Here is a 144,179-nt window from a genome sequence, read left to right on the forward strand (position 1 = left end):
CCTCATTGTGTTCTGAGGATTTTGCGTGTCCTTATTTCTTTTTGGCAAGCTGCACATCCGATGACTCGAAGGGAAGTGCTGATGGCTTGGATCTTTTGGATCCCACTGAGCTTGCTCACTCAGGACCTGCCTCACGCTCTGCAAACTGTAGCTCCATGCTGCCTCCTCGTGGATCCCATTTGCCTGTGGGCTACCGAGGTACTTGTAACTGCCCTGTATGTGTGCTATCCTGCCATCTGGTAATACACTCCTTCAGTCCTCACCACCAGTCCTCCTCTTTTTGACAACATTCGACCCCATTTGTCCAGCACAAATGACATCCCGATACCGTCGCTCACTGTAGATCCTGGTGAGGTGGTGTAGCTCTCACACCTGGCAAACAGGTTGATGCCATCCATGGACAGGAGATGGCTGATGGAAACTCCACTTCTGAACTTGTAATCCATATCTATGATGGTCTGACTGAGGAAGTTCAGGACTTGGCACAACCGCAGCAGCTACCTTTGTGTATGCCACATGCCAACAAAGACCAACTAAAATTCAATGTATGTATGCAAGTCAAGTGTTTTAGTAAATTGTGAACAAATACAAATAGTGCAAAGTAATGCATATTAAATAGAATGGATATTATCAGCATTATAGAGATTAATGACAGGAAAACATGTTTTTTCTTTTCTAAACAGGACTCAGCTATAAGAGGCAAACACTCCAGTAGGTGGTACAGTAAGTATAATAAAGTTCAATATAATATCATATCATATCATAGTTGACTTAATGAACTTAATTCATTTTCTGCCACATGTCAAAGGTCATAATGGTATCAGTTCTCTACACAGTGTGTTACTTAATGGTGAGATAGCAGAGAGTAACAAAAAAAAAGTCACAGTTGTCTAATCACACGTTATCACGCTGTAAAACACTGTCACTAGGGCAGAACAACCGCGATAAGGCTTTGACTCACGGATAGACTCTATTTCCCATAATCCACCCTGTTCCCGTGCGTACGCAGAGCACGCCCTCCCACGTCACGGAAAGGGGAGCCAATAGGAGGCGCTTGAACTTGGAGTAACACGTCATTCTAGTAAAGTGCAGAAGCCGGCTGAAAGGGAGTGATCCCCTCACCGTCGTCTCTCTGTCCGGTACACCCGTCCGTTTGTATCTCCAAATGGTATAATTCGCTCTGAACACAATCGACTCTTTAGCTCTTGTGTTGACCCGAGGACGACCCGATAAATAAAGGTAAGCAGCAGTCGGCTTCATTTTGCTCGAATGTAGGCCGCCCTACAGACTTCCATTCATTTTGGGACAGGAAGTGGGTTAATGCTAGCGTTCCGTTAGCTAACCCAACATGCTATCCGACGTAGCGTTAGCTTGTTGAGTGACAGAGGAGCACAGAGACATTTGGAAGCGATGTTGAACACGACACCGTCCGCTGCTGAATTCTTTAGGTTCTTCGTTGTTGCTTTCCCGGGTTTTGTGTTCCTCATAGCGGTGGTAGAAGCCTCGAAAACCACCGTGTTTTAATAATTTCTGAGTAGAAACGTTCACAGATAACCTTCACTGCTGGGTTTATCAGTAATGATACGTGGCCTGTAGCTTTTGGTATGTACTCAGAGATAGTCGGTGTTTAGCTAAATCCCTCATATAGCGATTAATCTATGTGTGTAATCGAAGAGTTAAGGTTTCCCCGTGCTTCCCCACAAAAAGCGAAAGGGAAGAAACTGTTTCTAACACCAGAAATCCCCAACATCACCCCCACATCCCCCTGAACAGACGTGGCCGGGCAACGGTCACATTCCTCAAGATGAACATTGGGGAAACTAACAAATCTCAAAGTGATGTCTTCAGTTGAGTTCTGTTGTCCGGCTAGCAGCCCAAAATTATTCAATCCACAGTGACAGAAGACAGAGGAGAGCAGCAAAACCCTCACATTTGAGACAAAGTTTGGCATTTTGTTGTTTGTTGGACTGAGATGAATGGTGGTGTCAGTGATTTTGGGGATTTCTGGTGTTAGAGACAGTCAGTGAATTATGTCAGTTATGAAAATGCAGTGTTGGATACAACCAAAGTTACAGTGTGGAGGATTGTTTTTTGCAGAGGTGTTTTAGCTACAGAGAAATTAATAGCTTCTTATCTTATATCGGGAGAAAAAAAAGGCCATTAAAAGTTATATAAGAGTTAAATGTAGGCTGGATTTTCCTCAAACATCTCTGTCGTTTGGAACATTCTGGTGTATTGTTAACACTTCAAGAACTGATTTTGGGATGGAACTTCATCAGTCAGATTTCAAGCTATTTTGATAATAAACTGATTATTTAAGTCATTTATCAGCCTAAAATTAGGCTTTCAAATTTCGCTTTGTCTTTTGTGATACAAAAATTAGGCATTTTGGTCAGTTTGATCAGTCAGACTAAACAGGCAATTTGAATATGTCACGTTGGGCCCTGGGAAGTTGTTATGGATACTTTATTGACCAAACAGTTGTTTTGACAGGAAATCAGAAAAACACTTTGCACATTTGCACATCTGTTTTATGAGGAGGCAGGTACACATAGAAGGACGACTAGATCAGAAGTTGCAGACTTAGTGGCGTACGCTGTCAAACTTGCAAAATAACATGTATTTGTGATGTTGCAGTTCTAAACCTTGAAGATCTATCACTGAAACACCACAAACAAATTTAATTTACACAGTGTGCAGGAGATTAAAAGCTGCCTAGCGCCCAATTGTCTGGCGTATAGATCTCATTGTACACTGATATCTTATGCCTAGTTGACAACAAAAGATTGGAACTTGTTCCTATCATCTTTTTAAATGCACCGTGTCACCCTGCTGAAATTCCATTGTATTGCTCAGGGAATATAAAGTTCCTCTGATAGCAGCGCGAAATAGGCAGTTTACTGTTGTTACAATAGATTCCTTAGTAATGCTTTACTAAAGGCGTCATTGATGTTTCCCTTACATGCTGACAAAGGTGGAGCCTTAAAATACCTCTGGGATACCTCTGCGTACTCGTTCTCATCTAAACAAGTTGGTCAGGTTTCTTAATGACACATTTGTGCGTCATGCTGTCGAATATCTGTGTCTTATTATAGCACAGGAAAGAAAGGAGCACCTGTAAAAAGAGCAGCCCAGTGAAGCTAGTGAAGATTAGTAGCAAGTTGAGAGTGCCAGTGTCACATCATCCAGGTCTTCTATTAGAGCAACTCAACCTCACTGTGGTCTATTGGGCTTTTTCCCTGCTGCAGCTCTGTGATGGCGACCTACCAGGAGTTTATCCAACAGAATGAGGACAGGGACGGGGTGAGATTCAGCTGGAACCTCTGGCCGTCCAGCAGGCTGGAAGCCACCAGGCTAGTGGTCCCAGTGTCCTGCCTCTTCACACCGCTCAAGGAGAGGCCTGACCTGCCACCGGTCCAGTACGAGCCAGTCCTATGCAGCCGGGCCAACTGCAAAGCAGTGCTCAACCCACTATGGTGAGTAACACAAAAAAACGGATGTTTTAAAACAGATGTTTCCGTTTTTGTTTGCTGCAAAGCATCAGAAAAAAATATTTTATTACAGCAAGTATTCAGCTTGAATGTAGTCTTTTGGAAAAACTAAACCGTTTGTTTTTTTTAATGTTGTGTTTAACCATTTGGCAGCCAGTTATTTTTATGACGTTTACTTGTTGCAGTGTTTCTTAAGTCAAAGATAATGGGGATGAAAGAGGGGGTGGAAGGGATTAGAATTTGATGCTGTGTGTGAATATGTTTGGACACCTCAGCACTTGGAAACGCTGAGGTGTCATAAGCGTAAGCACAAGGTGTGGTGCATAAGAAAAGTAAATACATCATGTGTAGCCTTCTATCAGCCAAAGTGACACTCCTGCCAATTGGATGCAAACCCTAAATTGTTTTGATCCCTCTTTTACAGTCAAGTTGACTTCAGGGCAAAGATATGGGCGTGCAACTTCTGCTTCCAGAGAAACCCAGTAAGTACTGACCTCCGCCTGCATGATTTAGTTTGACATAAATAATTGTATAATTAGTAATAGTCTGCATAACTTCATGTGGACTAGCTACATTCCTTTATTAGGCTGGTTAAACTTGATCTCTCTTTGTGTCTTTGTGTCTCTGCAGTTCCCTCCCTCTTATGCAGGCATATCAGAAGTGAACCAGCCAGCTGAACTCATGCCACAGTTTTCTACCATCGAGTACATAGTACAGGTAAATACTACATACATGTCTGCACTTTGAACATAGCCCCATGCAACAAGATTAAATGTACCAAAGATGTTCTGTGCAAAGGTGAATATTAATAGTATCCAATATTGCCTCCAGGGGAGACTTTTTCAGTTCTGGGTCAAATCGATGTGTTTAGTGTAATAAGGCAACCCTGACACTTCTGAACAATGTAGCACTCTTTGTTATGGATCATTTCACATGATCCAAAGCTCAGGTTTATGAAAAAGATTCTACACTTCGCTATTGCATCCTCGTCTTTGCAACCAACCAATGAGTGCCGGACTATTACAGTGGCTTACAAATGTAGCTTCATAAATAATGCACAAAAGCAATATGAGCTGCTGATGTCTCTGCAAGTGCAAGTTTACCAACACATAAACAACAAACTAAGCATTAAACATTAATTCAGCCACTTTTCGGTTTCTTTGCGGCAAAACATTTTTTATTTTGCAGACAAGAAAATGAACAGTGATGATTTGAAGAGTGTAACAAGTCTATTTCACATCTTTGCAGCGCGGACCCCCGACTCCTCTCATCTTCCTGTACGTGGTGGACACATGTTTAGAAGAAGAGGACCTCCAGGCCCTCAAGGAGTCGCTGCAGATGTCCCTCAGCCTACTGCCGCCCAACGCCCTCGTGGGCCTCATCACGTTCGGACGTATGGTTCAGGTGCACGAGCTCAGCTGCGAGGGGATCGCCAAGAGCTATGTGTTCAGGGGCACCAAGGACCTCTCCTCCAAACAGATCCAGGTGGGTGGAGGCATGTGTAAACATAGGAAAAGCAGTCATAAAACCTTTAAAAGTAAGGCATTTGCAAATATCTTCAAGGGATTTTCTCCATTTACAAAGTAAATATTTTGTTCCAAGCCAAGATAAATAGTGACGGACAAAGTATCAGATGTTAAAACTCAATGTTCTGTGCGTTTCAGGAGATGCTGGGTTTAGCAAAGCCAGCAGCAGCAGCAGCACAACAACAAGGCCGCCCACCGGCACCTCAGGAAGCTGCAGCCACTTGCAGGTAAGGAGGAGCTAAACCTCCTGCCGCCAGATTGTTTGTTACACAGTAAGATCTGTGAAGGCGAGCTAGAAACTTTCTGTCAAAGGGCAGACACTTCCAAAAAATACTTGACAGGTGATTGGACAAACCATCTGTAGAACTCTACCACCAGTGGAGCCTGTTGATAAATCCAACTCTTTTCCACCAAGAAAAGCCGTCAGTGTTTTTATTAACTTGGGTTTGCTGAAAGAAGAGCTAACTTCTCTTGCTGGTTGTCACACCTAAAACATGCCAGTAGCCACACATACAACGCTGATTGGTTTAATGCTTTTGTGTTAGACCATAAGCAGATAGCTTGAAGCATGATTTCTGAAGTAGCATAACACATTCAATAGATGGAAAAAAATAAATAAACTCTGTGATCCTGCAGCTGTTTGCTTTTCTCATCTAAGGTGTGTTTGTTCCTGTTCAGGTTCCTTCAGCCCGTGCACAGAGTCGACATGAATCTGACTGACTTGCTCGGCGAGCTCCAAAGAGACCCGTGGCCTGTCCCTCAAGGCAAACGCCCCCTCCGCTCCACTGGCGTTGCACTGTCTGTTGCCGTCGGTCTGCTTGAGGTACAACACAAACACATGCAGAAACACGTATAACATGCCAAACTGTACTGTACCTGGGTACAACATATTATTGTCAAACACACACTCGCACTTCACAAAAGCTGAACTTTAGCCTTTTGGAGACAGTCGTGCCACATGTTCAGCCACAACCATTCAGAGATACAAACCGCCTGATAACTATCTTCTGCAGGAACAGTACATGTGCTTTGTCAGTCCAAAGGCTGGTTCCATGTTTGCGTTCTGTCTTTACTCCCCACTATCATTATCCTCTCCTCTCCTACTGCTAATCTGTGTGGTTATATAACTGATCATTCCCCTGCTTTGCTCCCCTTCAGCAGACAGGAGATGAGGCCCGATGATTAGAATAAATTTGACTCTTTCAGTGACTCCAAGTCACTGATTTGTCAAGAGGCATTTGACTTGATGAACTGGTCTTGTACAGATAAAGTGCAGAAAGTGGTTAGCATCCACTATTAGCAGGCTTATCTGTTTACGTGTGCCTGTTTAAATGAGTACACTTTTTCCTGTTTAAATGAATCACCGTTTACGTAGAGGCCGTTATCAAATAGCCACGTTGTATTTAAAGTTCTCTCCAGTGGCTTTGTTACTGTGTGGCCTGCTTCCAAGTGTCTCAGAGTCTTGGGCTTTCCCAGGCTCCTGGACTATGGACTTTGTTGTAAGTGTTGGCGTTGACGTTTGCTGACACTGAATCACTTAAAGCTCTCATTCAGTCTTGTTACACTCTTTAAACATACATTCAGTTGAGCTGGATTTCTGGATTCTTTTGTCATATTATGGAAAAAGAAAAAAAAAAAAGCAGCCAAAATAACTGACAACATAAGCAGAAAATGCATTTTTGTATTTTAATATCTTATTTGCTGTTCTGATGCCTACCTACCCATATTGATTTTTTTCAAATCACATTTTTATCTGTGATTGAATACCTTTGCTGTAAGCAGTCTTAACTCAAATTACACTATTTCCATGATTGATCGTTTAGTCTATAAAATGTCAAGAAAACATGAAAAAAGCTTATAACAGTTCCCAGAGCCCAACTTTTGTCCAACTTTTTAGCTTGAAAATTTTAGCTTGAAATGATTAATTAATTATCAAAATAGTTTGTGATAAATTATCTTTTGACTTATTAGTAACCCCTTTTTCAAATGACAAATTTGAGAACTAGGCACTCTCAACAACTCTCAACAAGAGAAAAAAAGAAAAATTGGCAGATTTGAAATCCAAAATTCACTATAGAATGAGTTATTGCATACTATGTATTTATATGTATGATAACTACATGATATAGTCAAATAAGAAGCATGTGACCTGAGCAGAGGATATACAAAGATACCTAACTGAAGCCAATTTCCTCCTCTCTTTCTCCTCAGGGTACATTCCCCAACACAGGGGCCCGCGTGATGCTGTTCATCGGAGGGCCGCCCACCCAGGGCCCGGGCATGGTGGTGGGAGACGAGCTGAAAACCCCCATCCGCTCCTGGCACGACATCCAGAAGGACAACGCTCGCCATTTGAAGAAAGCCACCAAGGTGAGCCGATGCATGAACCCTAACGCAGGGTCTCGCCATTTGCAACAGTGATTGTGTTCATCATCCACAGCGTGCTCAAATGAAATGGCTGTACATCTTTTTGTTTCACAGTATTATGAAGCCATGGCTAACCGCTCGGCAGTAAACGGCCACAGCATCGATATCTACGCCTGTGCTCTAGACCAGACCGGATTGCTGGAGATGAAGTGTTTGTCTAATCTCACCGGGTACGTCAGCACTCACCGTTTAATTCATCATGGTTGCGTGATTGCATTAGTCTAACCAAAGGGTAGGATGTTTTCGAAATTATTTGGATTGTAAATGACTGTAGAGGATTTGTTGTGTTGTATTAACAGGGGTCACATTGTGATGGGAGACTCCTTCAACACCTCCCTGTTCAAGCAGACCTTCCAGAGAGTCTTTAGCAAAGACTACAACGGCGACTTCCGCATGGCCTTCGGAGGCGTCATGGAAGTCAAGGTAAAGAGTCAAAAGTGTCGACAGATTTAAACTTGCTACATCAAACGTTAGCTATGGTGCAAGTTAAATTTACGTTGTGAATTTGTGTGTGTGTGTAGACATCAAGGGAACTGAAGGTTTGCGGCGCCATCGGGCCTTGTGTTTCACTCAACTCCAAGGGCTCCTGTGTTTCAGAGAATGTGAGTCCCCGCCTGCAGATTCCGATTCCTCCCTTCTCCTTCTCACAGTTGTATTTTGAATCTGAGAGCCGCCATTCATCACAATGTGTTCTCTGTTGTCGTGTAGGAGATGGGTGTTGGTGGCACGAGCCAGTGGAAAGTGTGCAGTCTCAACCCCTCCACCACTTTGGGAATGTATTTTGAGGTGGTGAATCAGGTAAAAAAAAAAAAAAACAGTTACTTTCACCTTTAGCTTGTGAGCTGTGATGGGATTACTGTAGGCTGATGAAAGCACAGTCACTAATCACATCAAACAAGAGGATAACTGTGATGAAGGCTCTGTTTAGTAGAACTGTCCAAACAATGGCTTTTTGTGCTTGTAGCAGAAGGCCATTTGTTCAGCTCATGAAAAAGGATAGTGATCAACGATTGTAGTTACTTACTGTCTTGTGTGTTTGTGTGTGTAGCACAATGCACCAGTCCCCCAGGGTGGCCGAGGGGTGGTCCAGTTTGTAACCCAGTACCAGCACTCCAGCGCACAGAGGAGGATACGGGTCACCACCATCGCCAGGAAGTAAGACTCTGGATTTCTTGTTGGTGTGGACAGTACCGTACATAAAACTGTAGTTATCCCAGGTCAACTTGGGATATCATTGTTAAGAAGTGAGGTTATTTTGCCTGGAAGTGAGTAAATATTTACCATTAACATTTTTATGATGAGTGTTATGTAAAGATAATAATGAGCCTGGCTTAGTGTCAAGAAAGTCTCAGCCCTGCCTGAAAGGATGTTTACATTCCTGCAATTTGTGACAAAGCCTTCAGGGACCTGTGTGCGTCATTCACACCACACCCACGCTCACCTGCACCTCTCCCGCTTTCTGTCCTCTCCCTTTCTCTCCCTCTCTATCCCTACCAAAGCTGGGCAGATGCACAGTCCCAAATTCAGCACATCGAGTCGTCGTTCGACCAGGAAGCGGCCGCCGTGCTCATGGCCCGTCTGGGGGTCTTCAGAGCCGAATCAGAGGAGGGACCAGATGTGCTGCGCTGGCTCGACAGGCAGCTCATCCGCCTGGTGAGGGACACACCTGCTAGTCTTTTTGTGACAAGAGGAACAATGCATAGTTGGCATTGTTAGGATTATATATATGAAAGCAGTAGAACATCATTCAATATACAATCTCTGATTGTTGTCAGCTGTGTGACGTGACAGGTTATAAGGGTTGTTCCATGACACAATATGTTCAGTGTTGAAACAATGTTTTGTTCCTCTGGTTTCAGTGTCAGAAGTTCGGCCAGTTCAACAAAGATGATCCGACATCCTTCAGACTGTCAGAGTCTCTGTCTCTCTACCCACAGGTACACCTGCCTCCTAGTGCAAATACATGTCAGTGAATCTACAAGGAAATTGCAGAGCAGGCGTTTACTGCTAACATAGCCAGTGCTGTGGACGCTTAAGTTGATTCAAACACTGTTCAGTTTGCTGTTGTTAAGCAAACTGAACAGTGTTAACTTTAGACTCAACAGGGCTACCTGAAATATTCTCCATCTGCTCCACACTTCTCGTCCCAGATCAGAAATACTTTATAGATCCTTATTGGGGAAATTGAGTACATTAAAGCTGCTCCTTGTAGAACAGGAAACATCGTACAGTATTTATAAACAAGATGGAAATGAAGGAAGAAGAACAACCCCTCACAATAATAAAGAAAGAGAGGAAAATGTCCTGGATACGTCCCATTTTAATTGGATCTGCACTAAAAGTTAATGGTGTCTATTCTGGGCAGAGACCCATCCTCCATCGAAGTTTAGTTAAAAATCTGTTCAGTAGTGTTTGTGTAATACTGCCGACAAACCAACCAACCGACACAGGCAATAACATAATCTGCTTGTCGGAGGTCATTATAACACTGTTCCCTATTTTAACGTCTTTGTATTGGGACTGTGTGCTTTGTCTTTGCCTACATGAGGTGAAAACTCATCTTAAAAGCTCATTTTCATCCTCTCGTCTCCACCTGCAGTTCATGTTCCACCTGCGGCGGTCGCCCTTCCTGCAGGTGTTCAACAACAGCCCAGATGAGTCGTCCTACTACAGGCACCACTTCGTCAGGCAGGACCTGACCCAGTCTCTGATCATGGTCCAGCCCATCCTTTATTCATACTCCTTCCACGGACCACCAGAGGTCAGCCTCACACCCTCCACATCATTATCATCTATGTTGGAGGCAGATGTGGCCTTTTTCCAGAAGCTTCAGAGTGTTTGCTGTTTGACAGTGCAGATGTTTTTGGTGCCTGATCTATCTCGTGTATGTTTGTGTTGTTCACAGCCTGTTCTCCTGGACAGCAGCAGCATCCTGCCAGATCGAATCCTGCTGATGGACACCTTCTTCCAGTTGGTTATCTTCCATGGAGAGGTGAGAGAGATCACATAGTAATGACAGCACTCCATTAACCCCCAGTAGTAATCCAAAATCTCTCAAGAGATAATGAAAAAACATGTTCGATGATGCATACATACATTTCTAAATGCAGTTGTTTACCTGTTTATTCCCAGACCATTGCCCAGTGGCGAAAGGCTGGCTACCAGGAAATGGCTGAATATGAGAACTTCAAACAGCTGCTGCAGGCTCCACTCGATGATGCCCAGGAGATCCTTCAGACACGCTTCCCCATGCCGCGCTACATCGACACAGAGCACGGAGGCTCACAGGCTCGCTTCCTGCTCTCCAAGGTCAACCCATCACAGACCCACAACAACCTCTACGCCTGGGGACAGGTACAGTGTTATAAACTACTATGTTTAAAGACCTGAAAATATTCAGAGAGGTCAAATTCTTCATCCAAAGCAGAAACGGGCTGCTTTCTAGATTTTCAGCACAGTTTTAAGCAAGCTGAGGATGACCATGATATCAATCATATTTTTTGATGCCATTATCTCAAGATCAAGATCAAATGTATAATTTTGATATATTGAGAAAACAAGTTTTTTATCTTGACATAAGGAGATAATCACACATTATCATGAGAAAACAAAGGATTGTTTCGCTCCAATAGTAATGCAACCAGCAAAGATTGATTTGCCAGAGTTAAATGGGGTAGCAGCCATGTCGAAAGAGGAGGCTACTGCAAGTAGGAGTAGGTTTATGTTGACTACTATCCTATCCTTTCTGATAATAAGCTGTCAACTACCTTCATATGAAATCACTTGGGAAACCATTATTAAAACTTGTCAAAAGTTCCTATGTTTGGCTCTGTAATGCCCAAACCCACCTCACAGAGGTGTGTGTGTACATCATGGTCCTCTCTTATGAATCATGAATTTTCAACTTTTTGAAAAATGAAGTAATTTGATCTCCATAACAGCATTAAAAAAACAATAGCGAGCACGGCTTTCCTCAGCTTCTGTACTGTCAAAAGTAAGGTTTAATATTTTGAGCAGACCATCCATCACTAAATTGCTCATCATATAAAACAATAAATGAAATTCGAAAAATGTTTAATTTCCTTTATACGTCCAAACCCAGACTTTAAAACCCCAGACTTGTCTCTATACTGGGTGAAAAATCAATTTATGATGATGACTCAGAGGGTTTAAAGTCAGACTGTCAGCAACCACAGGCCTTGGATTAGCTAACCTCTGATCTAAGTGAGGGAGATTGAAAGATGAAAAATGGCTTTAATCCTTTATTTCCCAAGTCAAGGAGGAGCCGTAACGTGCAGTATATAAACACTGTGAATACACATATGACAGTCTGAAAATGTGATTATTGAGAGATCAAGGTCTTGCATAAGCTAATCTTAGCGGTAAACGTGTTTGCTTCAAGTTATGCCGTGTAAAGATCTGCCCATGTAAATCACTCACCCACTGTTTTTGTCTCGCCTTTCCTCTGGTGCACCTGCAGGAGACGGGAGCCCCGATCCTCACCGACGACGTCAGCCTGCAGGTCTTCATGGACCACTTGAAGAAACTGGCCGTTTCCAGCTCGGCATAAAACATCCACAACAAAGAGAAAGGAGGAGTGATCCGACATTCCCACTCTCATTTAGGGATCCATTAACATTTCCACTGTTTCTGTAAAGGAGCCAAACCCAGAGAGTCTCTACTGCGTGTGTGTGTGTGCGCGCTTGATTTTACTGTGCCCTTAATGGAGTTGCATGTGACATTTCCATGCTGAAAAGGAACAGAAACAAGGGGGTTGACAGCACATTCCTAATAAGAAAAACAAGTGATATTTGTACTCATGTTCATTAACTTGTTATTTATGAGAAACGGCTCCGGTACTTCACAACCAGACTGTCCTTAAGCAATATCAAATTGTCTATCTCTCTTTTATATTTTGATATTACCTCTGACACACAGAATGATCAGACTAATAATTTAATTGTTTTTGTTTGTCCTAAAATGTGTATGTACTGCATCACACTTGGTTGAAGGTGCTGTTAGAACGCTTCTACATGTTTGCTTTGTCTATAGCTGAAGAAAGAAAGAAAGAAAGAATTGCCTGGAATTTTCTCATGAATAAATTATAATAAGAGATGTTCACGGGGCTGAAAGGTCTCGACACTGATGGCTTGTTAATCATGTAAAGAAAAAAATTAAAAATGAAATCCTACGTGGATTATAACGTTAGTGTTTTCCAAGAAAATTCCCGCTGACAAATGAGGCTTAATGTTCTGAGGAATGGAAGTCACATCGCATCAAATCAACGGAGACTGACTCCGTTTTCAATGACGAACATTTCTTTTTAACTTTCGCTCCGTATTGATCAGTCCTCTTCATCCCGTCTGGTATTTTGCACCTGATGACTGCCCGAGTGTCTTTGTAATCAAACTTTAAAATACTGTAAGACTGTATGAAAGGGACGGTTGTTTGATTTAGTTCCTGTCTGTCCATATAAAAGCTTGTTGGCAGGAAACCGGCTCTTTCTTGTGTCTTCTGTCCTCGCACCGGCACCTAGGCCACAAAGCCGTTTTAAAGACGTACTGCTCTGGATTTTCACATGAAAGTCGCTGAGGTTACCAGGGATGCTCAATTCATACACCAGGCATCTGTTTGCGACAGAAGGAAAGGCCTTTACAGTCTAGCATCGCCGAGATGAGTGATTGCGTGCCAGTCCGCGTGAGATGGCAGGAGACAGCATGTCGCTACAATACTAGTTGACATATCCTCCGTGCAGATTAGAAGCGACACTCTCCCTAAACAATTGTCTTTTTCTCATCCGGTGCTGCTGTACATAAAGCCCGCACAGCATGCAATCCCAATCATGAAACCACTCACACACCATCTACTGTCTGTACTACTGTAAGCTGATTTCAGAGCACCCAGACAGTATGATTTCGAGGATCAGTGAATGGCAGATTATGAAGACTAATCCTAAAGGGCTATCTGTTTAGGGGAAAATTCTACTCTTAGCAGCTTTAAGTGGAAGTTGCTGCTGAAACACAAATGAAGTCTGTGTCCATCGAGGGCTTAGGGGCCTCACAACGTTGCACTCCAGAGCCACATATGCTCCAAAGGTATTCAATGCCAAAAAGTAGATGCAGTGAAACGGCGCTTAATCTCCTCTGATATGGATACTCATGCACAATACAATACCAAAGGCTGCTGCATTTTATCAGTTAAGAGAGTTGGAGCTGCGTGCGATCTGATGCCATACTGTACACGGAGATGATGTGATCCCATAAAGGGACAATAATCGTGTCTTCACTTTAATCTGTGCGTGTATATGCTTCTTACAGCATGCTACGGCTGCAGCTGTGCATGCACAGTGTTCGTCGGAGGACAAAAGAACATTAAAATTTCTCTCGCCGCACTATTTCTTTCTGTTTTTTTTTTTTTTCTTCGTCTTCACTGATCATTCATGCTGCTCATGTCCATGTGATTCCCGGGCTTAGGCAAAGCTGTGAGGAAATGTGTCGTCTTATTATCTCCTATCAAATCCTAACGGATCAGTTCAGCCAGAGAAATCCATTCTGGCCTCTGTCCTAGATAACTTATGTAAGATTTTCATATAGAATATTTCCCAGAATGTTTATATAACTACAACTGACACAATACTGGAGTCAGATGATGCACACCAAGTGGAGAATAGTTCTGTACCCCTCGACGATTTAGATTAGAGGAGCTCAAACTAAAGTATGGATGTATATTAAATGTGTGTGTGCGCGCGCGTGTGTGTGTGTCTGCATGTATAATATTTTAATCCCAAGAGAGCTGTTGGCCACAAAAGCATTTTTTTAAATGTTCACCTCTATAAGGAATTAAACGCCAAACGTCCATCCTCTTTCATTTTGATAACAATAATCTTTAAAAAGCAGATTTCATAGAATTGATTTCAGGAAAAACCCAAAAGGAAAGAAAAGAAAAGGAACATTGAGCAAAATCTCGAGAACAGAAGAGAAAACCTTTCAGAGAGTTACTGTTGGCGAGGCGAAGCAATCCCTTGAATCGATTGTAAACAGCAGGTCACCTGAATGATAACAAGATGATGACTTTAGTTTAATAGCTGTCCACACTGAGCATACTAAATGCAGTGGCGCCCCCAGAAAATGTTCATAGGGGGGGCCAGATGGAGCCAGTGAAAATCTTAGGGTGGCACACCAAAATGGTCCTTCTTGTGGCAACTCAGATTAGGCTAGGTCTGTGGCTGTGTATTGAATTCCCCTTGACTCTTTTTCATTAAAAAGACAATATGCATCCAACACATTTACCTCAAGTTTGAGAAACACACAAACATTTCAGAAAAACACAAATATGTTGTTGTATCTTCTTCTGCTTCTTGCGCTGACTTCCCGTCAGACTACATACCTTTCAGCACATTAGCACCCCCATAGGTGGATATTTAAATTACAGTTCCCTATTGAGCCAGCACCTTAGTCAGTCAGGGAAATTGGTGGGAGCACTGGGGGGGCCAGTGGAGTGGCGCCACTGACTAAATGGCTAAGATGTAATGTGAAACGTAATTTAGCATGGTCTTTTTGTATTTTATCAATTAAAGACTACTTTAAAAATCATTTTAATATAAGGCTTCAATCTAATAACAGTATTTTGTATTTCATTTTGATAAATTTGATAGGCACGTATTTGTAATTGTGGCAGGATACTTTTTTCATGTGTTTGTGCCCACCTGATTGCCGGTTCATACATTGCACAATCGGGGAAACCGTGATGTATCTATTAATGATTCATCATCAATCATGGTTGAGTCAGAAAACATGACGACCTCAAATCATTGACGAAAACTGCATGTTTTCGTCATTGTGCATGTCACGACCTGGAGGGAGCGATCCCGAACTGTCCTCAATATTATAATCAGTAACAAGCAGTCTGTGAGTTGCGGGTGGATGACATACCCCTTGTTCACAAAATGTCCAACCTGTATCCCTGTCTCCAACCTGCCACCCGCCCTCTCCATCCCCTGAGAAGACGGAGGGACAGACGGGTTGTTTAGTTGATTATGTTGTATGTGCAAGTTAGACTGTATGGCCCTGACTCTGGCTCTGATATATATCAGTCACATGAGTATCTAACAGTGCTGTGTATTAATAAATCCATAGTGCTGTCCATGGTGCTGATGTGGCAGACATGTCCACTTCAGGCTCACATAGAATATGTATTTATAACTTTAGTTTTCGAAGTTATAAGACGGAGTCCTCTTTGTTTCCAGGCTTTACTGTAAGTGTGTGAATAAACAGTATTTTTTTGTTTTGTTTTTTTGCTTAAAATCCAGTCATACACCATCTGTTAGAATCCAACAGGAGATTATTGTGAGGTAAAGTAATGATCTGAGGCAGCGTGTTGTGTTGGAGGCGAGGCTCTGCTCCAGAGCATCACACCTGCAGGGTCTCCAGACAGGCGGTCTTTCTGGCCCTTTGGACAACTTCTTCTTTGTCTTTCAGATCCTCCTGGAGCTGACTCACTTTCACCAGGCTGTTTCTCAGCTGGCCAATCTGAGTTTTCAAAGATGTATTTTCATCTTTGAGGGACTTAATCTCAGAGATGGCGGTGAGCAGGGCGTCTCTGAGTCCCTGCACGACTGAGCGATGGAACTGCTCAGAGTTGTGCTGTGCAGTGTTTGAGCCGTGAAAGGCAGCATCGAACTGCAACGGCTGAAAGACAGAAACATACATGTCAGTCCTACATTCTGATGTTGACATTGATTACACGGAGTAACACAACCTGTGTCATGATTCACACAATAAAGTCTACTGCAGTCTAAGGACAGCAGTTCACACAGAGGGCAACATGTTGGCTCTGCAAACATGTTCAATGAAAACCAAACTTTTTCTAGTTTAAAACTAGTATATTACCTGACTACCAAAGATGTACCACAGAGCTGCAGCAACATCTGTTTTCGGTTTATTTGTTTTTCTCTGGGTTTAAGTTTTGATCATATCATTTTGTTGGAACTTAGAAGGTTTTGGTCATAACATTAAATCACATTTGTTTGGGTTTTCTTTCTCTTTTTATACTGATGATTAGCACCAGTGACAGCAGAATTAATCTGTTTGGCATGCAGAGAGAAGAAAGGTGGCAGATATTGTTGGTGTTTTTATCAAAAGATGTATTTCCAAATGTGGCTTATACAAGAAATGATTGATGCAATAAATTAATCCTGTTTGAATTTGAATCTGCTTTCTGATGATTTAGTATGTTTTTTTTTTTCAAGCTTTGACAAAATATGAAGAAATAACAGCATATATAAGACTTGACTAGAGAGGCACAGAGCTGAAGTCTGTTCAGGGCAAATAAGAAACTCTTACCATGTTTCCTTCAATGGATCTTTGTTGAACATTTGTTGAAATTGTGGAAAAAAAAGACACAACTATGAGATTAAAAGCCGAAATTATGAGGAAAAACAATCATAATTATATAAGAAAAAGTAATAATTAAGGGGAAAAGGTCAAGATTGTGAGAAAAAGTGATAATTCTACATGTTTATGACTGTATCTCAGATTGATTGACTTTATATACAGCAAATTGTATAACTTTATCTTAATTATTATGATTTACCACAGGAAACTTAGTTTTCATCTTATTTTTGGCAGAGATGGGCTTCCATAGCTCACACACTTAAACTCTCCTGATTCTCACAAATACTCTTGTTTCATTAAATCTCTCCTTGCTTGGCGTGTGCTGTGCACATAGCAGAAGCGCCTCTTCTCAAATTTGGTGGTTAACTTTCCTGCTATAGTCTTTGAAGTGATTTGTGGACATTCATTTCCTCGCAACGCAGCGGAGGACTTATGGTGTGTTAACTTGAGAGCAGGGATTAACTTCTTGTTATTGCCACCAACTCAGGAGACAGTCTATCGCTATCCCCACGGACGTCATAAGCGGTATTTACCAGACTGTGGCCGCGTATTCTCACTTCCAATATGCAGCTGATATTCAATAAGACTCTTGTCAGCTGTTGTCATGAACCGCTGGGTGATTTAAGGACACAGAGAACTTTCCGAAGCTTTGAGATGTATGGAGGGGTTTGCTCGCACATGTTTCAAAGCAGTTTGTCATATTCCTTTTGTGATTTTTGTGCCTGTAAGCCTGTATGATAAAGAGCGGAGGGGTATTTGAAGTGGAATATTTAATCCTGTGTAATTACAACCACAAATGTACCCTTCACCCCTTGATAACCTTTACGTACAAGTGGTAATTACCTCCAGTATCACCAGCAGCTTGTTCAACAGTATTTTGGGCTCTTTGGCGCCGAGCCTCGGCCTGATTTGTCAGTTTTCAGAGTCGTGTTGAAGTGCGGCTTAGCCCCGTGGGGCTGAGCATGAAGGCATGCTGCTGAGGTAACAGAGATGTCAGGCCTATCTGGCCTTGTTAACTCCAGGGTTGTAAACAGTGTTTGCACGAAGGCTCGAACTGTTTGTATTTTTAGCTCACCCTCACACGGGAGAATGACAGCGCTCAGGGGAAACGTCTGTGAAATGCCAACTTTCGTGTTGCCTCGGTGCTCCGGCACAGTTCAGATGAGAAGACGTTCACTGCAGACTCTCGGGCTTGTGGAGTCATCTGTTCTACTCGCTATGCAGAGCTCAACAGACCAACGACAGTCTGGTCAACAACAACAACAGCAGCAGCAGCAGCAGCAGCAGCTGATCATCATCCTCTCTGTGACCTCCCTTTGATGATAAAGCACAGATCAGCTTCTCTGAAAACAGAAATAACTCTCTGAAGTGAAGGCAAAGACTAATGGAAACATTTAATTGCTGTGTGGAATTTACGAATAACAGTGTTGCAGTTTGATCGATTACATTTCATGTGTTTTATCGACTGACAGATGTGGCTTGTGTAGCGCACATTTTTGGACATTTTACGGCTTTAACTCACTCCACCTGACTGATACTTACTTTGTCGACCTGTGCATCCCCGGCAGTCTCAGCTCAGAGACTACAGATGGAGCTTTTAGGTACAGCTGGTGCAATAAATCAAATGTGCATTGTCGCCGTTGAATAAACAATAAAAACAATAGTAGAACATATTGCAGGAACAAACAAATCCCACACTCTGAGTCAGTCGAGCAGTTTATGATGCATTTAGACTGGGCCTCTTGTTCCAACATTTGGGTTATTTATTTACATTTTCTTCCAATGGCAATTTGAGGGATGGCATTCCTCTTGTTCATCTCCCCCCCCCCAACTCCAGCCCCTCGCAGAAAGAGTGCAGAGTCAGAGGGGTTCTTCAGTTGAATATGTTTACCTGTCTCACTGATCCTTTATCTGACTGAAGTTAGAATCTATCGCTTCGACATGGCTCTGATATATGAAAAGCTTAACCGTGCTGTGTATTGATTAATCCACGGCAATGTCCACAGTGCTGACGAAAAAGTCTACCGTGTAATTGTGCCTTATTCTCTCAGGTTTTTCCCTGCTCTTCTGTAAATTATGTTTTTGATTCAATATTCTCCTGAATGTATACAATAGATTGAATCTGGCACTATTTGTCTTTTTCCCTGAGAGGGCCCAAACTGACACTGAGCTGTATAATTGGGTACTAGGGATAGTACGTATTTAAAGGACATTTTTATCTCACAAAAAAATTAAAAAGTGATTTTTTTTTTTTTCCACTATAAACACCTGGTGAGGCAAGTCAAACCTAACAAGGGGCCGACTTTGGCCTATGGGCCCCACTTTGGGCAGCCCTTCAATTAATACTTGATTCTATTCTGCATTGAAGCATGTAGTGTCACCTTCACGATCAAACTGTTTATAGCAACACGTAGTCACGGAGGAGTTATAGGATCATAGAGACAGACTGTGCGTTTGTAGTGTTTCCCTGTAATATTCCTATGATCATTCAGTGAGTTCACTCTCTTCACTCTCAATCTCACTCTCATTACCCACAATGCAACATCATCACTGACAGTTCTCTCAGACATTAGCGTGCGCTGTGCTAGTAGCGGCATATGTTGACTTCTAGCCGCTAGCCTCGATCAGGGGATAAGGGACAGCTCACCCCAACATCAATAACACATATTTTTCCTCTGGCCTTGAATTTGAACATATTTGCCTGAAAATAATGGAACAGTCCGGCAACACTTGAAAAACTCAACAGCAGGCTCGCTTTCTAGAAATCATGACCCGGTTATTCAAGATAATCCACAGACATTGTTGTGAGCTCTACTCAGCACTACTCAGATGTACGATGTCTTCAGTGGCTTCAGAAGTAAAAACATTTATATTTAACCCTAGTGATGTGATCGGGGTACGATGGATTTGGCTTCAGACTCGAGTTGTAGAAGAGGAGGTGCGTTCGGTTGTTTAAACTGGTTTGAAAGATGTGTGCCTGCAGGAGGCAGGGAGGGATGTAGAGTTAAAGTCATTATTGTGTTGCGTTATGGGAAATGTAGGATCTAGCGAGGGCTTATTTGTGCATTTGTGTGTTAGGGTCATCCTCACTAAAAGGATGGGATATTCAAGGTTCTGCCATTTCCTGTCTTTAATGAGGTCTATTCTTGTGAGTCTTGTGAACTTTAATGCTGGAGGCCCTTTAATTAATTATCATCTTCATCATCATCATCATCATCACTGAGAAATTGGCTTAAATTCAGTCATTCTTAAGTGAAATCTGAATGAAGTTGCTGTCTATTGTTGCTGTCTAATGTTTTGGATCGGAATGGGAACTTTGGCCCCACATATGTCTGATATTCGCCCTGCGGTTGATGAATGGTTATAGGGAAATGGAGGTAGGAGGAGAGACAGGGGGAGACAGATATAAGAGAGGGGGAGACTGAGAGGAGGAGACAGGGAGGAGGGAGTTAGACATCCACACTGGATGCGAGCGAGCATCAAATCCTCTGACAACGTGACGTCCACGAGACTGGAAAGAGGGAAAACGAGTGGAATGACGGGAAATGTGACAGTGTGGCTCCCAGCTGAGCTCGGTGTGGGGCTGCTGTGTGTGACCTGCGCCTCAGTGGAGATGAGTGGTATCAGCGGAGTGGCTGATGGGAGCTCTACCTGACCAGGTGTGTTTGGAAGCTAGCTTGCGCAGCCACCCACCCCTCCTCCACCTCGCACCCATGAACTTTTCGGTCGTCCGCGCGCCCCTGCACCCCTCTCACGGACAATGACGACGTCTCGCAGGTGCAGGACCCTGCTGTCGGTGAGCTTGAACTTCCTCGCCCTGTTTTTCTCCATTACCGCCTTCATAACGACGTACTGGTGCGTGGGGACCCAGAGGGTGCCCAAGCCGAAGTGCAGCAAGCTGCGGACACACCAGTGTATCGACTACGGAGTGAACGAGACGGACCCGAACAAGGTGGTGTACAGCTGGGAGACCGGGGACGACCGGTTCCTGTTCAGACAGTTCCACACAGGCATCTGGTTCTCCTGCGAGGAGAACATCAACGATGAAAGTAAGACGAGAAGGTGTGTGTGTTTGTGTGTGTTGACGTGGTGGAATGTAACAAAGTACACTAACTCAATTAGTAGGCTGAATATTTGAGGTGCTTGTACTTTAATTATTTTATAGCCTACAACTGTACTGTGTCACTACAGAGACTGTAAATTGCTTTGTACCCCTACTTCCTGTCCAGTAAGAACCACCTATCTATAATGAATTGCAACTGGATATAAATGTAACCTAAAAGATGAAGTGTTGAGAGAGTGGTGCTATTTGAAACCCTCTCGAATGAGCTGGAAAGTGCATTGTGAAGCTGAAAACGGGCAGCACAGCACAGCGACACAGCAAACACAATGACTATAGATGTGATGCCTTACTACAAGGGTATACTACTCAACGACATTTAAAGTTGTTAAAATCAGCTCAACATTAAACATCGACAGCATTGAAGATGCATCATACAGTGTACATTAAAGGGGTTTTATGGGAAGGCATGTAAATCAAAGAGAAAGATCTTCATTGACTGATTTCTTAATGCCTGGACAAACTAAATAAACAGTTACATACTGATTAATTGTGTTTATATGTGGCGGACCCTGCCACCTTCCTAGCCTCAAATCAGTTGTTCTGGGACCTTAATTTCCTCTGAGAACAGCTTGTTTATTCAAGTATGGGAAAAAAATAAATATTTCAGAGTTTTTATTATTACCTCATTAATACTGTAAATATTAAAATTCTGAATTACAACATAGCGCCCCTTTAATACAGGAGTATTAATCAAAATAACACAATATACTGTAGTAAAAAAAAGACCATTCATACTTATACATAAGGATGGTGTTGATTGCAGTACTTTTACTTGTAATGGAGTTTTTCCACAGTGGTATTGATGTTTTTTTTTTTTTTTTTTTTACTGCAGTATAGTATCTGAATACTTGTTCCATCAGTGGTGTGTTGTGTGTGGCTGCTGGGCTTGCTTAACTTTACACATAACTGTAATAACTGTGTCAAATGGTTATTTCATTTGCTTATATTCATGTGGGAAGTGCAGTGATTTGTTGCGCCGAGCTGTTTAATGTTAAATGACTGGCATTTGTTTTTTTGGCACATGAAATAATGTGGACAAAGATACTTGGAGTTATCTGTAGTTTTAAAGTTTCCATGAAAGTTGATTTGAGGGATCATTTGCGAAAGTGTGCGTGTATGTAAATATTCTGTGTATGTAAGAATCATATAAGAACGTGTATCAGCCGATATATGTATATCAGAATTTTCTTACTCCCTATAATTGCTCTCTGCATCGGCACCAAAAAAGAACCAGTATTGGTCAGCCTTTAGTATTTAGAGGACACAGTGAAATTGTTTTGGCAAGGTCAATCATGAGAAAAAGAACAAAGCCTTAATGCAGAAAAACTATAAATTCTTGGTTTTGATATCTTTTTCTAGTGATCATTTCTTTTCCTGTTTTTCAATGATCCTTACTTGCATTTATTCCTTCATATTGTGCAGCTTCCATTTCACTCTTTTGTCTTGATTGTTACAGAATAGACCATCGTTGTGATCATCATCATCATCACAGTTAAACAGACTCCAGCCATTCACAATTCAAAACACAATACGTAACAAACAGGCTCTCATCTCTGAAATCTATCATTATAGCTCTCTCATCTGCCACAATGGCACGCTCAGTTCAAATGGAGATTACTCGCTCTTTTTCTTTTATTCCATTTCAGGATAATCACTCTCCATTAATATCAGTGTACTTATCATATTGCTGGTGCAATTGCTTTGTCGGTTTTTTTCTGGCATTAAACACAGAACCAGCAGCAGCACATGGGAGCTGCGGAGTGAAGGGTAAAAAAAAGAGAGAAGGGGGGACAATCACACTCCAGATGCAGTGCTGTGCTCTGTTCAGGGTTTTAAGTGGATGGTTGTAGCACTTGATAGGAGCAGAATGTGATTGCTTCACAGCTTAAGCCAAAGGGAAGCAAAAACAGCGAATGGAATTCGAGCAGATTGGAGTCTACTCATTTAACAACAAGGTTTAAGGGTGACGAGGAGTTTGTAGCATCAGAAGTCATGGGAAGTTCAGGTCAGGTCCAAGGTGTGATCAGGCCTGGATTAGTTCACTGCATCTTTATCAAGAGCTGTTCCATCGTCCACCTCAAACTCGATAAAACACCGCTCTGACATTAGCCTGTATGTCTTCTAACGGTGCGAATAATATATATTTTTACGATGTTGAAGACTAAGAATGAACCACACGCTGAGATTACTTAAGCAGGAATTGCGCTAGCACATGTCTATCTCATCAAGTGGCTATACGATGGAGGGGGGCCGAGGCAGCTTGAGTTAATAAGGATTATGTAACAGGGGCCTTGATGAGTTTTTCCTCAAAACAGCTGTTGCCACCCTCCTTCTACCTGATTAAAGCGTTCCACTTCCAACAAATCCAGCGACACTCTCTGCTCGACAGATGACAGAGGGGAAGTGTCACATCTGCAGGAATGTGCTGTGTCAAGGGTCTTATTTGATATCCTGTTTGTTAGAGTGACGCAGGCGCTCCTTATGTCTCACAGTGTGTTTAAAGTTTGGCTGGCATGAGCGTTACTACAGTACAGAATGATATTTCTGTTCTATTGTATCATTGTTATTCTATGCAAAGTGCCTGTGATTTAGTAGGACAAGAAGCAGATGTTGAGCGAGCTCTGCCAGCACACCAGCTGGTGACACTGAGGCTCAAAAGCTGTATTTCTGACACACACCTGCCTTTTATTTAACATTCTGTCTATTTATTTCTGAACTTACGAACTCTGAATTTGGTGTTGCTGCGTGGCCGTGGGGCAGGAGGTCATGCTCTTGTCCGAGCCAATCCAGTAAAAACCACCTGGATAGAAATTCGGAATTAAACACAGATTAGGAACTGGACTGAGGTCTGTATCACAGATTTGTATTCAGTTTGTTAATCCTCAACTGGTCTCCTCTGACATTGCCTCTTCTTTACGCTTCCACAATCATATTACTTCATATTACTCAATCAAGAACTTGCCTTGCCTTACTCACATAAGTATTGGCTAAAGATATGTCTGCTGCCTCGCTGGGCGAAATCATGATAACATGTTTTTGTTCTGCAGGTGAGATGTGCCGAAGCTTCATCGACTTGGCCCCTGCATCAGAAAAAGGTGAGTGTCCACTGGTCCTCATCATCAAGAGGTCCCACCAGGATCAAAAGTTCCACAGCAATCCCACTGAGGACACCCAGGAGTTAGCTTCCATCTGTTTAGTAGAGTGTAAATTTTACACGTCGAAGTTTCTGATTGAAAGAGGTTAGAATTAAGACTTTTTCCTGCGATTGAAATAAAACTATTTGTATTGGGGCAGGGAAGAATTTATTTGGGGCAATTAAATGTCTTTTCCCAGTTACCTGAAAAGGTAAGTGAAAAAACGTCAATGTTGAACCCTGCAATAAGGAAATCTATTGTTCAGTTTTCCCAGGAAATTTAAAATGATTCATCCACTAAATGTGATGTATATCTGAAGCCTGGTTTAGAAATGAGTAACAGAAGAGACTGGGGTACTTCCAGTATCCAGTTTATTGTGTCATCAAGACATCCTTATAATGTCTAAAAGAAACACATCTCCCCAAATAAAGTCATCATCTTTGGGAAAGCCCTTTCAAAGTCTTGAAGACGATTATTTAGACGACAGTAAAGAACAGTCTCTAAAATGAGAATGAGAATTTGAGAGCTATAAATATACATTTTCTGAATTTGACTATTGAGTAATTGTTAAAGAAAAAAAGGCAAAATTGTCTGTTAAATTTGAACATTCTCTGGTTTTATTTACTCCTCTGTGACAGTAGACTAAACATCTTTAGGTGGTGAACACACAAGGTATTGTAGGATATCATCCAGAACGGGTCTTTGGGAAGCTCTTATTGACATTTTTCACCATATTCTGACAATTTGTAGACCAAAAAACATAACAATATTAGCCATTAACAATAATTAATTTTGACCTATGAGGGACGTTTGTTTCCCTGTACTGATAATACTTTGTGTTTGGTTTACAGCACATAGCCGTCATTGTAGGCACTGCCTTTTTAATATGAAACCATGGGAACACAGATGCTGCCACACACATTTGTTTTTTTACCTTAAGGATTTTCAGCTGTGCGGACACTGTCATTTGAGAAATGCTGTCTTCCTGTCTCTCTCTCTCTGAAGACTGAATAGCAAAAAAGACTGCAGTAAAGACCAGTTACACTTGGCTCTATTCACTTATCAGTGTCTGTTTTAAGACTGATATTAAAAGAATGATTCACAGTTCAGTGTAATTACTGCCCCCATTCAACATTTAACATACGTCATTAAATAGGTCAAATAAACTGCAGCACGATGGAACAGATGAAGTTATTGTCATATATTTTTAGTTATGTCAGTCTATAATTGAAAATGTTGATATATGATTTGATTTCATGTGCATCATGTGCTTACTCTGCAGGGATGCTGTGGCTGTCGCTGGTGTCTGAGATGTTGTACATAGTTCTGCTGGTGGTGGGCTTCAGCCTCATGTGTTTAGAGCTGTTCAACTCCAACAACGTCATCGATGGACTCAAGCTCAATGCCTTCGCTGCCGTCTTCACTGTGCTCTCAGGTATTTTTTTGTTGTTATGAGCTGAAAGGCCGCTAGGGTTTGTTTTTATTGCCCATGATGCCCTTAAGTCAAATGTTTGTGATCCCAGCTTCCACAACTTAATCAAAGACTCCCATCTTGTGGCGAGCAGGGCAAGATAACAAAGCAAAGGTCCTCTGCTTTTTAAAATGGATGTAGAAGAGACAGTCAAGAAAAATGGCATTCTTTTCCTTTGTCCTTGTTAATTACCAGGAGTGAATACAGAATAGATTCAAAATGTGTGTACAAAGCAGCGCAGTTCATAACAGAATGAGTCATTTTGACAAGTCGTAAAGTGAAGACGTGTTTATCAGTGTCTGAGAAGATGAAAAGCTCTGACAGGATTAAAGCGGATATTCATTTTGCACAATAAACTTTATTTCAGAGAGAACCAGAGTGCTCTGTTAGGATGGGGACTGGCATCACATTATTTCAGAGTGTGAGTGCATATCCGTGTGTACATGAAAAGGCTTCCTCACCCTTTTTCTGAGGAATTCTTTGTGCTTTTTCTGTTTGTTATGCAGCCAGCTGACTAACCACTTATGTTATTTCAGGGCTTCTTGGCATGGTGGCTCATGTGATGTACACGCAGGTCTTCCAAACCACTGTCAGCCACGGCCCTGCTGATTGGAGGCCCTACAACTGGGACTACGGCTGGTCCTTCTGGTATGACTCCACACATCATACAGCAAAACTCAAACATTGTACCGTTTACTGTTCAAGGGTGGATGATCTAAAGAAAATATCTATTTAACCCTCAGAGACCTAGACAGCTGCCAGCGGCTAAAAATAGCTTTTGTTCTAAAATGTTTAATAACTTTTGAACCGCTAATCCTATCCATAGGCTTTAAAACCTTGTGTAATGCGTTTCTCAGCTTTTCAGAGTTATCACAAGTCTTGTTTGAGCTTCAGGGGCTCATTGGTGAACATGATTAAGCCATCACGTTCTGCAGCATTAATCATAAAGGAAACCCATGTGGAGTCTTCACAGGGCCAACAGGCCTTGGTTGTAGCCAGGCTACTTGTTGTTCATGTTCAATGGATCATGTATTTCTCTGAAAAAACTATTTTTTGGAAATCATGTGTTATGATTAAAAAACCTTTCCATTGACTGATCATTTTTGGACACATGTTGGATGGATTTCACCTGTTTTTCACTGAAAAGTACCTTGGATCATATTATAATAAATGGCTGTAACTTGCTTAGGAAAGGTCGCATGTGGAAAAAAAAATCAGTCTTAAAAGTCTAAATTTTTTCTTTTTCATCAAAAAACTAAACTTCCTGAAGTTCTGTCTGAAGTCCACAATAAAAAAGATTGACTGGCCTTTTTTTTTTTCATTTGTTCTGGTGAATTCATCCATTTTCAGACAAAGCAAATGTAAAATTGGGTCTGACTGAAACTCCCCCTTCCATTGTATTCACGTCACAGCACTGATGTTGTTTGAGTCATCTGCTGCCTGAACAGGCTGCCAGTTTGATGCACTAGCTAATGAAGATAATGCCATCACATGTTAACGTTCTTAACACTAGCTAGCTAATGTTAGAGCAGTACAGTATGTTGGGTGCATACTGTAGAAAGAATCCACAAACTGGCAACTACTGACAAAACACAATTACCACGTTATGCTCAGGTCGTTATACTATTGGCCGACCACAATAATCATTTTGGGCCTGATTGAATTATTAATTCACAATTACAATAATGTTTTAAGGAAAAATACACTTTTATAGTCTACATCTCTGCAAGCTTTGTAGATGTGTTACTCTTTTTAAATGTGTTTTCTCCATAAATTCTTTTTTTATCAGTTTGACCTTTTAAGGTTTTCCTGAATCAGATGATGTATGGCACTTGATGCTGACTGCTAGAATAGGCTAGGAACCAATATATACAGGAGTAAGGCGCCCCAAAAAATGTTCACGGTCTTTAAAGGTTAATTGAAATCACAATCTAAGATTTCAACTCTAATCTTATTCTCATTTTTACATGGCCTTTGGATTTTTGCAAGAGTCCAAATAAATCTAATGAATTTCTCCATTAAAAACACAATATTGCATTAAATATCCTTATCTGCCATGCCGCTGGCTATAACTCTTGATATATTATTTACAGTATGTCACCCAACGAAGAGTTGTGTGAGGTTATTAATCCAAGACATCTAGTTGGCTACATCACTCTATTGGCTTATTCAAGTGGCGCTGCTGGTCAGTAACAGAAGTGATAGCGCTTTAAATACCACAATCTCTACAACTTGCCTGAGGAGGATAATGAGGAAGCCTCCAAGATCAGTCACAATCTAAAACCGTCCAAGCTGCCAATCCTGCTTGTTTTGTTTTTGTTCAGCAACAGCATATGATGTACAAACAGTCAGCCTCCCTGCTCTCACCTCTCCCCAGCATCACTGTCTCTAATGAAAAAAGCCCAAAGCTCTCATGTTACGGCAGGATTAGGCTTTGGTGTCCAAAGCCCCAATACAGGCGTGATTGGAATTGCATAAGGGGATAATATTTCACTCTTTTACAATACGCACAGTATGCTGAAAATTCCTTTTCAGAGGCTAAACAATTCTTGACCTCTTGTACGCATTAACCAACCTGCATGAATAGTACATAAGACGTTGATTGGAATGTCTCATCTCACATGTGGCCTGGCATGTTTGCAGGGAGCAGAAGGACTTAAAGCGATTGACACTAATCTCTGCAAACAAAAATATTGAGGGAAAACTGTCAAAATGCTATTTGGATTGTGTCCCTACACGTCAGCTCGTGCTGTCGCACCGTGTGCTGAATTAAGTGACTTTTTCTTCTTTTCTTTTTTTTTTCCTCCTTTCAATCAGCATGGCGTGGGCATCCTTCACCTTCTGCATGGGCGCGTCAGTCACCACCTTCAACTCCTACACGAAGACCGTCATCGAGTTCAGGCACAAACGCAAGACCTTCGAGCAAAGCATACGCGAGGAGAGCGCACGGGAGGCCTTCGGATATTTCCGGGAACGCTCTGTGCACTCCATCTCCAAATCGGTGGAGGTTTATTCCAGCCAGACTCCGAAAAGCGGCAGGAAAACCCCCATTCCTGCTGACTCTCTGGACCTGACGGACATTGCAGCATCTTTGGGGGAAGAACAGTGCTGAACGAGACAGGACAGCAGGCAGTGGGATTATTCTTGATGTGGGCGGAAACAGGATGAAAACCTCACAGGATCTTAGACTACATCATTAGCTCCATCTTTTTTACCACTGCCTTAATCGTGGGTGTGTCGTTGGCTTCAGAAGTCACACTGGCGCTTCAAACTACTAATAACTGGGGAAAAATGAATGATCTCATGGATGAAGGTGTTTTTTTCCACAGTGTTGACTGTAGAAGTATACCCACAGAAGTAGAGCGAGGGTCTCAAAAAGCCTTATTAAATCAGTCAATAAATCAATGCAAGGACAGGGTGAAGGTATATCTGGTTTTCATTAATGATGAAATAAAGCCACAGATTCTTTTCTGCAAATGACGTGCCTACATTTATAAATTGTAAATAAGTTGTGGAATGTAAGTGTGGAGTATGTTTGTACATAGAACGGTTGTGTAAAATTGTGTCTCATTTTTCAACCATTTAAACAACAGTTACTTTCATCGTCTCACAGGACGCAACGAGCAATTTCAAAACACACCTGTGTTAATGACGTCAGGAAAAACTGATGGAGATACACGTCAGGAACAATCAACCGACAGTATAGCATCAGACATTGGCAGTTCAGTTTGTAATTTTCATTTGATGTCTTTGCTTTGATTGGAGCAAAATGAATAATGCTGTGAAAAATGTCTCTTTTCAGAGTGTTTCGGGAGAATATACTGGATATTAAAGTCCTCCTCCACTCAAAATGTGTTTTCTGTTAGTCCTGACAGCGATCTTCTCAGAGATTGTCTTCACCCTGTGTTTGCCTCTCGGGCTGCAAAGAGCCGACTGCCCTATGCTCTGATTGGTGGAAGGTTTTCCCTTTAGCCCTAATTGAAAGAGTGCAGACAAGACTCGATTGAAACAAAAAATCCCCAAACTATATATTATCTGAAAAGATTCTAGAATCTAAGAAAGATACGGCAACTGTTGTTATAATCTTTGACACACTCATGGTTAATTCACCTGTTTCTCTTCCTTTGGGTGTGCAGTTTGACACCAGTCTGCTGAAGGTAAAATTCCTCTACAATTCTGATTTTAAAATGTGCATGTATCTGCAGTATTTTGTGACAAGACAATGTTTAAAGCCAATAAAGGTACGATATGCAACTCACACAATTATAATGTGAACACATACACTGACAATGGCCTTCTCAATGAAGTAGTAGACATCTTGTGTCCACTTAAGAGAACAAAAATATCTGCATAGATTTTAGGATTTTTCAATCGTGGGGAAAAGGAGTAGATATTATTTAAGTAATTAAGTCAATTCTATTTTTTCAGACACAACTTATTTTTGTGTCTCAAAACATCTCCTGGGGGATCTTCAATGACTGATGGTCATGTTTGACTGTCATTGTGTGTTGAAACTCTGTCTAATCTTTGGTGTTGTGTTCATAATGCCTATAGATGGCAGTGTTGTCTCAACGGAGCATGTGTGCAAAATTACATTCAACTCATTTAATGATGGTGACTGTATTTACTTGGTTTGGTAGTTTACTTATGTAATGCACTTTTGTCATTTATTTGCTTCCTTTAATCTAAATTTCTTGTTTTATCTACATTTCACAGAGAATATATACAGCATGTTATGTTTATGGTACACAAAATACATTATAAATGGCACAAGATCAGGCCTGGTGTATATAATAGGGTTGAGCAAGTCTGTGAGTGTGAGTGTCCACATCTGTACTCTTAATGAGCTTAAATCCTCACCCGGCGGCTGACTAAAGATTATTTATTCAAGTAAGAAAAGTAAGTAGTCTATCTAATAAATAATAAATATAAGAACTTTCGATCAACCCTTATTAATTTCAGGCTTAAATTAACGGCTTCTTGTTTAAACCCATTTTGAGTACAGATACAGAAGTAATTAAGTAGTTTGAACAGATACAGATAATGGTGTGCTCGCTCATCCTGTGCTCCAGTGCGTATTAACCCTACAAGGCTCATATACTGTCAATAGAAACATACTATTAAGATATGTTTGTTAAAAAGGTGCATAAAGAGGTGGACCGGCCCTCTCTCCTGGTCCTGCTACAGCAGCTGTTTTAGTTCTTTGTTCTCCTGCAGAACATCAGGACTAAATGTATTGCAATTAAAAAAACGAATCACCCAATTTCTGAACTTGGAACTGATTCTGATAAATATAATTGTTGTTTCAGTCAACTTAAAGAAGTCTGTAATGTTCTTTTCAGTTCTGTTCCTCTGCCCACGCTAAGATAGAGTTCAGTAACCATCATCGTACTCGTTCTGGGCCTGCTGCCGGGCCAACATGGCCTGTATGAGGGCGCTGGAGCCTGCGGGAGCAGGGTTCTGTGGAGCCTCCTCTGCCCTCTGCCGGGCCTGCATCACTTGCATCATAACACTCGACACAGGGGATGGCAGGCCATCTGCGTCTCCGTACTCGTCTGCTCTTTGTCTGGCTTGCATGGCCTGTGCGAGGGCACTGGGTGTGCCGTCGGACAAACCTCCTGTGCTGAAGTACTCATCTCTTTCTTGAATCTGGGACATCTGCCTGGCTTGCATTGCCTGTGCGAGGGCGCTGGAGGACGATGAGTGTGTATCGTGCATCCGGTGCAAATCTTCGTCCTGGTCTTGAGCTCTCTGACGGGCCAACATGGCCTGAAGCAGAGCGCTGGAGGTGGAGGTGTCTGAGGGTACGGGAACTCCATCGCCGCTGTGTCTCTCCTCTTCCTCCTCCACCTCTTCAAGCCTCTGGCGAGCGAGTAAAGCTTGAACCATGGCGTTTGAGTTGGACTGACCGCCTGAGGGGTGGTCATCTGAACTCCAGCTGTTCTGCTGAAGAGCCAGAGGACATTTACAGTGAGGTTGATGACAGCTCTCAGGGTAAAAATTTATATTGAGTTGAGTTAGCATTAAATATTTCCAACAACAAACCTTTTTCTGATTCTTCTGTTTGGGTTTTTTTGGATTGGATTTCTGGAGGTTCTGGAGTTTTTCTAACAAGAAGGACTTGTCTTTCCCCTCCTGGTGACAGGAAGAGAGAAAACAGAATAATAGTGATAACTGAAATTGAGAATGAAATACGGAATTTCAAATTAGGAATGAAGGCACACCACATAGGTATAAGACAAAGGTGCAAATAGACGCATTTTTAGGGATAACACTCACGTTAACAATCTGTTGTCTCAGTTGGCCAATAAGCTGCTTGCGGCCTTGCGTGACTTGCCAGAAGATGTATATAATGACCCTGAGGAGGCAAACGTGATCACGCACGTGACATTATGAGACCATACTGACACAAAGTACATGAATACAGACACAACCAAGCTGCATGAACACATTGTCCTAGTCTGCAGCCGACAACATTTAAAAGTCAACTAAATGTCAGTAATTGTACTTCAACAGTGGGATTGTTTTTATGCCGCTAAACTGAGCAACATGGTAACGCTGCGTGGCCTATCATCTGATGTGCTTAATGTCCCAACAAAACTTAAAATCAATGATCTGAAAGGGGACTGCGCTGGATGTGACAATATCATATACTCAACACACCTAATTTTCCATTAAGTCTACATTATCGCCTCAGTTAATTAGTTTCTTTCCATGATTTCTTCGATATGCAATAAATAAATAACAATAATTTACTTCTCTTTCCAATCAACACCAAACATTTGCATGTTTTTTATAAGGTAAATAAAATATGCCTACGTTTAAAATCATTACAGCCTTTACATAATACAGAAACAAAATATGACTGTTGATCAACCACTTTGGTCCAGATTGAAATGTCCATCTATCGACATTCAGTTCTGTATAGATAATCATGGTCCCCAGAGGTTAAATCTTTGCTGTTCCAAGGTCTTCTCCTCTCCTGCCACCATTAGCCTATGTTAGCATGCTAACAACTTAAGATGGGATAACTGCTAAATGTCTAATGTGTTACCGTGCTAACATTAGCATTCAGCGCATAGCACACCTTAGCCTGGGTAGGGTCTCATAGAGCTGCAAGCATGGCTAACGATTGAGACACTAAGTTTAAGTTCTGTAATGTGTAACAAACTTAAGTGTTCTGCTGGTGAAGATCGTGATATGATCAAAAACTACAGCACAACTTCTACGTAAATCTTGAGGTAAGATTTTTTAGGTCAGTTTTTTTTTTTGTAGGTCCAGAATGAGTTAAAAAATTTGTATGAACTGACTCACAACTGGATTCTATCTGCTTCAACACAACGCATACAGCACACACACACACACACACACACACAACATAACACCTGCATTATGTACTTACAAGATGATGAGTGTGATAAAAAAGTAGAAGATTTCACTTCTGATAACATTTTGGTAGATCCAGACGACCCAGTTAGAACTCTCCTCCAGCTCATCTATCCACAGACCAACCACACTGAAGGTATTGTTGAGTCTCCGGAAAGGCCCACACTCCTCTGAGGGAGTCAGGCTGCAGAGCAGGAGAGACAGACGGATAAAATGAGACTGATGATTGCAGTTTGTGTCGAAAACTGGCAATGTTTTTTGCATTTAATTGTGCGTTAATGTAATGTACGGTCGAAATAGGTCACATCTTCGTACCTCCAGGCAGTGTATGCAACCATGGACAGGGCTCCCACAAAGAAAGGGAAGAAGAGGAGGGCGATGAAGATGGTCTGCATCTGAGCTGCTCGGCCTGACCGCCGCGGAGGCTGGCAGTTCTGGGTCAGACTGACCTGAGGAAATGGTAAACAGAAACTGACTCATTATTTTTTAACTTAGTACACATCGCATTTATTTATTCCATAATAAAACATGAAGAACTCAGCGGAGCTTTGATGAGCTTCTGCTTCAAAGGTCATTCAGCGTGTTCATGAAACATTCAACAACACCAGCTCCAGCCAAGCTCGAATTACCAATTGTCTTCAACTCATTTACTCTTCTGCGATTAATTGGCTTTTCTTTGTGAGCAAAAGGTTTGCACCATAAATCCAAAGCCCTGCCTGTCTTTTCCATAACACAAAATAAAGCATGCGCTCAATGTGATGAAAGGATTTCGATGAATTATTGAAGCAGGTGCTCAAATAGAGTAACGTGAGCCAAAAACACTATGTAGAGTGGCTCAGGCAGCGTGGGCATTGTATCTGCCTAAGGCAATGTGTCATCTTGGCAGTTCAGTTTACAGTCACCAAAGCCTCTAAACATGAAGGGCTTACCTTCTTTAAGTAAAACAAGATGAAAAATTTGAGAATCTGGATGGCAGGCAGCAGAGGAGAGAAGTAGATTCCGATCCTGTGGATAGAATAATAAGGTTAAAATAATGTTTTATTGGTAAATTAGCGGAGACCATGAAAAAAAAAGCACAAATCATGATTTTAATTGTTCTCACCAGGCCAGAGTCTGTGCATAGATGAGTTCAAGAACATTTCTGGCTACGTCAAACTCTGGAACCCCCAGACGTGGTAATAATCTTGTCCCAACAACACTGTTATAGAGAGAGAATGAGAAAAGTTAAATCTGAAGTTGACTTTTTTCCATTTCTATGATTGTGAAGAATACAAACAAACTCTCAATGCGTAGCTCACTTGCTTAAAAACTCTCCAAAGAAGGATCCCAACATCAGAAAGAGGAAATCAAAAATGACCAGACGGTACAGAGCCTGTCCCACCATGGACTCCCAACACTGTAGGGAACACATTGAGTTAATGACGACTGATTAAACTAATATTATTGTTTTCAAAGATTGAAATTAAATGTTCATCCCCGTCAAACGTACCGAAAACTTCTCAGCCACCACGTTCATCCAGTAATAGCACAAGACAGCCAGGATGGACATCTTGAGAAACACATTTCTGCAAGTGTGTAAAGAGGAAAAAGATTTCAAGCATTAAAGCTTAAAGAGATAGTTTGACATTTTGGGAAAGCTTTGATTTCCATTCTTGCTGAGAGGAGGATCAGAAGACTGAACCACTCTCACGTTTATTTGCTAAATATGAAGCAGATAATTAGCCTTGCCTAGCGTAATAGACTGTCAGAAGGTAAGAAACTTTACCTATTGTACCAGCGCCTCTTAGTCTTATTTATCAACACATTATATCAATTTAAATTAATCTGAAAATTAATCATGTTGTATCGTGTCGTATCGTATCATATCATATCGTGACGTATCATATCGTGACGTATCATATCGTGACGTATCATATCGTGACGTATCATATCGTGACATATCATATCGTGATGTATCATATCGTATCGCATCATTGTATCGTATCGTATCATTGTATCGTATCGTATCGTATCGTACGGAATCATAGTGTCATATAATATCATATTAACTTATAGTCAAATATCATCATATCGTACCATCCTATTGTATCATTGTATCTTATTCTATGATATCATACTGAATGAGTAGGTTTGATTGAGTTGATTAAAGGGAGTAGGATATAATGGGGGATGAGGGATCTTTTGATGTGCTTATTGTAGTTTTTGCTTTAGTCAGAGCCAAACTAGCTATAACCCAATAATTCAACTCTTTATGTTAATAGATAAGGTATTAAGGTAACTCTAGCAAGAAAGCAAAAAAGGTGCATTTCCCAAAATGTCAAAGCTGCTTCATTGTTCTCGTGTCTTTAATCCATGTAGCTTCCCAAATGCTCTCCCAATCACAGTAACTAGAGTTCCTGCTTTCTAACCTGACAACCAGAGTGTAGATCTGCCTCCGCTGGCTGGAGTATATCTCAAACTTGTTGAAGAGGGAGTAGAAGAGAGGGACAACTAGGTTGATCAGAGACACCACAAAGGGGACCAGGAGAGTCTTTGCCTCCTGGAGCAGAGACCAGTTGGCTTCATCTTCTGTGTGCTATAAAGATAACACATGGAGGTCAGATCAAGATAGTGTTAGACGACGAATGCTGTGTGCAATGAAATGAATCAAACCCTGCGCTGCCGGTAAATGACATTCGACGCGTCACACGTCAGCAAGTTGTAGGTTTATGACGCACTCTGTTAAAGAGCAAATAAGTTACGATGCCATAAAGTCTGAAGTTGCTCTATACATGAAGACAAAGGGAACTGTCTGTTATTATCGACTCTGATGGAACAACAAGAGTGACCTCTCCAAACAGAGAGGAAACTGTTTCTTCTGTTCTCTTTAGTCTATATCCAACAAAAACAATTAACCCAATTTTAACAAAAAAAAGACTGATTATCCAGTCTTCACTTGTGTACCTGCTGTTCATATTGGCAGAGATAATAGATGCTAGCTCCACAGCCAATAGCCAGGCCGGTGGAGAGGAGCCAGAAACCAAAATGAATCCCGAAGTGCTTCAGCTTCTCAGAGAGGGTGAGCAGCTCCCCCTGGGCCTTCTCTGACAGAGACTCCTGAAGGGATGGCAAGAGGACAAACACAGCAATTAAAATTAATGAGACGCGTGTCGTGCCTTTAAACAGGAATTAACCTCTGAAAGCTAATTGTCTGACATATTGTTAAAATATCATTTGCAGCCAGGGCCTACTACAGAAATGGAGCTCAAAGCTGAGAGAAGCATGTCAAAAAGTATGAATAAGTTGATATTTACTGTACACTGTATGTAAAACCTGTCATTCAGAGTCGCCCTCTTAAGACATATTTCACGACGTGTAGACGAAATCCAATGCACCTCTCTCTGTCCCGACACAAATCAGTCTGTGGCACATTAACAATCACCTTTAGTTGGACGCGCAGGTTGTTCTTGCGCTGTCTCACCGCTCTCTCATTGGTTATGCTGAAATCCCAGCTGCACAGGAGCTGCCACGCACTGCTGGAGGCTGGGTCTGCTAGTACATAGTTTTTCTTGAACGAGCTTGCCATGCTGCATGAGGAGAGACACAGATTGCAAGAAATGATAACGTGCAATTTTGTTGTATTAAAGGGGCACTATGTAGTTTTGGAGAAGAAATTCATACTCAGAATTTTATCACAATATTAATGAGGTCCCCAGAACACAGTTTGAAGATAGAGAGGCGGCAGGGTCCGCCAAAGACAACAATACTACATAGTGCACCTTTAAAAAATCAGAGACAAATAGAAGGGTCATTTCAAGGAAATGTACCGCAAACCCAAAATATTGTGCCCCACATCAAATGTTATTACCACTACTCCACGATGATGCAGACAAACGCACTGACCTGAAGATGAGTGCAATTCCACACAGCACCATGTAGACTGCAATGGTGAAGAAGTAGGCCAACTGCATGTTGTACTCCACCGGACCCACCAGGGTTCCATTGCTGTAGCCGCCGTAGTACATGACGGTGTGGTTGAAGTAACCCTGGAGAAACCACAACACCTTTACTACACGTTGGAAAACATTGTCTCACACTGCCATGATCATCCTATAGTGCAAACGGACTAATCAACTTGTATTGAATATCAAATAATGAAGCATTATAACAAATCTAGATCTGATGTCTTTGGCCACTTTGGAGCAGCGCAACAACCTGGAAACAAAACACTGATGTATTACCTTATAAACTTGTTATAACTAATGTGACAGAACAAAGTTGATTGTTTTAACATCTAGCAGACATTGAGTAAAAATAACATTTGTCCACCTGGTATTTCCAAACTCTGTGCAGCTGTTTTTTATGCCTACACCTAACCTCAAAACTTGAAGTTCAAACATAGAGAAAATAAAATTTTATGGCAACATTTATTCTGGCAAGTGGATTGATCATGCATTATGTGTGTGCGTCTTGAAATTATACTATTGAGAATAACCGTGATCTAAAACAACAACGTTGCAGGCTGTAAAACCTCAATTAATACGCTGTAAAAAGGTTAAAACGCTGCGCAGAGCTGAAGGGAACTGCAGAGATGCTTTGTGTTACCAGAAATGACCCTTTTTCACAATAACAATCAAGATAAGTGATTAGAACAGCAACAATAATTCACAGAAATGTCTAGATACTCTATTTATCAGGGATCATTTTGACAGTTGTGACTTAACAACAGGCTAAAGGTATGTGGTGGTGTGATAGGAGGCTCCACTTACAGCTCCAGTCAGTATCTCCAGTCCTCTGAACCTCACATTCGCAGGTATGTTGGGTGTGGGGTCGAAAACAAGCAGCGGGATGGTGATGAAGCCAAAGTTGACCAGGAAGGAGAAAATGTTGAACATGAGCAGCCATCTGAGGAACAGGAAGTAGGAGAGGACGCTGGTGCCAAACCTGCCGCCTACCTCCTTGATGATGCCTCGCCACAGCTCCAAGGTCTGCCTGGCTGACCTTACACTGTAGCCACACCTGCGGAGAGACTGAGAGGACAGCTTGTGACATGATAACACACAATCACAAGTATGGTATCTCAGCATAGTGTTTTATAATTAATGAAAAACTCACCAGTGACACATTCTCAGTGCAGTCTGCGAAACATGTGAACTGGCGGGATTGTTTGGCAGATTTGAATGCCAGTACTTGGCTCCTGTGGAGGTAAATTAGAGCATAATTACTATGTTAAACACTATATTTCCTATTGAATTACAAGTTCTGCCACAGTGATATAAAAACCTATGCACTTTCATTTTAAAGGTGAAAAGTGAAAGGAAAGGAAAGTGAGCTTTCCATTATAAAGCAGGTCTGGGTGCTATATAAATTCTGTGAAAGTATCAAATGGTTTAATCCACAGAGAAATGCACACAGCCCGTATTCAGAAACTGTGCCTTTTTAGCTGTCAGAACTTCTGTGAGGTTGTGATGTCACAACTACACAGTCACCGGTCCCAGCCACGCCTCCAGTATGGTCATGGTTGCAAAAACACCAGCAGAGCTGATGCGAAAACGTGGTGGGCGGTGCCTGCTCAGGCCTGTATGAGCTGACCAATCGGAGCAGACTGGGCTTTTCCGGATGGGAGAATTAAAGAGACATGTATTACAATGGAGCGTACAGAGGGAGGATGAATAGAGGTGTTGCAGCTTTGAACAGTATGATGGTTATACACTAATAATGTGGGGGTTTTTTTCCCATGAAAAGCTTGATTGATAACATTCAGTCACTTAATATTACAATCCATCTCCCCCTTCCATTGTATTCATGTCAGAACATTGCTGTTGTTCAAATCATCTGCCCCCACAAGTAACTTTGCTAACACTAGCTAACATTGATGCTAACATTAGCTAGTTAGCTAGCTAACATTAACATTGTATTGTATTGCAACATTTAACGGTTGTAAGCTAACATTAGGGCATCACAGTACGCTGGGAACATACTGTAGAACTCAGTCATTCTTAGATTTTTAATTTTTTTTTACTACCAAGACTGTTGATTGCTTGCAACATAGATACCATATTATATTGGCTTACAATCATTTGTCCAAGCTGGAACTAACTGAGAACTTTTACACTGAGTTATTCAAAACAATTATTTTAGACACAACAAACATTTAAAAATTACTAATTCATGATCACAATATTTGTTTTTGGAAAATGGATACTATTCTTTACAAGCTCTGTCGATGTATTGTTTTTTATTTAACATTTATATGTTTTCTAGTAAACACCCAAATTTAAAGTGTGAACCCAAAAATGAGAATAAGATGGGACCTTTATGTAACGTACCTTGAAACAAGATAGCAGCGTAAATATGTGTGTCAGCTTTCATGTTTGTAACTTCTCCAGTGATCTATATTGCAACACCACAGAACCGCCTTACCTTTGCAAACAGAAACCTGGGTTTATTGTTCTCAGCAGGGTGTAAAGGTTAACTCAAGGCACATTAACTGCCTGTCAGTCAAAACCCACCTGATTTGCTTCTTCTCTTCAAAGCTCATCGGAAGGTCCCGGATTGCCTGGATTCGGTCTCGCGTTGACAGGGCGACGAGTTCCTTTACCAGGTTCTGTTCCTCTGTCAGACACAAGACGACAAGACAAGCCCTCCCTGTTATCTTGTTATAGGCTACCATCCAGGATGCAAACGTCACACTTCACATTGCAAATACCCACAGCAAGTATTGACACCCGTCTGAGGAGCTTACCATTCTCCATTTCGTTCCTGATGGCGTCTTCTGTCAAAGCCATATGGGCAGGATCAGCAGTGGAAAACATGCTCATCCTCCTCATTGCGATTCCCCTCCATCTCATTGTCATGTTCCCTGGAAGAACAAACAAAGAGAGAAGAATGTGTTTTGCTGTTAGGCAGTGATTGTCACGGATTCTGCTTTGAGCTTGTCATTTAAAGGTGAAATACAGGAGCAGGGTGACGGTCATCAACCTCTGTATTTTTAAATGAAGCTGCTCACAAAGTTAAACAGGTATTCTCTTATCACAGCTTCTTTCTTCCTTCTATAATTTCCTGATTAACTAGTGCACATCTACTCTGAACCTAATGTAAATACATTGATTGAAAGCACAGCTGATAGCGATGCAATACATTTGAGCTAATGTGGTTGCATATCACTAACTTAACATTATCTTTACCCCTGATTAAACCTGTTGCCAGCTACTGCAGGCCAGCTGCTGTTCAGCAGCCTGACACAATTTCTGAGAGACTACTATGCAACTGTGACACTGATATGAAATTTTGGTACACTGATACAGTTAAACGCTCTCACCAAATACGACTTGATTCCCTTTGGAATCCACAAGCGATGTCGCTATAGATGAGTATGCCAACACACATGTGTCGAGCAGGTTTAATGTTAAGCTGGGTCGGAACTAGTTTAGAGCATTAGCATACTATTTTCTATTAAGCATCAAAAACAAAATAAAACTGTGACATCATTAGTTGTACAGGCATTAGGTCATAAACCAAAGTATTGGACATGTGAAGTGAAGATACAATGTTACCAGAATTCATCCTGAGTAAAATGTGATTGTTTGATCCAAATTTCATCCAATCCATCCAAGCTTATTAGACATTTCATTGAATAACAAATGTGAACCTTGAAATAGTGCTAGAGGAAGAGTGGAAGTAGTAATAGTAGTATCCTTATTTTGTGGACCACACAAATGTGTATATCATAGTTAATGGCAATCCATCCACTAGTTGTTGTGATATTCCAGTCTGGACTTAAATGATGGGGCAGACTAACTACTGACAAACATTGCCATCCCCATCCCCCATGCCCAGGCTAAAAATGTGGAAAGATGTCGCTTCATGCTGAAAAACACAAGCTGAAAGCTCCGAAAAGTTCCCGACAACCCCATTCCCTGTTTTTTATTTTTCTTTGCCAACTTCCTGGTACTCCCCGTCATTTGGTATTGTGAGTTACCTCCATTAATAATTACCCAGTTGGATTTTGACAAGTTGATCAAGGTCAACAGGTCAATGTGATTGTCACATTTATTTTGAATTATTACAGGACTGAACAACTTTCTGCGTGTGTGTATCCATAGCAACATTGTGAATAATAACAGGAACTGTAAAGACTTCAGCTTTGAAAAGGAACCATTATCTGAAGGAGTGGAGGAACGGAGAAAGATTAGTTTAATTATTACCTGACATGGAAGAAGGACGTCGGACGGGTCGATCATACTGAGAGTCTGGGGGGATTTGGAAGGTGCTGTGATCTGAGTGAACGAGTGAGGAGGAGAGGGAGTATCAACACAAGTGTCCCTTAGCAACACACAGAGGCGCGAGTCGTCAACACAGAATAATGTTGCCTTTTTCAACAGCACAATGTAAGGCAAGGCAAGGCAAGGCAAGTTTATTTGTATAGCACAATTCAGACACAAGGCAACTCAAAGTGCTTTACAGGCACACACAAATTACATTAAAAGACAAACATTTCATTTAAAAGACATTAAAAATTGCATTATAAAAAAAAAAAAAAAAAAAAAAAAACTCAGAGTAATAATGCAGTTCAAAGACTTGAATTGCTTCAGTTAAAAGCAGTGGCAAAAAGAAATGTTTTAAGTCTTGATTTAAAAGAGGTGAGTGTTGGAGCAGACCTGCAATTTTCAGGGAGTTTGTTGTATATCAAGTCTTATACAAATATGTATAATTGTTCTATAGTTTGATTAATTGAGCTCGGGCACTCAGTCCTGGTCCACTCACTGTGCTCATGCTGCCATGAAGGACTCCCGGGGCGTGTTGAGATGAGGCCCATGGGGATGCTCTGCCTCCCCCTCCAGCTCTCCTCCTGCCAGCCCCCCCATTGTACTCTCCCTGTAGCATCGTCTATGCCCGTCTGACCGCTCGGATGTATGTCTGCCCCTTCACCCCGCCAGGCTGCGTCTGCCCCGCCATAGGGGTTTGTGTGGTGGGGTTTCCTGGATGACCTGAACCCACACAGAACAAACACTATGCAAAGTGACAGACACACTTCCTACTATTGAGGTCATACGATTTGTGTTTATGATGCCCAATAGCAACGAGGTTATCAGTTCATGAAAGGAATGGAATTCTGAGTCATGATTACAATGTGGTCACTATCTGTAATAAGCAAATGAAATGGATATGACGGCTGGACTATGGACAGATGTTTTTTTTTTAGACTCTTACAGTCTTTAGACCCTAATTTTCTTCCCCAAAAGAATAAAACCAAATCCCTCTCACAGCCTGGATAATGATAGGACATTCCTTTCGTTCCCTCACAGCACACTTTATACCCTGAGATCACACACAGCACTCACTCAAACACGTTCTTTGAAAAATGTAAGCAAGGAAGGCAAGATTTTCTTGCAGGATAAATGATTGGCTGCCGCGCATCTGAAGACAAAACCGCATTTTATACTATCTAACCACAAACCTTCTATCAATCTCCAGAGTCTCGCTGTCATGGTAGGCAGGGTTAAAGATTCCTCCATTGCTGTAACTTGTCATGAGATCCTTCAAATTGATCCTCTCGCTCTTCTTTGAAAACAGCAAAGATCCTTCAGCTTAGTTGTTCCTGTGTGTTTTTTGTCGTTGTTGTGTAGTCCAGTTCCAGCACAACACATTAAGAAACGTTCCCTTTTGAATAAGCAAAAAACATAAATGACTGCACCAGTGTGTCTTTGAATAGGAGTAGATAAGAGTATTTATTTTGCCTTCGTCACATGTTGAATTTAGGTCTAAATTGCTGGCTAACAGAGCTTTAAAAGAGTATCATCACATAAGGAGGCCAAGTGCCTTTCTGTGCTCAGAGTGACAGCTACATTATCAACGGGGGAAGCATGTGTCATTTAATCCCCTGGTCCCATCCTCATCTGTTCATCATTAATTCACACGGCAGGTTTGGTTTCCATCGCACGTAGTACCCTGTTGTTCTCACACAGATCCACTGAGGGACAACAATTCAGCAAGAACCTCATCATAATGTCACAAATGTACTAAATGGTGCAGCTGGTTAAAAGTCCTAGTAAACTATATTCTGTGGTTTCGCCTCTTAAAAACAACTTACCTGGTAAACGAGTTGTAACAGTGAGAAGACAAACACAAGGAAGTCCAGTTGAAATGTTGCGGCTCTGCTGAGAAGTGGTAACCTGTGAATCAGCTTGAGAACCGGAGTAGGAGAGATTAAAGGAAAGACTGTGTGGCTACCAGGAAGTGTGGGCTCAATTAACCTGTAGAGGTAAAAGTCCACTGCTTCAGAACAGGACAAGGAAATCCCATGTGCACACTTTGCATTGTGACCAAAACTAATTAAAGCCCCTCAGGATAAAATTTGATTGGCATCCTTAAAGAGAGAGTCCAACAGTCTATCATGCAGCCGCTGTAGGTTCTGTGGTAGTCTGTTTTCTGCAGACTGATGGAATAACAAATAAATAAATAAATAAAAAAACAGCTAGATAATATACCAACAGCCAAAAATCCTTTAGAGGGAAGTGCTCTTGCAAATTGGATATGTTTACAATATTCACTGACTGAGGGGAATTTCCCTTGACCCTTATAATAATTTGATATAGCGCTAAACTTTACACACTCGATGATTACATTGTACAGCTGGTAAGGGTCAGAGATAACATGCGTATCATCCATTATATGTTAAAAAGCCTCTTCGGTTCTATGTAAACAGAATTTTTTTTAGGATAACTGATGCATTGTTGCCTGTTTTCTTTCTCTTCTTCCTCTCATTTCTTCTTTTGTCTTAAACATGCACGCCGCTGTACACCCGGAGGTTACCTCTACTCAGCCTGTGAAAACAGTTGCACAATGTCTTCTTTGAACAGCGAGGGAAAACAACTCATGAAGTCATCGGGGTTATCTCAGCGTGAGACTTCAAATTTATACCAGACTGCAATAAACACGGAGTGGGCGTGGAGTTTGCCAGGCAGGAGGAGTCTGATGAAAGATGCAAAGAGTTGCATTTTAGGAGATGTAGGATTCAGTGTGTTTTCGGAGTTGTTTGACCCATTCAGCAACCAAATCTCAGTCTGTGCTGCATACATACGGACTGCTCATCATTCAATGTGACTTTTTCCAAATCTCTCTTCATAGATTTTTTCCCCTTTAATCTAGCAATCTAACATAACTTTATAGAAGGTTTAAAAGTAGAGCACAACCGATACCTTAATTTGAAAAATTCCAATATCAAATATATCTGCTAATATGACACTATATATATATTTTTTTCTATTATCCCTCAAATGTGGCCATCAAAGACTAAGAAAATGAAAACATATATGTAATGGAAGAAGGATATTTTTACAGTTTGGAAATAAACTTAATTACTCAGAGCTTCACTTCTTTTTCTACATTATAAATCAAAGTTTGCGTATTGACACATATTGGACAGCATGTGCGCTGACACCAGTACATCTGTGATACGCCAATATTGCTAGAGTTTTAAGAGTTTTAATCATTCAGATTCATGTTTTAAAACCAGTAGATATAAAGCAGAATTAAACAGCAAAATATACAATAAAATGAAATAAGTTAATCAATATAAAATATTCATAGAGGTTATATCCAATCGAAGGAGCACTATGCAGATCTGGAAGAAACTGTAAACAGTATTGAAAGATCTTTATTGACTGATTTTTTTCTGTGCCTTAACAAACTAAATACACCAACTCTCTTTGTTTTCATGACTGAATAAACTGAAAAAACAAACTGAACTTAAAAGACGACACAACTTCCTACTGTTTTACTTTGTTTATATTTGGCGGACCCTGCCAACAGTGTTCTGGGAACCTTATTCTCCCCTGAGAACTGCTTGTTTATTCATTTATGTGGAAAATGCATACCTCTTGTGTTATTGGTTATATTAATACCTCATTAATATTAACATTAAAATTCTGAGTTGGGAGTTTTTTCTCCAAAACTGCATAGTGCCCCTTTAAAATGAATATTTATATACATATATATCTAATATGACAAAATGAAAAAGGTACAAAATGTTTATATATATGAATCGACATTTTAATAAATAAGTTAAATGTCCATTCTGTGTGAGTGAAACAGGAAACGCTCCAGTGACAGAGGTATGATACAGTGAGGTGCTGCAGGTCGGAACTGCTCTCCTGGACCTGCTTGATCCTCATACAGGAAGTCGGCTCTGGGAATAGCTGAGTTTTCTCCCTGGCCGCGGACTTCGTCAACTCCCTGTTGACGAAGTTCATTTTTAGCTTTTAGTCACTTTATCCAACACATAGTGTTTGTCAACTGTCAGAAGAGGGAACGATGGAGGTCGACTCAGGTAAACTATCCTCACTAACTTCGTCAAGTTCGTCTAAAGTTACTTCGGCATTAGCTAACCAGCTAGTAATGCTAAGCTCAAAATACTATCAAGCAGTCGCTAACAACAAGCTAACAGCTGAAACCCGCTGGTTAGCTGTTTGATGAGAAAGGGTTAGTGGAAGAGCTCAAGTTACAGAGTTTACAGAGTTTACAGAGTTGTTTGTCCAGTGTTTTTTAACTATCGAAACTCAGCTGTTGGCACTTTTTCATGCTGAGTCTGCTTCTTGTTAGCTATTATGATGGTGCTGCGCAAATACAACAAGAGTCACAGAGACAGTCTGTCAGTGTTGCTGCTGTGTTAGAAACTCTCTTGTCTTACTGCTTGAGCATTTTAACAGATGGTAGCTTCACTGGACTGTAGGTGAGCTATACTGTGCTGCTATACTGCAGGATGGATGTGATGCTGGCAGCCAGACTAGTTATTAATCAATAACATCTCTTTCCCTAGAGTTTCTGAAGATATTACACCGTGTGGAAACTAATTAGGCTACATCTTAAAAAGTTTATTTTTCCGAGCATTAATTACACCAACTCACACATTTGTATTTAGTCCCACAAGATATTAAAAAGGGGGCAAATTCTCAATCTGATATCAAACCCCCCTTTTAACAACTTGTCTTTATGCAAACCTAATTCGAATAAAAGGTGGGATACTAAAATGTAATGAACAGAATGCAATGATCTGTAAAAATGGTTTTAAGCTAAAATCAAATGAATACAGTTCAAAGACAAAATAATAAATGATCTGACTTACAAAGTTTAATTAGGCTATTCAGAGTTTGATGCCTGCAACACATCCATCACATGTTTACTGCTGTGTTTCATCGCCTTACCTTTAACAGCACTCACACAGTAAGTGTTTGGAAACAGTGGACAATCATTTTTAATAGTTTTTGAAAATGATGCATCCCAATGTTTTTTGGGATTACATATGTTTGTATTCTTCACATACTTTACAATTTTATGACAGTCAAAGATGAAATAAAATGTCCTTTTAAGGAATTGAGTATTGATAATCGCAAAAGGTGGGGAATCATTTGTAGCATGGATTAGAATTATTACAGACATATCTTTTGAATAAAATACGTTTTATCCTGTTCAGCTTTCTATCACAAACCAATAATCTGTTACTAGCCTACATTTATAATCTTAAATCTAGCAGTGAGACATTTTAATGGTTTACTGTCTGTCAGTTTTAAACATTTACTAACTGTTGGAATGAAAAGTTGCAAAGCCTCAGTCCAACATCATCAAACACTTCATCTATTACTTCTCCAGCCAACTATTGTTTTCATTGTCGATTACATTCTCTCTCAATCAGTAAGATGTCCGAAAAAAGGATGAAAATGTAAACCTGTGTTTCCAAAAGCACGACATGACGTCCCCAAATGTCTGGTTTGGCCCACAACTCTCATACGTATTTCGTAGGGACTGACTGATTCCATTTTTTGGAGGCAGATACCAGTTGTTAGTTATTAAGGGGACAGATGACAGATATGTGGAACCAATAAAACTTTACAGTAATATTGAAATCTTTGAGAGAATAACCAGCGATGGAATGTAATTAAGTGCATCATATTCTTGTACTGAAGTACAACTTTGAGGTACTGTACTTACTAAAGTGTACAGTTTACTAAGATAGTATTTCTGTTGCTGCTATTTTATACTTAATATCCTCTACATTTATTTGATAACTTAAGTAACTGGTTTTAATTGGCCAGGCCGATAATCGGTCTCTCCTTAATATTCAGTTTACTGTCATAGAGGAGGAAGGAACCAGAAAATACTCACATTTATGAAGCTGGAATCAGAGCATTTGACATTTTAATTAATTTTTTTTTTTAAATGACCCAGACCAATTAATCCATTATCAAAATTGTTGGGGATTAATTTGATACTTCACAACTAATCGATTTGTCATCGCAGCTTTAAATCGTGTACGATCTAATCTAATTAATTTATCCCTCTTGAAGTCTTCTTCACTGATCGGAGTGGAAGAGTCGCCAGTAACCCCCTGCTGGACCAGCTCCCCAGCTACCAGTCCCTGTTGTACCGCAGGAAGTCGTCGACCGCTGGCACCAAGCGGAGAAACAGCTCTAGATCACGACTCGGCAGTGGGAAAGGGGCCGTGAGCACGGTCAGCAGGCAGGACGAGAAACAGAAGACTCAGGCGGAGCAGAGACCCATCCGGGAACTAGCCAGGCCCATGGCTGAGAAACGCAGATACAAGTAGGAAACACATCATCAAAGCTTTCTGACCAGCTACTTTTAAAAGAGAAGTTTAAACATCTGTTCCAATATGTTGATTAATGAATTGATTGTTCAAAAGGTGTCCTATGATTCTCAACAATGTGTCTGACTTGTTAGCACGCAGCGCTTGGCGGAGGCGCGAGGGCTCAGCAGCTGGAGCCAGATGAGGCAAAGCACCCGGAGGCTTCTGAGGAGGCTGAGAGAGGACGGCCAAGAGTGGCTGAGCTCCCTGAAGCTGTGGAGGGGAGACATCCATCTGATAGAGGGTGAGGGATGAAAACTCAGAGACATTTATTGATTTCTCTTCAGGATATGCACAACATGAGCAAATAGATGGAAAGTTTACAGATCGCTGTTCCTCTCGTCTCCTTCACATTCCCCAGGGATGTTCGGCACTGGGATCCTGTCCTACTTCTCCTTCCTGCGCTTCCTGGTCATGCTCAACTTTATCATCTTCCTGCTCATGTTCAGCTTCGTCATGTTACCCATCATCATTGCTCACCACACTTCAGGGAACATCACCTACAACCCGCATGATGGTGAGAGGACACTTGTTTGGTTCCACCCAGTGAGCATAAAACGTTCCGGAAGTTAAACTTTTCCCGTGTTTCACTACAGGAAGTGTGTGCAGTGTGTATCCAAGCAGTGCCCGTCGAGGTCTGGTCATCTTTCATGAGCACATTACAGATCTGCTGTCTGGTGGAGTAAGTCGTTGCACGTTAAATGATCTCTGGAAGAAAAAAAGAAAGAATTTACATGTGGTTTCCTAACTCTTTTTGTTCTGCTAATTTTTTTTAGGGCTTTCTGGAACAGACCTACCTCTTCTACGGCTACTACAAGGTGGACAAAATACACTTTCCAAAGATGACCTACAATTTGCCGCTGGCCTACCTGCTGGCCACTGTAGCCTACCTGTTCCTCAGTCTCATCTGGATTGTAAAAAGGTACAGAAAGGGCTAAAAGGAAAAAAAAGTTAATTAAATTAATTGACGGTTCGGTTTCTCATCAACTTTTCTTTAAGGTCTGCCACAGGGTTCAAACGAAACCTGGTCCAGGATGAGGATCGCTTTCAGAGCTTTTGCAACAAGATTTTTGCCGGCTGGGACTTCTGCATCACCAACGAGAATGCTGCAAAGCTGAAGAGAAGCAGTTTGCTCTACGAGCTCAGGGTGAGTCGATTGTTTTAACCCAACACAACGTTTTGAAGCAGGAGCAGTAAAATGAGATAAGGACATCAGTGGCTGTATTTGTAGATCCCAAGACAAACTTGTAACTTGTAATTGTAAAGTGGTCTTTGGAGGCTATACTGAAAGGGAATTTTTGTTTGTTTTTTTAAACCTGGGCCCAAATTTTAATATATTTTGATGTGTAATTCACTAATAGTTCTGGAATTGGTCCAGTAGGTTTCATCGGCCTGCAGACACCAACTTTATGACATGCTTGTTTTTGCTACTGATAGACTGTTTTTGTGTCTGACAACATTTTGGAAAGGATCCCTACAGATATATACCTTTTTGTTAAAAAGTAAAAGCCTTTTAGTTTTTTATTTCACTCTTGCTATCACCAAATCCTCCTGAGTGCATTTACAGAAACAGTAAAAATTACTGTAAAACAAGACAAAACTCACCAAAACCATCTTGGCTTGTGATTTCACTGTTCCAACAATCATCAACTCTGGTTTGATATGAAAGGATTGTTAGTAAAAGTCTTCAAGTGTCTGATATTAAATGTACGTAACTTTCAAAAGTACCAAAAGTCAAAGTAATTGATACATGTGTTTACATTTGAAAATGTGCTACTTTGGCTCTGCTGTAGAATGCAGTCAACTAAATGTATTAAATGTAATGTAGTAAATAGCACAATATTTGCCAACATTGCAGCTGTTTCTGTTTTTTTTATATAAATATAGAATATATGGCCCAGAATTCCTCCTCAACCTGTGTGTGACAATGATGTCTACCTCTCACTGTCTCCAGGATGTTTTTTATTTTTAGGAGCCTTTCAAAAAAATCTCTTCTCAGCCTCAACTCTGTACGTAGGCTGATGTCAAATGTGTCATTAATAAATCATTTGGTTGTTGCAAATGCTTGATCTCCGTATCCATCAAATGTTTGCCTGCCTCGTTCTAAAATGACATGTCGTTACATCCCCAGACGGATTTGGAGGAGGAAAGGATCAAACAGAAAATAGCAGATCGCACCCGCAAAGAGAAGTGTCGGATTTACGTCATCCGTCTCATCCTTAACCTGTTTGTTATTGGCGTTCTGGCTAGTTGCTTCTACAGCATTTATATCGCCACCATCTTCTCTCAGAAAGCCCAGATGAACAATATAAAGGTAATGCCATTATTCAGATCTGGTGTTTTATTTGCATCCATCTGTCTAAGAATCTGCTTGTCATGACTGGAAGCTCCATTCAGAGTAAAAACTGTCCACATTATCAAATTTTCAGTATTTTTTTGTTTGGTTGCAGGTGAATTTTATCGTGGATCTCATCTACGAGTATCTACCCTCAATTGTTATTACCATGGCCAACTTCATCACCCCGCTCCTCTTCTCCGTCATCATCAATTATGAGGACTACTCGCCCGCCTTTGAGATCCGCTTCACTCTCATGAGGTACAGCGAACTTCCACTCACTCACCATGGTAACTTGAAAAGTTATTGCATTAGGAGACGACTACTATCGGGTATAATGACATGTTTGCCAATACAAGAGGATGTATGACATAAAATGATTTCAATGAAAAAATGTACAAAGCGACAGGGAAGAAAAAAAAATGCTGTGGTTAGTAAGACTAAATGGCTGAATTTCTGTCTTTGAAAACATGTTATGATATTCTCTTTATTTTTTCTTCCTCCTTTTCCTTCCTCCTCCATTTCTTCACAGGTGTGTCTTCATGCGGTTGACCAGTATCGGGGTTTTGCTCTTCTCTCTCTGGTCTCAGATCACTAAATGTAAAGAGGAGACCTGCATCTGTGGCTATAACCATTTGCTTTACTCTGTAAGTCATTTTTCTTGTAATCCAGAATTATACACGATTTATTTCTTATGATGACGCACAGGTGCCAACATCAACCCTACTTTTAGCTGCATGTCAATATGCGTACCTGTAGCTCAGTCTTGATCCCGGGAGGAGTCTCAGAAATACTTCCCTCCAGTTTTATGGTGATATATTGCACGTGTATTTTAATTTGTGTCTCCATCTGCCTTTTTTGTTGTTGTCCACAGTGCTGGGAGACCCGTGTGGGCCAGGAGATGTACAAACTCACCATCTTTGACTTCATCATCATTGTCGCAGTCACCATCTTTGTGGAGTTTCCCAGAAAGTAAGTCCTGGAAAGAAATAAAATGCTTAATCTCAAACCAGCCTTTAAATCTTCTCCTTGTTTAGTGTTGTCATCTTAGTGCATATCAGGATGCATTAATGATGGGATAAAATACAGATACAGCAATGTATCATATCCCTTCCTCTCGTGACTTCATTATTGATACACTGACGCCAAATATTGATATTTTGATTAAAACATACAGGTGCTCTAAACACTTCATGTGGTGTTAACATCTGTAAACTCTACTTACACGGATTGAAAAAAATCAAAGAGTCATAGTTGTATCCTTCCTTTAAAAAAATGTTAACTCCATAACTGTCCCACTTCCTGGCAGATCAGCCTTTTGCCTGTTAATGGCTGTTTTACGTTGAAATAATTGGACACACGAACATGGAAAAGTGGCAGTTAGTATGTTTGTCTAAGAGACACTAACCTGAGGCTTCATGCACTTTTCTTTTTATACACATTGCTTCCTCTCAGTTCATGTCAAATTCTATGAAACTGACACCTCAATGCAGTGAAAAGATGCATAATTCCTGCACTTTGCTTGTTTAGGGGTATTTTGGATTCTATCGATTATCGCATGACCAGTGAATTATTTACAGTGCTTTCTTAAAGCCTTGTTCAAGTTTAATATGTGTTTTAAATCTCGCATCCTGATCAGCGTTCTTGCCTTTACCTCTACTAGTTGTAAATCCTAATTTGTGTACATATGTCTCATCCTTTGTTTTGAGTCATTTCTAACAGTGTCTTTGTTGCCTCGCTCTCCTCAGGCTGATAGTGATGCACTGTGACTGTGGCCTGGCTAAGTGGTGGGGCCAGCAGGAGTTTGCTATTCCTCAGAACGTGCTGGAGATCGTCTACGGTCAGACCATCTGCTGGATCGGCACGTTCTACAGCCCGTTGCTGCCCGCCATCTGCACCATTAAATACTTCTTTATCTTCTATATCAAAAAGGTGATTGTTTTGTTCTGACGTGTTTTTCTAACATGGGTCAAAGTCAGAGAAGGTTTCTGAAGTTCTGTTCCTTTCCGATTTTTGTTTGTAGGTCTCACTGGTAAACAACTGCCGTCCCGCCACGCGTCCGTTCCGCGCCTCCAGCTCCAACTTCTTCTTCCTGGGAGTGCTGCTGATAGGCCTGGCCCTGGCCTGTCTGCCAGTCACTGTTAGCGTAGCTCAGTGAGTGACGCACTGTTGATTCGGTCTATTAGCTAATATCGCATGCTTCGGTGCTTTGGTAGAACCATGCGCGTTGTACTGATATCAGAGTTCAGTTTTTGTCTTCAACTTTATTGTTTAATATAAATGAAGACAGGATATTTTTTTCCTCTGCACTGACTGCTCATTGCCACTGCCCACATGTTTCTCTTCGCATATATACTCATTCACGCATCCCTTGTCTCACAGAATAAACTGCTCCCATGCCTGTGGACCATTTGTTAATTACAACACCTCCTGGGAGGTGGTGCCAGCTTCTGTATCCCAGCTACCAAGCGGAGTCCAAACACTGCTGTATGGCCTCTCATCGGAGGCCTTCGCTGTCTCCTTCTTTGTTGTCACATGGTACGTGTTTCTGTCTGCTGGTCCAGCATTGATGATCAGTACAAAACTGATGTTTTAACTCTTGTTAACAAGTAGTCTTTTCTCTCTCTTCTGCAGTTTGGCCATGTTTTATGTGATCGCACTAGCTGGAGCTCACAAAAGAGTTATTAACCAACTAAGGGAGCAGCTGGTCATGGTAGGTTGACTTAAATCTGTGTTGCATACTATTAAATCTCTTTTCTTGATCATATATTGACCATGCTTGATCATTGTTTGCGTTATTACCAAAATGGGGATCTACTATCCATTCCCAGGAGGGCCGTGACAAGCGTTTTCTGATCCAAAAGCTGTGCCAGGCCCAGAAGTACTCAGCGATCAAATCCCCAGGGGCCAGATCGCAGCCCCGCAGAAGCAGCAGAAGCAGCCCCAGCTACCACACCAGCTTTGCCAACAACTTCACCGACAGCGTGTTCCTGGCACACCCGACTCCTGACTCCTCCACACATGTGTGAGGCGATGGACTGAAATCATAGAGGCAAGGCTGGAATAGAAAAGTGTAGCTTCTTAGTTCATATCTGAAATGTTCTTTTTTATTGTGCAAACACTACAACTTGGGAGTTTCTGTGGGCCTGCTTTTATTAATGTGTGTTGTCTTCTCAGTGTTCCTGTGTGTTGACAATCTGGTTGTTATAAAATTATTAAGACGCCACAATGCTCAAGTATTCTTAAACCAAAACAGTCGTTGCTGGCCTGATGTTTTTGTGTGTTTCTTTACTGTCATTTTTTTTTCCTTCTGAGAAGGACTTGCATTGCTCTAACCACTGGAGTTTAAAAAAACCTTTCTGAATTGTATGCACTTTATACGTATTAACACTAGTGTTTTCTAACTTTTTTAGAACTTGTGTGTGAACAGAACAGTGTGTTCATTGTGCATCTTGTGTGTTTTTACATCTGCCATTTATCATTATTAAAACATTCCGATGATGTGTAATAATGCATAAAAACTAATACATGTCAAAATACTCTCTGTAACTGTGTTCTTGTCAACATTATTGTGACATTATTTGTTTTTTTAAAGATTTTATTTAGATGTTTTTCAGTATATACAGTCTACATCTTGTACACTTCTTGCACCAACAGTACAAAGAGCCACATTCTTAAAGACAAAGCAAAAAAGGAAAGCATTAAGTTTCTGATGAAAAAGAATAATCCAGCTTTGCTTATACCTCACTGTATCTTGTAATAAATCTTGAATTATTGATGGGTAAAAATCTGTCCAGTACTCTGTATCATCTAAGTGCCCCAGTCAGTAAAGTATTTACTTTAATCTTAGATGTAGAATATTTATATAATAACTATTATAATTTCTGTATGTTGGGAATTTTAGTACTTAAAATGTGTTTTCGCCAGATTTAGGAGGAAATGCTGTTTTACTTTGTTATGACACTTTTGTATGTGACTGCAGTGACTGCCTTAATGTTTAACTCTTGACATGGAAAATATAAATATTGAAATGTATCAAATAAACTTTGCTTTTTGGAATATTTTTCGCTCCCTTTCGCCAATTTTCTCTTCTGAACTCCCACAAACCTGTCTTGAGCGCAGGATCCTCCTTCCTCCGGCCCAGCAGAGGGCGCTGCTCCGGACTCTTCGCTCGCCCAGTGACAGCTGAGCCGCTACGGAACCGGAGGCAGCGTGCTGTTGCTCGGCTCAGCGACAGATCAGACAGTCAGTCAAAATGTTGAGAATAACGATCCGGGCAGACGTGGGAGCCCTTTGGGTTTTGTTCTGTATCACATATTCTCAGTTCTTGACCGTCTCCTCGGATGACATAGTGGTGGCATGCGGGGGATTCGTGAAATCCGACGTGGAGATCAACTACTCTCTGATCGAGGTGAGAGTGCAAACGTCCCGGCTAGCTAGCTAGAAGCTATCTAGCAGCTAGCTGGTTTGTCGTAGTAAGCTAGGTTAAAGGTTAGTTAGGTGGAGACTGGAGGTCTGCTTGAATGACAGTTTGAATGAAATAACCACAACAAAATAAAATTAAACTCAACATGCTCTCTATGTTGCTTCCAAACGTAAAGTAGAACAATAAATGCAGTTTTATGTTGCTTCAGCAGTCTGCTAAGGTGCTGTATCTTGTTATTATGCACGCAGTCATTGTTGGCCGAAAACCTATATGTTAAATGACATTAGCTTTAATATAACGTTGTTTTTGTTACACGTGGCAGTTATCTGTTAAACCTTAAACCTGTCTGTCAACGAGGAGGAAGATACCTGTGAGCCATCAGTCCTAATCCCTGCTCATTCACAGGCTCCATGGGATTAGCTATTTGGCTAATTGGCGAAATTAAGTAAATCCCAGATAGAGTGGTCTGTTAGTTGATGACAGGTGGTGGCCATTACTCAACCAATGTGTCTTCCATTTTACTATTTAAAACAACAAATGACTGCTCGCCTGTCCTAACAGTGCAGGTTTAATAATCAGACTGCATATTGATCAGTTTTTCCGTCTTCTGTCGCTCACAGATTAAACTGTACACCAAACAAGGATCCTTGAAATACCAAACGGATTGTGCTCCAATCAATGGCTACTTCATGATCCCTCTCTATGACAAGGTATGAGACTGTTTCTTTTAAGCACTTTTCATTCTTTTATTCACGGATGGTGATGTAATGAATTAACTTGTCTTTTTTTAATCATTTTTCTTTTACACAGGGAGACTTTGTTTTGAAGATTGAGCCTCCTCTCGGGTGGAGCTTTGGTAAGATATCATGACAGCTGGGCCAATGATCATCATTATTATTTACGTCAGCTTTTCACACATTCTTGCTTCTGTATCTACGATTTATACATTTTTTTTCTCCTAACTCTCAGAGCCGACCAGTGTCGACCTCCACGTGGATGGAGTGAGTGACATCTGTACGAAAGAAGAAGACATCAACTTTGTCTTCACAGGCTTTTCAGTCTCAGGAACGGTGAGAATTGTTCAAGATTTCCTGCCCCGTCATCTTGTCATGTCACTTCAGTTTAGAATTCCTATTCAGATTTAAACTTATTGCAGTTTTATGCGTGTTGGAAAAAAGTGCTAAGGTGTACAGCAGAGTGAGGTGCAGCTCTGCGCAATTATATTAGTGCTTCTGTGTGCGTGGAGGACTTTCCAGTTCATATCTGCGCAACAAAACCCCATTTGTAAGCTCAATCTTGGAAAGGTGTCGGTCTAGGGATGAACTCATGTCTCTGATTATGTAATGTACCCTGCATTGTTCAGGTTCTGAGTAAAGGCCATCTCCTGGGTCCAGCCGGAGTAGAAGTCAAACTCAGCCGAGTGGGAACAGAGGAGAAACTCCAGAGTGTCGCCACACAGCCTGGAGGAAAGTAAGTGGCTCACACAATGAGTTAGAGTTTTACGCAGGTGTTTCTGCAATAAACAACCCCTATTTCCTTTTCCTAAATGTGTCTTTTTAACACAGGTATACCTTTTTGAAAGTACTCCCTGGAAACTATGACATCACAGCTTCCCATCCGTCCTGGACTCTGGAGCAGGTTGGTACCTCGCTTCAGTTTTTCGTCAGGCTACGTCAGCAGAAGGTGTAGAAACATGAATATAGCGTATATGTAGAGTTTGAACAGTACAGAACCATCTCTGAAATTATCACATTGTTACTATTATCAGTTACATTCACCCTTAAAAGAATCTCAGTTCTTTTGTTTTTTTCAGGGATTTTTCAACATTTGTTATGACGTCACAAAACAAGATGTCCAGACAGACATGAAACATGATGTAAACTTGTAATATATTTATTTGTAACAACACTATTTTGATAGTGTTGTTAAATGTATAGCACTTTGAATAAACGTACATGGTTAACATACCGGTTATATATAATTCAATCTGTAATTAATAATTAAATATTATAGATGTACGCAGTATGTTAACCGTACATTTTCTTTCCACATTGAAACTGATATATATCACTGCACTGTAATGTGACTTTGCCCAGGCCTATTTTTCTTTTTTAACCAACATTTTGATTTAGGTGGGGTTTTATTATGCTGCTTTGTCATTTCCTAAAAATTGAAAGACCACATTTTATCTGCGGGATCGAGCTTTGTGTTGATGATCTAGCAAACTTTCCTCAAAGATGCACTATGTAAGAATTGTCCTGTCCAACACTAACACCAAACAAATAGGGGGCAGCATATCACTAGAGTTACTGTCTCTAGCTAGGTGGCTAGCTGAGTAACCCATGCAACTAGAGTTTCGGTGTGGAAACGCACAGCACCAGGGAAGTGTTGGTGTTTACACCGCAAGCACAGGAGCTTTGGACCAGGAACGGCCAGGGCTAGCAGGCTAGCATGCTAACTTTAGTGGATAGCTCAGCAACACAATCCTAACATCAAAGTTGTTATTTTTTTCAGATTCTGTTGATACATTTAGTAATATGTAAAAAAAAAAAATGTACAGTGTGTGCAGACTGATATATTTGCTGGCTGATAAAAATCAGCCGACCAATGCATTGGTCCATCTCTAATTGCAAGAGAGAGTTAAGATCATTAAGATTTGTTCCCATTCATTTCTTGGATTAATTATATGAGCTACATTATAAAACACTCCAGCAAGTGACTGGAGCAAATGACTTTGCTAGACATTATTATCACGGTCAAATCTTGATGTCTTAAATTCTCCAGCACACAGTTGAATTAGTGATGTATTGATAGAATGTCGTTTAGATTATAATTTCACATGCAAGAGAGTACCGAGAACAAATTATATGTATACACTAAATCACACACAGAGTGATGAAATGAAAGCAGTGGCTCAGAATATGAATAGATGAACCTCCTAATGATGATTTAAAAAGATGGATAAAGGCACTTGAGGCAGAAGTGGGACAGATCAGCAGGTTTGTAACTAATGATTTCAAGCAGCAGTCGGGTTAGCCCTGTGTTAGACATCACTTTCTAACCCATACTCGGGCATTAACACATTGCTGGGCACCACAGAGTGGCTTTTTTCCATCTGAGCAGTGTCATTAATACAATGAGTGTAGGTTATTATTCATCCGCTTGCTCAGCTGATAAGGTTCCCTGTCAGGTTAGCAGGTTTCTTAACTAATGATCTCCAGCAGTAATCACCTTCGTCCTGACAGGGCCATTATTCCGACCCTCACTGTAACTTCCGTGGTGACCTTTGCCGTCTTCCTATAGAGCACCACCTCGGTGCACGTTTCCAATGCCAATGCACCGGCCGCCGACCATCTGGTCGTTGGAGGCTACGACGTCTCGGGGGAGGTCCGCAGTGATGGAGAGCCCATGAAAGAGGTCACCTTCCTGCTGTACTCGGCCACAGTCAAACGAGAGGTAAACCAACAGGGTTTTACATTTTTAGAATCGGCGAGGAGTGGAACGACATCATGATTTCACTGGGCTGCAGTGTTTGATAAAAGTCATTACATCATCCCTGCAGAATTTCTAGAATGCCATAGTGTTTCCTTCGGATAATAACCACAAAACTAAGTGACATTCTGCCGCATTTGTTGTTGTGTTCTCAGGACGTCGGTGGCTGTAACATGTCCCCAGTGGAGGGAGCAGATTCTGGAGACAGCTCCCTGATCTACATGTGCAGCGCTCTGTCCAGAGAGGACGGGACCTTCGTCTTCCCCTCACTGGCCAGCGGCGAGTACACTGTGGTAAGCTTTCTCTATATAAACCAGAAGAAGGCTGTCCTCATTTCTAATCGCGCATAACATTTTAGATTGTAGCCGTGGTCGATTTCAGGACACCTGCGGTTACCATGGTGACAGCAAGTGCAGTCTGACACTACAGCAGACAATCCTTGAGCAGCTGCCTTGTCTGAAATGCAGCAGAGGAGGATCTGGTGTGTCTGTCAGCAGTTCACTCTGATGAAAGAGGTGCTTTTTCCTGTGACATCCTCACAAAAGAAGCCACCCTGAGTGTCACCATGCTTTTATTTAACTTCTCTTATTCGGTGTAAAGACTGTGAGCAGTAAACATGGAGACTGGTATCAGTGCTGTAAAATTCCACTGGATTACATGCACACCTCAACTTTTTGTTCATTTGCAGCTATTCTTTGTTGAGTTTTCACAAGTGTACATCCTCGGATGGATCCGTAGCAGTTTAACACCCTATTTCTTTAATTGTTGATATACCAGGGATGGTCAACATTATAAACATAAACATTACTGTAAATCACCAGAGTTAGCCAAGAGACTATTTTTTTCCCCCATCTAGATTTCATTCCGTTGAACAAGGATTTTGAAGAAAAAAAACAAACGCCATGGCCAAACCTATGGCCATGAACTTTGGGTCATGACCGAAAGAATAAGATCCCGGATACAAGCGGCCGAAATGAGTTTCCTCCGCAGGGTGGCAGGGCGCTCCCTTAGAGATAGGGTGAAGAGCTCTGTCACCCGGGAGGAGCTCGGAGTAGAGCCGCTGCTCCTCCACATCGAGAGGAGCCAGCTGAGGTGGCTCGGGCATCTGTTTCGGATGCCCCCGGGACATGGCATGTCCCGCCGGGAGGAGACCCCGGGGAAGACCCAGGACACGCTGGTGTGACTATGTCACTCATCTGGCCTGAGAACACCTTGGGATCCTCCCGGAAGAGCTTGAGGCAGTATCCGGGGAGAGGGAAGTCTGGGTGTCCCTGCTCAGGCAGCTGCCCCCGCGACCCGGCCCCGGATAAGCGGACGATAATCGATGGATGGATGGAAAACAAACGCACATAGCGCTGGTGAACAAACACCCCACCCGCCCGTCCTCAAAACAAGCTCGGAAAGCCGAACCAGTCAAATAGAAACCAACAGAGAGGAAAAAAATAAAAATGACTAAACATGCATGATGTGTGTGGCAGCATGGAGAATAGTAAAACAACAGATTCTTCTCCAATCTTAAATAATGCACAGCTTCCCTAAGCCACTTTATATACATTGGAGGTGACAAATCTTTCCATTTACTTAAGAAATATCTTGATTTCTGCTTGCACTTCATCCTTTGTGAAATCCGTCCCTCCAGGTTCCTTTCTACAGAGGAGAAAGGATCACATTTGACGTCGCTCCCTCTAGGATGAATTTCAAGGTGGAACACAACAGTCTGAAACTAGAGGTAAAGAGTCAAATGATGTCAGTTTCTCTTTACTATGATGTCTTTATTTTGCAGATATGAATTACATTTGTTCATGGTACCACAATTTGACATGTAACGCTGTTTCAATTGCTTTGCATGTAGCCCATCTTCCGTGTCATGGGCTTCTCTGTGACGGGTAGAGTTCTCAACAGTCTCGGTGGGGAGGGCGTCTCCGATGCCACAGTGTCCCTCAACAACCAGATCAAAGGTAACCAGAGTAGAAGAGATGTAGGGTTGTAAAAAAGCAACAGAATCCAAACATCGGTTGTTGTCGTCATTTACACATTTCCACACTGAGGCTCACCTTGACATTCTGTCTTCACAGTCCTCAGCAAGGAGGACGGTTCTTTCCGGTTGGAGAACATGACGGCCGGCACCTACACTATCCGCGTCAACAAGGAGCTCATGTTCTTCGAGCCAATCACAGTGAAGATCGCTCCCAACACACCCCAACTCCCTGACATCATCACAGCCGGGTTCGTCTGGCCTGTCCTGCTTTTTTGTGGACTCCGCTTCAGTGCACTTAGCTTGGCTTTTGATATTACCACATCTCTGACTAGCTTTATCTAACTTCTAATGTCGGCCGTTCACAGGTTCAGCGTGTGCGGCCAGATCTCCATCAGCCTCCTGCCAGAGGGCATGAAGCAGCAGGGCCGCTACAAAGTCACTCTGACACACCAGGACCAAGACAAGTCCTCCAGCAAGACCATCGACTCTGATCCTCAGGGGGCCTTCTGCTTTCAGGCCAAACCTGGTGACTACAGTGTTCAGGTGAGTCTCCACATTCAAACGCAACCATTTTAGTAATATATCTCAAAACCAAACCTTTTTGGCCCTTATATTCATTGAATAATTAAAAGAGCACTATGTAGTTTTGCGGAAGAAATTTTAATCAGAAGAGAAAGATCCTATTTTACTGTTTGGTTTTTTTTTTTGGTTTTTTTTGAATGCCTCAACAAACTTAATAAAAAGCTGACTTAAAGGACAACAGTTTCATACTGTTTTACTTTGTTTATATGTGGCGGACCCTGCCACCTTTCTAGCTTCAGTGTTCTGAGACCTTGTTTTCCTCTGAGAACAGCTTGTTTATTCAGTTATGGAAAAGATAAATATTTCCGAGTTTGTACTTTTACCTCGTTCATATTGTAAACATTAAAATTTGAGTTTAAATTTCCTCTCCAGAAAATACAAAGTGCCCCTTTTAAATGGTAAAGAAGCTTCCACTCAGCTCTATGAAATGTCAAAGAAATGTGAAAAATGCTCATCAAAAACGATTAAAGTGCTTATATAGTTGTGTGATTTAAAACTTTTGCTTTGTACAAGATGACTCTGGTTGTGTCTCCATGTGTCCAGGTGTCTCTCCCCGAGGCGGAGGTGAAAGCCGGCCTGGCTCTGCAGCCTCAGGCCCTGGAGGTCTCCCTTGTGGACCGGCCCCTCACAGACTTGCTCTTCACCCAATTCATGGCTTCTGTCTCCGGAAAAGTCTACTGCTTGGGTAACTTATACTTGATTTGTTTCCGCAACACTACATCCTTGTTCATATTTCAGCACAAACTGACCTTGTGTCCTCTGGTCGACTTCTAGCGTCCTGCGATGACCTGTCGGTAACCCTGCAGCCAGTGAGTCGTCAGGGAGAGAGGAGGGCGGTGGCTCTGTCTGGCAGCAGTGACATGCTCAGCTTCTCCTTTGAAAATGTTTTACCTGGAAAGTACAAAGGTCAGAAACACCTTCCATTTATAATTATAGTAATAACGAGTGTCATATGTATTCTTTTATTCCATGTAATTGTTATATTCATTGAGTGTTGAACAGAGCTGTCGCAAAATTAAAAATGTTCGCAGTTTGCAGCGTAAATGCAAAGTCAGCGTGCAAGTTTTGACTGGCCGGCAGCAAGCCAGCTGTCATATATAAACTGATTCCTCTGTCCCATTTATATATTTACAGAGAAACTGCACTAATTATTCTCTAACATTTGTGGGGAAATCAATTAGTAATTACCAGCTTTCGATCATAATTGGTATTTAGCAGCAGCTTTCAGGAAGCTCACATTATTCAGCCAGTGTTTCATCACCTTCTGGTGCTGCATCCATCTCACTCGCTGTTCAATACACACAATCTGTTTTGTGTGCCTGCGAGCTGTCTGCACACACAGCGTCTTTGAGGCGTGTTTACTCAGCTCGCAGTGTCGCCAGGCCCAAACAGTGTGAGAAGTTTACTTTCTAAAGCGTCTCTGTAAAGATAAGAGAATGATCAGATCTTGTTTGTGAAGGCTTCGACCTTGGCGGGTGTGATAGATTGAAGCCTTTCAGCAAACATTCTCATCTTTGTGTCTCTGTTAATTTTACTCCATTTGTTTATTATTTGCTCTCCTCTGTCTTTACACGTCTCAGTGAGCATTTCTCACGAGGAGTGGTGCTGGAAGCATAAATCCGTGGAAGTGGAGGTTCTGGACTCGGACGTCTTGGGGGTGGAGTTCAGACAGATTGGCTACATCCTCCGCTGCTCCCTCTCACACGCGATTACCTTGGTCAGTAATCAGTTACTCTACAGTAGCTTCGCCTGCTGCTTGTTGTAGCAGATGGTGGCACGTCGACAAATTATTTTTCTAATTCCTACTAAACACATTTTTCATCGCAGGAGTTCTTCCAAGACGGCAGCAAACCTGAGAACGTCGGCGTGTACAACCTCTCCAAGGGAGTGAACCGCTTCTGCCTCTCTAAGCCAGGTGAAGTTCATCCTCCTGACCTCTCATTAGCTAAACATAGCATGAATTAGCATATCTAGAAAAGAAAATCAGTGTACCAACTGTTCCCTTGTGCATAGTTAGAGTGCAGTGTTTTGAACCAAAGGGTCTCTGTCAGACTTACCTAAATAGAAAACTGGAACAGAATAATTAATCATGCCACAATGGTTTGTCCAGGTGTTTACAAAGTCACCCCTCGCTCCTGCCACCAGTTTGAGCAGGAGTTCTACACCTACGACACGTAAGTAATGAAAAGCTGTGTCCATTTTTGTGTTCTGCCTCTTATACAGTTCAGACGACTGACCGTTGTTAACTTATACCCATCAGCTCGGCCCCCAGCATCCTCACCCTCACTGCAGTGCGGCATCACATGACCGGGCTCATCACCACCGACAAGATCCTGGACGTCACCGTTACCATCAAGTAATGGAGACTCTGCGCCCTCTGTGCTCATACTTCAGACGCTCGGCGTGCTAATGTGAGCTTAAACGTATTTTTTGCGTTCCCCTCGGTCAGATCATCCATCGAGAGCGAGCCGGCTCTGGTGCTGGGCCCCCTGCGGAGCCTGGAGGAGCAGAGGCAGGAGCAGCAGCTGCAGGAGATTCTGCTGCGCCGTCAGGAACGAGAGCGCCGCGCCGCTGAAGAGGACGGAGGAGCCCGGGATGATAGCCCTCCCATCCAAGAGAGGGCTGATGAGCTGACAGGACCCTTCCACTATGAGTTCTCCTACTGGGCCAGGTCAGTGCCACTGACATTTCACTACATTTATCAAGAGCAATGAGCATGAAGGTAGTAAGAATTATATCAATTACATACTAGTGCTCAACAAATACTTTTTTTTTTTTGTTACATTTATGCTTTTTTAATTAAATGCACCTTGGTTAGTTGAAGAAATCAACAGGTTTTATCTCCACAGGCTCATACTTTTATTGAGTAACTATATATTCTCTAACTGATGTACTGATGGATCTCCAACATCTCTGGAATGAATTAACTGGAACCCCAAATAACTCCCATCACTTGGCAGCTTTATTTTGAGTGTTTGGTTGACATCCACTATTAAAAATCATCAGTCTTCTTTGGTCTTGAGCCCATGTGACGATGGTGACTCAGTGTACTCTGTGTGACTGTGCAGGGCCGGAGAGAAGATCACAGTGACACCCTCCTCTAAGGAACTGCTGTTCTACCCTCCTGAGGTAGAAGCCACGATCACTGGAGGTAAGTTTCTCTACACATGCACTGCAATCTAACAAATATACCTATTTTTTAAGTATTTCATTCTGTACAAAAGTGGCTGGCAGAGAGCTTATATTTGGACAATCGACAGCGAGCTCAAGTAATCGCACTGTTTCGACAGAGTCGTGTCCAGGTCGGCTGGTGGACATCGCAGGGCGTGCGGGTCTCTTCCTGGAGGGCAAGGTGTCACCAGAGCTACAGGGTGTTGAAATCTCCATCACGGAAAGAGGAGCTGCTGCACCGCTCATCAGTGTGGCCACTAACGAGATGGGAGCATACAGGTAGGAGAGCCCCGCACCTTACGTGAGAGATGAGAACAGTGTGCATCCAAACTAGATGCGACACAAAAAGCTGAAAACAAGTGCTACAACAAGGGACCAGTCCATTAACACATTTCAACCCAAATAGCAGTGTAGAAACAGCAGCTGTGTGTTGGTTCTAGTTAAATCTCTGGCAGTAATGCAATTTTCTCTTCAAGCCCAAAGAGTAGCGAGTGCTGGTCAGCCAAACAGACAATTAAATCACAATCTGTGTGCGAGAGACCAACCAGTTTGTGCGGTCTGTTTGAAAGGACTTCAGGGTAAACACTGTCAAAAGGGCTGACGACATTGAGCTCATGAAGTGCTGCATCTGTGCCGTCCGTGCCATGAAAACCATATTGAGATCTTTGACTGACGACTGGGGACGAACGATCGAGCCTTAACAAACCGGGCCAAACAGATGTTATTGTACATGCAGATAAGCAGCTTGGTGAGAGTAGCTTTTAGCCACACAGACATTGTGTACATTTTTAGATTCCGTGTGACTTCCACTAAGGACATCACTGTCTTTGATGTCCAAAACAATAAACATCAATAAATCCGCTTAGAAATCACAAGAAAGAAGAGGCTACTTCTGACTCCAGAACTTGCCAGAGGATCCTTATGTTTTTAATTTTTTATTTTTTTTTTTATGTTAAAATGGATCAAATCATTCATTTTCTGACCTCAGCAGTTTCCTTCACCAGCAGGGACATGCTAGTTTTTTCGATTAACTTTAATGCCAGTGTGTCAATTTTGCAACATTATCCACTTAATGTGTAACAATGCCCTGTTTTAATAGTATCTTCTCTTCTTTAAATATTAGGGTTTTAATAATTAAGCCTTATTTCTGATTGACGTTGGTTAGAATTCTGTCCTATTATCACTATCATCATTATCACGTGTGTCATTTTGTTTAGTATGCCGGTTGGTGTTATATGCATATGACACATAGTTTAAAATACGCACCTGCAGACTCCTAACCACCTTTTTGCCGCTCCCTTTCTGTCAGTGTGGGTCCGCTCCACAGCGACCGGCAGTATGACATCAGCGCCAGTAAAGAAGGTTTCGTCCTGAGTCCGGTGGAGGGAACCCAGGGAGACTTCAAAGCGTTCGCTCTGGCCGGTGTCACCTTCAAGGTACATGTGACCGGCCTAACTTGCACACATCCCAGTAATCACCAGCCACTGGTACATTTACTGTTATTATATGTTACTGTCTAGCTGACGCTCTGATCCGGAGTGTCTTCTCATCATCGCTCTTTGTTCAAATTTCCCTGATTATGCCTATTAAATGGAATATGAAATGACGTGAAGTGTTGTTAGTTCTGCTGTATGTTTTCACTAAGTATAATTAAAAGAAACGATCTTTGATGATAGTTGAATCAGTGTTCTGCTCGGCTGCATGTTTCGCCTTTGTACTGCCTTTGTTTAAAAAGGTCTGAAATTATCCACAGTGACAATGAGATCCCGACACAAATGATCAGTGTTAGTTTCCCGATCAGGCTGTGTAATAAATTGCTTTTAAAATCTTTTGTACAGCGTCGGAATACAGAGTTTTGTGTCCTCTTTTTTTTATCCTCCCTGAAACAGAACATTGGAGATGCTAAATTCGACTGTCAGCCTGATTATATCCACATTTTCACAATATGAGCCGTGACTTTTCAAGGTTTCTCTGTGCTGGTCTGGCATCTTGACAGCGAGCATTTAGTCTGCTTAGGCACAGCACATTTTGTTTATTGTTTTAGTCGTCTCAGCTTTTGCACAGTCCAATACCAATTTCTGAATAGTTTTAAGAATTGAAAGTGATTTTCTCTTTGAAGAAATTGCTGTGTTAAGTGGAATTTAATGTTTAAAGGACAAGAATATTGTTTACAGCAATTCTTTTCCGGTATAATATCATCCAACAAAAGTAGTTATTGTGGCAAACCTACATAAAGTCCTCACAGACACTTCATTTAGAAATAAATGAGTTATTGACATGATCTATAACCTGTACTCTCCCTCTCTCTCCTGCTGTGTTGTAGATCAAATCAGAGGATGGTCACCCCCTGTCAGGTGTGCTCCTGTCTCTTAGCGGAGGACAGTTTCGTTCCAACCTGCTGACCCAGGACACCGGCCTGCTCACCTTCAACAACCTGGTAGGGATCCAGATATACATCCATTTGCTTTTGCCGTCTTAATATCCCTCCTGTGATGTAAGACATCAAGTCGGCTGTGAATATGATTGTAGGGATGCTTTGACTGGCGTTGTGCTGGAGCTAATGTGTGTATTCTTCACACATAATCACTGTTTTTCTCTCCTCAGAGTCCCGGTCAGTACTACTTCAAGCCCATGATGAAGGAGTTCCGCTTCGAGCCAGCATCTCAGATGATCACAGTGGAGGAGGGTCAAAACCTCAGCATTGATATAACCGGCATCAAGACTGCTTACAGGTATTTAAAAAAACACGTGAGGTATGTTTTACAGTCGGGTTCCACTTGAGTCTTATCGGTAATCACTGTCTCGTTGCTGTCTTCCCCAGCTGCTACGGAGCAGTGCAGTCTCTGAGTGGGGACGCAGAGAGGGACGTGGCCGTGGAGGCGGTGGGACAGGGAGAGTGTAGCATCTACAGTGAGGACACCGTCACCGACGAGGAGGGTCGCTTCAGACTCAGGGGTCTGCTGGTGAGTACACTCGGAACAGACTGGAGGGTTTAAAAGTAAAATGATCACATGTTGTAGCTCACTGTCTTGTCGTAGATCACTGGGAAAAGTAGCGACTTCAACTTCTTTTTAAATTGCATTGTGTAAACAGCATTTGAGCAGTACTTGATTGTACACAGGAAGATTATCAAAACCCTCATGCTGTACTTCACTGTAGCTTCTAAGCTTTTCTACTGTTCACCTTATATGACATAATTGTTGTAATGTTTCTTTGCAGCCCGGTTGCAAATATCTCATTCAGCTGCGAGCTGAAGGCAACGACCACATAGAGAGGGCCTTACCACAACACAGAGCTGTAGAGGTAAGACGCAGCCTTTGTTTAAGGTCAACAAGGCTTCACACAGCTGAATGATGAGCTCAGTAAACAGTCATTCAACTCTTGTCAATGTGAGAAAGCTTGAAGAATTTTTAAAGAATTAAAATATTAAAGGAATCGTTTAATTTAACAAACTGTCAGATCAGTTTTCACTGTTCTAACTCAGAACTCATTGATGGCATGACAAAATGTCAAATATTGGATTTACTGCTGAGGAACAAATATTATTTATTTCAACCTGCTTGAGATCATTTGTTTTTGTCTTTTGAGTTCTTTTCTTTTTGTTTTTTTTATTTATTCCACACTTTCTTATTTCCTGTCAATATCTGATTCCTACATGATCCAAAATGCAACTGCAGGCAATATAGGGATAGCTGCGACCTTGTTATGCTAATAGCAGCTTATGTAGCCTCAAGTAGAGAAAAGGGGTGGGCTGTAGAGGTCTGGTGAGCTCACTTCTTTCTAAGTGGAGATTCAGATCCAGAACAGCTGGGTGTTGTTTAAGTTAACGGTAGGACATGAAACATGATCCAAGAAGTCCAGATGTGGAAACAGATGTGTATATTTTAAATCTCTACCAGGCACCAAGACACTGCAAAATAGATACGGACATACAGGATTTTTACAGTTCACGAAACAGCCGGGTGATGTTGCATTGTGTTGCGGCAAAAACTGAGCGTGGTTCAAACTTCTTAACGGGCGACCCAGAATTGTTTTGCTGCATTAGCACCCCAGCTGCATCACCAGACTGGACTCAGGGAAATGAATAAGAGAAAGCTACATTTAAAGGTGAAATCTGTAAGAGTGTAGAACGGAACGTAAAGACAGAACAGTTTTGACATCACATCCAAGGTGTCCATGTTTTGTGTTGCAGAGGTATCTGCTGAAATGACTTTACAAACTTGTATCTTCAGCCCACACCGATGCTGACTCAAGTGACATCACTTGAGGACATTTATCAGATGTCATACAGCTCCCTCTGCATCCACAAAACACCTAACAATACTTTGTCTTGCATACAGTTTGCAGTAGAACTCACCAGGAGCTGTAAACAGACCATGATGTGTTGAATTGGAGTTCCCCTCCAAGCAGAGCAAACTGCTGCATATGGTTATTTAGTCTTCCAGTTGTGCAGTTGTGTTAGATTTTGCCAAACAGTTGCACATTTTTTCAATGTCATAGTGTTCTAAAAGGTTCCTGTAAGCTGTGCAGTGAAAACTAGATAGGAGGGTATGGAAAACCTTTGTAATTGAATTGTTAAAATAACTGTGGGAACCCTGTGATTATGACTTATCAGCAGCCTTATCACATGGCTCCTTTCTGTACACAGAACAAAAGCAGCGATAATCCCATTGCAAGTTTAAACCTCTCTGTTCATAATTTTAGCTCGTCTGAAGAGTGCAGGCCCCCTAATCTCTCTGGCAGGGCAGGAAATGCCTTAATTCCACTTAATTCTCTGTTATTATCACACCGTGTGACTTGTAGAAAAGCTTTATACGCCCTTCACAATTTCTTCAAGAGTCCTTGGTTTGTATCTGTACATTAAGCCCCTGCGCTCCTTCTCAGGTGGGCAGCAATGATATCGACGGGGTCAACATCATCGCCTTCAGGCAAATTAATCAGTTTGACCTCAGTGGAAACGTCCACACGTCCCCTGAACATCTCCCCACACTATCGGTAGGACTGCTTGGCTTATTTTATCTCTGCACTTTGGTCCATTTTAGTAAACATGTCAGTAAAGTCCAGTTTTACTTCAACTTTTACAACTTTTTCTTTTGTCCAGGTGAAGCTTTACAAGAGTGACAATCTGGACAACCCAATCAACAGTGTCTCTCTGGGACAGTCGCTCTTCTTCCACTTCCCTCCTCTGGACAGAGATGGAGAGGTACCCACTTGTAATTCTGCTCTCAGAGGACACTATTGGGTCCATACTGTGGAATGAATAGCCCAAAAACCAGAAATCGTACATTATTCATTGGCTAAAAGTCTCCCTAATGTTGACCCACTTGTATATCTCACCGTCACCTTCCTCTGTCTGCTCCAGAGCTACGTGCTGATGCTGTACTCCACGTTGTCGCGCTCCCAGTATGACTTCACTCTGCCCCAGGTCACCTTCACCTCCAGTGGCTACCACAAGCACATCACACTCACCTTCAACCCCACGGTAAGAAACACAATAATTTTTCCTGACTTATGTGAGGTTTAATGTGACTGGTTTTGTATTGATCGGGCTTTGTCTTTTGGAGTTGCCTCATCTCAGGGTGTGTGTGTGTGTGTGTGTGTGTGTGTGTGTGTGTGTGTGTGTGTGTGTGTGTGTGTGTGTGTGTGTGTGTGTGTGTGTGTGTGTGTGTGTAAATGTTTGTGTATTTCCTACAGCGTAAAGTGCCTGACCAGGATGTTGCCCAGGGCTCCTACATAGCTCTGCCCCTCACTCTGCTGCTCCTGTTAGCTGCGTACAACCACGAGAAGGTACATAACCACATTTTTTAAAGAGCTTTCCTTGCTCGACTATTAAATTTGGAATCTTTTTAGTTGGAATAAACCTCACAGGAATTTGGCCTTATCACGCCTGAGCCTGAAATTTGGAATGACATCAAGAAGAACGTTCTACTTCCTGCAGTTTTCATGTTGTATAATCAGTACTTATCCGTGTATTAATTCCTGGTAATCACATTTTTTTTTCTTTCAGGGATTTTCTTAATATTTCGAGTTGGAAACTGTTAATCCAAACAAGCATTTGGTTAATGCCTTTTGTGGACCTGTTCTGCAGGTAATCCCCCTCCTGTTACAGCTGGTGAATCGTATCCAGGGAGTGAGGAGCATGGCCCAGGCCAGCGGGGACAGCGCCGCTCTTGATGAAGCCAAACGTCAGGCCAAGAGACAGAAGGCCAGGCGTACATGAGGACGCAACCACGGCTCACCTCAGACCACATCAGTGTACGACAAATACTACACCTGCACCCCTGGTTACAGCCTCAGAATAGAGTATCAGATAAACCTCCTAACATTTGGAGCGGCTCTTAATCGTGGGTACTTGTGAACTATTTAGCTCACTAAGATGTGATTTGGCCCAGAGTGAAGCCTGACACGAATCGCCCGGCGCCCATTACCACCACCACCACCACCTCATCATCAGCCATTCAGACTCACTGGACTGATAGCTGACATTTTACAGGTTGTTTTTCTTCTGTTTTTTTTTTTTGTCTTTTTTTCCAGAACACTCAATGTCTAAGAAAATTGTTAATATTTGTGATAGAATATGAGCCATTTTTATACCTTTGTAATTTATCTAGGTCAACTCAAATCTTTTGCGTGTGTTTTTGAAAGCACTTGAATGCGTTTGATCAGTCCGGACGTAGTATAGGACCGTCAGGCGCCACGGATTAATCATGTGTCGCACCTACTAGCATTGGAGTCAATTCAGATAATACACAAAGGGGATTTTTTTTTTAAAGATTGTCAAATAGACTGGAATTGGATAAGACCTAATCATAACTAACAATTTCAAATTAACGACTTGACTTCAGGATGTTAAAGATGTATACTTACTTAGGGATCCGACAAGAGTCACAAGGTTTTGAGCTTGTGCAATGATCATCAGAAATGTGTTTGAAAGCTTGTGGTTTTATATAAACCTTGTAAACCTGTCGGAAAAGACGTTTGTGAGTATGTAGAGGAGATCTGTGGTTGTAGAGAAATTTGAGAATGTCTAAATGATATTTGTTTTCACCATAGCATTCACACAGCGCCTCTACGAAAAACGATAGAGGCTTTGTGAAATTCAAATCTGTACACACTAAACTGTCTTCTGCTCTGAATCTGAACTGGAACGTTCACAATAGCTAACCTGGTTAGCTTATTCAGACTCCCTGAACTACAAATCTTTTCTTAACATCCACATAACAATTTAACAGGTTCTGAACTTCTGTAAAACTTCATTTCACAAGCTCCAAATCTTTTTGACCCTTACTTGACCCCGTAGGTTTGATATTAAAGCTGCACTATGTAGTTTAAGAATATAAATTCGGAAAATAAGACGATAATAAAGAAAGGTGGCAGGGTCCGCCATATGTAAACAAAGTAAAACGGGATGAAATTGTGTCGTCCTTTAAGGTCAGTTTGTTATTCCATCATGAAAACAAAGAAAGTGTATCTAGTTTGTATAAGCATGACAACCAATCAATGAAGATTTTTCTCTTCTGATGGAGACATCTTCCCAAAAACTACATAGTGCACCTTTAAACTGACTTGGGCCTCAAGCTGCATTGAGTCCCATAACGCCGTCACAAATGGGGGTTTAATGCTGTAACCGCTAGCTGTGATTGAGGGACAGCCAAAGACAAGCTCATAAAAGCTTTGTACCATTGTCAGCCATGTCACTTAAAATGCAGAACACCCACGCGTTACTGTAATGCACTCCACTTCTGATGGTATTTTATAAACTGTTAAGTGTGATGCTAGATTGACTGTGTGTCAGGTTCTCCATCAGCTCAGGAAAAGTGGTGGTTAATAGGATGCTGGAAATTTGGGTTTAAATGCTGTGTGAAGAGATTTGTTTTGTTTTTTGTGGGAGGCGGGCTGGGGGGAGCTATAGGGGGGATAACTGATAGTTGATTAATTTATTAACATATTGCTAATCAGATGCGAATGATAACCTTGTTTGTATTCTGGGAAACGTCGTTCAGAAGTGTGCTTGTTGTTTGGATGGTGTTCTGTCAGATGAAGCGGGCGACAAGCTTTTTTTTATTCTAAAAAAGACAACATCAAATTTAAGAAGACTCGCGTTCACAGACTTGCAAATCGAATATCTACAAAGGCTTAATCTCGACCTTGAGTCAGACTCCGAAAGATAAGGCAGAATTCTAATTTCAAAGCTCATTTTCTTACCACCAAGCTGTGTAATGCACTGAAAAAAACAACTATGGAGCCCAATTATTGCTCTGTATTTAATTCATCAGCTCTCAGTTGTGGCCGACTCTTTCTGAAAGATGTGAAGGCCACCGACTATTTACTGAGCTGAAAGATATTCCAATTAGTCTACATTTAGGGGGAGTTGATTAGTTTGGTTGGGGAGGGAGAGGGAGGATAAAGGGGTGGGGTGTAATTGTCATTTGGTAAGAATCTGTTCCTCTTTTTTTGTGTTGTTGAGATAATGAATAAAGTTTGACTGAAAGGAAATTAACTGGACTGTTTGTTATTTTGCCTCTAGGGGGCAGTGTAACTTTATCCATGATTGTTGTAGCTCTCATCCTGTGAGTGTTTAAAATCAGAACCCCTATATTATGTTGGTTCTTTGTTTTTTAAAAGAAAAAAAAAAAAAAAAAAAAGAAGAGGATTACCCAAATAAAATCAATACACACCAGACTGACTTATCTCATTATTCCTACTCCTCTTGTAAGCAGCTCGTGGCATAAGATGCTTCAGGGCACATTAGAGTGCAGCCAGAACAAGCTGATGTTTGACTAAGAGAGGTTAAAATGCTGTGATGGTGTAGTATAGAGCTGACTACAAAGGACCACTTTACTGAGTTCCAGCCTAAATGTTATATTGGAATGTGGAAGCAAAGTGTAAGTGTGGGGAACTAACTCCGGCTGCTCTCTGTCTTGAGAGCTTTGCCCCACTAGCTCACTTCGCTGTCCACCAGATAATGTGAAATGTGTCAGGGAGCAGAGATCCTAATGAACTACAGTGGGACAAAGAAGTCCAAGGAAGTCTGCACATCCAAAACTCCATCTACCATTTAATTAGCTCAATCACAGCTGAGGATATGGTTGGATATACAGCGGAGCGTCAGATGATGACCAGACAAAAAACAGCTCCCGTGACCAAACCACAGGATCCGATATTTGTTGCTTTTTTGAAAAACAAACCATAGCAAGTCTGTGCATGACAGTGTTAATTGGAAGAAGAAGGAGCAAAAAAAAAAAATCAATTTCCTGACCAGCTTCCATTGTCAGACAATAACAGGCTAGGCACATCATTTATCAACACTTTGACCACAGGAAATTACATCGCAGCTTGACACAAATCTGTCGAACGTTGCCGGGCGGTGTCATGAGGTGGGGTTGGGTTGGCGCTCACAGGGTAGTGTTTGCTAAAAATAGCTGAACAGTTCCAGTGCGGCTCCTGAGCTCGGATTAATCACAGAGTTTATTGGGCTTTATTTCAGATTTCAGACTGGCCTTTTCGCAGCAGACATTCTGACGTGTCATTGCACTAAAAGCGCGGCTGACGGCATCAGTTCACACAGGTGTGACTCTCACACAACCCTGCCACACCATTCGCAAGTTGTTGCTACTTACGTGTTAGCAAAAACTTGCCTACTAACACACAAGCGCTGCTTCTCTCCGCCACAGAATGTAGCAGTTAAGTCTAATATTCATTGGTAGTTTAATTTGGAAGTGTGCACACTATCTGGGTTGTCTAATTTAAAGCTGGAATATGTAGGAATTGGCCACCTTTTAAATTCATACTCAATCAAATGAGGGGCAGTGTATCCAGTAAATGCTGCTAAGTGTAGCTGCCCTTTGCTAGTTAGCTCAGTTAGCGGTTTAGCTAGCAGTTCTGAGCGGGAGCGTTGGTGCTTACACAGCTAGCTAGCTGTTTTTCTCGTCCTGGGGTTTCTCTGTCCAGATTTCCAAGCTATTGATACACTGTACAGTCAAATGTGAACATTTGGTTTATCAACGAAGAAAAAAATGAACCTGACTGAGACTTGTTAGCATTCAACAGCAGTGAAGGTGTGACAATAGCTGATACTCATGGGGCATGTTGATTGTTTACTGCCGGTGAACAGGCTCTTGTGTGCGAGGGCCCATGAATCCTCATCATGTAAAATTAATGAAATAAGTCACGATGATTATGCGAGTTGTTACACAGTGAGAAGCTGATATCATACTCATTATCGACTTTACAGCCCACTGCACGGGTTGTGTGTCTGTGTGTGTGATCATGCCAAAGATAAATGTGTTTGAAAAAGTATGTTGCACCAAATTCAGGAAGCAGTGGTGAGTGGGAGAAGGGAAAGGGAATATAACTTCATGAAGCGTGCAGGTAACGTTCAACGCTGACTTGTAACATCTGTCTGTCTGTGACTCGCATATCTGGTGAACCGTTCATTCCATGTACTTCACGCTGGGCAGATCAGATTTATGAGGATCCAAGGGGAAGTTATAGGCATGTATGTGAGAAGCTACGTTCACGATGCGGCCGGTTGGCTCAAAATGAAGCATACCTCCATCCTGAGACTGGATCTGTAAACCCCTCAAAATAGCAGATGCCGGACAGAATGTTTTGAACATGACACTGCATGACTGCACATGAGATCCTGAACAATAACAATGAAATGCCATTTAAAAAAAATTTGCTTATGTGAGTGCTGTGTAGATTGTTAAAATGACTTCCCTCAAGAGTCCTAATGAGGAACAACAAGGAGATTTCAGTTCCTTCTGCAGCCATCAGTCTTCTCCTGCTTGTCTCCTGTTCATTATTGTCACTCCTGTCTGTTATCTCCAGTTTGAGCCTTAAGAGGTGAACTGGTGGTTCCCTTTCTTTTTCTGCCCATTATTATTTCTTATCTCTCTGTTCAGCATTGTTAGTGTCTGCCTTTATCCCCTTCATCCGACACAGACACATCTGAGACCGCGCTGTCCTGTGTGGCTTACGAGGATCTGTGCGTTCTGTCCACCTCTGTGGATTTAAGTGCCTCTGTCTGAGAGCCCCGTCACTCGGCGCGCTCCCCTTTTAACGGTAGCCGAGACACTGGACCGAGCTCATCTGCTGGCGTTTTGTCTTGATGAGATGCCGCCAATTAGTGCGAGCCACTCTGTCTGGAGCGACCCGAGGACTGAAGGTTTCGCCGCAACAACACACACCAGGGTCGGCAGCTCCATCAGATAACCTTGTCGCTGAAGTTTATGATGCTCGGCAGCCTCAGTCACAGTTTTCCATTTCTTTCAGCTTATTTGTATTGCCTGAGAAAACTGTATTTCTTTCTGTTGCAGCCATTTCCCCTGCAGGCATCATTATGATACAATTTGTCACCATTCTAGTATGATTTTCTGCAGACAGCTGTTTCACCACATGTATCACTCACTGTCATTACCGGCACTTTCAGAGCACTATCTGTGCTTTACACAGCCTCTGAGTGGCTCCCACTTTGTACTTCAGGGACCCTTGAGAGCTTATAAGAAGGCCCCATGGAAGAAAAAAAAAAAGTGGATTAGTGGACGCTTCTTAAACCCGTCGACGTGAAATATTTATTGTCTCATGAAAAGTTTCCCACACCCGCAATCAAACTGCTAAATCACTATCACACACGAATTAAGGTTTGTTGTCTCACTGTAAACGCAAATGACTGCAAAGTCTTTTCTCCAAAATCCGCTCGGCGTCACGGCTGGTCCTGCGTCTGCTGCATTTGCATCAGTGTGTCACCTAACATAACCCCTCTCCATTCATGTCACCCCACACTCCAGTGGCTCGCTGCCCAGGCTGAGTCACCCCTACTAGTCATAACGCATTGGCCAGGACACAAGTCATTGTAGAGCGGAGGAGGAGGAGGAGGAGGAGGAGGGGGAGGGGGAGGCAAAGAGGGGCGCAGCACACCGTCTGTGGCACATTAATACCAGACGTTTGATGAGAGGGCCAGGGAAGGAGAGTGGAACTGAATATTCATAGGGGGATGATGACAAGATGGGCAGCGGTGAGGCTGGTGGGTAATAGTATCCACTGGCTGCGTTTTGTGGGAGCTCTATTCTGTGTGTGTGTGTGCAGACACGACCCAGACGGACTCTAAGTGCCAGTTTCTATCAGAGGGTGTGTCGTGTCACCCTTTTTATGAATCCTCTTGCCAACTCGCTGTATGCCAGATAGGATGATAGCTGAGGTGGCCGTGTCCGCGTTAATGTAACCAGAGAGATCAAGAGTGCACGGAGGGCATTACAAGTCTTGCATCACTCATACACACTGTGACTCAGAATGAGAATATTACAGCGCTCTCAGACGCACCAGCCTTCACAGCAGCAGCAGCGCTTTCTAGGTTTTCATTGGCTGGAGACAACACATAGGATTTAACTTTGGTGAACTTTGACATGCAAATTTGCTCCGTTGATCAATTGCAAACAGTCTTGACAAAGTCGACCTTTGAGGCCAGGGAGAGCTAAGAGCCCAAAGTGAACTGTATCACATAAGCCTCCAGCTACGTGCTCATGGCTGCACAGATAGACATCGAACCAAATAGCATCCTTTAAGGAACTATCAGCGGCTGGGGACGGCAGCTGTGAGGTTTAGATGTGACGACCAGTGAGAGGATTGACTGTTTGTTTGAGGACAAACATGGTGGCTCCTGCAGAGGTTAGCTGCTAGCATCAGTTGTATCAGAAGTGGAATGTTTATTAAATGTTTTAGAGCAAAGTATGGCCCTTTTCTTTTTCTGACTGACCTCAGTAAATGTTTGATTGACCAACTGGCTCTGCTGGCGGTAGCTCTCTCCTACTGTCGATCCGATTGGTTGAAGTTAGCCTGTGATAGATGGTGACAGACATTCAATCACCGGCCTGGTGTTTTTTAGAAAGTGCCGGCCCCTCCTCTGAACAGTCTCTAGCAGCTCCTCTCCAGATGGTCTTATGAAACGAACCATTTTGTGGAACAAGTCATCTGGCCTGTCAGGTTACATTAGCTCCATTGCACATCCAATTTTATATAACCCTGCTCTGCTGGAAAAAAAAAAGGTGGTATGAATATGTTAACTTCATTATATCAAAAATCGATTGCTTGACTGATTCAGTGTAAAAGGTTTTGTCTGTATTTATTAAAGGTGCAATATGTAAGAATTTAAAGCAATTTTGATGTTATAACCTCCTTGTATTGTGTTGAAGAGATATTTACTAAAGTTAGCATGCTAACCAGCTAGCCCTGGTCATCCTGGTCCAAAGCTCCTGAGCTCGCAGTGTAAACACCAACACTTCCCTGGTGCTCAGAGCTGGAGCACCGGACCACTGGCTTCATGGTTTACTTGATTATGGGTTTGACGAGCCAGTTGTTACGTAGTGCACTTTTAACCCACAGAGAACTATAACCTAGCTCTCTACCCCCACAACTCTACTACAGGGCTTTGTAATGTCTTTCTGCTCATTGCTGTCATCAAGCAGAAGGCAACTAATTTCAGCAATACAAGAGTCTACAAACCAACTGTGAGCTACCTTCCTAGCACCAAACAGCAGAGCAGAAAGGTTAGCAACTAGCCATGAACATGTTTAGCAGCGAAATAGCCTCAGGGGGAGGTGGAGACCGAAATAGTGCAAAGAGAGAGTGAATATTGTACCCAGGTCTCCGGAAATCAATGCTTTCAAATGTTCTATGTTTCTGCTGGATGTTTAAAGGTGCAATATGTAATAAGTTGGGTTATTTTCTTTTTTTAAAACAATCTTTGTGTTGCTGGGTCAGGCTGGATAGCATGCTAAATTCAATAGCATGCTAACTAGCAGGACCCAGCCCATTCTTGTCCAAAGCACCTGTGCTAGTAATATAAACATTGACATGTCCCTGGTACTCGAAGCCCCCAGCCTGGGCTGGGTTACACCCCGCCTTTCCGAAACCCCGCTGTTCCGAACATAGACTTCAATTCATCGTAATGGCGGGGTTTCCCTTTTTTTCAAAGACCCCGCTATTCCGAAAAGTCTATTGGGGAAACCCCTCCATTCCGAAACCCCCCCACTCCGAACGGACTCAATCAGGAAGGAAACGGAGGCTGCGCATTTATCCTTTTTTTCTTTGTGGGTTCAAACGGATCATGTGGCTGATTAACCGCAAAACAAGCCTACTTCATATTAATGACATAACGCTCATTATGCTTCAGCTGGACAAATGGCTATTTTGAATTGAAATTAGTTTATCATGCTAAATATCCGAAATTGTATGAAAATTGCTCCAATGCGTTATACCGATCTTCGTGCATATTCAGACACAGCCTGATATGGGTTCTGAGCAAAGGAATGTCTGTTTTCTCCCCCGGTCTGTTGTCAGCAGGAGCGGGGGCTGCAGGCTCGCGCCTGGGTGAAGTGGGCTCAGGCCAGAGTTCAGCCGAGAGAGAAAAAATGTGTATTACTTTTGCTCTGTGGGAGATCTCCCACAACAGAGTGGATGAGAAAGCAAGGGGGACAGATCTGCCCAGCAAACATCAGAACGCAGAGTGCAGCCTTTGTCTGTCACCTGGTTCAGCACCCTGGACAGCTGCCTGCGTAACTGGATGTGGGAATTTGATGCATTTGAAGCCACGACATTTGGTCAGAAACGTCATATATAATAACATTGTTTCGAGTCGTAAACAGTTCTGTAAGTGTAAGAAATAACAATCAATTAGGCTATTAGTGTTAGTCCTTCTTCATATAATGTTGTGTTACAGTCGCACAGCTGGAGACCGCTAACAAAGTTAGAGACAAGAGAGACAATGTATGAAATCCCGTGAAATTATGTGCGGTCAATATGACCGCTTATGGCTGAAATAGGTAAAACAAATCATATTTTCTTTTCCTTTTGTGTAATTTATATAAAAACTATTCTCAATTAAAATACAGACACTTTTAGAAAAATGGTTAGAAGTCTGTAATGTTTGCATTTTGTTTACATCGCAGATTGATAACTTAATTGTGATAATGTTCAAAGTTATCATTGTTATTATTATTACTATTATCATTATTATTATTATTATTATTATCATTATTATTATTATTATTATTATTATTATTATTATTATTATTATTTACTGTGCTAGGTATTCTTTTCGTGGTTCTTGGAGCAATATTGTTGTTGTGGCATTCATACCAATAAAGCGAATTTGAAATGAATTGCATTAATAAACCTTTAGATTCTTGCCTATAGACTGACAAGTGTTGTGTTTACAAATGAGCAATACATCCAGATTTCTTGAGATTTGTACTTTAAATGGGAATTTAAATTTAAATGTCAGGCGATGTTTTCTTCATGGAAATTATGTTTCGGGCAAGAGAGAGGGAGCGCGGACGGGGGGTCCGTTGTGTGACAGCGGAGCGAAGGGTCAGCAGTTGGATTTTGCACGCACGGTCAGTATTAGTAGGTGTTTGAGGTTTATTACGTTTGCGGACATTATTACATTCAATGTAATTATGTAACAGCCTTTGCGTGCGCACAGTTTGCGTGTGTAGGCCCTTGGTTATGATAATCCGTCTATGGCTATAAGAGATGGATACACAATCAATTTCATGTAATGTTTATTGAATGCTTTTTTGAATTGCTTTTTTTTTTCAAAGACAAACTGAGCAGCAGTGCTCAATCCACTCATACATTGTTAACCTTCCACAAAGACAAGTTATGTTAAAACGGACGAGCAGAGGGGTCATTCCCCGGCAGATCGCACCCATGGGCCACAGTTTATTTCAGAGTTGTGCGAGTGCGGCTGAAAGTGGGGATTTCAGCACCACGGATAGTGCGTGTAAAAAGATTAGACAAACGTTTGAATGTGTTTGCTGCAAGCGAAAATATACTATATAATAGATGAAGATAGTGACATAGGCCTATTAGCAATAAAAAGCAATGAGTTGTGTGAATGCGGCCGGTGAGCGGACGGCAGTGTTTGATGTAGGAAGTAATGTAAACTTGAAAATCAATTTCGGAACAGCGGTGTTTAATTTCGGAACGGCGGTGTTTAATTTCGGAACGGCGGTGTTTTGAGGGGAGGGTCGGAACAGCGGTGTTTCGGAGTGGGGGTGATTCGGAAGGGTGGTGTTTCGCAATGGAGGGTTGTCGGAATGTCACGGCGCCCCCCCCCTGGGCTGCTAGTTGCACTGCTAACTGAGCCGACGAGCAACTGATAGCTACAGTTAGCAGTAGTAAATGGTTATTTTGGTGATGTCCTCTTTGTTTTGAGTATGATTTCAACAGGATGCCAATCCTTGCAAATTGCACATTTAAACAGGTAACTGTTTGCTAACAAGTTCACTATGTCAACTTAGATAATTGATAATATTTTAGCGTTTCCACTGCAGCCAAATGGCCCAAAAAATCCGACCGAGAGTACAAATTGTTACTCCAAGCTTTACGTAATCTCTGTTTTTGTGATTAAAGACGCATGAATGAGTTCTGCTGTCCCCGGGAACAGCAGAACTCATTCATGTGCAGCTGTTAAAACAGCAGCTCTTCTATATCAATAATTAATTAAATAATCAATCTGCTTCACACGTTCCTGTTTGGACAAATTTAGCAGTCTTTGGTGAGAGGAAACGAGATCAGGTTTGAGCACCTACATCAAACATCTTTGATCATATTTATGTAAGTGAGGAACATTTTGAATTTATATCATGCTCTCCTTTTAGATGTGAAGTTCTCCCTGACACTCTGAACCCATTCTGTTAAACACTTAAGATTACAGACTTTAGAGGTCAGCTCGATTTGAAAATGTTTGACATTTATCCAAAACTTTTTTTGTGTGTCTCTCCCTGCCACACTCTCTCTCCGCTCTTTTCATTTTTGCCCAGAGTCGAGCGTTGACATCTGAAACACGTCTGCTTCTCTGTGTGCGCCGCGGTGCCTCTTCCCCCAGCCGTTCAGTGTAAGGTGAGCCAGGTACGAACACCTCTAATCCTCTGCCTTTGCCTCAAATCTCTCCTTGAACATGCGTGTGACACTGACCGCCTCCGCTGGCTGTCCTCAACATGCCGTCCGCTTGCCTTCCCTCCGTCCTGCACCGGGTCGGCAAGGTGAACCCTCCTCCCACCGGCCCTTGCGAGGCCTCGTTGCGCAGGCCCGCTCGCCGTTCAGCAAGGTCTCCACAGCTGGTGACCTGCTGGCTATGAGAGATTTTTGTTGGCGGGAACGGTGATAAAAGCGCAGACATTATGGTAATAAAAAGGCTGACAGGCTCTGGAAAAGGACTGACTCGCTTTCTCTCCCTCCCTCTTCCTCCATCCATCTCGTTTTGTCTCCTATCTCGTCTTCCTTACCTCATCGCTCTCCTCAGCTCTTGGTTCCGATACACTGGTGCCGTAGTCTATACTGTCATCTGTACGGTCAACAGAGCCTGACGAAAGGGGAGGAGGAGGCAGAGAGAGACGGAGGGATGTCTGCTGTGAGCATATGAGGGAGAAGTTGGTCAGACCGGAGTTGTGAAAGTCCTTGAGCAAAGTCACGTTGTGGAGGAGGACAAAAGAAGGTGGGCACGGCTGCTCTGACACCCCGGAGGAAGCCCCGACCAAGAGGCTTCCGTATACCCAGACCTTTCCTGAGTACATCAGTGGGATGAGCTTTGAATGTTAAATATTTAACATCTGCTTGCAGCGCTACCCGTATCGATTAATGCCCAGGCAGTCATTAAATCTGCCCTTCCAGTAAGGGCCTCGCTTAATTCAAACACGGCATAGTGATGGGCAGACGCAAAGTATTTGTGTGAAAAATGTGGTTTTAAATTAAAGTTTTGCGTAATTTATGAGCCAAATTATTCATTTTATTCAACTACGCCGCATATCTTGCATGGATTCCCGAAAAAATGTCCTGTGAATCGTGTGCTCCGCCTCGGTTATCTGTGTTCTACACAGCCAGTGAATATGGAAGCACTATTGTAATGAGGTTTAGTTTGCTTCGAGGCACAGCCGCGGCGCACATTAAACAAACAAACAAGATGTCGTCGCCGGACTCATCAGCGTTAATTTGCGCGTCTGTCAGCATCAAAGCGAGCTATTGGAACTTACTGGAAAACGCTACGACTCAAAGATGATTGAGGATAATGAAACGAGGAGGAAAACCCGAGTTAAAGTTTCATCGTCTCACCCTTCACACTCCGCCGAGCAGGGGGGATGATACTGATGATGATGCTGCCGGATACGACACACATGTTGGGATTAGGCGGATATACCTTTTCTGATTAATTGGATTAATTAAGTGGGTGAATAGTCACCCAAGTGATAGCATAAGAGGGGTTTTGTGTGCAAATTTAATTTGATAGGTGTGCTCTGCATACAATTAGGAGAGCCGTGTGGATGTGGGTGTGCAGCAGAGAGGCATCGAGCGAGGAAAAAAGAGGCAGATTTTGTGTTTGTGTGTGTGTTTGTGTGGAGAGAGAGACACAGAGCGAAATCCTCACTGACCTCCACTGTTGGTTAGCCTGAGGATGAAGAGATGACACTGTGGGAATGGGTAAGCTAGTGTGGGCGGTCTTTGGTGCAAGAGGGAAGACACATGGACCGAACGCTGTCAGAATGTAAATGCAGCGTGTGCAGCTTTTGCCATCAAAAATTCATTAGCACGTTAATTTGGAGACATTAATACATTTACTGTGAGCAAATCCAACAAATAAAAGCTGAAACAATAGTAGCATCTTCAATCCCACTGTGCTGCACTTTTAAAGTGGCGCTGTGCTGAGATCTCTGTAAAGGCAGACAGAAGAAGGTACTGTGCATCCAGTGGGAGTAGAGATAAAGCTTATAGAAATGTTTAGCAAAGCAGTCTTGCCACTTGCCACTGTGAGGTTCAAGGTAACCTGCAGACACAGAGAGAAAGCACCGGCTCGGCCGTATTATCACAATTTCTCATTTTCACCAAGCATCAATCTCAGGGGCTGAAAAAGCGAAGCCAGTGTGGAAGTACCAAAAAGTTCTGAGAATGGCCACATGAGACTCCAAAAGCAAGTCATTCCTCTTAAGAGTCTGTGTTAAAAAGGCCCAACTTCACAGCGGAAATGTTTACAGCCTGGAATAAGAAATGGTTTGTGTCTCTTTAGTCCATTTCCTCTACTTGTGACAACTGTACAAGGGTGAATTTTTATATAACTCAGTCATTTAAATGATATTAAGGCATAACATTATGTATGATTAGGTATATGGCTGCTCTGAGAGGCAGCTGGCCGCGAGCTGTCTGCTCGGCTTATTAATCGTGATTTCTCGGCCGCTTTGGTGGCGTTGATGCCTTCTGGTGAATTTTTAATGCCGCTGCTGTCAACCAGCAGACAAGAGAGGCGTGGGCAGAGCTCGGAGCTTCTGGAGGAATAAACACGGCGGGTCAAGCAACGCACATAGTTTGTTATTTAAACGTTTGGGATTAAAAAGCAGATTTATCTTCGCTCTCGCTACTCAAGCTGTCAGCAGCAACGAGCCACAGAGGTGTCAGAATCCACAGTGATGTACTGTAATTCATTATTTACCTGCTGAATGGAGGGGAAATGTACTTTACTTTGTGAATGTACCGAGAAGAGATGGGGAAAAGCAAAGACACTACAGGATGACAAGCTTAACTAGCTTGGTAGCTTCCAGCTGGAAGCTTGTTCGGCTAACTAGGCTTGATTTCGCTCCACCTGCACTCCGCCTCTTAATCCATTTTTGATTAGCTGGATGCAGTTAGATGAGTGTCGCCATCTTGGCGACAGTCGTCTAACTGCATCCAGCTAATCAAAAAACACCCAATTTGAGCTTCATTCTTGCTCTTCTGAAACCTATGGGTGATGTGCACTTTTTTTTACCATCAGTGTTTTTTGTTTGTGTGTGGATTCAAGAAACGGTCTCCTGTCTGTAACTACTTATTTAACATACAGACATGGGTGTTATTGAACTTCTCACTTAACTCTCAGAAAGAAAGAAAGTAAACATATTTAAGAAAAATGTCTAACTGTGGCTTTACAAAAGGCTTCGGGTACCATCTTAAACCTGCGATTTCTGTCCACTTGGAGGCGCTGGAAACAAGCTGTGAGTTCAACCCTGACATATATTCACTTTTTAAGTTAATGTGGCAAACTAAGCAAGCAGTTGCATATTTCAAAAGTGCATTATGGGTGATCACGTACTGACTCACCTACACCCTACTAATTCATTCTTCTTGAAAAAATATGCATTCATATTATATTCGTTTAATGGGACCAAATACTTTTTAAGTTAAGTTATGAATTTCTGAAGGTCGGCCATTGGAGCTAGATTTCATCATATTTCTTTTGATCGTCTGTATGTTTACTCTAGTCCTCACCAATTGCTTTTTTTTCCTCCTCTGGATTGGGTTGAAACGTGTTCTGAACATCAAACAAACCCTTAAGGATCATGTATTCATCTGAATAGTTGTCGCAGAATGTTAACAGTAATTAAATCAATTACAATAAATAATTTTTACCCGTGTAATATCTCCTCTAGTTTTAATTTTCTTCCACCAATTTTAGATTCTGTTTAGCAATAATGTTAGTGATTTGGTCCTGCATCAAAAATGATTTAGCTAAATATGGCTTCAAAGCAGAATAACACACTTTTGAAAATATTTTGACTGTATAGTCTTTCTGTAATGATTATTTTCCTTTGCTTGAAATGATTGTATGTGAAAGTGTTGACAGTCATTGCATACAAACAGTATAAATCAACTAAACCACACAGAATCAAAATTTATTGGAATAACGTGAAAACCAGCGGTTGAGTGTTGAATCTTCACCTAGCACCTAGCAACCTAGCAACCCATAACTATCTTTCTTTTGCCCCTTTAAGCATTCATTAGTTATGAATCGACACTGTCATTCATTAAGGAGTCATGGAGCACCTGATGAATGTGAGTTAAATATTCACCCTCTTTTAGCTCTGTTTTTGGTCAGCTCCAGCTCCTAAGGGGGGATTTTTGGCTCTTCAGTTGCTAAATGCTCCTCTGCGTTCACTAGCTAGCCGCCAACCTTTCTTTTTGGCGCTCTGCAGGCAGTGGGCAGTGGGTTTTTTAGAGCTTGTTTTGATGAAAATAGCTGCCTGCTGTGGCACAATGGGAGCAAAAAGTTAACCCAAGCAGCAAAGCTTCAGCTGGGCGGCTGAACAATCAGCTAAAATAAAACAATAAAGCTCCGCAGAGCTTGAGGAAACTGCAGAGTTGGGTAATAATCTCAGGCACAAACTGGGTTTGCAGCCATGTCCTCATGCCTGTGCATGTTTTCAATTAAGTCCAAGGTTTCCATAAAACTACTGCAATCATAAGAGAAGTTACTGCAGAGCTCAGCGGTCTCCACCCCTATGCCTCCGAAATCATGTTTGTGCACCAGCCAAACACAAGTGCAGGTGATTGCACTGATTAGATCCTCCCTTCTGACTGAAGGTGTGCTAATCAGTGAAATCAAACGCTCAAGTGTTTGCCACGACCGCAAGCCGCTTAACGGCACACGGCGTGCTCCACCATCTCCCTTCTAATCTTGCTGCTTGATGTCTATTTGTCCTTACATCTCTTTATCTCTTTCTCACATGTCGCTGCCCCCCACACGCTGCCATCCTCACACCTCTCTGCCGGCTACAGTCCCCTAATTTCTCCCGTTCCTCTTGCCAACCCTCATGCTGAGTCGTTCCCCTTGTCTTTCTGTGTGAATAATACATGGCCTCTGAGGCTTTGGATTCGGACAGAGAAAAGGATCCCTGGCCTGGACTGTTTTTCTGTCTGCTCACCTCCTGGGACCCTCACGCTCATGGTGTCTGGGCAGCTGCTGAGAGGACTACTGAGTGACCTACACACACACACACACACCCACATTTCCAGGTTTGCTAGGTTCACAAATACACTCCTCATCAATCAATCGCATGAAACAATTAACTGTAGCACTTAATAGTCAATTAAACTTTAGTTTATAGCTATTCTGTCGACAAACAATAAAATGCATTATAAACCTTTCATTAAAGGTCCAATGTGTAAGAATTCTCAGTGAAAACAGAGATATCTACTGAAGTTAGCATGCTACACTCTTAGCCTGTCCCGATCCAAAGCTCCTGTGGTAGCAGTCAGTACGTTTACATGCACAGCTTAGTCAGATTACAGCCATAGTTCGACTATGCTACTCAATCAGACAACTGCAATTATCCGAGTATACATGCCGGTGAGAAAATCGGATTATTGGGCCGGAGCATGTCAGACCCCGGTACGCTAGGTGGCGCTGTACCCATTTCAACTAGTGGTAACAGAAACACCTCCGGCTGACCTCTTTACGTCACCAGCTGCATCGGCATTCAAGAAAGATGGCGTACGAAGAGCGTGACGAAGCTACATCTTTGTACACTTCGTACATGGTGTACATGATAATATAACTAGGGGCACAATGGCGCTCTTTCTTGCGGTGATTTCGGAGGAAAGACGCTGCCGTCCGTCTACTTTCGGCTCACGGACCCGGGGAAAAATCTCGCGCCTGCGCAGAACGCAAAATCTGATCCGATCCGCTGGAACGTATACATGCAGGAGTAATGCGACTATCAATCGAATAATCTGGGTGCTTTAATTTGACTATGAGAAATCCGATCCGGTCCGATTTTAGTCAGACTAAGGTGTATACATGCATCCTAGAAATCCATTCATAGTCCGACTGACACAGTAATTCAGTTTTCTTGAGTGTCATGTAAACGCACTGAGTGTCAACACCAGTATTCCCCTGGACTCAGAGTTCCTGGTCTGGACCGCTAGCTGCACGGCTAACTGAGCTAACAGCAGCGGTGTTATGCCGCCCCCCAAGTTCTGAGTACGAACTTGATTTTCCCATATTGCACCTTTAAGCAGTTGTAAAGGTTTACAAGCATCAGTTGGAATTTTACAATACCTAGTTGCTTAATAAATGGTTTATAAAGTATATCATTGTTGTTAACAGTGAAACTATTACCTTCAGTTTATTTAGCTATACATTAACTATTTATTTCATGATGGTTACCTAAGTGTTCCCTCATTAGCTTACTTAAAAACAGGCAGGCTGTCTCCATTTATTTAATTATCAGTGGAAAAAACAATATTTATAAGACAGTGATTGAATTAAGATGCATTTTCATCATGTTTTGAGTAAGAAACGTGTTTTATTTCTATAATTTCCCTTCAGTGAATGCGTTTGGTCTTTCGTCTGATTTATCCAGGTTTCGCCAGGTGATTTTAATAATGCAATGTTTTCCATTGTTGCTATGGTGATTGCCATGGACTCTCGATCACAGCAACCACGAAACGTGCACATTTGAATCATTGTCTTTGTGTTGTTATAAGTGCTATATTATATCCAACAGGATTTGTGTCAGTTTCTTGAACATGTTCCACCCTCTCATCGAACTAAAACTGAAACAACTCTAGTTGCCTAGGATATAGCACTTATCATGACCCAGGTGACTGAGAACCTTCATCAACACATCTTTGTGCTGCAGTTATCTGAGCTGTTATGTTATTTGTGTTATTGGTATATGCCTTGATAATGTTCCAAGCAAATCTCTAAAAACAGATATTTGTAAGCAGAATCTGTAGGAAAAGGATACGCTTTCAGTGTCTGAAGTGTCAGTTTCCATTTGTGGTTTGTTTGTAGTGCATATGTTGACCAATCACATCTCAGTGGGCTCTAGTTGCATGCAGGTTTACAGTCCGTGTGGGGAGTATGGGGGAAAACAATGGTTGGGGGGAGTTGGAATATCAATAACACCTTTAACGCAGACTAATCCAACAAACAATGAGCGGAGGACAGAGGAGGAGGCCTGGATATCTGTCATCTGGAAGCACCAAAACATAGGTAGGTAGCAGATGAGATTGCGGAGAAAGACATATGCAAACATTTATGTATGCTCGGTGCGTGCATGTGGTTGGGATCCGAATGCAAATAAATGGTATGAACTTCCTGGTTCGCTGTGTGGTTGATGCAATTTTATCTTTCTCCAGATAATTGGCCATCATCGCTTGTAGTCTTGTCTGGATAATTTATCGAGCAAATCCCGAACCCTTCTTTGCATGGGAAACATCTGCTCACAACTAAACAGCCCATAATGGAACACCAGCTTCTGCATCCTTTAATGAAATGACAAATACAAATTCACAACCAGCTCCCCTTCCCCAGAAGCCCTTTAGAAAACACGACATCATAACGGGGACAAATGAGAGCAAGTCTCCCTCTAATTGATAACCTCATTACCTATGTCTACCAAGCTATTAACAGCCCCCCGCTCTGTAGCGCCCGGGTCACTGGGTCACCACTGGGACTCGCATATGAGAGCAGCCAGCATTAAATTGGTACAAGCTGGCCCGGCCTCTGTGTGCTACACTAGCTGTCTGCTGTCAAATGGCTCCGCCGGACAGACACACACTCAGCGGGGCACCGCCTGCCACCAGCTGCTCTTTGATGATACGAACAGAGAGAAGGACACACAGGGATGTTGGACAGAGGGATCTGGCAATGGAGGTGTCAGGTGTCTGAGATAGTTATCTCCAAAGCTGACAATGCCTCTGTACTTCCACTTTGTCTGGCTGCGCTTCAGGAGAAGTGGCTAAAGAGGAAGACTCTATGAATCATGCAACTTTATGTCCCATAAGTGTCTGCAGGTAGTCCGCCGATGTTGAATAATAACATCTTCTGACCTTTGTTAGTATGTCAGTGTTGTGGGTAAGGCTGCCAATAATCAACCCCTCTCTGCAGACCGTATTTCACCACCACATCAAATAATTTACCTGTCTAACCGAGGTGTGTTTGTGTTCACGGAAAGTTGTGTGAAAGGTGCAACATGTAAGAATTGGTCGAATTCATACTGAAAACAAATAGGGGGCAGCACATCACCAGATCATCTCTATCCGCTTCTTACTGTAGCTACTAATAGCTATTTAGCTCAGTTAGCTGTGCAGCCAGCGGTTCTAACTTGGAGCCAGGGGAGTGTTAGTGTTTGGACTGAGACAGACGAGGGCTAACTGATTAGCATGCTAACTTCAGTAGATATCTCAATAACACAATACTTTGACATCATAATGTCAGAAGGGCTATTTCTTCACATTCTGTTGATACATTTGATTACTATAACCCTTACATTTTACATTTACATTACATTTTGATTGATTTTGGGTCACTTTGGGGCAGTGAAAGTTGATTTCATTCGAAGATTTAATCGACAGTTGCTTATTTTCACATGCATGCAGACAGAGAGGAACATTGGTATTCATCCGGATCCAAGAGTTTGAACAGCTAGTAAATGTCCGAGTCCAGTATCCCTCTCTTTTATCTTTGTTCCTGTCTTCACCAAATACCCTGGGAAATATCCCCAAATTTGTTTAGCTGCTAAAATCACTGTTAGCTACCTGCCAACTTTAACTGTTTGTTGTTTGGCATTAGGAAGGTAGCATGCAGTGGGTTTATTTCTGAAATAACAGAACAGGCTCTTCTTCACCTCTTCATTTTTCTTTAGAGAATTAGTTGTTCACATTAGTACAGGAAGGTTCATATACATAAAACTAGATGTAAATGCCCAAATTTCCATTGTTTTCATTAAATAATCAGTGTGAGTGAGAGTACTATAACTATAAGAGCATTATAAACATTAAAACAGAGTAGGGTTATTCAAGGCACTCAAAAATAATATATATGTATATATATATATATTCTCTCTCTCTCTCTCTCTCTCTCTCTCTCTCTCTCTCTCTCTATATATATATATATATATATATATATATATATATATATATATGCTATAAAAATGTATTTCTATATATATAAGGAAAAATTATATATATATATATATATATATATATATATATATATATATAAATATATATATAAGGAAATATTCTCTGATGAAGACCTAATGGTTGAAACATTTTTGAATGATTGTCCTTTTAATGATTTAGAAATTACAATAAAGGCTTTTTAATATTTCCTTCTTCATTTCTTGATATTTTGGAATGCCTGGATTGCATTTGGAACCATCATTATTACATCATTTTCATAGCAATTATTAGTGGTTGAAATGTTACATACAACAGCTGGATTATATTGAATTAACTGTAAATCAATAGCACCAAGCAAACTATATTAAGTTCCAACTGAACTTGCATACATAGCCTGGCTACACTTATTTACTTACCTTGTGTGTATCTTCATCATTCAGTTTCCAGTGTAAACCTTGTTATGAAAACAATAAATTTAGACAAAAAAAAATGTAAATAATGTAAAATAAAGCTTTTATTAAGAGTAATACAAGATGTAATACTGATAAGACTTAACTGACTGCAAGGGTGGATGCTGGCCTTAGTAGATTAAACTATATATCAGTTGTCTTATTGGTGATTATTTTTGTAAACTTTATAGAACCACAATATAAACTCTTCTTTTGTGTCCATGAAGGCAACACCATCTTCTTTTCTCTTATGTTTGTTGACATTGACGATTTGATCTGTATATTTCTCTACTCAGCCAGCACAAATTATGTGAGCTCACGTAATGACCACGTCATTAGCTTAATCCTCGCTAGAGTTAATTTAGTGAAATTGATCCGAGCTGTTGTACAAAGTCAAACCTAATGAAGCGTGACTGTCATTGATAGGTCTTGGTTTTCGAAGCGGAAAACTAGCAAGATCCTTAAAATAAGAACTAAACATCCAACCATGCATTTCCCAAACAGTCTATGTTTATCCTAAAACAGGATTTAAAAAAAAAAAAAAGAAGATTTGATTGAAGGAAAATTAAATTTGCTGTATCCAGCCAATCACATGCCGTTTCTTAGCGGTTCAAATTGGCTGCATGGATGAGACTTCCTGTTCATGCGGCAGTGATCAAAGCTACTCTGAAACTGTTAGAAATTCTGTGACTCAAAAAACTGTCTAAAAGCTGAAACATACTTGTAATTGACTCGTGATTTGATCTCTTTCACAGATTTTTGCCCAAACCTGCATTCACCTCATCAGTGCCGTGACGGCTCAACTATTTTCCTCCCACAATCAGAAACACAGCAGAATATCTGTATGCAGCACTCTTAGTCTGACAGCTGTCCAATCAGGCTCAATCACTGGCGCTGACAGTTTATAGGTTCTCTTCAAAGTCCTTAAGATACTGAAACTCATATGGGAATTCATCAAAGCCAGCACTGTCATTAGTGATGAGCCTTTTTTGAACTGAGTGGTTCTCCCATCTACACCAAAACTTTGACTCTTCTCATGATTTAAGTGTTATTTTAACACTCATATTGACAGACAGATAGGATTAAATAAAAAAAAAAATGCTGTTGACAGGGATGGTGGGGAATGTGCAACAAAAGAAAATAATGTGTGAATGCTACAGCAAATGTTCAAGTTGATGTTTCTGCTTTCTCAACAAACTTTAAAGTTGTAATTCATGAAATGTGGCCTGAATTGGAAGGTATCTCCAACAACATAGGGGGCAGTATATCATCGGCGCAACCAACAACTGCCGCTCTTTGCTAGCCATCAGGGAGACGGGGCTCAGCTCAACTGGATTAGGTAGCCAGGCATGAGAATGAACACAGCTGGAAACCTGATGTGGGACTGAACAAGTACAGAGGTGATTTACAGTAGCTCTGACCAAGACTTTAACTTGAGGGACAACGAAACACATCAGACGGAAACGAGAGCGGATTGCATCCAAGCATTTTCTACTCAGCCCTACCCAGCATTTTTGTCAAGTCTGGATAAATGTTAAAGTTTTCCTGCTCAAAACTGAGCTCTCATCCCTGCGCAGCACCAAATAACCTAGACAACGCTAGCTATAGCTGAACATTTGGCATCTACAGACCTAAATATTACTTGTTAAGACCAGTCACCAAATCAGAGCAGAGTAAATATGAGACTTAGATGCATCAGTATAGTATCAAGTTAGCCATTACTGCAACATAAATACACATCTATTTAACGTTGACAATGAGAGATTGTGAAGAACTTGCACATAGAGCCACTCTCAGTCGTCTCTTCGACATGCAGTCAGACTTGAACTTGAATGGTGATCTTGGATATACACAAATAAGATCAACAAGATGCTTACCGAGTGTTTTGTGATGGACGCCCACAGGAAGGTGGACTTGAGTGGCAGCTTGGCAGCCAGTGGTGGAGAGATCCATCATGTCATGACAGGAAGGAGAGGGCTCTGACGTCCTGGCCTGCCCTGAAGGGCCAGCGGCTGTCAGCTTAATGAGGCTCCCGCTGACAGGTGATGTGGTTGTTAGATTGTGTGTGTGTGTGTGTGTGTGTGAGTGTGAGTGTACGTGTGTGGGTGTGGATTTTCACAGAGGTTGAACAAGTGCCTCGTTAGCATGACTTCCACAGTTGAAATGTCTGTTATTTTATCAAGCGCCTCTCCAACAGCCTCATGTTCCCTCTTTGATTTGTTTCTCAGACGCTTTTGTCTCCATTTATATCTCTTAGATAACCAGAGCTTTGTTTTCCTGTGTAGTTCAGCTCGGTTCACCACTGATATTTGTGCAGCCACTGTATCCACCAGCATCTCAATCTAGAGACTCTCAACTTCCCCAAAGTCGCTTTAACCTAAGCCACTCCGGCCTGTGTGAGTGCACCAAAAACTTTGTGTATAAATAACTCTTCCACCTCTCCATCTCTAACTTCCTTTTCCCCTCCAGTGCTCCTCCCTGCTTCTGAAACTCCCTCACCTCTTCCCCTCCAACCACCCACTCATCTTCCTTTCCCCATGTGAGGGTATAAGGTTCACACAGTAGAATATAGATGAATCCAGCATGGACACCTCTATTGATTTCTCCCACACCGCAGACACCGGGGATAATGAAAGGGTTTTCCTCGCTTCCCCCCAAGTAGCCCTGCGTCATATTTCTTCGGGAGGTCTGAAAGTGGAAGACAAATTGAAAGAACTGGACTCGATACCACTGACGCGGTAGACTGCGCTTGTCTGATATGTTCACTGTAATCAGTATAAGGTGTGTGGCTTGTACTGTAAACAACAACAGCTGAACCGATGATGAAAACATTTTATTTCGAGATTGTTTTTTTTTTTTTTTGCCATTTCTGCTTTATTTAGGGTGACTGCAGGACACAGAGAGGGGGGTGAAAACATGCAGCAAACCATAGCTGTTCTGCTGGAATCGAACCCTGGCCTCTGCAGTAAGGACTCAGCCTTAATACATGATACACGCTCTACCAGGTGAGCTACTGAAAGCATTTAAGCATTTTTACTGTTGTTACACTAGTCAGTCTCTCATTTCACATGACACATGCGGCTCACACTGATAATGGTGGATGATGAAAACCTGAAATGTAAATAATGGGTTCTTGATCATAGACACAGGCAGGTCTATCTTTTCTAAATCGTGACAATGAAATCTCCCACACAGGCGACATGATGACTGTTTTTAGCTGTAAAATCTGTTGCCAGCTATATGTGACAAACAAAGATTCCTCTTCTACATCATTATGCGAGTAGCTCCGGTTGGTTGAGAACATTTTCTCTGGCTGTCTTTTTCATGTTCCCATTTGAACAACATTTGCAACAACCTACTGCTGGCTGCATACATGATAACATGTTAAAACACTTAGTCAGCATCAAATGTTACAGGGGCAGTTTGTGAGATCCTAGTTTCAAACATAAAAAATATACAAAGTTGCGACCAAGTATGAAGAAACAACAGCACTGACGTCATGTCAAAAGTATCAATGCACTGGACTGCAGCCATAGATTTTAAGGATAGCGCCTATTAGCCTTGCACTAAATTATACCTGGTGGCCACTCGCGGTATTGCAGAAAAAAAATCCTCCTGTGGCCCAAAAAGCATTTTCCCCATGGACCACCTTTGTAGGTGAGATGTCAATTATGACTGTTTCTATTATGATGATGATGATGATGATGATGATAATGATGATGGTAATTTTGGATTCATGGAGGATCTATATTTGTAAAACTTTCTTAGTGCCGAGAAAAGCAGTTTGAAAAACAGTGTGCCAGGGACCAGGAAGTTAACCCAGAGGCTAGAAAACGTTTTTGGTGTACGGCACTGTAGGCGAGCAATTCTCATTGGACGACATCTCTGTGTCTTTCTATTTAGTTCTTCTATAAAAATCTATGGTTGCAGCTATCTATCTATCTTTAGCAGGAGCCTCCTTTTGATTCAGCTGAGAATGGTTAAAGTGGGGAGTTAACTACTTTATTTAGGGTTAAACGTTAGCCTGTTATTATCCGTGAACGGTTTCCACTAACATTAAGTTACAAGCTACTCTAGGTTTTTTTTTTTTTTTAAGCTAATTTCATCTTAAGGATGATAGAGTAAAATCTGTCATCGTGGGGCCGATAGAGTGTGCACACTAGAGACTTCCTCCGACCAAGCCAACTCATTTGAATAGAAATAAGATGATTTAATCTTGCAGCTTTTTTAGGGAAAAACGTTATTGAACCAGATGACCTAGCTAATGATAGTCAAACAAGGGGGGGTTGTGACACTCAAAAATAATTATCCTCTGTTTTACAGCCGCTTCTTTCCCAATGTTATCTATTTTTGGGCCACAGTGCATCACGTGACCTTGTAATAACATGGTTTGGCCACTATTGTGGCTTCAAAGCCGGGCGCTCTTCCTGGGGGCTTGACCCAGACATGCTAACAAGTTCAGTTTACCTTCGAGCAGAGAGACACACTGTGTAATCCGGCCTCCATATAGTTTTGCTTTAGAAATTCTTAGAAAAGACAGCAGCCTCCAAACTTTTTCAGCAACTTCAGTATTGTTCTTATTAGAGCCCTATTAAACAGCCGCTGTTCAGTGGAGGGCGAAGGGTCACTTCTGGGTGATGAGATTTCTTCTGTGCATCATTATCTGAACTCACAGCATCTGCTCTTCCGCTAGATGTTGCCAAGAATGTGATAGCACCTAAAAATAAGTTATTGTTGTCATATTCTTAACAGCAATTTATCCGCCAACAAAATAAACTCAAAAGACAAGTAAACACATGTCCTCAAGAGCTTTGGCAGCATATTTTTTGTGAGCAGTTTGCTGTAAATACAGTTATATGACTGTTGTTAGGCAGCAAGCTGGGAAGTTTATGTCACTTAAATAATGATTGGAGGGCGATTCAAGTCGTATGTTGCAGACTGATGGACTGCCCGAAGCGGTGGCGGCCATTTGAGAGCAGCGAGGGGCTGATTTCTCTTCTTTTAATCTGGTCACACTGGGCTGGGTGTGTCCTCATTTGGTTGCTCAGAGCTCTAATGGTTGCAACACTCTGGAGGACTTAATTACTACCCAAGCAGCGCTCAGAGATACGCTTAGAATGTTAAAGCCACTTCCCTTTTAATTGCTGCCATTTCTTCCCCTCTAAGAAGAAGCCTCTCTTTTGTCTCCATTTGAAAGGAGTTTGGAGAAGGGCAGAGTAGGAAAGACACAAAAAGGCAAAAATAAACAATGGAGATAAGATTTGTGGGCACATTTTACTTTTGATTGCTTCCAAGATTTTGTGTAAGAGTCTGTTAGATCATGGTACTGAATGAGAGACATCGCTTGTGCAACATCAAATAGCATATGTGTTCAGACATGTTGTGTCTTTATTGATTTCCTCATGAAGCTCAGCTCAGATGGAATATTGAGCTATTCAGCTTGAGTCTGCAGAGACTGCCCTCCCTCTGACTTTCTGTTTCTCTACACCCAGAGGGGCGCCTGGTATCCACAGCACTGAAGGAAAGGACTCTTATCGCGGGGAGCGTGATGAGCGGGTGCTCGGTGCTCGCGAGCGTTCGGCATCGCCACCCGCAGGCTTGAACTCTTGACCTTTTCTTCCGCCCTGACGCCGCAAGAAGCGTGCAGGTGTGAGCTGAACAGCCCTGACGAGCAATCTCAGGTTAACACTGATGAGCTGAGATTAAATGGGGAGATACACGCTACTGGCTTATTCACACAGTTAAAAGGTTTGGTTTTGGCGCCGCAGAGGTAAGATACCACAGGCATGTAAAAGATGAGGAGTGGGGTGAAAGCCGTCGCCGCTGTCTCCCGCTTATTTCAACCTGATCGTGTTGCATTTTAAGGGTGCACGAGGCTCGTCCTGCACGTTTAAAAATAGCATAAACTGTCCATGCAACCGCATTTAAAGACTCCTCCGGGGGCTCTGATATCATGAAATGATTTATCAGAGTTGACACATCAATTTCTTTGCACTCACAAATTCCGCTGCATATGCTCGCCGCATATGCTTTTGGTCATGAGATTATTTTCTGACAAACGCCGTCACAGATGTAAATTTTGACTACTTCCCTTTTTTCGAGCGGCAAAACGCTGTCACTTCTAATCAAACGAGCGCATTTATCAGTTTCGAAGCTTTGAATGCAAATCCGGCCCGATCTAATACTGTACATAATTAATATTCATTGTAGCACATGCGTCTATCATTCAGTCCCCGTTTGTGAGAGTGCAACACTACTCACTCTGCTGTTCACTAGCGCAATTATTTTATCGTAATTATGACAGCTGCACACTGTCGAGGAATGACACATGTGACAGGCAAGATTTTTTTTACAACTTTCTTCATATGGACTGTCTTATAAAATACATTATATGCATTTCAGAGGAACCTAAAGCTTTATGGTGACGTGAGTGTCTTTCAGCTCTCATCCACTTCCTTTTATCTGTCTTTCGCTGCCTCTCCCAGTCAGCCGTCTCTCGGGTCCGTATAAAAGAGGTTTGGCGGACTGCAGAATGGTAGAGGAGTGGGAGTTTAATTCCTCCATGGCTTTTGGTCAGTTAAGTTTCCTCACTGGAACCCAGATCGGGCCACTTTGCTGCCGCCACAGATTTTACAAATCTCCTCCATAATGTCACGACTGCTGTTCCAGGAATGTGGGATTCTGCTGGGAGGTTCCACTGGCATTTTCTCAAAAAGGTCACTTGAGCCATTCGACGTTCGGTTAAATGACTTTTAGAATATGCTTTCTCGCCAATATGTTCGATAGTATTGGCACGTTATGGATGGGCTGAGTCTAAGTGTTAAGGTTATTGATTGGAGAGAAACAGGTTGAGGCGGTGTCCGTACAGCATATGTGACATTTTAAAGCTGCTGAGCTTGAACTTTCATTACTCTCAATGAAGGGACGGCAATTAGAAGGAAAACCAATATATCAGTCTGTGAGATAGTTTGTGATGATTAAATTCAGCTTCCTGGTGCATTCCTTTTTTTTCCCCTCTGATAGTGAATGAATCTCACATTTACAAATGCATTTGGAAAATACCTAGAATGCCAGCATGCTTGAAATAGTTATCCTGACCAGAGTCTGATACATATGTGGCAGCAGTCAAACGGATTCTGTATTGGGTATTTTGTGATTATTCATTGTACAACACAAACAAGTAAATCAGATTACTGTAATTACTGGTGCAGGATTAATGATTTATAATCCCTCTTTTCAACAAGTAATTAGTTTTGTTGAGAAACTATGTAGCCCAAACCTTACAGTTTGCACACTGTATATATGGTTCTGATATGAAAACAGAAATGTTTTTTTAAATCAAGTTATTCTTGTAAGATACATTTTGTAGTAGGCCAGTCTGACTGGAAATTTAGCACTAGACAGGAGCAGTGATACTGGACGGTTGAGCAAAACCCCTGATGACTAAATCTTATTCTCTTCAGTATGGTTGGATTGTAGCTATGGTTAAAGTTTGGCAAAAAAAAGGGTATAATATGGGGTTATGCAGTAACCATAACAATTCATAAAAAGCCATCTTTAATTGCAGGTTAAGGGGCAAACTCATTTCTGTATTGGCCCTGAACTCTGATCACAAAATCATCATTGCAGATTCCTTGGAATATTGAGCTGTCCAAACCCAACTGTGGTACACTGTTGCAATGACGTTGTTTCCGCAAGTGCCTGAAACTGAAATATGTCTAACATGACTGGCACTCAGTAGAGCGCATACCTCTGCCCAAGGCCCAACATTGTCCTTGAATTCAATCAACCTAATCCAATATCAAAGAATTAATATTTAAATGCACCGATCAAATTGTACTCACTCATAGATACCAGCCACTTAAATACAGCAGATTGATGTTTCATCAGGATCCATGCATTGTTCCTGTTACATGATTGAAAATACAAAAATAATTTCTGGATCTGTCTCTTTATCTGGATTCACACCAAAAGTTAATGGGGTCTATTCTGGGCTGAGACCCATCTGCCATTCAAGAATGAGGGAAATCTGCCCAGTAGTTTCTGTGTAATCCTGGTAACAAACCAACAACTGACAAGTGGCCATATTAACCAGTGACGTGTTTTCAGTTGTTTATTTATTCATGTAGTTTATCATGACAGCAGAGACCTTACCTTAACGAAAAGAGTAGTTTGAACTGTTCTTGTGGCTTGATGATAGGACACATTCATTTTCAGGCAGAGATTTGTAATGGTTTGGGAAGGCAGGACGAATCCTGGCGATAGTTTCGTCAGATCAGAAAACCTCTTTTTGTGTCATTGTAGAGGGCATGGACAAGCAAAGCATTATAGTCAGATACAGTCTCTCTTGTGTTTTTCTTTGTGAATGGATTGAAAAAAATGGGAGAAAGGCAAAGTCAAGCTGTCTTCACAATACTTGGTATGATGCAGAGAGCTATCGTAGTAAGATGGGTCTGTGTGAAGAAGAATATGAGAATTGTGCCCCTCGTGCGAAATGCACCATATGCTTTGGATGCCGAGCCCACACTGGAGACAGCTTATTTTGTTACTTAAAGCTGCTGTGAGGGTTGTCATCGTTTCAGCTAACTTCCTGTCTGAACATTTCCAGAACATTATTTTTCTCTTTTAATGCATAAGTATGGGTAGGAGAGACATGGGTTACTGTTGGAATATAGAGCTGTTTAATACTAATTTTGATTAAAAGATATCACTTACAGCAGCTTTAGATGTTGAATGCCATAAACAGTCTATTCTGTAGGCAAAGCAACAAGTATCTCCTAACATAACTTTGTTTTGTTTTTGCAAAGGCAGTGCTTATGCATGTTTACAGGGTGTCATAGCTGCATGCAACACGCTCATGCATGATGACTTCTATTTTGATTGATTGATATTCGATTGATATACTTTTTACCCTGCTGCCATCTGGCAAAAGATACAGACGCACCCACTGATGTAGCCGTTCTCCAGGCCATTCAGGAGTGTTGAGACTCCTGAACTCATCGTCAATGCTCCATTGTCTCAAATAGATGTAGCAAGGAAAAACATTTTCCAAAGACCTTGATAAAAATGTTGGCTGGCCATGAGTATACAGTAACATTCGTGGAGCACAGTGGGTTTGCGTTCGCAGGCCCTGCAAAGAATTATTTATTTTATCTAAGAGGCGGAGAGGCGTCTGTGCTGCATCCTTGGCCTTAACTGTCTCTCACAGATATCATGTCTGGCACATTCTTTTGGTAATGGCCCCATCTGGATCACACAGCATTCTTAAATACCAGCCCTTTAACCCTTCCACACACTTTTAGTGATTGGCAGACCAAACAAACAGCTCAGAGGCTTTGTATGTGGGGGTTGTGTGTGTGTGTGTGTGTGTGTGTTTGACTGCAGCATGCCTGTTTATGACAGTTTAAAAGTGTTTGTATTTGATGTGTGATTTCCTTCTTTTTTTTTTTTTTAGCCCAATGTGAATATATGTGATTGGACACACAAATGTGAATGTGTGCGCACATGACTGGATGCGCTCAGAAGTAATTGGTTCGGTCCGCGGAATCACCAGTGGAACAGCAGAGGACAGGAGGAGAGGAGAGAGAAGGAAGAGAGAGGATGCTTTGCTTCAGCTCATTAACCAACGCCTGTTAGCTTGGAAATGAATTGGGTGAGATTCCACCACTGGAGAGGCTGATTAGTTCATTTTTCTCCACCCTCCGACTGATCCGTCGTAGGTGTAGTGAGGCAAGGCCGCCTCTCTCTCTCTCTCTCTCTCTCTCTCTCTCTCTGTCTGTCTCTCCCTCACTCTGTCTCACTTACACACACGCCATGTGAGCCCAAGCACGCATACGCTCAAATCAGCCACCCATGGGTCCCGGAGCAGATGTGAATGAGACAGGTGTCAGATGACTCGCAGGCTGCCACAGCTCAAAGGTCACTTAGACCTACAGTATCTCTCTCCGGCTGGGCTCGCCGCCAGTGGTCGGGGCTCCATCCAGCAGGAGTGATGGCTGACAGAAAACTTCAAGAAGCAGGCAGAGTGATGGGATCGCTTCGAGCACCGGGGGGGGGGGGGGGGGGGGGAAACAACACGAAAACTTTTCTCTGTGATGCTGGCGGCTGGTGCAAAGATGTGGAGCGCTTCGCCTGAGATGGTTCGGGTCTAAAGATGGCTCCTAACATCTGATTCTGAGCCTTCCCTGTCATTAAGGCGCCGGCGGAAAATGCCTCTTCTGCAACGTCTCAGGCATCATAGAGCATAAAAGCTGAAATTTGGATCATATCTTGTCTGCCTTGGCATGTGGTGAACATTATTAGCATGCTGTTCAAAAACACTGGATGAACACTTAACCAGGCTGAAAGAGCCATTGTCCTCTGGAGTAAAAGCACCTCAATTTGGCAGGAAGTGCAACAGAGAGGAAATGATTAAAAAAAAAAAAAAAGAAATCACTGCAGACATGGACCAGAATGTGTTTAGCTGAGTAATTCCCAAAACACCAAAGCACTCCACCGACAGGCTCCTTCACGCCACTTGTTTGTCAACACACACTGTACACTCATGTATGTTCACTCCCTCATAACCACTTACGTGACGCTCATCAGAAGCAACGCATTAATAGGCATCAATAGACACGCCGCAGGCATGAATGCACCGCCGAGCACAAATGTGCGATCAGGTGCACATTAAAATGTTAATTTTGTGCACAGACACATGTGACAGAATGAACTTGTTCAAACTTACGTGCACAAACACACACACACATACGTTAGTGGTCAATCACAAAATGGCCTGTCATCTCCCCGCTGCTCCTCCCTCCCTAATAACATCATTAATCAGGAGTGTCAGTGCTGAGATATGGGTCGATAAACAATTTGGTGCAACATGCCTAATGGACACCGGAGTCATTTAATATATTCACCTGCTTATAAATCCTGCGGATTAGACCCTGCTATCTGGAACCCGCCCAACAAAGGTGTTATGCAATGCTTCTCGAGCATGGGGAGAACATAAAGAGCTTTTAAAGAAGTATGAACCAAACACTTACTGTGAACTCTATAGGTTTGTATCAGTTTGTATACCTGACTTTAATACCTGTTACACATCTGGAAGTCTTAGAGGGGGTTACCTTTTCCAGCAATGAATGCAAGTTTGATTTGAAGGGTTGATTTACCAATACAACGAATGAGTACTCTTTGAGCCTGCATGCACATCCAAACCTTCAACAGTGGCAGGTGTCAAAAGTGAAAAGCACGAGTAGCGACGTTTCAAGTATCACTGCTAATTGGTAGCATTCTTTGTAAAATGTTAATAAAAACTTCATTAAAACAATCCAGTTATTTTAATGACTGATATACCCCGCAGTTATTAATATGGCACATGGGCAGGAAAGTCAGTATTGACCAATTGGCTTCATTAATCTAGATAATTAATTCACCAAATTCTCCATTAATGAAATATGAAATAATGAATGAAATAATGCACCGTGATGTGCAGCATCACGGTGCATTATTTCATTCATTATTTCATTCGGCCGTCTGTCGCTGTAACTTCCAGGAGAGAGTCAGGGAGCGATGAAGGGAGTCGGCGTGTATGTTTAAAACATCACCTCGTTAATGAACATTTCTGCCTGAGTTGTGTAGATTTTTATCAGCAGTGACTACAACACAGTCCCAGTGATCCCAAACCTACTTACATCTTTTGTTCAGTTTGGATTTAGAGAGCCCGAGTGGCAGAAAATACATACTGTGCATTTAATGGCAGTCTTTCTATTTATTCAGAACCAAGTTTCATGTTCTGTTTGACATCATCTTTTTATATTCTCATCTTTATAACTGTTCTTCAGCTAATCTGTTGTATTGTGTTTAACATGTATTCAGGTCTCATTTAGTTTGTTTGTGGTTTGTGAGGTCAAATTTAAAGTGGACAATACATACAAGAAAGAAAAGTCACTATTGCACTTCTTCCTATATAAGGTTTCATAGAATATAATACAATAATATTTCAGATATCTATAAATTGTATTTCATTATTCATAATTGCACTGCGATAGACTTATAATATCCATATCTGAGACTGCAATGGGACATGAAGGAATGATAATTTATGACATCTCCAAATGGCGATGGCATTTTAAAAGCACAAAGTCATTGTGGATATCTAGTTTATATGACTTGTCAAACATTAATTGAAGAAATCAATCAAAGTTATTTTTACTAGCCCTTTTTAGTAGCCTTCCTTTTATAATATATATGAATATCGGAAATATGTAGTTAGATCATCTTATATTTCTCACTGATTAAGACCTGTTTCTATAATCCGGATTTAAGACTAGTAGACTGCTACTATAGTATTAGTTGATATTCTTAAACTGGAGGTATAATCAGTCAAAATGTGAATGGAGATCTTGAACTTCAGTGTATACTGCAGCATAGCATGAATACTATTCACTGACGCAAGGAAAAAAATAAATATGGCAGAAAGGGAAATATAACTTTCAGAACTTTGGTCACATATTTCAGCAGCATCTGTGGTTGATGATTAATCTCAGACGCAGGCAGCAGCTCACATGGGAATAAAATCACACTTTTTATTTGCCCACATCACACCCTCCAAAATGGAAACGCAAAGTTGTGCACATAAACCACCACGGGTTTATGGAGGCCACACTGGAGGCTATCCCCATTGTAAATGCCACACTGCCACACACACACACACACACACAAAAGCAGAGCATCCAACTTTGTGGGTTACTGGACGACACACTTGTGCCAGACTGGTGGGGGAAGAGTGTTAACTGGATTAGTCATGCATACACAGTTTCTACAGTGTGTGTCTCTGTGTGAGTACCGCGCATGTGTGTCCGCTGGCTGCCGTTTGAAGCGTCACTCGCTGTCACAACATCAGCACAGCCTGCTGGGCTGCGAGGCTTCATCGTACCGGACACTCATGTTTGATAAAGGCTGTAAAATGTATTTCTCTCCTCCTTATCTTGTCATCTCCACCTGACGAGGTACGGATAAACACATGCAGGTACATGTTACACTTGTGCGAGAGGGGCTGTTGTTCCTGACTGAGCCGATGTTGAGCTGGCCGCCTCTCTCACGTCTCTCCGTGTCAGCCCCCCTGAATGACATGCTGCCTGAGTGGACATGGCACCTTCGTCTGACTGGGGCCAAATGAGCCATAAGCAATGATAGGGGACACCCAGCCCATTGGCTAATTGTCCTGAATAATGAGCCTGGTTCTCCGCTCTGATTGGTGTTGGAGGTGGGAGGTTGGCAGTTGGCAGATCTGTCCGCGGTACACAGCACGCCGTCTCAAAAATGGATTTGTCGGATGGCTGCTAGGGTGGCAGGAGTCAAACCTCCATTTTTCCATCCACCCACTGCAACACTCTGTATAAGCCCTCGTAGACGACTGCTCAGCTACTGTGCAGTACAAGAATATCCCTCAGAGACAGCTTTTGTTTCAGGTTTGGCTTCAGTGGACTTAAAATCTCAGGCGTAGCTGTTTTAGAGAGCAGAGACAATTTGATTCAAAGCTTCTCTGTCAGGGAGTTAGTTTATTCCCGCTGCCCACGCGAGGAGTTGCATGCACCTGTACTTATACCACCTGTTTTCAAAGAAAAAAAATCAGACATTTGTGCAACATCTGGAGCCAAGAAACTGTTATTTTTCAGACATTTAACCCTGGAAAACAATAGTTTCACAAGGCAAGGTACTCCCGATATTCCCGTTTCAAATGTGTCTACCTCCTACTGCTGCTGCTCCTGCTGGTGTTCTTGATTGGGTTGTCAGAAGGCAGCCAGTCGCTGTGGGACATGCAGAACACAGATCTGATTGCACTGGGAACTAGCACTGACTAAAGTTGAGGGGGTTGGGTACGAAAGGATAAAAGAGAAATAAAGGGTAGGTTTCATGATTCAGAGATGTCTGTCTGGGAGTGTTTGCATCTCACATGGTTTGATTTGAAGTAATGATCTAAGGCTGTTATATGGTGGGACATGCCAAGGAGCAAAACCGATAATGAAAATACAGAGGCCTATTATAATTTAGATTTAGTGTTAGACATTGGAAAGGGTGAGGTTTTTTTAGCAGCACAACACAAAATATTGAAAGAATAAAAGTGTCCTGCGGGGTTTCTTGTGAGTTCTGATAATGCACATTTGAGGTCTAAGAGCCTTGTTTGGTTGTATTTTCCTTCTCATAAAACATTTTCTTTTCTTTTTCTTTTTTTTTAGTTTTCTGTAAAATTTCAATTTTGCATTTTTTACCTGCACCCTAGCCTTTCCCTTTCACTCCCTTTGATCTCATATCCAATGGTGTCTAGTGTTCTGTGTTTTGATTTGACAATAAGGCCCAAACAAGGATACCTTTGGTGGCGATCTCATTCATTTATTCATTCTGACTAAACAGGCAAATAAAATAGTGAAATAAATCCTACTGTCAATTATGATCCTAAACTTGAGCTCCTACACAAATTAAATGACAAAGAAACATTTTGGCATACTATGCAATAAGTTTAAGATAGCAAGCAATTGTGTAAATGTAATTGGCTGAAATACAGAAATGTCTGATAAAAATGGTAAGGAGTACGATAGCAAAGGGGGAGAAGTAAAAGTGGACTTCTATAAGGGGGAACCATGGAAGGGGAGAACAGTCGCACATTTCACATTTTGACTCTTAATGCGTAACATGTCAGGTTTGAACTATTTACACAGATTTTATTTAATTATTCTACTTATTATAAATGTATGCATGTAGAGTGGCATATTCTTACACAAATCTATATCAAAACAATTGTAATTATCTATAACAACATCCTCTGTCCAGAGACCCTCGATTCCAGTAAACAAACCTCGAAATGGGAAACAAATGGACAAAACCCACATTTGGAATAATGTAAAACTGATTGCAGGGCTGTGTATTGTGTGTGATTATATGTATATACTGTGTATATCACTCATGTTCATGAATGTTCGTCGCACGACACAAACAGAATAGCAACCCATTTGTGACAGGATTGCTCCGTAGTGCTATTAGTGGTCAAAAACTTCACATGCCACCTTTTAGAAATATATAATGATGGGCAACTTGATTCCCCAATTAATATTTTTGTGGTGCAAATGCCTTTGTATAATGTGACTGGGGCAGTTCCCCAGCAGAGCTGTTTTGGCTTCTTTCAGCTCACTGTTTTGGTTTTAGGGTCAGCAACTATACTGTTCACTTTCATCGCTGTATGTGTCTGCTGTCATCCGATCCGGTAAGTAGGGTTTGTTTTTACCAACCTTATCACTCAACAGAAACATTTTATATTGGACAAATCTGCAAAACAACTGATTATGTTCAATTACAACATTATCTTGACACTTAGTTTCAGCATTTATTTGAAATATATCAACACATGGCAGCTACAGTATGATTAAGGTTATTAGAGCTTAATAAAAATATCAGATACACTATGAGTTGAGTTATGAGTGAGGTTAAGAAAATAAAACTCTTGGTTGAGGTTGGGGTAAGATGTTTTTTAAAAGCAAACATTAATTGTAGATCTGCAGCTGGTCACGAACCCTGATCACCCACATCCAAGTCCTGCTACACACCCATCCACCATCCTGACCTTTTCACCCCTGAATCCACCTGGTTAAATAAAGGGCACCGAAAGTTACTGAGGGATGTAAATTGTAAGGTGCAGAGCAGCCTAATGATGGTTATTCTGGATATACAGCTGGTTTTTACAGCTGTTCCTATTTTAACTGACCTATTAATTTATTACTTTTTTATGTTTATGTGTACAGTGACAAGTACAGCAGTTAAAGCCAAACCTCCCTTGCAATGCCCATCCCTGGTTAGGCATTAAAACTTAACAACAGATACACAAAAGACTATACAAAGGAGCAGGAAGTTAACAATAAATGCACACAAAACTAAAGACTGAGAACTCTACAAGAAAATAAAGACGGACCAATACAAGACACAATGGCTACATCACTGGTCACACTTTAAAGGTGCAATATGTAATGTGTCTTAACATTCAAACATTAATTAGCCAAATTATCAACAGAGTGTGAAGAAACAACAGTGTTGATGTCATGACATAGATGTCGATGTATTGTGTTGCCGTAAAAGCGTCCGTGTTCGACAGTATACACTCAGCTTACTGTACTGCCCTAAGGTTAGCTAGCTAGAATGAGCAAAGTTAAGGTTAGCTCGCGTCATCAACATTAACATTTGATAGATAGTATTATCTTAGCTTATGTTTGCTAGTTAACATTAGTAACATCCGCAACATAAGCTAGTTTTATCAACGTTGGCTAGTGTTTACAATATTAATTGGTGCAAAAACTGGCAATTGAGGGAGCCGACGATTTGGGCAACAGGGATGCTGTGATGTGAATGTAATGAAAAAGCTGGAGATGGAAAGCCACACTGAATGTTATCAGTAACACCTTTCGGACCAATGATGTGATTGTATTAGCATTTTTTTTCTCCCCAAAATTTGAATTGCTCGACTATATATCATACTGTATATAAATATGGGGCTTGGCTGTTGTAGATGCTGCGCATCGCCAACAGGAACAAATGACACTGTGAGGTCAAAAACAATGGAAAGGCAAACCTTTCATCTAGGTGGTATGATATCTACTGTAGGTATCTTTAGATTTACATTTCCTTTCCATTTGTGCCAATCTCTGGCTGGACCCCTGACAACGAATTGAAATGACAGATTTGGGTAAATAAATGCAGATCTGCAGACTGCTGTATCCATCATGCTGTTCGTGGCTGGCACCAGTTTGTACCTTTCATGGTAAATCAAAGCCTGGGTGTCATATATACTTGGCACAGTGTGTCAACACAAATACGGATTTTCTCAATTACCAAAATATCAAGTCATGTCACGTGACAAATGTATCACTGAGGTGCTGTCATACTCGATGTCTTTTATGTCATTCAGCCCCTCTCTCTTTTTCTCGCCCCCTCTGTGCTGAGGCTTGCTGGGACTTCACACAGCCCACTCTCAGTCTGCTCATCAAGTCAGCTATACACACACTCACACACACACATACACAAACACTCACACACACATATTCATGCACTTCGCCATTCCACAGACCCTTGCAGCACAGCGGGTCGTCTTCGCCTGCCTGTCAGCGCCTCCCCCAAAACATACCCAGAGCAGCAGTGGTATTACTCTATCAGCAGCCGGCTGAGGCTGGCGAGTTCTGCTCTCAACCCCCCCTGCCCCACCCCCTGCTGAGCCCACCCACCGGCGCGCGACCAATCCAGGTGGGAGACAGCCGCATAGTGCTAACTCTGACAGGAACTGGTTTGACTCATTCCTAAGTCTACATTTATGAATTTTGGTCTTAAAATACCTTACAGAGACAGGTTTAAGTTCAAGTTGAACTGACCTGATCTCTTTGAGTTTGATATTTCCTCTCTCATTCTAAACACAAGCCAGGTGTGCAGGGCTTATGTGAATCCAGTGTGACTGCAGTGGCTTTGTCATCTTGCACTGCCAAACTTAACCTCTAATTGTGCATTAAAGTGACCGCTGACACATCCACTAGGCTGTATCAATTTCAGCAAAATTTGGAGATATTTAGTTGACAGGTTGCATGTTTTAGACCCACTATTCTCAAACAGTGGTGGGCAAGCTCTCTTTGGTGGTAATCTGGGGAATCACAGAAATGTGATTACCACATAGCAAGCAGAGGTTAAATGAAAGTTTTGAACAGAGAACATTGGATACTTAAGCAGTGCCATGAAGCGTCCACAGCACCTGCTAATGTTAGCAGCATACAGCATATAAACCCACTTATACAGCCAGCAGCCACGGGGCAACGTTAGCAATAAATTGGAGTTGTGTTGATGTCCTTTCAGCTCTGTTTTTGGTCCCTACCAACTCCTGAGGGGAACATCTGGCTCTTTAGCAGCTAAATTCCACTCTATGTTCACTAGCTAGCTGCTAGCTTTGTCTGTTTGTCATTTTAGGTGTTGGGCAGTCTTTTGTGCTGCCTGCTGTGTCTGCAAATGAGACAGCAGGCAACCGTAAACCTTTTTAAAAACACATTTTCTGTTTTTGATCTTTTGATTCAATCAACAAAAAGCAGTCTGACCTGACTGCAGACCAACATTTGTCAATACTCTTCATTATTAGCTTCTCAACCGTTAGCTTGTGTGCTAGTAGTTGTCATAGCGATTTCGAAAGTGACATATAGAGAGTAAAAGGTCAGCCGATACAATGCTTGTGTGTGTGCGTAAGTATCATCATAGCAAAATGTGATCCTAGAGACACCTATTGTGGTAGGAACTACCACACACACAGTTTTGAATATTTTGCCAGGCGTTCATATGTCTGTCTGTCGAAAACTTCTAGGTGCATAGTTGAGATGTAGATGAAAAACCAAGTGCAAAGACGTGTGCAGTCCAACCCATGAATACTGAGTACATGCAAACATCTTGTAATGAGAAGAGTCATTGGTTAGAACCCAAACATACTGACTGGTATCATGGCTGTTGTGGTGCCGTCACAACATCCGAGAGAGATCCTGTAATATCATATCCATGAGCTGCTTTTTGCCTCCGACATCAGGCTGAGTGTGTGAAGCGCAAATGGTGTACTGTTGTGCTCCAGGTTGCAAGTTGTACAAATGTAGAAAAATCTGACCAACTGTTATCATTTCACTGCTTTCTGATTCTAAAAAAAAATCTAGAGGGACATCGGGTAAAGCAACATATTTGATATTCCCATTAGGTTCTGCTTGAAAACAGCTAACATTAGCATCTAACCACTTCCATGCTAACATTGCTGTTTTATTAGTGCTAGTTGATACCAAAAAGAAAATATTTAAATAATTCAGAAATATCAACTCCCATCTTGAAAAAATGTTTAAGCCTGGAAGTAAAGGCAAGGCCACCATGAAGTATTAAAGCTGAGTGTGACCCTCATGCCAGATGGTGAGAGATGTCTAAAACATTTACGTTCCCGTAGAAGGACAGAGAGGCCATTTGGGCCATTTTGGGGTATAAGACCTAAGGAGTGATAGCAGCTGAGTCAGGTGATTTATGGGAGATGAGCAGGGAGACAGGTCAACTCCTCTTTCACCCATTGGATAGATAGATCTTCAGTTCATCAAAGTGACAAATTAGAGGAAGTAGGCAGGTACAGGCAAAGGGACTTTTAAAAGGCCTGCACAGGCAGAGAAGCGGTGGTGGTTACTTGTAGATTTCCTGAGATTGAAGGTTCGAGAGGATTTCTGGTAGAGCAGAGGGCAAAGTATTGGGCAGAACTTTGCCAGGATTTGAGAACACCAGGGAGCGGCCGCCGTGGTTCGGACACAGGCTTGAGATCTGTTTGAACAAAAATTGCTCTATCATTCCACCCAGCCTTGCCTCCACAGAATTATTTCATCATCAAACTATTTACCGACACCTTCGATGAAGACAGCCCAGAAACAACATGTCCCTTCTAATTTTCACGATACAATGTCTTTTTAGTTGCTCCTCAATCGGGAGGGGGTGAAATGATAACCATTTATCAGATGCTCTTCATTTATACTACTAGCGACCAGGAACAGAGCAGTGTCATTATCCCAACATAAGCTTCCCACACCGAAATTGATGTCTGATGAAAATGGCTGCCATGTGAATACAGTCTATGGAGTAAAAACGTGTCCAGGCTGTTCCTTTGCCTTCCACTCCATGTAAATCAAGTTCTTCGTCTTGGTGACTCTAATTAGCAACAAGTGGGTAAAGCCAATTGATTAATTAATTCTCAGTAACGAAATGTTAGCTGGGAGACCTCCCCTCAACTGGATGACCCACGATGCTTTGCCATCAGGCTATATCTCTCTGTGTATCTCTGGGTTTCCCAGTCTGTGCGTCTGGGTCACCTCCATGCCCGGCTCTACTTGTCTGGATAATTAGCTGCCCAGCCCTTGCTGCCAGACTGTGCGCCCCATGGATTTATGATGGTGATGGCTGGCCTGGTCTCGGGGGGGAGGTGGTGTGTGTTTGTGTGTGGGTATGTGCCAATGAGGCCAAGGGAAACATGGCTGTCCTACTAATGAGGGGACACAAGGTTATTTACGGCAGGCTGGACCAGTGTCATGGATATGGAGATAAGGCAATACCTGGGTAATAAATCATTAAGAATATGTGTGAGTTTGGAGGTGTGTGTGTGTGTGTGTGTGTGTGTCCAAACACTGAAACCATCACAGATGGGTGTGCTATTCAGTACCAGCCTCTTCCTCACACTCATGCTGCAAGGATGAGAAAGCCTCCATCTTTTTGATTCAGTGTGTCTCCTCGCTACTTATTCAGACACTCACATTCAGTGGAAAACACACCTGTCAGAGGCATTTCTTTACATTACCTATCACGCATTTGCTTTGCCGTGAACAAAGCTGAAAAGCTCTCTCCACTCCTCCACTGCAGTGACTCATCTCTTCTTTATTTTCAGTGCATTATGGTGTGATACACAGCAGAAACTGGACATCCATTGGCTGCAGGTCAACTGCAGACAGGCGACGAACGCAGCTTGCTTCTTGTAAATGTTGTAACATTTACATAAACATGTACACTGCTTGCATCAGAGCAGCTATTAGGGGAAGCAGAGGTATTTCAAGGACGTTAGTGTCGTCGGCATCCAAGGGAAGCTTGGATGGTTGAGAGAGTAAATCAGAACCAAAGGCCACTTTAGTCTGATTTATGGTTATAAAATGCACTCCGAAGGTTTTAAAGCAGGCCCTGTAAACAACAGTTTATTGACAATTCAAAAAAACCCTGCTGTTTTTGAAGAGAACATGTATGGTGAAGATATTAAAACATCTCTATGTGGAGAACTTCTTGAGCGTCTCTGTCCAGACAAGCTTGAGCGATCCGACCCATTCAAGGTCTGTTTAAAACATCTCATTGTGCACTGAGAAGATTAAAAATAACCTATTGTAGAATACGTGCCTGTTGCTGTGTGGATATTTTTCTCTCGTCATTTTTTTTTATGTATGTAGCCAGCAATTTGACCCTTCGATAGATGTCTTCTATTAAAGTGGAGTGCATGTATGGCTGTGGATTGGCTGTGCTGTCGGGCCTGCCTTCTGGTGACCTTGTAAACCATAGTTGACCCACGTCCTCGCCTCACTTTTTCTCCGGCTTCAAGCCAAATTTGTTCTCCAGCAGGAGCACAGACCTCTGACCCTGTGTGCTTTTGTAATTTATGTTTTTTTCAGTCTGACTGTTATGCCATGGTGTTTTTGTTTCAATGAACAGAGCACTTTTATTTCTCCCAGTGTCAGAGTCGGCCGCCCACAAGGAGAAATCACCTTGTCAGGGCTAACACAATACAGTAGGTATGTCACACTCCATTTGTATCCATCTTACTGGTCACCTACATTTCTTGTTTCTTTTGCACTTAGCAGTCCCTGCTATCAGACCTCATTAACTGTATTATATAGCACTGTCATTAAATAACTTACCTTTGTGTGCTTGTACAGAGGCCAATCACCTTCTTAAATAGCACCTATATACAGTGTTGTGAAAAAGTATTTGCCCTGTTTCAAATTTCTTTGGTTTTGCCTTTTTGTCAGACTTACATGTTTCAGATCATCAAACATATCTTAATATCAGACAAAGATAACCTGAGAAAATACAAAAAGCTATTTTTAAGATGAGAAACAAAGTCATTGACTTTATCCATCTGGAAAGGGTTACAAAGCCATTTCTAAGGCTTTTGGACTCCAGCGAACCACAGTGACAGCCATTATCCAAAAATGGAGAAAACATGGAACAGTGGTGAACCTTCCGCCGGCATACCAAAATTACTCCAAGAGCGCATCGACAACTCATCAAGGACAACCTCTAAAGCACTGCAGGCTTCACTTGCCTCAGTTAAGGTCAGTGTTCATGATTTAACAATAAGAAGGAGATTGGGCAAAAATGACCTCCATGGCAGAGTTCCAAGACGAAAACCACTACTGACAAAAAAGAACACAAAGGCCCGTCTAACATTTGCCAAAAAAACATCTTGATGATCCTGAAGACTTTTGGGAAAATATTCTGTGGACGGATGAGACAAGAGTGGAACTTTTTGGAAGGTGTGCGTCCCGTTACATTTGTTGTAAAATTAACACAGCAATTCAGAAAAAGCACATCATACCACCAGTCAAACATGGTGATAGTAGTGTGATGATCTAGGGCTGCTTTGCTGCTTCAGGACCTGGATGACTGGATGAAGTCCGGCCATCAGTATGTGACCTTAAGGCCATGCGCACTTGGGTTATGCAGCAGGACAATGAGCCAAAGCACAACAGCAAGTCTACCACTGAATTGCTAATGAAATGGCCTAGTCAAAGTCTGCACTTAAATCCGATTGAGACGCTGTGGCATGACCTTAAACGGGCCGTTCATGCTCGAAAACCCTCCAATGTGGCTGAGTTAAAACAATTCTGCAAAAAATAGTGGGACAAAATTCCTCCACAGTGGTGTGAAAGACTCATTGCTAGTTATCGCAAATGCTTGATTTCAGTTGTTGCCACCAAAGGGTGGCACAACCAGTTACTAGGTTTAGGGGGCAATGACTTTTTCACATAGGGCCAGGTTGCTTTTTTCCCTTAATAAATTAAATCATCATTTAAAAACTGCATTTTATATTTTCTCAGGTTATCTTTGTCTGATATCAAAATTTCTTTGATGATCTGAAACATGTAAGTGTGACAAAAAAGTAAAAACAAAATAAATCTGTAAGGGGGCAAATACTTTTTCATAGCGCTGTATATCATTCAGCTCAATGTAACAGCAGGTATATTCAGAAGTTATTCAAGAGCTCCAAACCCACTAGTCCCGGCCGCCAGGGAGCTGCCGTCACTCGCTGCCGTCACTCGCTGCCGCAGACAGCGAGCAAATGAAAAGTGGGATTTTCGTCCCTGTAAACGCCCGGAAATCTCCCTAATTTTCGGCAGTTAACGACAATTTGCAGCCTGTGAACGTCACGTTCGTCTGTGCCACATTTTGACGGAAACGAACCATGACGTATGTTGAGCACGCGGAGGTGCTAATGGCTCCAATTAGCATATGAATAGCAGTGGAACCATGCCTGGCCAGAGAATGTGTGAGCTGGTTTAAATGTCCTCAATACTATGTATTGGATGAAACCACTACTTTCAAACAAGAGAAGTCACTCGTGATCTGTCAGTATTGGTCACCCTGGGTCATGATAAATGTATATGTACATAATATACACACACATAACTTGTTAACTTGAGAGAAAAAATAAATAATTATTTTTGTGTGTTTTTCACACAACATTGGCCATTGCTAATGACATACACAGTAATTAATCTAGTATACTTTTATTAAATAAATCAATTCAAGCTAAAATTTAAGAGTCTATAATTAGGCTATACTGAGCCTGATCTATTTATACCAGAGATTTTCTTAAAATGAAGTTAATACCTTTTAGAAAAATGCCACCTGCTGTAAAACTCCCCCTGCTACCCTGATTTGCATTTGTATAGCTCACAGCCTTTTCATTTACATGTTAAAGCCTCCTCTAGAATCAGGGGGAGAGGGATCACGGCGGGACAACTGCCAAGCAAGGCCCACGTCAATTTCCGACAATTCACGGCAGTTTTCGGTGTTGCCTGCAAATTGCCGTGTACAGTCGTAAATCTGAACTTCCAAGACAATCTACAGTGCCGCATACTGACGGAAATCCCACTTTTCATGCAATATATGAAATGGCTATTTAACTAGTTAATAATGTAGAATTTTGTCTGTAAATAATTAAACTATGTCTTGCTTTGTGGCATGTCAGCTAATATTAAGCAAGCAAGGTGGCAAACAAAGTTAATGCAAGCCAGGTAAAGTTTATGGTAACTGACAGAGTTATCTAGAGACATCCACTGATTTTGACATAATTCAACATTATCATTATTCTTTTTGTTAGGAATGCCAAAAAGGAAGAGGTCGACTGACTTCTGTTATGTAAGTGGAGTTATGTGACAGGAGGGAAACAAAAAGCTAGCTTTCAATCCTTAAATGCACTAATTCAAGTTTATAATATACATTCATATTCTTGCATTAATGCCATGTAGGTGTTCATTTACGTAACTTAAAGCTATTTGTTGGAGCTTAAAACCTTCTTTTCAATGAAGAAAATCTCCTATCAACTCTTTCCTGTTACTGCTCTCAGAAACTAGAAAAGAATAGAAATGAAGACAATGAAATGCAATAAAACTATTAAAATCTTAAATAAGAGGAATAAAATAATATAGAGTACAATAAAGGCTAGGATGAAAGATTAGTTAAAACAGATTAGAACAACAAAATATAAGTAAAATAATTTAAAAAAAGCAGATAGAAGAACAACAAAAGAATGTTTCCTAATCAATATGAAGGCTGTAGAGGTCTGTTCTAAGTTTACATCAAATATTTCAACTCTGCCATGTTCAGGAATATTAACATTGAGTTCTTTATGTAGGATGTTTATGAGGAAGGGAAGTCCAGGAGTCAGGACAAAGGAGAGTTAAGAAGGAATAAGCAATAGTTCACACAAAATGCCTTGTTGTCTCTCACTAGTATGTGGGCCAGTATTGGTTTAGTAATTTCATAATCCTTCCTCCCTGAGATCAAGCAGCAGAAATGATGTGACAATGAGCAAATACTACTGATGGAGTTTGGGGTAAACTAAATATAGTAGTCTTACGTGTCACTGTTTCTAAAACGGGGCGTTTTTCACTTGGCTGCGTTAAAAAAGGGCAAAAATTGAGAGTATACCCACTTCTCCAGGGACCACTACACCACTGGGTTGATGGTAGGTTTAGATGATTGGCTGGTTCATCGGTTGAGTGGTTTTAGTTTGAGTTAGGGTTGAGGATGGATGGATGGATGGATGGATAGATAGATAGATAGATAGATAGATAGATAGATAGATCGATAGATCGATAGATAGAAGAGCTTTCAGTTTACAGCATCAACCAATCATACAAGCTTTATGTGAAGGTAACATCAAAAGCTTGCAATCAAACGTTTGTTTCTGTGATGTTTGTTCTATAGCATCATTCTCTCACAAAGTACACTTCCAAGTTGCTCCAGCCACGCTATCACGTCAAAAATAACATGAAGAGAACTGCACCCTTTCGCTGAAATAGCTCGACAGTTTAGCATGTAACCCCTCAGGTCTGCATCAGGTAATTCCCTCAACATACTCTGTCAGATTTCTTCAAAGCTCTTCAAGTAGAAGAGGGCAAGAACAGAAAAAATGTGATGTAGTGTTGGTAGAAATCAAGGCAGCCGCTTGGGGTTTCAGCTTGAAATAGTCATGGTAGTTTGTTTTATTTCTTGTTCATGCAGCAGGGACCTGTGGTTAAAGAAAAGAAAAGCCAAACTTGGGGCTGATACAAGTAGCTGAACATCAATATGAATGTGACACTGTCAAAGAGCGTCATTTCTGGGCTACTTAATATTCCCATCTGGCATCCGCGAGCTCCATTTATGTAGATAGCATTTTGAATGGCTCAGTGGGAAAATGCAATGTCAATGAATTACATCACATTATCTTAGCAACCTAGCTTTGTCATTCAGTTGATGGGGCTGTCGCCTGTATATGCCTGGACAACTCTGGCTGTTTGCCAGCATGTCCTGTTGATGTAGCCAACTTTATCCCCTTTGCCAGTGAGCTGTGACTAATATCAAAACACATCTGACATCTGGCTTACTCAATCTGCTGGTTTTAAATAGATGTTGGCACGGTAAAGCATTAATTCGCTCTTTTCTTTAAGGGGGTAGACATCTGCCTGCACAGTGTCAGGGGAAAATGCAAGAAAAGCTTCTCAGAAGGTGATATTCACACTGAAAGTGTAATGTCTACATATGGATATGGAGGCTTTTGTGACCTTTTCATACTGTTTTTACAAGTGCTGTGGGTTTTTTGGGGGAAATGGAAATGATTTCCTTGTTGCTGTACTGGGAACTCCTTTTATCTGGTCAGGTCACTGGGGCCTTTACACTGGTGAACTCCTCTTAGTCATATGAAACGAAAAATCTGATGACTAAAGATGTATACCAGCAAACACACTTTTTGCCAGTGGTTCCCAACCTTTGTGCATTATGAGCACTATCAAAGAAGCCAAGGCTAATTGTGAGCCATCGTCAAAGGTCGTGGCCTCTTCGTGGATATGAGTTCAACCAAAGTATGACGTTTTTCCAGTGCTGATAGTTTAATTTAAAAGATTTTAAGTCTTGAAGAGATACATTTGTCCAGCCTTTTAGATTAAAAAACAAAGTGATCCAGACTGCAAGCCTGGAGTGGTTACAACCCACGACATGCTAAGGCCGACTGGTTAGCATGCCTACTTCATTGGAAAAATATCTGCAACACAATACATAGACTTCTTTGATATAACATCAAAACTTGGAATTTCGTCATCTTTTTTGTTAATTTCAGTTCAGTTTTGAATATTTTAGACCACAATTCTTTCATATTGCACTTTCAATTCAATTCAGTATAATTTTGAACATATAATTCTCATCCCGTTTATCACACTGTAACCTCTGTTGGACCCCTTGTAGGGCCCCAGTGCTCCAGTAGGGAACCTCTGATCTTCAGCCTCTCCATGGCAGCAGAAAATTGACTGTTATAATTATAATAATGTAATGAGAGGGGAGTGTAAAAGATGGCACATGGATGAATTGTAATTATTAGAGTGTGTCAGCTCTGATAATAACAGTTGTATAAAAAGGATGATAAAATAAAGTGTAACCTACACAATAATTAACATCAGTTTACTGACGCATTTTACTTGGCCTCCTTTAACACCAGTCAATACATTCTTGAACTTTAACCTTTAACACATTAGATTCAATGACTGTGTTCAAGTGAAGGGATCGCTTTGGTCAGATCCTCAGGCGTCTTTCAGCTCATTGTTTTGGTTTGCCAGCCTGTGCTCACTATCCTCTCCTTCGCTCTTATAGAGCTGTTTTTGGCAACAGGCAGCTGTTTTTAGGGGACAAGATCCGATAAAACAAGCGTATGCTGCCCATCAGATAGCAGACAGCAAAGGTTGCCAACATGCTGGTGAATATAAGTAATCTGATTACTGATTACTCCTTTAAAAAGTAACTTAATTACTTTACTGATTACTTGTTTTTAAAAGTAACAAAGTTAGATTACGAGTTACCAACATAAAACTGACAACCGGTTTTGCCAATACTCACTTTATTGGAAGTACATTTTTAACAGTGACACCAAGCAGGCCATTGATTGCTTGTTTATTATGGCACCAAATGAGGGCGAGTCGACCGTGTTTATTAATAATAATAATAATAATAATAATAATAATAATAATAATAATACATTTAAATTTTATAGCACCTTTCAGGGTACCCAAGGACACTTAACAAAATGGAAAAAAACAAAACAAAGAATAAATGGATAAACAAAAAATACATAAAAGATAAAAATAGAAAAGTTGATTGATTTGGCTGGATCTAGAGCTGATAGGCCTTATTAAAAAGATGGGTTTTTAAGTCTCTTTTGAAAGTCTCCAGAGAAGTCCGTTTGCGGATTTCAGCTGGGAGAGTGTTCCAGAGAGTGGGGGCTGTCACACAGAAGGACAGTTTAAGGACAGCACTTCCTCTACAACATACCGCCCGACCAATTTCTTTAAATCTCCCCCACTTACTTGTTTTGCACCGAAGTCCAGCTTATGTTGTTTGTGTGGTGGGGGACTTGCGCTGTAAATGAACTGTGATGCGACTCCAAATGTTTCTTCAAATTTGACGTCGTGCTTTTGAATCTTGATAGTACTTTGTCGCCAGCACAGAGTGTACAACTAACCTTAATATTCTCATCTTTAGCTGACACGAACTCAAAATAATGACTGTATTTCCAGCTAAGAAAACGCACATCTCTCTCCTTCCTCCATTGTTGTTTGTGTTTGTGTCGCTGTGTGGTGTTACACGTGACCTGTCCTCATGCTGAAAAACATGACTTGTTGCATACGTGACATCACTCCCTGAGACGCAAGAAGAAAGCAGAAATACATATTTTTACAAAGGAAGATGACAAAAATAAAAGTAAGGCACAGTGACTTGAATAAGTAACTTTAGTCTGATTACTGGATTGGAAATATTAACGTGTTAGATTACTCGTTACTGAAAAAAGTGGTCAGATTAACGCGTTACTGAGTAACTGGCATCACTGAATATAAGTGCCATTATGCAGCAGCTGAAGAGGCAGATATTTCAATCAGGAATATGTGGAATGCCGAAAGGTTCAAAAGGAAATTGAATGATGGAATATTCAGTAAACATGTGGGCCTTTTTATGGTGATAATATGTTGGTGTGTTTATGGCTTGTTTTTGCTGCCCCTAAGTAGCTAAATCAAAAGCCAATACCCTGCCTGATTTTAACTTAATCTGCAGACTGTCATCAAAATAAACAACATTACCTTGCTGTCGACGTGGTTAAAAAAAACAGTTTCACCGTGCCAGCCCTTGACCTCTCACAGCTGTTGGCACTGTGTCTCAGCATGACTACCCCGCCCTCATTCTTTGCTGATTTTTCACTAAACCTACCTGGTAAATGGCAGCTCCAAAGTTTGCCCCTTTTCCATCAGCTCTCTTAACAACTTCTTACATTATTTGCCGTTCAATTTGTGGAGCTCAGTCGACGATTAGGAAAACTGTTAAATAAAATAGAATGTCCTTAAGGCAAGGAGATGGTTTGATGCACGATTCCCTGCTCACAGTGTCTAATTACTCCTCCTATTGTACATCCGCCCTCTGAATCTTTCCCTCCTCTGTCTTCTTTACGACCTCGGGAAAAAAACGACATTAAAAAAAAAACGCTTCGTATCCCTTTGTTCCACTTGCCTTTTTTTTGAGAAGAAAGAGCTCATTCATCAAATGCCTCACATTTACCCTGTCCTCGGGCTCCCTGACATTAGACGAACCTTTTGTTTTTGTTCTCCCAGTTATTCACACCAAACCTACACTGTGTATGGAAGCGCTATTACTCAAACTCATGTTTAATTATCAGGCGGGAGGTTGTGGCTTAGGGAAAATAAATATGTATCTTGGTACTGTAAATTAGGCAAAACTTGAATAATATTACCTCCTTTAACAAACATCCGCCTGAGAACATCAGGGTGCTAATATGAAATAAAAAAAAAATTGCAGCACTGCTCTGCTTATCCAATCAGGAACTGGAGGTTAAACTCAGGTACCATTTGTTTCATATTGGTGTCATGTATCTAAAAACCCTTCGCAGATGAATAATTAATCGACCATTAACTGAAGTAGTGGATAATTAGTGCACAGTCATTGTACATCCCTGGCCTCAGGTTACTCCTCTGAAGACATCCTGCAGTGCCAGCTAAAGACAAAGCAACGGTCTGTAGCAACATTTTTACAAATTCATGCTTCCGTCTGCAGAGGCAGCTGTGAGGCATTCAAGGACTCCTTCCTTCCAGATTGTGTCAAAGCAAGGTGCAGCTAAAAGTCCAGTGTGCAGGATTTAGGGCGATCTATTGGAAGAAATGGAATGTGTTTACCCTATGAGCCTTTTATATCTGCAGAGGGAGCAGACCTCCTCCACAGAGTCTGCCAAGTTGCACCACTGTGTTTCTACAGTAGCTTACAGTAACCCCACTGGTTCTTTAACCTTCTGTGTAGGATTTGGTGTCTAGTGGTAAGGTTGTCTGCCCTTTGTCTTACCAGTGTCTTACAAAGTCATACATAAGTTCAAATTGAAGTATCTGATATTAAATATACTTACATTTCAACAGCTGCTCTTTGGCGTAATACAGTGCGTGGAAGGAATAGGGAGATTGTACAATTGAGGGTATGAAGGACTGTCTGTAGGACATCTTGTGTACATGTAAACATCTATCTATCTATCTATCTATCTATCTATCTATATATATATACACACATATATATATATATCTATATATATATATATATATATATATATATATATATATATATATATATATATATATATACATATATATATATATATATATATATATATATATATATATATATATATATATATATATATATATATACATATATATGTATATATATATATATATATATATATACATATATATATATATATACATATGCATATATATAATGGATATATATTTGATGATGATATGCTGCCCTGGTTGTTCTGAATATATATGCAACAGGAGGCTGGTTCTTAGATATAGCACCTTTAATAAAATAGACATACTCAAGTAAAGTACAAGTATCTCAAAACATTGTACTTAAGTACACTACTTACACAATAAAATATAAAAGGCTGGTACAACATGGCAGACCCCCTGGAACAGGGCCAGCTCCCTCTGAAGTTATCTAAGATATTTTATCTTAGTGATTCTTAGTTTCAGGTGATTAGACCCTAATGGAAACCAAATTATAAATATTATATTTCATTTCTGACGTTATATCCCCCTAAACCTCCCTAAACCCTACAGACTGCACCTTCAGCCCAGTGTAGCATGCCTTCAGGACTTATACAGTCCAAGAAACAGGCGTGTTTGGAGTTTCATGTTTTGTACATACCTTGGTGTTGCAGGTATCCCACAGACTTTTTGATAGTAAAGAATTAGTTTGCCTCTCACTCACACACTTATCTCTGAGCAGAGTTTACTCTGGGCAGTAGTAATTATAAGGTTGAACACAAAATACTGGTAATTCATTCCAAAAGGAGCGGCTCAGTGGACTGAGACTACTGTATGCTTGGTAAATGTTTAATTAAAAGCCTGACTTCATGTACTAACAGGTACCATGTACTCCTGCCAGTATCGCCCATCAGGCCCAATTAAATTGCCACATTTAATAAACAAGGCTGGTGTGTGTGTACTCTCTTATGATGGGAAGCCAAGTACTGGGGCTACACTCAGGTTCAAAGTATCAGTGAGGAACACTTTGTTCTAATTAGTACAGGAAGACGTCAGTGCTCTAACTTTCACTCTGGGTATTTTAAACTTAAAAGGTGATGTTTTTTTCTCGCCATGATGGTTATAGTGATTTTTTCATACAAAAAGAACAAAAAACTTTTGCATAATAAGAGGTTGTTCTTGAGCTTCACTCTCGCGGCAGCAACAAGCAAACGCAGAACATGTATCGGACAGCGTCCTTGATGGCTTATGACTTGGATACAGGAAGAAGAAAAGTGCAGTGGACCAAAACTAGTTTTTGGGTAGTTATGGATTCTGCTACGGCCAGCAAACGACCCACCACCAGACGAAGTCCACTAAAAAGTCATATTAAGAAGAAAACAAAGGTTTTATCAGCGGCATGTCATGAGTCAAAACGAAATTACCACCAAAGCCGGGCTGGCACCCTAATAAACATTGGATATGCGTTCGACTCATGAAGGCAGCTTCAACTTGAAATAGGACTGAAAACAGATGCTGACATGGCTCATTTCCTAGTAACCAGGTAAGAAACATTAGGGGTCATGTTAAGAGCTTGATTTGAAAATCATATGAGATCACTGAGGACTCGGAGTGACCTAACGTGCAAAGTAGTGTTAGCTGCAAACATGTAACTTAGTCCATCGCTGTGTAACACTGAATAGTTACAGTTACAGTTACTTCGTTGCTTGACATGATGCTGTTCACAGTTGTGGGCTACCAACGTCATTCGGCGGAGGCATGTGCGGAGGTCTTGCGGTAAACAGTCACGTGAACAGCGAGTAAAGAAATCGCAGTGTCACAGCATCAGCTGTACTGCTGTGAAAAATTAATGCGCGATCCTGCGCCGGCTTGGCTGATGGCTGCAGTCACCCTAAAGGTCGCCGTGTGACTATTGAGTCTTATTTCCTGATCCAGCCCCAAGTTCCTTTAAGGATTACAGATGATGTCATACTGAAGAGATGCAAGTATCACTTTAGAAATTGCGCTATTACCCAGCTAGTTTGCATGTGGGTTTTACACAACGCAGACAAAAAACATGGACAGTGGTCCCATAACAGTAAACAATATAATGCACTGACTTGGTGTTTCCTTTTCTTTCTCAATTTATCCGCTGTGTCGATTGATTGTTGGTTGCGGTTGCTGTGCAGCAGAACCTGTTGTGTCCATATCCTCTATCGGCCTTTGTTGTTGAAGATTACATTTTTCATCCATTTCCACAAAGAAAAAGCTGTATATGGCTCAGTTCACTGTGACCATATACTAGCCCTGTGTGTATGCCAGAATAAGATTGACTCAATACCAAGTATGTGAAACGCAGAACTCCAAACGTTCCAGCTTGTCCTACCGCTGCTACTACTGTGAGTGACAGATGCTGTAATGACAGATGACAGTGTCTTCAAGTGTAAGTACCTTTTCTTTGTACTCCAAAATTACATGCTAAGGCTGCGCCCGTTACAGGTGCAAGAGCGTCACAGTTCAAGGTGCACTGTCATCACGAAGTGGTGTGTCCCAATTGTGTGCATACTGCACGCAACAGTGTGCAGTATGGGCAGCTGCAGAACGTGTTAAAGTATGCCACTCTCAATCTTTGTTGCCATGGTTGTATAACATCCTCTGATGCCTCCGCAGTCCATCTGTCTCGTTGCCTCAGGTTGCCTTCTTTTGCAAGATATTCTAAAAGTGTTCTTTGGGTTTTTAGTTCTGGTGACAAAATGTTGTTATTTACGAATCTTTTTCCAGGGACATCATTCTACAGAAATAACAAACTCTTGGAAAAGCTCTTGGAAATTACTTTTTTGCTATTTCCTAAGATTGACCTCTGAATGGACAGTAATCAGGCCTGCAAAGAAACTGACCGCACAACATTAGCCCAAACCGAATTCTGCAAACTGATCTAAATTTCAACAGATAAAGATTGTTCAGGTGGCATTTGAATAAGAGCATTCCATTTTGGGAAATATGCTGATTTGCTTTCGTCCTGCGAGTTAGACGAAAAGATTTTAAACAGAGGGAAGAAAACTTCTAAAATCTAATAGTGATTAACTGTTGGAATGTAGAGCTATTAAACACTCATTTTAATAAAAAATAATATATCACTTACAGCAGCTTTAAGATTAAAAATGATTAAACGTACTTCAAAGAACGTTTTATTGGTTATGAAAGAGACACTATTAAATACAGATGCCTCGATATGACCTGCATAACTAAATGAGACCATCAGTGAGATGATTGGCTATTTCTGCATTTATTATAGTTATTCTTAAAGATCCTATATCATATGAGGAGAGATTTCCATGTCTTTTATTGGTTATAAAGCTGATCTAAGTGCTATATAAAATCAAAACACTAAATCAGTGGAGAAATTAACACATCCTATATTCAGACACTGCGCCGTTAAACGAGCCGTAAGGAAATACGCATGGTTGTGATGTCACAACTATACAGTCACCTCCCTCAGCAAAGCCACCAGCACTGCAAAAACACCAACAGCACCAATGTGGAAGCATTGTGGGCAGTGCTTGCTCAGACCTGTGAGAGCTGACCAATCAGAGCAGACTTGTTTTTTTTGCAAGAGGAGGGCTTTAAAGAGACAGCGTTCTGGCAGGGTGAACAGAGGTGCTGCAGCAATGAACAGTATGAGAAAAATAATATGTTTTCTGGAACATTAAAGCATATAAACATTTTCCAGTAGACACAAATTGTAGACCTGAAAAAAAAGAGCATCAGTAGGTGGCCTTTAATGTCTGTCACTGGCTCAGATTCCAACTTATTCAGGTCGGATGAGTCATGAAATTAGAACAATTATTCATGTCAGAGTGCTGAGGATGAACTGACTCCAGATTCACTGCCCAGCCCAGTCTCTTGCCAGAACGTGTTGACCCACCAATCCACTGGAGTTCAGCATGGTGATGGTTTGCAGGAGTGTAGGAAGGTGCAGTATCACCAGGAATGTAAGGGACAGCAGACGAAGGCATTTCGAACAGCTTTTAAATCCATGTTGGGAAGAGGTCAGTTATTTTTATTTTCATGGATATGGCGGGTCTGTTACATGGTTTGGCATGATACCGGCTTGCACAGCCTGAGGAAAACGAAGCTACTCTGTGGTCTGGTGGTACGGTTTGGTACAAAAATGAAGTGTACTTTCTTTTGCCCTTGTCATCTTTTGTCTAAGAGGGCTGCCAGAATCAACAAACACTGATTCCTTCCTTGTGGTAGCTTTGAAACAAATACATCATCTTACCATCCGAAAATAAACCTTGGATCAGCACATGAATCCAAATCTGCACCGGAAAACCAAGCATGTGTCCAGTGCCCGGCGGCATATTCCACCACATTTCACTAAGGCTGTTCACTTTTTTTCAATATCCGCCTAACAAGTCAAATGAGACTGAAAACACAATCTCCTTGACAGAGGAAACCCTGAACAAATGAAACGCAATTCCCTTCATTATTTTAAGGGATTAAAAGATAAAGATGGATGAATAAAACAGAAATATTGTAACTTAATGCATGGTAAGATTATGCGAGCATAACCCAACGTCAACAATAGAGTAACACATGTATGAGGCAGGATTTTAAAAAAAACACATACATATCCGAGGCAATGGCTGCCATCTGACAGCAAGAAGAGAAAGAGAAGGAGGCGGAGTGGAGGAAGAATGGCTCGGGATGGAGAGAAAGAAGCCAGTGTAGTGATCTTTCATCATAATCCTGTTACTGTTGAATAATTTAAGCATCTCCTTGCAGACATTAATTTCCTATCATCTACTCTGCCTCTAATTCACTGGGAGAATTAATGAGGATTGACATGGCCGCTCTTTCTTGTGCCGTGAAAGCCAACATGGAGTTGTTGATAAGCGGGACGCGGCGGTGGGAACAATGGGCAGCTGGTTATAGTCTAATCGTTTATTTTACATTTCATCCCAGCTTTCATTAGCTTCCAAGAAAATAGGGCATGGAAATATGTGAAATAATGTTAATTATCTCCGGTGCTAATGATTATCGGAATGATCAAAGTTTTTTTTTTCCGTGAAAAAAAAAAAAAAGTCTCACTTTAAAGTGAATTAAGCATATATCATCATCTTTAATGTGCATTATCTCTGAAAGGTCACCTCCATGCAGACATGTCGAGGACAGAGCCATGCCACTGATAGGCCATCTGTTTCAGTGATTGATAGCTCTCTGCCGCTATCAACGATACGCCCGTGTGCCTCTTAGCATTCTGTAGATCTTCATTGTTTTTTCTTCAAGGACATCAGGGGTATACAACACCATATAAAATGACGTCTCTGAATAATAGAAAGAGAGACGCGGGAGAAGGAGAGTATGGTCCCAAAAAGGCACACCACTGTCAACGATGTTGGCACAATTGGTTTGAAATACAGTGCAGTATCAGCGCGCGGCTCTTAGAGCTCGTCGTTTCAGGCTGGAAGGAGGAAGGAACATCTCGGGGAGGAGTGGGGGTGCGGCTTCAAAGATCTGTCATGTTCCAGGCCGACTTTAATGGCTGAGCGGGGGAACGGCGCTGCTGTGACATTCACATCATGGAAACCCAGAGGAGTTGTACAGAAGATAATAAAAAAAAGGAAGGATGTCAGCGTCTAGATGTAGAAGGGTGAAGGGGAATTACCTTAATTTTAATTTGATATGTTTTTGCGAATGGACAATCGCGCCCGCTGTTCCTATCCGTCTCCTTTCTAAGAGCATTATCGAGACTGTTTCTGGCACTTCTATCCTCTCCTGCTTTGTTTGGGGACATTTCCTTTCACTTTTTGAAGTAATTCAAATCCTTCAGAGAGAGAAAAAAAAAAAAGAGAAATCTAAAAGATATGAAGTCAACAATACTCTCCGCAGCCGTGATAGCGATTTAATTGAAATGTCAGTTGAGAGACAGGGATGCCAGATCCACAGAATCTGTGTATCTGCGCTGTCCTCATCTCTTTCTCTTCTCTTCTGTCCCTTTCTCCGCTCTGAGTTACAACTTCATCTTTCAGCGTAGCCAGGGAAGGGGAGAGGGGGGCGGCGAGCTGTGCATCAGGTAACGCCATCAATGCCGCACTCATTTGACCCATCACCCCAACGATGGCGGCTGACCCTGAGCTGCTCCTCCAATTAATCACCTAACCTTCCCTTCGCACCACCGGCCGCCCTGCCTTCCCCTTCTCTGTCCGTCCCGGTTGACCCAAAGCGGCAGAAAAGAACCCCTGCTGCTTCCCCTGCCTACGAGGGTCGAAGACAGTCCTCTGCCATTCCGCATGGCTGCCAGTATAAATCTGACGGAAGTAATTACCCATCACCCTCTGGGGGCCATGAACAGGCTTCCCGCCCCCTCTTCAACTTCAACGTGGTTCAACCTTATTATACTCAGCTGGGAGGAGAATTGCGGTGCATGAGCGGAGAGAGTCGTATTTAGAGTTAATTGCCTCTGGCAGGTGAGGACATCAGTTCCACCGTGTGCCCAGGCAGATGGCTCGCTGGAGGCAGGTTCAATCAACTAATTGTAAAGTTCTGATAGGGCTTCGGGGAGGCGTTGACCTAGAGCTGAGGTTGAGGGACATGAGCCAGTCTGAGCGGCGCAAGGTCCGCGCAGGGCAGAGTTTATTTTGCACCGCTTCCGAAAGTAAATCACCCCCTCTCGACATTTGTGTACATCTCAACAGTGTGCATGTGCTGACTTTTTTTGGGATATTCACAACACACACCGGTACGCACAAACACGTACAAAGCGAGGTCCCGCTCAAGCACGTGTCCTTGCAGTTGCCTTGAGCTGTGGCCTTTATTGCTGCGGGGATTGGGGGAGATGTAAATAAAGTTGTAGGCGGAGGTGAAATGATTTTGCTGGCAAAAACAATAGGTAAGGAAGCCAGCGTGGAGGGAGGCCAGAGAACAAGAGAAGCCAGAGGTGACAGTCAACCAATCAACACCCACAGCTGTCAAATGCCACACGTGAAAGAAGAAAAGCTGTACCTTTATTTCCCTATTTCTTTTAAATATTTTGCACAGCGTATCCACTGCCTTTAGCTCTTGGAATAAAAAAAAAGTTACAAGAACTGCTTAACCGTATAGAAACCCAGGCCCGAGCAGGACGTTCGGACAAGATATGAGACAAGATAAAGAAGGCGGAGGAAGAGATGGAGAGGGGTGAGGTGAGATGGATGGATCATACTTTAGAGAGCAGAGGGAGAGTGATGACAGGTCAGGTATGCCCACGGGGCTTGTGTCAGTGAATAATCTTCACATTAGCGTCGACTCATTTGAATAATATGGATCACTCAGCAGATACAATGTTGCTACAGGAATATTAAACCCTCAGCTGCCTTTGGACAACAGTCGCGCCCGCTGTTCCTATCCGTCTCCTTTCTAAGAGCATTATCGAGACTGTTTCTGGCACTTCTATCCTCTCCTGCTTTGTTTGGGGACATTTCCTTTCACTTTTTGAAGTAATTCAAATCCTTCAGAGAGAGAAAAAAAAAAAAGAGAAATCTAAAAGATATGAAGTCAACAATAGGGAGGGAGAGTGATGACAATGGCACGCTAAACCAAGTACTGCAGTATTCAAGTAATGTAACCTGATTACTTTCCGTCACATTTGGATAAACTCAGTACCAAACATGCGTCCATAACATTGTAATCCTGTCAGTAATCCCCCTTTTTTATTGAACACATCTGTAATCTGTAAGGGAAATTCCCAAATATCCCTTTGTTATACTGATATGTTATTCTTGATAAAGAATACTTAAGCTTAATGAGTACATTAAGATGTGTTAAGAGTGAAAACATTGCGTCTTTGGGCCTCCCATGGTTTATGTCATGGTTTATGGCTGAATCACAAGTATACTGAGACAGTGGCAGGATCAGGATGTTTGAGGATCAGGGGCGACACAATAAAAAGGGTGAACATGGTGCTCCCATGTACAAAGCGCCCTCTTAGACGCCCCTACGGTAGATTAAACATGATAAAGTGCCCTCTAGGGTGTCCTTCCAGTCGAACAGGTAATAGTTCCCTGTGAGTTTTGTTACAGATTGAGGGTGGTTGTAATTACATAATATATTTTTTCAACTTAATCAGGGTGTATGGAATAAATGACCTGAAGCCAAATGAATTCTGTCTTATTATCAAGCCATCTCTGATTAGTATGATGTTCAAATTACTTACTGACTTACTTACTTACAAGACATGAAAATCACTAAATCAATTCAACATTCCCTTCCTATCATGTTTCATTACTTCGAGCAGCATTTCCCCAGCATTTTTCGCTGGACTGCAGTGCAATTACAAATCGCCGCTCTGCTGCATAAAATGAGAAAACCTATATGGTCTTTTGAGCATGAAGCTCGCCGGTGAAACCGAAGGCAGGAGGTCGTGGATGAGTTCATGTTCAAGTGGTTGCTGCTTCGAGTAACAATAAAGCGTAATGGTGTTTTGGATACATAGTCTTTAATTGGGTTTCTTGGGGTTGCTGCAGCCGTGAAGGAACACGTTGACTCTGCTGATGTCGGGATAAAGTTTTTGCCGAACATATAAAAGTTGTCTTGGCTTTGAGTTTTCTCACTGACAGTTTTTTATTAGAACGTAGTCGGAGGAATCATAAAAACAGAAGTGTGACAGGCGCCGGGAGCGACTTTGCTTGGGGAAAGTCCTTTTGTTTACTGTGATGTCGATCAGCCCTTCGGTTTAGATGGAACATGTAATGCCTCTAAGCAGCTGGCGGCCCTGCCTTCGCTCTGACAGCGTATCCGTCATAAAATGTGATGGTCTTTCATTCCTCACCGAGACACTCAAAGTCAGCTTCCCCCTCGCTTGCAGATTACACATTCGATCCACTTTGGATCTCTCTATTCGTCATGTGTGAATCGCCGGGCTGTTGACTGCGCCGTGTTGTGGTGATGCGGTTGATAAACGCCGGCGGGGGCGTCTGCTAAACCTCACCTTGGTGGAAAAAAAACCTAAGAGCTGAAAACAGCTAGACATGACTGAAGCCTCACCTTGACTTTGATGGGTCACAACGGGAGCGAAAGAGCAATGAGCTGCTGTGGCTCCGCCGCAGAAACAGCAAGTGAGAGTTTGAGGGATGAGTTGAGGTGGCATTATACTCATCAGGCACAACGACAGCTCTGGTGGATTGGATTTGTCGCCTTCTTTTTTTCCAGCCATAACTCATCCTGGCCGTGCAGCCACTGAGCCGCACTAGACGGAGACAACGAGTGTCGTTTCAGCAGGTTATTGAATTGTTTTTGTCCTCTTATTTTTGTGCAAATGAATTCAGTTCATATTTGAGTGCAATCCTTTTAGCTCAAGCTGCACGATGAATGTGTCAAATGAAGTGTGTTATACAAGCTCCTTGGGCTTAGGAGAACTGTGCTGCGTTTGCTGCACAATCCTGCGTGTATGTGTGTGTGTGCGTGTGTGTGTGTGTGACAGAGAGAGTTAATGGTCTCTGTGTGTTTCAACATATGTACTGCATGTAGGCTGACACTGATGTGCATTAGTGGGCAAGCAATAGGGATCCAAACTGCTTTCACAGAGGTGAGAGTATTGAAACTTGGGTTGCCACAGCAACCGTGATGGCGACTATAAATCACATTAATGGGGTCTCTCATTGTGCCTCCATCTTGATCAAATTCAGGTGTTGAAGAAATGACGGGGCCCTGCCCGGAGTGCAGCCTACGCTGTCAGAGAGAAAGGAATAATGACGGCAAGTCACGGTGACAAGTTGGTCGCTCCACGTGCATTTTCTGTCAATACAGGAATCTCTCTGTCTCACTCTCTCTCTCTCCTTACAGGCTGCCCATCACCACAGACGTGGAAAGAGGAAGTTCAGAAGTGCTCTTACTGTTAGTGAATTGGTGTTAAATATCTATGCGTTGTCTTAAACTGCAGCAAAACAAAGAAGCAAATTAAATAGAGTGTATTTTAAATGTTATAAATGTGTCTTACCTAATTAAAAATGAGACAACCTAAGGATAAAAGTGGACTGTCCTGTGAAGACGTGTCTATAAATGAATCACCCTTTCAACAAGGTCAATGACCTAAAGAAAACTAGATACTCTTGTAATACCCCTTTTACAGAACACAGGAATATGAATGATTGATTCCTTTGGCTACATGGGGGCAGCAGATCAAGCTGCTAACACATCATTAACATATTATCAAAGTCAGCAGGCAAGTCATGCCACCTGGCAGCGATACTTGAAACGCCCCAGGGCACTTATTTCATGCTAACAAGACCAGGTTCCTATTTAAATGAATGGGAAAGAGCAACGTTTAACGTGACATAAAATCTGTGTGTATTGAGTCGCCAGTCAAATTTGATTAAAAAAAACAAACACTTGTATGACCACTTGTGTCTTACAAGTGTCATATATAGCGTTACAGACTTCTCTATTCAGAATGCCTTAAGTGATGTCATATAATGTCGATCTAAGCCCTATTCGCACGGACCTATTATTACCAGAGGACCTCATGTGGTTTAGCAGCCACACATATAATATAGTTATGAGTTGTTAGACCACTCTCTGCATGAGTTACAAGCATAAATACGCATTTGCAGCTAATTTAGATCAAGGTAGAGATGCTAACATATTACATTCTTTTGTTGCTCTGAACCTTCTGTGTCATCACACATTTAAGTATCAATGTATTGATCTCACAGCACAACTGTTGACTGCTTTTAAATATATTATGAGCTGGGATAAAACATTTTACTTACTAAAACAGATGTTTAAAAAGAATTACAACCACAAGACACCCACATGCTGCTTCCCGCTGCGCTGATATCATCACATGTCGTGTATGTGATGTGCATTGAATTTTGTATTTTACAAATCACGGACATTGTGATGAGCTTGTGTTGATATGGCTAAACATGTGTTTATATACCCTAACAAATAAGTCCAATATTTGCAATCCTTCTCGCTCTGTTTTGGTCTCCACCATCTCCCAAGAGCAATATCTGGCGTAAGCTGCTAAATTCTCAGTTATATTCACCAGCTAGCTGCTAACTTAATCGCTATAATGTTAAAGTCTGTTGAGCTAGCAGGAACAACAGAGTAAATAATGTCACGGGTAACATAGTCTGACATACTGACTTCTGGACTGTCGGCGTCTGTTATCCCCCTTCTTTTTCGCTATCTGCGTGTACTGTTTCCATAATCCCCATCGTTACATGAAACAACAACAACAACAACCTCCAAGCTAGCCATGCAAAGTACTTAAACACTTACCTATTTGCTAAAAGCATGAACCTTAAGAAGCTAGTTAGCTTTTCTTTTGCAGGGATGTAGACATTTTAATGACAGGGCTCACCACCACATGCAAACCAAAAAACAATAATTTCCACTGTTGTTAATACAAAAATAAATATTGATTAGTGCAGCCTTAAAGAGAAGTATAATCCTAAATAAAATACATCAAAATATATCCATGTAAAATCGGTCTAAGCACAAATACAAACCCCTCACATTTATTTTCGCTCTGCTCCCGTGGCTCATAGCAGTGACCATGACCTTTCATTCAGTTCAAAGGTACCGGGACAAAATGAACTTTTCAATTTAAAGTCAGACATAAAGCCAAAGACGCGTTGTTTACCTCCACCTCATCCTTCACCACCCTACACGGCTGTCTTCACGGAGGCAGCAGCAAAGCCTCAGATACACATCTGCACGCAGCCCACATCCCGCGCGCCCCCGCAGTCCACTGTAAAATATCAGCCGCTCAATCTGTAAATTGTTACTTTTTGCTGGAAATCCTTTAAAGGCAACGCATCGTTAATCTTTAATATGATCAGTAAATATGGTGTATACACTGTATTTTATCAGTATCATATTCTTGATGCAGTAATAACTAAATTCCCCCCGAGGGATCAATAGAGTTCATTTCATCTTCCTCCTTTACCTCCTTTCACATCAAGGGAGCAGTAAAAATGTCCTCTGGAACCGGTGATGCAGGCCCCCCATCGGAGCTAATCAACAAACACAGAAAGACATATTTTTACCTGGAAAATGTTGCTCTGTAATTTCAATCAAAAAGCCATGAGATGCATCATTTTTGCAAGTTCTCCACTTGTTCAAGATTGAATCTGCTGTGCTTGACATATAATCAGTGAGCATACTAAATACAACCTAATTGGGATTTTTAAAAAAAAGGATTATTTTGAAATTGAAGGCACAGTTTTTACAAGAGCAATCTGAGCAGCGCTATCAGACAAACAGGAGAGCAAACAGAAAGGAACACACAGTCCTCAAGGTGCAAGACAAATGTCTATGTTTGTACTATGCTGAGCGGTAATCCAGGTCTAATAGGTCAGCAGTGCTGTGGGATGAGGATCGGAGACTGTAAAGTTTCCTTTGTTCTAAGGGCCTTCATTTTCCCTGGGAGGCGATGCACTCGCCCAGGTGAATGCTCACACTTGTGCCGTAAGATCTCCCAAATACACCGAACCATGTACCGTGACTCTGACCTCCCCCTGACACGAAGAGGGCAGCGGCACCGAGGCGTGTCCAGGGTTGGAGGGCATGAATCAAGATCACCATAAACAGAATTAAAAAGAATAAATACTTAGCTATCATAGAGGCCGAGTGATTTATTCCACACATTCACAGCGCTGCCTCAACAGCGGCCCCCGAGAAATCAATATGTAATTATAGACATCCTACCCAGGGCCGTTCCTCTCTCAGCATCCACCTCCCACCACCTGCCCTGCACCAGCACCACCCTCAAAACAAATGTCAGAACAGCACTGGGCCCGGAACAAGGAGAACAAGAAATAAAAAGACTTCTCCCTGGTGAGCACAGCCGTGTGTTTTAGTGTGTGAGCCGATTGTCCGTGCACGGTGTTGTGTCTTGGAGTTATGCATTTTCCTTCCGTTTGGATCTGATTCAACTCAGATGAAGTAATCGATGCAATAGAAAGTAACAGCGGGTCCACACATTATGAGGTACTGCGTCACAAAATGACATGCACTACTGTTAGAATAGTGAATTAGGTGACATTCTTGACTTACTTGGGCTACATTTAAAGATCCAGTGTGTGGGATTTTAGGGCAGAGGTGGAATACAACATTCAAAATGATGTCAAATGCATACGACTGCAATCTTCAATCTCTGATATACAACATTTGAACACTAATTTGATGCTCTAATTAAATTTTCGCTTAAAGCTGACACAAGGAACTTTTTACATTGATTCTTGATTCTGGCGGCCCCTGTGGACAGAAGTGGTATGAGCATCGCCTCCTCCCGCCGCACAGGCCATGATCTGGCTACTGTGTGCATTTGTTTGATAAGAGAGTGAAAGAATGAGGCTACACAGCTTTGACACTATTCCTTTTTTAAAAGCAAGACTAAAAACTGTTACATGGTTATGATGAAACAGAGTAATCTTTGTAGTAATAACCACACCGCCTGACTACAGAGCAGCTTCTTTTCTCCACCTGGGAAACCCCTTAATCCACCCTCAGCACTCCATGCCATGAAAACATTTTTTAATTCTATATCTTGCCTGACCCCGAATAAGCCAGAATACAGTGCCAGGTATGAAGGACAACTGTATAGAAATAGCCACTCTTCTCACTGAGTCTCTTGTTTGCTGATGCAGGTCATACAGAGGCATCTGTCATGGTTTGGGGGTTTTTAGTTCCTTTATTTCTTGTAGGTTTTATCCTCATGTGTCATGTTTCTTCTGTTCCTTGTGTGTTTTCCGACCTTTATTAGTTCCACCCATGTCTTATTAGTCTTTCCTCCCTTGTGTGAGTCTGTGTTTTTCCCTCACTCCTCTGGTTTTACCGCCGTTGCTGCCTGTGTTGTGTATCGTCCCGATTTGTACTTTTACTGTTTAGTTTTTGTTTGTGTTGTTTCGGATTCAACTTGGTTATTAAGGTACAACTGTTGTTAATAATACTTTGTAAAATGCTTAATAAATGTTTCTTTATAGCATTTTAACTATAGATTCACCATATATTAATGCTGGCTATTTTAATGTATTTCTGTATGTTAGAAAAACAATAGATGAATGGGTCTTTGGATGACGTCTATGTGCATCCTGGACTCAAAGTTCAGATCACTCTTTACGTTTTGGTCGGCGGTGTCTCCTCAGTGTCTGCTGCAGTCTCAGAGACGGGGCCCCCCGGAGGGCGCTGTATGGGCCCTGACACATTGATGAACAGCTGTACAGGTCTGAACTCTGCTCGGCGCTCGGCGCTCACTCCCTGCTAAATCAATGGGCTAACCAGTCAATGCTTGCCCACACTCAGCCTACTGCTGAGCCCTTATCTGGCCCCAGCAGTTTAACACTGACCCCCGCACAGGTAGCAGGAGACACACTAATCCATCTCTCCCAGGCCCAGACAGACTCATCTCATCACATCCCGGCTATCTCCATCCTCTCTATCTCTCCCAGCCTCACCCGTTCAGTTACTCAAACACATTTCCTTTCCTCTGTTTCACTTTCCCCCTTCGTGTCTCACACTGTTTCATTCTCCCTGTATCTATGTACTCATCCATTTCCCTGCCGCTGCATTTCTCTGTTCCCTGATCCATCTCTAAACCCCCCTCCCGTCCTCCACGCCTCAGCCGAGGCTCTCTCCCCAGCCTCCCTCCTCTCACCGTGGGTGCCTCCCGGTCTGGCCACGGGAGACGGAGCTCTGGTCAAATTGACACACACATCATTGCCTATCAATATCTGCTCTCAATGAGGGCTGAAATGATTGGGAACTGGAGCTGTTTTGATTCGCCTCCCCCTCCTTCCGCCTCGGGCTCCAGCGTTTGATTACAAAGAGCTTCTGTCGAGCTGCACAAGAATGTCTGAAAATATCTTCAGTATCCATAATAGCCATATGGAAGTGGAGTCATTCGATGCAGCACACCTCTCAGATTATTACAGAAAAACAAGTGTTAGCAGCAGATTGAGACTGCAGCAAAGCAGCAGACAGTGAACGCTGGAAACAGCTGATGTGAGAGCAAAAAAGACAACATCTTAACCAAACACTGTTTCAAAAACAATCATGTCACATGAGCGTTTTATCTGTGTGAGACTATCCTTTGACAGCAAAGCTCTCTGTAAGGGACAGTATGAAAATGATTGCCGTGGGGAGAAGGGCGAAGACCCTCCCCAGCCTTATTTATAATTTCATTCCACCTTCCTTTTGACATTGAAAAACAATGCAATACCTGCCCCCGCCGTGATCCCAAAACACTGTATTCATAGCAAACATAACAAAGGGGTAAAAACACATCCATTGTCTAACGTTGAATAGAGTCCACTAAATAAATGAGTTCACATCCACCAAATTTGCGAACCGTGAACCCTGTTAGCACGCAGCTGAACGAGCAAAATAGAAACGGATACCGTGCAATTTCTGTCGCCCCTCTCAGGATCCCAGATAAATACACAAATAAATGCGAACTGCGCCAGATTGTGTTGTAGCCCGCATGAGGTCAGATATCTGAGTGTCATAAACCAATTACATGACGTTTGAATTGCATGAGCAGGCGTGCTGGGGACAGTATTGGAGAAAATTGCAGTAACAAGGGAGCGGTTACATTGAGAGGCAACATTTATGTGCTTAAACGTGTCACTGCTGTTGGTGATTGTGTTTTTTTAGTTTTCATTGTGAAGTAATTAGCAAAAATGGTGCCGGCAGCAGACAAAACCCCTCAGTTTGTTCAGTATTTGGAAAAATATCCCATTGTCATGAGACGCTAAGTCATTGTTTAGAGATGCTGGGTCCTTATGTCGAGATTCTGAGTAATTTCTTCAGAGAAAATGTCTCATTATATTGACTTTTAGGATCTTTTGTCTTCTCCACATTGGGCTTCCTTAGAATGGAGCTCTGTTTGACATCCGTGAGGTCTTCAGTTCATTGGAACTCTGTGATCTTGAGGGCAGCCGGACTGCAGAGGGGTGGACATGTAGTATTTAATAAATCTCCAACTATCTGCAATGAGCTGCTTTCCTCTCATTTCAACACCATTTAACTTTTTTTTTTTTTTCATCTCGTTCATTGTGCATTCGAAACGGAATCAGTAAATGTCAGTGTCGCGGCGTGAAAGCGACACTCGGGCGACGTGCGCCAGTCAGAATGATCTCTGGGCCTGCAGACTAATTTCCTGAACTGTGACAGTTATCGTACAGCTCAGTCAGTTAATCAGACCACATGTGGGAAATAAAAAGATTTCTTTGATTCTCAACAAGCAAAGAAAATCTTTCTTTTATCTGCATCAGCCATCCCTCCTTTCATCCATCCAACAATTAATTCAGTCAACGGAGCAAAAAACAGGAAGGCTTCACTTCTGTTCAAGTAGAAAATGTATTTTTTTTTCCTTAGATGAAATGTACAGTATGATAAACATAAAAATGTGAAAGAGAGTATTCATGCTTTGCCAGATTCTGTGTGTAGGATTGGGATCTGTATTAGTGCTCTCATCCCTCTCCCTCCGCCTCAACTCTTTACCTCTCTATGGAGGAATCTGAAACGCACATCCATCCCTGAAGTATCGACGGAAGCAAAGACTTGCCAAGAGAAATGCAGAAATAAGCTGTTTGACAGCGGGAGCTTTAAATACTTCACATATGGGACAAGGGGGGAAAAAAATGTCTAGCTGAGACTAACAACAGGTAAGGTGAAAGAGAGTGTGAGAAGAGAGTTTTGGAAGGGAGTTCACTGTGCATCCAGAGGTTTTTTTTAGGCTGCCTGACGTTCAGGATGTCTGAGGACAGGGATATGATACGCCGAATTGAACAAGAATTTAAGGGAGAGATATAAAAAAAATCGAGAGTTTTGGAGACAATGAAGTGAACAAGAGCGAGGTAAAGACACGGACAGGCAGGAGGGACGGGTGAAGGCGCTGGTGGATACTTCCAATCTTAACCGGAGTTTACAACTGTTTTACTGTGAGCTGAGGCCCCTGCCCGTCAGACAGCCTGAGTCCGCCACTGAGTGAGTCAGCGGAGGCCGCATCGCCAGTAGGCACTGGCATTTAAGATTCATTATGTGCGACCGCGCCCGTTTCAACAGGGAGAAACTCAGCTGTCACCCTGATATATGATACCAGTGTTTCCCCCTAAAAGCTGACGGCCCACGGTAATTTGGTATTTAGTAAGTGATGTTTATCTGCCCTCATTCTCTCCCCCTCTCACTCTCTGTAATAGCTACGTGTTGACACTCTGCTTGGCTTTAAGGAGCTACTGTAAATAAGGGAGATAAAGTCCCGGTGGATGTATTTGTGTTTTGAGAGGGACGGTTTACTACAGCCTCTCTGTTATCAGATGAAGTGACATCAGGTCCCATCAGCAGGTGTGCTGGACGCCGGCTTCCCGGGGTTTAAGAGAATATCTGCGAGTCGACAGGCTGGACAATAGTTGTGCTAGTCTCAGTGCTCATTCACACAGGTGGTGTGATTTGAACAATCTATAAAGCTGGAGCTGCTGCGGCGAGGAGAATGTCTGAGTCAGTGAATGTCTCTCAGAGCGTATTAAACGTCTATTTCAGACATCTGTGAGCTTTGAGGGCCGGCTCTAGCTGAAAGTCAGGTGAAGGACGCCAAGGTAGCAAACTTCTTCGACGCGTGTCCCTTTTGACTGGAAAAGAATTCATGCCCGACCCACCCTGATGTAAAACAGTTAAGTACAGTAGCAGTAGTGCTGTAGCAGCGTGGGGTTTTGGGATGCAATACATCATAATAGCTTGTTTGCAGATCTACCAATATTTAACCCAGCGATCCCGGACGACGCCACTCCACTCCCAGTGTCAGGGGTCCTGGCCGACGCCACAATCAGCCAGTGGCCCCCAGTTGGCGTCCTGGCCGTCCTCCAGCCGCGGTTCTCCATCGGCCTCCCGCTAGGCCTCCAGAGGACTTGTTCTGTCCCTTGTTCCAGCCTGCTGGTCGTCCCCCTGTCTAAATCTGTCCCTTGCCTCGACCTCCTGCTCGCCCCCGGACTGATTCTGAATTGGCCATCTGTGTAATTCATAGTCAAAACAAATGGCGGGCAGCATATCATTTTAGAGTAACAGCAATTTGCTGCTAGCTGTGGCTGCTGTTAGCTAGTGAGCTCAGTTAGCCGTGATGATAGCACTCTGCTTATCTGACGGCCTGGGATCTTTGAGCACAGAGTGTTTCTGTTGTTGTTGTTGTTGTTGTTGTTGTTGTTTATTGGCACAAAGTGGACAGGGACTAGCTGGTTAGCCGGCTAACTTCAGTAGATATCACAGCAGCGCAATAAATAGACATTTTTGACATTTGGTCAAAACTGTTATTTGTCATTATGCTGATCATTTGAATAATTTTTTCGAATGTATGGAACCAAAATTCTTACATATTGCACCTTTAAAGAATCACTGCAATGACTTCAACACTGCATTGGCTATATGAGGAAATGCTGTTCAAATGCCATTTTATTATAACACAGAGAGTGAAAAATTTCACTGAGGGTACATACTTCTTACTGTCAGGCTTCCTGACAATCATGCATCTTGCGTTATCAACCTTTAAACCCTTTCTCAGAATCTGCCGTACTCGCAGGGGTCTTTTTATAGCCCAGCTGACACACCACAGCCTCAGCCTGTCCTCGGCCTGCCAGTGTTTGTTTTGTGATAATGTGAGCATGAATAAACGTTACAATTGTGCTCATGTGTATGCGTGGCTGTGCAGCTGAGGTTATGATATCTACATTCACCTGGCATGCACAGGCTCAACACAAAGGGTCTCTGTTTGTGCCCGCAGAGTCATATCAGCTATTTCAGCCTTGTCTCTCGAGCCTACATCAGATTCATCCGGCGCTGTCCACTAGAGGCTTTTCCGCAACAGATCTCTATACCAGTGAAGCAAAAAAGGCCTCAAATCAGACCAGCTGCATCCTCTGCTCTGGGCTATGTGGCATAGATATGAAGGCGACTCCAGTCTTCCTCCATGCAGGCTGTTTTCATTCACCCCCAAGCAGAGAGCCGCGCACAGCCCAGCATGGCGAGTCTCTGCTGGTTGCCTCGCGATTTCTCATCATCATTCCTCACCTGGGGAGCTGGATCCAGCCGCGGATGCATATGTGACGGGAGGCTAGAAGAGAGAGAGAGAGAGAGAGAGAGAGAGGGAGAGAGAGGACAAGAGGGAAGGAGAGAGAGGGGGAGATGGGGAGAGGGAGATGAAACTTTCATGAGGCGCAGGGTTGGTGTGGGCAACCACAATGAAAATGCAAAGATTGAACTTTTCTCCAGGACTGAGGGCGGGGTGATGCGAGTAGAGACAGCCGGGGGGCACGTGGGTGAGGGGAGGGGGAGGCAGGTGAGGGGCTGGGAGAGTCAGGGAGTGGAAATAGCCTCTGGATGTGAGGAGGGATGAAGAGGACAGGGTTTATCGCTGGAATTCTAATCTCAGCGCTCCTCTTCTTCTCCCACCCTCTCGTATTGTTTACCCCCTTTAATCTCCTCCTGTCTTTATTCCCCATCGCCTTCCCTTTTTTCATTTTTTTCTCCATCCTCTGTCTCATTCTGAACCTCCTACTCCTGTTGTTCCCCATCTCCGCCGACGCTGCACCTTCCTCCCGGACGTGGTGGGCGCAGGGAACGAGAACTCTGACCACAGGCTGCAGGAAGCGTCAGGAGGCCGGGGGCTGGGAGGTGGCAGATGTCTGAGTGGAACCTCGGAGGATGCCAGAGTCCCCAGAATGTCTCCTGCTGTATCTGCACGCACACACAAGTGCACCGGCTCCGCAGTTCTCCCTGTACGCATCATCTTCTCTCCCCTTTCCAGGAAGTGTGCGGTGCAGCGTTATGATCGATGGGCTGCGTTCAGAGACGGAGCAGCCCCCACTGTTTGTTTGTCTCTGTTACGCATGGATGCAGAGTGACAGCTGGGACCGGTGCATGGTTCTGAGTCTGTCTGGCACAAGAAGTTGGGCCTCTTTGGTTTAACTCGTCTTTTGTTCCCAAGGAGGAGAGAGAAGAGGGTTTCACATGGCTCAGATATGAATACCCTTTGGTAAACCATATTCACTGTGGGCACTTGAGGAATTTGGAATATTACATGCTGCTGCCGGAATTTATGTCGTCCAAGCTCGATTATGCAGCGAAAGAAATCAGAGCGATGTTAGCTTTGCAAGTGTGCGTGTGTATGTGTGTGTGTGTGTGTGTGTATCTAGGATGTTTGCCATCAGAATGAGTCTGTTTGAGGAGGGAAAAGAGAGCAGGGCAGGAGATGTGTGTTAAGCGTGTGTGTAAGGGGATGAACAATTTAAATTATTGCTCATCTCTGTGTGTTGTTCCATCTCCTGTGTGCACATGCTAATCCATCCTCTGTGTGTGGGTGTATGTGTGTGTGTGTGTGTGCTACCAAGGCATAAAAACAGAGCAATCAGCAAAAACAGAAGGAGATGTGTTTTCGATCTGGAAGTCTAACTCAGGAAATGAAAGGAGGCTTATCCGAGTTCATCTGACGATAAGTTCCACTTTTATGGAACCAAAAATGACGGCATTTCCTGATCTCAACTGACGATGATTCTCTGAGTCACTCATTACCATTATCTTGGCATGGTGCACTGGAAATTAACCAGAAACTACACTGATAAAGCCCCGCACCGCAAACACTGTACCACAGCTAATCTGACAACATTTCCTCTGTAATCTAGTTCCAGAGGCAGTTCTTGTCTGCCCAATTTGCGAGGCAGAATGATCACAAAAGACTGCTCTAATACCTGCCTCGCTTGCAACAAAAGTTTATTTTGATAGTAATCGACGTTTTGTTGTCAGAAATGACAAAACAGAGGAGAAGAGCGAGGGATGATAAGCCTGAGGGGGTTTTGAGGAGGTGTTCTGCTTAAAGCACTGCTTTTTTTATGCTTAAGTGTTTTCTGCGTGTCAAAACACTGCAACATCTTTTGAAAAATGATGACACCAATTATACCAATTCTTGTCACAGGCTTTGTTTTACTCTTTTCTAAGTTCTCCAAACTGAGCTTCAGTGCAAAAACCTCTCGATGAATGTGAGCTATGAGTGTTAAAGCTGAATTATCTTGATTGTGGCCACCAGGGGCAGTGTGATTTCAAAACAACCCAAAAAATACTACCGTGACATACTGTGGAACTACTATACCATCACTGCACAGCATTTTCTGTTATTATGGATTGGAAAATGTCTGAAAATATCCAGTTAAGCCCAGTTAAAGGTGCACTCTGTAGTTTTGGGGAAGAAATTTTAATCAGAAGAGAAAGATCATGACTGAATAAACTGAATAAATAAACTGACCTTAAAGGACAACACACTGTTTTACTTTGTTTATATGTGGCGGACCCTGCCACCTTTCTAGCTTCAAACAGTGTTCAGGGGAAATTTTTTCCCTCTGAGAACAGCTTGTTTATTCACGAGTTTGTATTTTCACCTCATTAATATTGTTAATATTACAATTCTGAGCTTGAATTTCCTCTCCAAAAGTGCCCCTTTAAAATCATTTTACAACTCATTGTGCTAAGCCCGTGCTGCGTTTCCTGCTGCAAGATATTACGGCGTTCACTGCAGTTTTCAATTAACAAAAACATCCTTCCACAACAATAATAAAATTGAATTGCCGCTCAAGATTGAAATTGAAGAAAATCAAATGGGCCGCCAGTTACTCTTAAGAGTCCCACTCTAATCTTATCGTCGCATTGATTTTTCGTATCATCATTTCTGCGTCGGCTCTATACCAGATTTTTAACGGTGAAACCGACACTGATGATATCAAACCTCCGAGCGGCGATGAAACACCCACACAGGTGTTTCCACTTGTGGCTAATTAGACCTCCACTCATCATCTTCAGCTGTTTTTGGCAGAAGATTTTATGATGTTTCAATATGTGAAACATTCATTTTTATCAGGAAGCCGTTCAAGTGTCTGGAGGAGAGCTAGAGAAGGAGCCCCTGCTGTCAAACAAACACATTCGCTGTTGGTGATCGAGCTACGAGATCGAGAACAGCTACAGCTATCGTTCACTGGCTGTCACTGGTGAATAAGACGACTTTTTTACATTGAAATAAATGTTTTACATTGATAAATATCTTTCCGCACAAACATATGGGTGCTTTTTCATTGGCACTTTTGGCAAACCATGCAGCACTGATCTGCATTTCCATTACAAGGTTTAGCAAGTTCCACCGAGTCGCACCTGAGACGCAGCATCTCCAGAGTGGGGCCAAAGTGACCCATCTCCGAACCAGGTGCGATGTTGTCTCGGCCAACCCTTGATGTCGCCGCTCCCTCCCTTCTCCTCCCGTACAAGCCTGTGTTGCCTCAGCTCATGTCTGTGCAGGAGGGACCAGAGAGAAAAGACGATTTTAAAAGCCTCTGTGTGCTCAGCTCCCAGTCCTTTTATAGCTGCCAACTGAATCTCTGCGGTTTGAAGTTTAGTTTATCTCCTGTGTCCCTGTTTGTACTTTCAGGCATCTGCTGTATTTCACCGTTTCACCGTGATCGAGTCGTGTTTGTGCTGGTGCAACATTTTGCTGCCTTAATAATAAAAGCTCCTAAATAACAAAATAATGTAGGTCGCTTAATGTGAACATTTTAAATGGCAGAAGCAAAATGAAAGCATTTCAAAAGCAAAATGAAATTGTTACAAAATTAGCTGAGCTTTGCTAGCAGTGATTGTGGGTAATACTGCAAGGGGGGAAGACTTCCTTGACCTCTTTTCACAGTCAGGGATCAGCTGCTTTTAAAAGTCCTCGAGTGTGTCATCCCTGCCTACACAGCGTGTCAACCCAAGTCATGCCAAACCAGCACGTGTGTGTAGAAAAGCTCCGATAGGCCGCTGTAGTTTCTCACAGACCACCACCTACAGAACACAGGTTAACCAGCACGATAATCTTAAATCAAGCTCACTTGCTTGTGGTCATTGCAACGTGATCTTGTGCACCGCAGTGCTTTTGTAGCAGTTTCCCTGCTGAAGCACAGTGTCTGTCTTGTGAACTTTACAGCATCGAGCTGTTTGTAGTAGTAGCTCCTCTTTCCTTTTTTTTCAGCCACAACAGCTGAAGGCCAAGGTTTTCCAGAAAAGTGCCCCAGAGATTGTCTAGCTTGACAAGTTGGACATTTGTCAGGCAAACTACTTGTGCCTTTATAGCAGCACAGTTACATGGAAGGTACGCTGACCATTGTCCGAATCGAAGCTCATGTCGTCTGAGCCAGCATCGCCATTCTCACCCTTCTGTTGCTTTTAAAGACTTGATTTAAAAATGGCAGAAAAACAAACTCCTCATCATCAGAAGCTTCAGGTATATCTTCACTTCCAGAGCTGCTGCTCCTCAAAAGCCTCCAATATCAAAATACTGTACCTGTCACCCTGGGGCTGCACCATATTGTGATGGTTAGCTAATTTAAGCAACCATTTGTATGTCTGTATTTAATCATGGTAATAGTGAGACAACAGTGCCATCAGAGACCAAACAGGAAAACACAACATTACATTGCTCTAATTTTTTGACTCTACTGAGCAACAACTTTTGATAATGTTTCAACCTTAAACCTGCAGGACATTCACCTAGAAATGAACATGGGTAACATCAAGCCCTTGTCATGCATGTGGATGAAGCCTATATTGACTTTTTACATCTGGACTTGTGAATTTCCCATACTGGCGTACCGCTAGCAAAGCATTTCACTGCCGATGTGGTCAGCAGTGTTTGTGTAATTACTCGTGTGTACCTCAGTCAAATCACTGCAGTGTGCTTTGTGCTGACTGGTTTGGCTTGCCTCAGAGGCTGCATGCTTTGGGCTAACATTAGTTGTTTTTTGCTGCTGCCAAAGCTCCGATCTATGGCTCAAGGCCTGTGTGCTTTGTGCTACTTGGGCGGCAACTTAACAACCATCTGTCACTGCCACTGACACTGCACGTCATCGCTAACCTCACCCAACTACCTAATTTCTCCCTCAAGCTTACCACATTGAACATAAACAAATATTGCTATTGTCAGTGCTCACCGCTATCAAGCTAGTCTGTTAGTTTTGGAACATTTTGGCTGCACTTATTCTCTTATTTTGTGAGGAGATCGCCTAGAAATATAACAAAAAATTTAAGATTGACTTACCACCAACCCCTAGATTAGACACAAACAGAGGCAGAGTGTATTCGCACAGTTGGTGCATATACACTGCTAGCTACAGCTAACATGTATATTTCATAACCTGGTTGTTTGTGGCAAATAAAGACCACATAAACCCTCTTACGGTCAAGTATGTGCACACACAGCTTTGTTTTCAATTATCTTTAGCTTTCCTCAAGGGGGCTAAGCAGTCAGGATCAGGGCCAATACTGTTTCAATGATGCAACCAGAAGCAGTTGTAATCCTCTGAAGCTACAGCAGGATTATGGTGATGCACCACATCGGTCAGCAAACTAGTGTTTTTATTGAATTATTCACAGGATTTCAACAAAGAATTGGATTTTTGCATCGAGACTTTTGCACCTGGAAAGTATTCATAAAACACAGCAGTTAAAAAACAGACAATAAAAAATGTATCCGGCCAGCGGAACGGCTGATCGTACAGCGGCCCCGCACCGACTCACCACCACCCGCA

At 42.0% G+C, this 144,179-nt stretch overlaps 5 protein-coding genes across 5 annotated transcripts; 4 read left to right on the top strand and 1 right to left on the bottom strand.

Moving 5' to 3' along the window:
* The first annotated feature begins 1,040 nt into the window (after nucleotides 1-1,040).
* Nucleotides 1,041-12,938, top strand: sec23b (SEC23 homolog B, coat complex II component). Its single transcript, XM_030430699.1, has 19 exons — nucleotides 1,041-1,239; nucleotides 3,249-3,476; nucleotides 3,916-3,973; nucleotides 4,122-4,208; nucleotides 4,740-4,976; nucleotides 5,156-5,244; nucleotides 5,696-5,840; nucleotides 7,229-7,387; nucleotides 7,499-7,614; nucleotides 7,744-7,867; nucleotides 7,966-8,046; nucleotides 8,153-8,242; nucleotides 8,493-8,599; nucleotides 8,944-9,097; nucleotides 9,304-9,381; nucleotides 10,044-10,205; nucleotides 10,350-10,436; nucleotides 10,577-10,798; nucleotides 11,925-12,938. The coding sequence occupies exons 2-19, from the start codon at nucleotides 3,256-3,258 to the stop codon at nucleotides 12,012-12,014; spliced, it is 2,307 nt and encodes a 768-aa protein (XP_030286559.1). The 5' UTR covers nucleotides 1,041-1,239; nucleotides 3,249-3,255; the 3' UTR covers nucleotides 12,015-12,938.
* A 7,323-nt stretch (nucleotides 12,939-20,261) lies between these two features.
* LOC115592584 (germ cell-specific gene 1-like protein) lies at nucleotides 20,262-29,822 on the top strand. Its single transcript, XM_030435518.1, has 5 exons — nucleotides 20,262-20,885; nucleotides 24,007-24,054; nucleotides 25,376-25,528; nucleotides 26,101-26,212; nucleotides 28,382-29,822. The coding sequence occupies exons 1-5, from the start codon at nucleotides 20,597-20,599 to the stop codon at nucleotides 28,674-28,676; spliced, it is 897 nt and encodes a 298-aa protein (XP_030291378.1). The 5' UTR covers nucleotides 20,262-20,596; the 3' UTR covers nucleotides 28,677-29,822.
* A 351-nt stretch (nucleotides 29,823-30,173) lies between these two features.
* On the bottom strand, nucleotides 30,174-43,143 carry tmc5 (transmembrane channel like 5). Its single transcript, XM_030435506.1, has 21 exons — nucleotides 43,023-43,143; nucleotides 42,390-42,592; nucleotides 41,696-41,919; nucleotides 41,137-41,208; nucleotides 39,675-39,791; nucleotides 39,442-39,544; nucleotides 38,045-38,126; nucleotides 37,699-37,959; nucleotides 36,833-36,975; nucleotides 36,372-36,516; nucleotides 35,894-36,046; nucleotides 35,359-35,525; nucleotides 34,440-34,515; nucleotides 34,249-34,346; nucleotides 34,053-34,148; nucleotides 33,880-33,955; nucleotides 33,266-33,399; nucleotides 32,967-33,134; nucleotides 31,844-31,922; nucleotides 31,610-31,699; nucleotides 30,174-31,510 (listed from the first exon to the last, which is right to left on the bottom strand). Exons 2-21 carry the CDS (start codon nucleotides 42,461-42,463, stop codon nucleotides 30,938-30,940), a joined length of 2,931 nt encoding a protein of 976 aa, XP_030291366.1. The 5' UTR covers nucleotides 42,464-42,592; nucleotides 43,023-43,143; the 3' UTR covers nucleotides 30,174-30,937.
* Nucleotides 43,144-45,070: 1,927 nt separating this feature from the next.
* Nucleotides 45,071-53,971, top strand: tmc7 (transmembrane channel like 7). The gene is made up of 16 exons (XM_030417261.1): nucleotides 45,071-45,260; nucleotides 47,275-47,530; nucleotides 47,669-47,817; nucleotides 47,935-48,090; nucleotides 48,170-48,255; nucleotides 48,350-48,495; nucleotides 48,573-48,720; nucleotides 49,705-49,887; nucleotides 50,024-50,169; nucleotides 50,441-50,555; nucleotides 50,783-50,880; nucleotides 51,657-51,840; nucleotides 51,932-52,062; nucleotides 52,291-52,446; nucleotides 52,543-52,621; nucleotides 52,740-53,971. Exons 1-16 carry the CDS (start codon nucleotides 45,245-45,247, stop codon nucleotides 52,935-52,937), a joined length of 2,247 nt encoding a protein of 748 aa, XP_030273121.1. The 5' UTR covers nucleotides 45,071-45,244; the 3' UTR covers nucleotides 52,938-53,971.
* Nucleotides 53,972-54,073: 102 nt separating this feature from the next.
* On the top strand, nucleotides 54,074-72,202 carry nomo (nodal modulator). The gene is made up of 31 exons (XM_030417247.1): nucleotides 54,074-54,319; nucleotides 54,955-55,044; nucleotides 55,145-55,190; nucleotides 55,304-55,404; nucleotides 55,698-55,804; nucleotides 55,900-55,972; nucleotides 57,638-57,790; nucleotides 57,982-58,119; nucleotides 59,466-59,555; nucleotides 59,679-59,784; nucleotides 59,902-60,052; nucleotides 60,170-60,347; nucleotides 60,930-61,071; nucleotides 61,161-61,292; nucleotides 61,967-62,103; nucleotides 62,214-62,301; nucleotides 62,497-62,560; nucleotides 62,647-62,742; nucleotides 62,836-63,057; nucleotides 63,455-63,537; nucleotides 63,677-63,836; nucleotides 64,867-64,993; nucleotides 65,881-65,994; nucleotides 66,162-66,289; nucleotides 66,379-66,520; nucleotides 66,777-66,860; nucleotides 68,442-68,552; nucleotides 68,659-68,760; nucleotides 68,920-69,039; nucleotides 69,252-69,344; nucleotides 69,646-72,202. Exons 1-31 carry the CDS (start codon nucleotides 54,164-54,166, stop codon nucleotides 69,775-69,777), a joined length of 3,666 nt encoding a protein of 1,221 aa, XP_030273107.1. The 5' UTR covers nucleotides 54,074-54,163; the 3' UTR covers nucleotides 69,778-72,202.
* Nucleotides 72,203-144,179: the final 71,977 nt, after the last annotated feature.

This window comes from Sparus aurata, chromosome 1 (genome assembly GCF_900880675.1).
Source record: "Sparus aurata chromosome 1, fSpaAur1.1, whole genome shotgun sequence".
Lineage (NCBI taxonomy): Eukaryota > Metazoa > Chordata > Actinopteri > Spariformes > Sparidae > Sparus > Sparus aurata.

Bases quoted from the DNA above. Each gene is read 5' to 3' on its own strand.
- sec23b (XM_030430699.1), top strand. From the start codon at position 3,256: ATGGCGACCTACCAGGAGTTTATCCAACAGAATGAGGACAGGGACGGG. The intron at 3,477-3,915 runs GTGAGTAACACA...CCTCTTTTACAG, and splicing joins GCAGTGCTCAACCCACTATG to TCAAGTTGACTTCAGGGCAA. The intron at 9,098-9,303 runs GTGAGGGACACA...CTCTGGTTTCAG, and splicing joins ACAGGCAGCTCATCCGCCTG to TGTCAGAAGTTCGGCCAGTT.
- LOC115592584 (XM_030435518.1), top strand. From the start codon at position 20,597: ATGACGACGTCTCGCAGGTGCAGGACCCTGCTGTCGGTGAGCTTGAAC. The intron at 20,886-24,006 runs GTAAGACGAGAA...TTTGTTCTGCAG, and splicing joins GGAGAACATCAACGATGAAA to GTGAGATGTGCCGAAGCTTC. The intron at 25,529-26,100 runs GTATTTTTTTGT...ATGTTATTTCAG, and splicing joins CGTCTTCACTGTGCTCTCAG to GGCTTCTTGGCATGGTGGCT.
- tmc5 (XM_030435506.1), bottom strand. From the start codon at position 42,463: ATGACAAGTTACAGCAATGGAGGAATCTTTAACCCTGCCTACCATGAC. The intron at 35,526-35,893 runs GTACACAAGTGA...TTATCTTTATAG, and splicing joins TCTGCCAATATGAACAGCAG to CACACAGAAGATGAAGCCAA. The intron at 34,516-35,358 runs GTTAGAAAGCAG...ACACACTTGCAG, and splicing joins ATCTACACTCTGGTTGTCAG to AAATGTGTTTCTCAAGATGT.
- tmc7 (XM_030417261.1), top strand. The intron at 50,170-50,440 runs GTACAGCGAACT...ATTTCTTCACAG, and splicing joins ATCCGCTTCACTCTCATGAG to GTGTGTCTTCATGCGGTTGA. The intron at 52,447-52,542 runs GTACGTGTTTCT...TCTCTTCTGCAG, and splicing joins TCCTTCTTTGTTGTCACATG to TTTGGCCATGTTTTATGTGA.
- nomo (XM_030417247.1), top strand. From the start codon at position 54,164: ATGTTGAGAATAACGATCCGGGCAGACGTGGGAGCCCTTTGGGTTTTG. The intron at 55,405-55,697 runs GTGAGAATTGTT...TGCATTGTTCAG, and splicing joins GCTTTTCAGTCTCAGGAACG to GTTCTGAGTAAAGGCCATCT. The intron at 64,994-65,880 runs GTACATGTGACC...GCTGTGTTGTAG, and splicing joins TGGCCGGTGTCACCTTCAAG to ATCAAATCAGAGGATGGTCA.